This window comes from Panicum virgatum, chromosome 4N (genome assembly GCF_016808335.1).
Source record: "Panicum virgatum strain AP13 chromosome 4N, P.virgatum_v5, whole genome shotgun sequence".
In the NCBI taxonomy this organism is placed as follows: Eukaryota; Viridiplantae; Streptophyta; class Magnoliopsida; order Poales; family Poaceae; genus Panicum; species Panicum virgatum.
This window is the reverse complement of record NC_053148.1, coordinates 44,642,508-44,764,403: the sequence shown is the minus strand read 5'-3', so window position 1 is coordinate 44,764,403 and position 121,896 is coordinate 44,642,508. Positions and strand designations below refer to the sequence as shown.

The 121,896-nt window shown below is 46.6% G+C and overlaps 5 protein-coding genes, 1 long non-coding RNA gene and 1 other non-coding gene across 11 annotated transcripts; 2 read left to right on the top strand and 5 right to left on the bottom strand.

Moving 5' to 3' along the window:
- Nucleotides 1–471: 471 nt before the first annotated feature.
- LOC120671501 (ubiquitin-conjugating enzyme E2 22-like) lies at nucleotides 472–19,072 on the bottom strand. Of its 2 annotated transcripts, none has more exons than XM_039951856.1 (7): nucleotides 4,442–4,649; nucleotides 2,360–2,459; nucleotides 2,100–2,244; nucleotides 1,723–1,800; nucleotides 1,470–1,582; nucleotides 1,210–1,313; nucleotides 472–1,026 (listed from the first exon to the last, which is right to left on the bottom strand). In XM_039951856.1, the coding sequence occupies exons 2-7, from the start codon at nucleotides 2,360–2,362 to the stop codon at nucleotides 711–713; spliced, it is 759 nt and encodes a 252-aa protein (XP_039807790.1). In that variant the 5' UTR covers nucleotides 2,363–2,459; nucleotides 4,442–4,649; the 3' UTR covers nucleotides 472–710. The 2 variants fall into 2 exon arrangements, with proteins under 2 accessions (XP_039807790.1, XP_039807791.1); XM_039951857.1 differs by lacking the exon at nucleotides 4,442–4,649 and adding an exon at nucleotides 18,936–19,072 and having other exon boundaries at nucleotides 478–1,026.
- On the bottom strand, nucleotides 15,476–19,193 carry LOC120671500 (ubiquitin-conjugating enzyme E2 22-like). 2 transcript variants are annotated; one of them, XM_039951854.1, is made up of 7 exons: nucleotides 18,936–19,193; nucleotides 17,537–17,634; nucleotides 17,278–17,422; nucleotides 16,871–16,948; nucleotides 16,671–16,783; nucleotides 16,403–16,506; nucleotides 15,497–16,206 (listed from the first exon to the last, which is right to left on the bottom strand). In XM_039951854.1, the coding sequence occupies exons 2-7, from the start codon at nucleotides 17,537–17,539 to the stop codon at nucleotides 15,897–15,899; spliced, it is 753 nt and encodes a 250-aa protein (XP_039807788.1). In that variant the 5' UTR covers nucleotides 17,540–17,634; nucleotides 18,936–19,193; the 3' UTR covers nucleotides 15,497–15,896. The 2 variants fall into 2 exon arrangements, with proteins under 2 accessions (XP_039807787.1, XP_039807788.1); XM_039951853.1 differs by lacking the exons at nucleotides 17,537–17,634; nucleotides 18,936–19,193 and having other exon boundaries at nucleotides 15,476–16,206; nucleotides 17,278–17,455.
- Nucleotides 19,194–26,931: 7,738 nt separating this feature from the next.
- LOC120668668 lies at nucleotides 26,932–27,917 on the top strand. Its single transcript, XM_039948411.1, has one exon. The coding sequence runs from the start codon at nucleotides 27,374–27,376 to the stop codon at nucleotides 27,596–27,598; it is 225 nt and encodes a 74-aa protein (XP_039804345.1). The 5' UTR covers nucleotides 26,932–27,373; the 3' UTR covers nucleotides 27,599–27,917.
- A 751-nt stretch (nucleotides 27,918–28,668) lies between these two features.
- LOC120671498 lies at nucleotides 28,669–31,445 on the top strand. Its single transcript, XR_005673665.1, has 3 exons — nucleotides 28,669–28,766; nucleotides 28,875–30,961; nucleotides 31,097–31,445. It is a non-coding gene; the product is annotated as an uncharacterized LOC120671498 (long non-coding RNA).
- LOC120671496 (auxin efflux carrier component 2) lies at nucleotides 30,563–34,094 on the bottom strand. Its single transcript, XM_039951851.1, has 7 exons — nucleotides 33,006–34,094; nucleotides 32,611–32,795; nucleotides 32,194–32,506; nucleotides 31,332–31,417; nucleotides 31,076–31,233; nucleotides 30,883–30,959; nucleotides 30,563–30,775 (listed from the first exon to the last, which is right to left on the bottom strand). Exons 1-7 carry the CDS (start codon nucleotides 33,998–34,000, stop codon nucleotides 30,709–30,711), a joined length of 1,881 nt encoding a protein of 626 aa, XP_039807785.1. The 5' UTR covers nucleotides 34,001–34,094; the 3' UTR covers nucleotides 30,563–30,708.
- Nucleotides 34,095–58,896: 24,802 nt separating this feature from the next.
- Nucleotides 58,897–68,680, bottom strand: LOC120671491 (E3 ubiquitin-protein ligase BRE1-like 1). Of its 3 annotated transcripts, none has more exons than XM_039951833.1 (20): nucleotides 68,482–68,678; nucleotides 68,295–68,386; nucleotides 65,785–65,946; nucleotides 65,615–65,702; nucleotides 65,021–65,245; nucleotides 64,761–64,928; nucleotides 64,270–64,463; nucleotides 64,105–64,188; nucleotides 63,832–63,951; nucleotides 63,549–63,735; nucleotides 63,295–63,455; nucleotides 63,133–63,204; nucleotides 62,942–63,018; nucleotides 62,411–62,605; nucleotides 62,160–62,232; nucleotides 61,988–62,074; nucleotides 60,123–60,260; nucleotides 59,847–60,049; nucleotides 59,599–59,764; nucleotides 58,897–59,516 (listed from the first exon to the last, which is right to left on the bottom strand). In XM_039951833.1, the coding sequence occupies exons 2-20, from the start codon at nucleotides 68,346–68,348 to the stop codon at nucleotides 59,385–59,387; spliced, it is 2,586 nt and encodes an 861-aa protein (XP_039807767.1). In that variant the 5' UTR covers nucleotides 68,349–68,386; nucleotides 68,482–68,678; the 3' UTR covers nucleotides 58,897–59,384. The 3 variants fall into 3 exon arrangements, with proteins under 3 accessions (XP_039807767.1, XP_039807769.1, XP_039807770.1); XM_039951835.1 differs by having other exon boundaries at nucleotides 58,936–59,516; nucleotides 68,295–68,411; XM_039951836.1 differs by lacking the exons at nucleotides 58,897–59,516; nucleotides 59,599–59,764; nucleotides 59,847–60,049; nucleotides 60,123–60,260 and adding an exon at nucleotides 61,188–61,232 and having other exon boundaries at nucleotides 68,482–68,680.
- A 9,121-nt stretch (nucleotides 68,681–77,801) lies between these two features.
- On the bottom strand, nucleotides 77,802–77,910 carry LOC120671662. Its single transcript, XR_005673762.1, has one exon. It is a non-coding gene; the product is annotated as a small nucleolar RNA R71 (small nucleolar RNA).
- Nucleotides 77,911–121,896: the final 43,986 nt, after the last annotated feature.

Below are 121,896 nucleotides of genomic sequence, written 5' to 3'. Positions count from 1 at the left end.
ATCTCGAAAAGGACAATCGACATGACCTAGTGCTTGAACAAGAGAGTGCTGGAGTGATGTGCTGCTAGTGGGATATGGGCATATGGTGGTAGGGAGATTAGTGTTGGTAAAAGGCCTTTCCATACCTAAAGGATCGAGGTGGCACGGCATGAGATTGCGGGTTGAAAAGGGCGACAAAAGGAAGTGGGCTGAGAATCAGTCCGGAACACGGTTTCCCAATTTAGGTCCCAGCCCTACGGCTACCCAAAGGAACAGATTTTGATCTAGCCGAGTGATCGCTATGGTGGGGAAAAAAGATTTTGTAGCTTCCTTGTGTCTACTGTTGATTGGTTCAGGATGAGAATCTACTGCCTTTTTCTCTTTAGCACTCAGCTATTCGTCAAAGAAGGCTTCAGGCTCACTGAACTCGCTGCTCCATGAAGCATATATCTAAACACAGCCACACAGAAACAAGACTAAACAAAGTGATAGTGGGAATCAGCAGAAAAAAGGCAAGTATTCTTCCAAACAAATGAATAACTGTAATTGCACAGACAGTTTGTCCCGAGTCCCAGCTGAGACCACAGACCGCCAGCCATGGGATGCCTCTCGCGCTGTTTGTCCTCTTCACTTTTCTTCAGTTCTACCCGGCATCTGTTGAATCTAGCACTAGTGAAGGCATCATTATTTTATCTACCACTAAGCACCCCTCACCACCCAGGATTATTCGACTACAATCTCTTCAAGCTCTTCTTCCTTGCATCCAGCTTCTTCTTATCAACTGGAACTTTGGCGGCATGTGGCACATCCTTCTTGGGTGCAGTGGATGCTCCTACAACAGGATCAGACGTAGCAGCATTCTGATCCTGTGAGTTTTTACCTAATGCTTTCGCCGCAGCAGAGGTAGATATCGCTGCTGATGCCAAAGGTGTGTTCTCACCGAGAACGGTATTGGACTGGCCCACATTTAGAGCTGTGGTTGACTCAGAAATAGCTCCACTCTTCGACTTGTTCTTAGGCTTGAGCGCATGGATACCAGTGTATAGCCTGCATGTGGAGAAAAGATATGATAATCAGGGACTGATCATAGCTTTAGAAGACACTTCAGCAACAGATGTCATCTGACATAATTGCCAACATTCCTTGCATGCTATATCCTAATAATTTTTGCCATAAAGGAAAAAAATGTTGAGGCTAGCCAAGGCTGAGAACATAAAATTGAAGGCTGACCTTGCATGCCGTGCATACTCCTCATAATTTTCAAGTAGCATCTTTCCAGCTTGTTCATTGAGGGCAGATTCAGGAAATGGTTCAATCAGAAGGCATCTCACTACCTGCCATACAGGTGAACAAGCAGCTCATAATACGTCCTCGCATGTTGTAACAATAGTTTGACCTCCGTCAGAGGTAAATCAGACCTAGCAATTGCTTACAGAAACATCATGCAATTAGCAGAAAAACAGAACTAGGGCGTTGCACTTTCAGCTTACCAGCAGAATGTGTCTTAATCCAAGACTAGGATTCCAATCCTTCTTTAGTGTGTTCACACATATCTCACCACTAGTTGCTATGTTTGGATGGAAAATTTTTGTCAAGAAGTAGCCTGTAGTAAGTAGAAAACCAAAGGCTTTAAGATAACAACTTTACTAAAAGAAATAAATTTACTAACAAAGATTCTGAAAGTTTCAAAAGGTAATAACCTTTTGGAGGAGATTGAGGGAAGTCACGAGATAATAACTTTACCTTTTGGAGGAGAATGAGGGAAGTCACGAGATAATAACAGCTTCATCCTGAATACTCCATTCTCGTATGGAGTTCCAGCTGCACCGTTTTGCAATTCACATTATCAGGTCAAAATATATAAAGTAGTGCAAGATAGAAGGAACTTAGAAACTTCAAAGCACTCTAAGTTCCATCACATGCACTGTCAGAAGGACAAGCATCAAATACTTAGCTCAAAACAAACAGTGTGCTGAAATGCCATTGACTAAAAAAAAAAAGACTACCAATACGAGCAAGGCAAGTACAACAGCGCGATCAGCATAGGTGGATGAAAAATTAATCATGAAAGCACCAAAACAATGGCAGGTGAAAACCAATGTATCTCGCCAATAGCTTACCTGGGCCCTCAATATCAGCAAAAATAGTGGTGAAGTCATCATCATTAACACTAACTTTGATCCCTTCCGGAGGTGAGTCATCAAGATTCTTCAATTCATTACCCAACTGTCTGATCACATTTGGTGGGAGGTTCTCATTGGTTGCCTTCAGTAACGTACATACAGGTATGCTATTAGAATAATGAAAGATAGCACAATTGCTTTGCAGGGATGCTCGCACTGAAAAAGTAACCCTGAAATGTTAAGCTTCAGATACTAACCATGGGAGCGAAAGTGGCAGACACCTTAAAGTCACTTCTTCAGCAACTTCACTTAGAAATCCTGAAGTACCAGAAGAACACCTTTGCCAAGAATTCAGCACTGTGCAATTGCAAAAGGTATTTATGGTATTAGATATGATTAGGTGAATATAAAGAGCATCAGAAAATCAAGTAAGAATTTTCAAAAAGATAAAAACTAAGGAAAATCAAAGATGCATCAGGTGCACAGAATGACATTCTTCTAGAAGGAATAGAATGAAGGTCTTGTGGAAGTCATGTACTGGTGGATTCAGATTTTAGAGCAGCTCTAGTGTGCTCCAAATCAAACCATGGCGAGCAGAAAGCGAGCATTTCACATACGAGCAGTTGAATAGTTATTTCAGACCCCAAGATCGAATTGCAAACTCAGTTTTCAACTACAACGAATAAAATAATTTCTGTGCATGCCCATTGCTCTTTGCTGTTGAGTAACCCACCCATGTTTGTTGCATGTATCCAGAGACAGTGCATAACAACCATCAGATATACCATGCGGTATCAGAAGCTCCTCCCCTCCTCCACTGTGGGGGTAAATTTGGTGGCCCCTCGCCTGGTGCTGTCAGCAGCAAGCGGTGATCCACTGATCCAGCATGGAGGAACGGTCTCTGCTGGTAACGCGCGAGCTCTGTGGGCTCCAGTGACAGCAGGATCCAACAATTCATGGAGACTGGAGACTGGAGAGGAAGAAGAGGAAATCCAGCCTGGTTTGTGCTCCAACGACTGGATTGGCCAATTTTGTGGATCCATGGTTGGATTTGTTTTGGGGTGTGGGGGTTCCAAATGGAACATACAGAAGCTTCATCATAGTCATGCAAAGGACAAGAAGAGATGATTCTTTTATTAATTTTGCCTCTAGGACCCACACATATTGGAACAGCCGAACCATGGCCATTCAATTCAAGTATAAGCTAGGTGTGCCCTTAGGAAAGGGTTACGACCACGCTAAGCCTGTTTCTTCCAGTGGTGGATGGGTTGGGGGGGGGGGTGTAGAAGCCTTCAGTGCCCCCCCTGGCTGTGAGCTGGGTCTCCCCTTCCTACGACATATTTGTACATCAATAACTCTTGTAGATTTATAGATACACCTAAGAAGATGCAAATATCAAGAACCATTTTATGAGTTAAGCGGTAACTAATGTTAATACCCGACAAAAAATACCACCATATGAGCGACGTCTGTAAAGGTACACCGGATAACGACAAAGTGACATAGAAGTAGAGGGGGGTAAAGAACATCAGCTTTTCAGATAGACCGCTTAACTAAGGGGCATATGGAATGTTCGATGTCCAAAGTAATTGTAACTTCCTTGATCTATAAAGGAGCCATTTTCACAGCACAGGTTAACTAACCCTTTCCTGGCTACCGGAATATCAATAGCAATCTGTTCCTAATAAAAATACCAACTTCCATAATAGGCAGTCCCCTCATACACGGAAGTATACACGTGCGCAACCACGCAAACGGCAAATCACACTTAAGAACTGCAATAGTAATTTAATTCTGCTAAAAAATTATGCCAGCAATGTCTGCCAGCGCCAAGAACTGAAATCTAGCAACATACAAAACATGAAACAACTACTAAATAAGCAGATGGCACAATTAAATTAGTTTTAAAAAAAAACAATTAAACCAGAACCATTAATTGCCCTTCTGGTGGTAAGCCACGGTACATTACATTCCATTGCTGTTCCACAAGCTATTCACGGTGGTTAACAACATAGAATGAGGAAACAGCAAGCCTCCTAAGCATATCAAACTACGTTAACTTCCTCAGTTGTGTGTGGAGGTGGCTCCAGGTTACTAAATCCAGGTTCGGGTGCCGTAACGTACGCTACAGCAACACAATGGCAGTTCCAACCCACATAAAAGAACTAGAATGCAAACCGAGTCCCCGCCCCTGTTCATGAAATGATCTACTATGGCGAGTAAAGGAAATGCGAGATCAATCAAGCCACAATTGATTGCCCCGGTACATACAGGCACGAGATTGACTGCGCATCTGGGACACCTCCCTGGAACGCAAGAAATCGGGTGCTCGTGCTTACCCCGCGACGCGCGGCAGGACCGCAGGAGTCGTAGGACGGTAGGGCGCCCTCCGCTCTGCCCCCTCGCCGGCCTGGCCTACCTCCGCTTCCCGCGGTACGTCCAGAGATCGCCGCCGCCGCCGCTCGTATCTACCCAGGCAACAATGACCGATCGGGGAGCGCAGGGTTCCCCTCTGGGGCGGGCCGGCACGGGAGGCGAAGGGAAGATGCGATTTGTTAGAAATCTAGTCAATTTTCGGTATATTTTAATTCCAAAATTAAATGTATACCGAAAATTGTCTAGATTTCTAACAATCCAAAAATCTGATTATGTTAATAGGCTTTCGGTATCTAGCTTTGTTGCATCAATCAAACCACCACCTTTTGATGGTTCAAATTACAAACGTTGGCAAGAGCGGCTTATACTGTGGTTAACACTATCGAGAGTGATCCATGTGAAAGTGAGTAAGCCTGAACAATTCTCTCCAGAGGAAGGGAGTGCGTTCGATGAGGCTGATATCCTCTTTCGAGGCTTGATCATTAGTGTTCTCGGTGATAACCTGGTGGATTCTTATATCCGGCTGCCAACTGGCAAAGCTTTGTGGGATGCTCTTGAGGCTCAATATGGAGTATCTGACGCCGGGAGTGAGTTGTATATCATGGAGCAGTTCCTTGAGTACAGGATGGTCGAAGACCGTTCTGTAGTGGAACAGGCTCATGAAATACATACTCTGGCAAAAGATCTCAAAAATTGCAGCAAAGAGTCCCCATGTGTGTTACCCAATAAGTTTGTGGCTGGAGGTATAATCTCTAAGCTGCCACCTTCTTGGAGGGACTTTGCTACTTCTCTAAAACATAAGAGACAGGAGTTCACAATAGATGGACTCATAGGGACTCTTGATGTTGAGGAGAAGGCGAGAGCAAAGGACATACGTGGGAAAGGAGTTGTTGGTGCTTCAAGTGCCAATCTTGTTCAGAAGAACAACTCCCATAAGAACAAGAAAAAGCCACCGCAGAACCAACCAAAGACTAAGAAGACAACCACTTTTAAGAAGAAGAAGAAGACGAGAGCTTGCTATGTGTGTGCTAGTACGGATCACTTTGCTGCAAAGTGTCCGAACCGCAAAGGCAACGACTCCGCCAACATGGTTATTAGCGAGCCTGGAGGAACTTCGGGGTACGGTAATTTATTACCTACTGTTCTTTCAGTCTTTGGTTCACCCGAGTGGTGGGTTGACACTGGTGCTAATATTCATGTTTGTGCTGATGATTCTTTGTTCTCTTCTTACCAGACCGGCGGGACTTCCTCCTTGCTGATGGGGAACGGATCACATGCGCGTGTTCTTGGTGTTGGTACGGTAAATCTGAAGTTTACTTCGGGGAAGACCGTGCAGCTGAAGAACGTGCAGCATGTCCCCACCATCAAGAAGAATTTAGTCAGCGGCTCTCTACTGTGTAGAGATGGTTTCAAATTAGTCTTTGAGTCCAATAAATGTATCTTGTCTAAGTTTGGTACTTTTGTTGGAAAAGGTTATGAAAGCGGAGGTTTGTTCCGTCTTTTTTTGTCAGATGTTTGTAATAAAATTGCATACAATGTTATTAACGTTGATGAAACAAATGTTTGGCATTCGAGGCTTTGTCACGTTAATTTTGGTTGTATGATGCGCTTAGCTAATTTGAGCTTAATTCCAAAGTTCATTTTTGTCAAAAATTCTAAGTGTCATGTATGTGTTGAATCAAAACAAACTCGTAAGCCTCATAAGACCGCGGAGGCAAGGAGCTTGGCACCCTTAGAATTAATTCATTCCGATTTGTGCGAAATGAATGGAGTGTTGACAAAAGGTGGTAAAAAATATTTCATGACTTTGATTGATGATAGTACTAGATTTTGTTACATCTATTTGTTGAAGTCAAAAGATGAAGCTTTACACTACTTTAAAATCTATAAAGCTGAAGTAGAAAACCAACTTGAGAGAAAGATCAAAAGAGTTAGGTCAGATCGTGGTGGCGAGTATTTCTCAAATTTATTTACTTTATTCTGCGAGGAACATGGTATTATTCATGAGAGGACGCCTCCCTATTCACCTCAGTCAAATGGGGTTGCCGAAAGAAAGAACCGCACTCTAATGGATTTGGTTAACGCCATGTTAGATACAGCGGGACTTTCCAAGGAATGGTGGGGTGAGGCTATATTAACTGTATGTCATGTCCTAAACCGTGTTCCTACAAAGAATAAAGAGATAACTCCTTTCGAGGAATGGGAGAAGAAAAGGCCAACACTGTCATACTTACGTACATGGGGTTGTTTGGCAAAAGTGAGTGTGCCAATAACCAAGAAACGTAAGTTTGGACCTAAAACTGTGGATTGTATCTTTCTAGGTTATGCTATTCACAGCGTTGGATATAGATTTTTAATAGTGAAATCTGGAGTACCTGACATGCATGTTGGTACTATAATGGAGTCCAGAGATGCTACATTTTTTGAAAACATTTTTCCCATGAGAGATGAAACAAGTTCATCTAGGCAAGAGTTCATCAAGGATGATGGCTCTGCTGAGCCGATAGAACACAATGAACATACACTTGTAGAAAATCCTGAGGAGGATAACAATGATGCTCCGAGAAAGAGCAAGAGACAAAGGACTGTAAAGTCTTTTGGTGATGATTTCATTGTATACCTCATAGATGATACACCCAGAACCATTGAAGAGGCATATTCATCTCCTGATGCTGACTATTGGAAGGAAGCAGTAAGGAGTGAGATGGATTCTATTATGTCTAATGGAACCTGGGAGGTCGTTGAATGTCTTTATGGATGTAAACCGGTTGGATGCAAGTGGGTGTTCAAGAAAAAGCTTAGGCCAGATGGTACTATTGAAAAGTACAAGGCTATGCTTGTGGCCAAGGGTTATACACAAAAAGAAGGAGAAGATTTCTTTGACACTTATTCACCAGTTGCCCGATTGACCACAATTCGAGTGTTACTTTCCTTGGCAGCCTCTTATGGTCTTCTCGTTCATCAGATGGACGTTAAGACGGCTTTCCTCAATGGAGAGTTAGAAGAGGAGATCTATATGGATCAGCCGGATGAGTTTGTATCAAAGGGTCAAGAAGGAATGGTTTGTAAGTTGTTAAAATCTTTATATGGTCTCAAGCAAGCGCCTAAGCAGTGGCATGAAAAGTTTGATAGAACTTTGACCTCTGCCGGCTTTGTTGTGAACGAAGCTGACAGATGTGTGTACTATCGCTATGGTGGGGCTGAAGGAGTGATTTTGTGCTTGTATGTGGATGACATACTGATCTTTGGCACTAGCCTTAATATGATTAAGGAAGTCAAAGAGTTTTTATCTCAAAATTTTGAGATGAAAGATCTGGGAGAAGCTGATGTTATCCTTAATATAAAGCTGGTAAAAGAGATCAATGGTGGGGTGATTCTTACACAGTCTCACTATGTGGAGAAGGTGTTAAGTCGCTTTGGTTATAGTGACTATAAACCTGTCTCAACACCATATGATGCCAGTTTAATTCTTAGAAAGAACAAAAGGATAATGCGAGATCAGCTGAGATATTCTCAGATCATTGGTTCATTAATGTATTTAGCGAGCGCTACAAGACCTGACATCTCGTTTGCTGTAAGCAAACTGAGCCGGTTTGTTTCAAACCCGGGAGATGATCATTGGAAGGGTCTTGAAAGAGTAATGCGCTATCTGAAGGGGACAATGAACTATGGAATTCACTACACCGGGTACCCAAGGGTACTAGAAGGGTATAGTGATTCAAATTGGATTTCTAATGCTGATGAGATAAAGGCCACAAGTGGATATGTGTTTACACTTGGTGGTGGAGCTGTTTCCTGGAAGTCTTGCAAGCAGACCATCTTAACGAGGTCAACTATAGAAGCAGAACTCACAGCATTAGATACCGCCACTGTTGAGGCTGAGTGGCTTCGTAAGCTCCTTATGGACTTGCCGATAGTTGAAAAACCGTTACCGGCAATCCTAATGAACTGTGACAATCAAACAGTAATTGTCAAGGTGAATAGTTCAAAGGATAACATGAAGTCATCTAGACATGTGAAAAGGCGGTTGAAATCTGTCAGAAAATTGAGAAACTCCGAAGTTATAGCCCTGGACTATGTTCAGACGGCTAAAAATCTGGCAGATCAGTTTACAAAGGGTCTTTCACGAAATGTGATAGACAATGCATCTATGGAATTGGGCTTGAGACCCACGTGAGTCATTCTATAGTGGAAACCTGTCCTATGTGATCGGAGATCCCGTGAATTAGGATGGTGAAACAAACTAAAGTCTGACTGTGAGAAGAGAACCTTTGTGAAAAGGGCTCATTCCGTGTATAAGGTGCATTTCTCTTCTAATCTGTATGGCAGGTTGGTCTATACCTTAATGTGTGCCAGGTGGTTTCTTTTAAACAAATGAGTTGTTTTCTTGAAACAAAGATGTTGTCCTACAGAACATCTGAAAGGAACACACCTATATGAGTTTGACCACTGGTCATGGTCTATGAGAATTGGGTATTCTCTAGAAACTCATGAAGGGCCTGGAGTATGACTTATAAGCTCCAAACCGCGGGGATGCTTTTGCAGCCTAGTACCAGTGTAGGACTCTGGTCAAACTTGTTTGCACAAAACTGGCAATTCAAGGCATAGTCCATTGCACAGTTGTGAATAAGTGTAGCCTTTGTCATAGATGGAAGTTCAACTTAACAGTCTCTGTCGAATACTGGTATATCAATGAGAGAATGAGGGTATTTCTAGTGTGGCTTAAATTTCTTGGTGGGGATTGTTGGAGTAATGGGCTTGGCCCATTTATTCTAAAGCATTAAAAGAATTTAAAGCCCACTATTAATGCTAGGGAATCAATGTTTAATTCCGTACCGGGAATTGAGGAGGATCTCAACCGACTTAAAAGGTGGACTTCTTGTACACCACTTGTGAAGCCGGTAAGAGGAGGACGGTGAACCACACGCGCGCGCGCTCGCTCGCCTCGCCGGGCCGGGCCATGGCCGTGGCCGTGGCCGTGGCCGTGGCCGAGGCCGAGGCCGAGGCCGAGGCGAGGCGAGGCGCGGCGCGGCGCGGCCGGCCGGACGGACGGGCGGTGCGGTGCGGTGCGGCGTGGCGCGGTGCGGTGCGGTGCGATGTGATGTGATGGCTATTTTGCCGTTGACAGCAATTAATCGTGCGATTAAACATGCAATTAAATTTGTAATTAATGGCCATAACCGCATCACCTAAATGACTCTGATGGTGTCCAGGTTCAACGATCCTGAGCACCTGAGTCACTATATAAGGAGTGCCATTCCCCTCATCCATCCTGCACCAGAGCACTGAGGCAACTCGGCTCCTCTATTCTCCCTCTCCAGTTGCAACAACTGAGTTCCCCAACGCTAATTTCTGCGCGCACAGAATTAGCGTGAGCAGGCCTCCGAAACCTTGCTCGCCTTGAGATCCTGCACGGGATAGGCGGGCAATCAGGTTTTTGGGTAACGCTTTAGCGTGACTGCTCAAAAATACTAAGGCTTTGCCCGATTGTACGACTACTTCCTGGTGGACGAGCCGAACGACTACGTCGACTACATTCTGGTGGCCGAACGACTACGTCGACTACATCTTGGTGACCGTTCGTGGGACTGCACTGCGAACTTCTTCCTGCACCGATTTAGTTCGACTACTTCGACTGAGGCCAACCGAGTAGATGTCTACTCCAGTTGGTAACAGCGCAGCCAATGCCCCCGGCATCGGCCCCGCTTTAGGGTACTCCCTGAAACTTTGGTTATTTATATTGTTTATGCTTATATGTGTGATAAGTATAAACATGTTCACATGTTTTATTTTACTCCTTAAAGTCATAGAAATATTGCTAGTTTATACATTTAATTTTGGAATTAAAATATACCGAAAATTGCCTAGATTTCTAACACGATTCAGACGGACCGCGGTTCGGGAGTCTCTAGCGGCGGGAAGGGGACGCCGCCGTGGCGGTTGGGGTAGTGCAGGCCTGCTCTTGGGGAGGAGGATGATGATGTTAGAAACTATATGGAGGCCCAGATATAACGGAGTACAATGGATTAAGATAACGGGTCTAATTCAACCCGAACGACTAACTTGATAGGTGAGGATTGCTTGGTCTTATATATTGCACTCCCCTATATTAATTTCCAATATGGGACTAAACCCAACACAATCTCCTCCGGTCACACATTGGGCCTAAATCTTCTATTAGAAGGCATCATCACGGCCTAAAGTCTCCAAATGTGGATCCGAACGAGCTCTCCCGTCACAAGAGTAATTTCATCTCCAATGTCGTAAAGACGTGACTATTGTGTGAATGAGATTGTTGGCCCATGGGCTATGATACCACTAGTTAGAAACTATATGGAGGTTCAGACATAACGGAGTACAACAGATTAAGATAATGGACCTAACTCAATCCAAAAGACTAGCCTGATAGGTGAGAATTGTTTGGTCTTATATGTTGTACTCCCCTATATTAATTTTTAATGTGTGACTAAACCCAACAGAAGAAACCCTAGGCGCGGGGAGAAGCGAAGAGCACACCGCGCGGAAGGAGAGGAGGGAAGAGGAGAGCGGACGAGAGCGTCGAGTTGCCGAAACGGGAATTCGCTGCCTGCCTGCTGAAGCTGCTGCCTGCCAATCTGGAGCACGGTGTAACAACCACCACGCGGACAGTCCGCGAGGTGACGGCGGACAGTCCGCGAGGCGTCGCCCAGATATTTATCTGGATGGGCTTGGGACCCACTCGTCAATCCTCTCTTCTTCCTCTTCTCTTGCAGAGCCGAGCGGAGCTCGAGCTCCCGCGCCATCGTCGCCCCTTGCTTCGATCTCCCTCCTCCGTCCACCAAACCTTGATTCCTCGCATTGGGAACATTCCTCGGCACCTCCTCCACCTTCCTAAACCCCTAAACCGGCTTATCCCCGGCCGGAATCTTTCCACCACCGCCGGACACCATTGGGGGTGCTTGAAGCTTGCTCCACCGCCGATCCGCCTCTCCGGTCGTCCTCCACTCGAACCGACCGCGGGAATGGATTCGTGGTGAGTCCCTTATGCTTCACAGCCTTTTTCCCCTTCCATGACGTGTCGCCGGCGCCGGAGCACGGCCTCCGCCGTCGCCGCCGCCCTTGCTGCCGCCTAGGGCGAAGGTCAGAAATTAGTTATCGCGGACGGTCCGCCTGGGAGGCGCGGACGGTCCGCCGGTCAGGTTAGTTTTTGTCCAGAGACGATGTGGTGCCTCTGATTGTTTTTGCAAGGTTGACTGCGGACAGTCCGCTATAGGGGAGCGGACGGTCCGCCGTTGAGGCTTGAATTTGTTCCAGAGACGATGTCGTCTCTGGGGGTTCGCAGGGTTGAACTGCGGACGGTCCGCCACTTGGGCGCGGACAGTCCGCAGTAGAGTCTAGGAAATTGTCCAGAGACGTTTTCGTCTCTGGTGGGTTGAGTACTTGAACTGCGGACGGTCCGCCAGGGGTGGCCGGACAGTCCGCAGGTAAAATGGGAAAAAGTTCCAGAGACGTTGTTGCCTCTGCTGGGTTGGTAGGATAGTGCGGCGGACAGTCCGCCACTCGGGCGCGGACAGTCCGCAGGGTAATTCAGTTAAAGTAAACTAGTTACATTCTTGGGCTGCACTCATTTAATTCATATGCATACGTGTAGCATCCGCATCTGAGGGAGCCGTCTTTGAGGCGATCGCGGCACCACAAGAGCAAACGACGCAAGCCCAAGAGGAGAGGTGTGAGCACCCGGCCCAAGGCCCTTCTGGCCCCAGTGTTGAGCAGCAGGCGCAAGGCAAGCCCCGGTGCACATCCTAGTATTTTAAATTAAGACACCTATGTATGTTTTTATTACTTGTGCATTAAGTTCAGGAATTGTTTGGAACCCTAGTTGCATGATTCATAGAATTCCCGGAGTTATACTAGCATGTATAGGACGATAGTTGTGCTAAGCTTAATGTTACCGGTAGAAGACGAGTGGTCTCCTGCACTCGCGAGATGTAGGATGTTAGGAGTCGAGTAATTTCCGGTTACTCGCGAGATACGTTATTATCTTTATATAATTCAGTAGGTGAGATTGGTTTCGAAATGAACATGGAAATGTGAGACCGGGCGGGGACGATGGATAGGTATGGCAGCAGGACAGGGTTCCTGGGTGTCTTAGCCCCGTCTGTGTCGATTAAGGACCGGTGGATGTGGCAGTGCTGATCGGGGATTGAACTGTACTAACCGCATGCCGGGAGTAGGAGGTAGTCGAAACCGGTAAGCCGAGTACTGCCTTGCTTCGAAAGTACAGGAACCCGCACCCAACTCCTGGGGCGAGTCGAGTAGTCGCGGAGAATTGGGATGCATGTGTTTACTTTTGGTGGTCTCACGTTGAGCTCGGCTGACCATATGTCGTTGGGCTGGTTCCTGTAGTTCGAGGCGGGGAGGGGAATGGTTGGTATGTATAGTCCGACGGGGCAAATACGTGCCGTGTTGGTTAGGTCCACCTTGCAAGGTTAAATCGGATCGATTCGCCGTGTCTCGCGGTTATGAGGGCCTTGGTCTCTTTGTCACACCGTAGCAAAAATGTAGAATATGAGTTAGGTATGTTTATATAAAATATTGAGCTCACCAAATTATTATTGCTTGCATCACCATGATTGCTATAGTAGGTCTTTGCGAATATGAGATGAGAGTTAATTTTTTATAGAATCTGAAGCTAAAATAATGAAAGTAAGGAATTACTTTAGTTGCTTTTTCTGCAAAATAACCACCAGCCAAAAGCCTTGCATGTCTAGCTATGTGGGCTAAGTTATACCCACTGGTCGGGTAAGCCTTGCTGAGTATTAGAATACTCAGGGTTTGTTGCCAACATTATTTCAGGGCACGCGGACGTAGACTTCTGTCCCTGCTGCGCCAAGTTCATCCGCCGGGATGCAGAGGGATGGGTGGTCGTGGAGCCGGACGTCTAGTTAGGGATCTCTCTAGGGCTCACTTTTGGTAGCTGTAGGCCCCGTTCCTCTAGACGAACTCACTTTTGGTAGCTGTAGGCCCCGTTCCTCTAGACGAACCAGGATTTCAGTATTGTAAAGTTTGTGAATTATGTATTTATTCAAACTCGGTTTGTAAAACTTAAGGTCAAGTTCTATGTATATTTGTTGCATATTCAAATATGTGTCGTGCTTGTACCATCTGCGCCCACCTTCGCGTGGGACTATCGGTGATGTTTCGATCGGGACGTGGGTTGCGAAAGGATCGCCAAATTAAGCCGTTAAGCTAATGAGCCCGATGTGTTCAAGTGACGGCCATTACGCTTAATTAGAGTTTTAATTTGGCGGTTCCGTCACACACGGCCTGCTGGGTGGGGCCGGGAGGGCTGATGGGTCCCACCTGCCGACGCGTTCGGTACGTGCTGACCGCTGGCCCCCGTGCCGTGGCCCGTGGGTAGCCGTTGGTCCTCCTGCCCTGTGCCCACGGATTCGAAAACCAGGCGAGGAATATGATCGCCGCCGGCGACTCGCTCTACAGCCAGACGAACTGTTTTGAGTCTTTGGCTTCCAGTTATTTGGGGTCTACGAGCGCGTATGAAGATTGACTTGTTAACTTTTCTCTGAGGAAAAAACGATGATTTCGTTGGGTTGCCGTGCCAATGGCGAGGGTAACCGGCTGGAGAGTCCTTTTAGCTTACAACCAACAACTAGCCTACTAAGCTACTCCACGTATCAGATCTTAGGCCTCCAACGGGCTAGCTTAGAGCTGGCTTTCACTGCCGTGGCAGGGAGAGAAATCACATGATTCCCTTCGCTAGCGACGGATCCGTCGCCTGACTCTAGGTACGGTTACCCACAGTGGCGGAGCCATGGGGGTGCTGGGGTGCTCCAGCCCCCTACTCCCATGGAACTTATGGAGCCTCTCCAAAGCCCCCCAATATTTTTCAAGCATGAGTGAAGAAGAGGAAAAAGAAAAAAAAGAGGAGGGAGGAAGAAGAAAGAAAAATGAGCCCCCTTCAATTTGAATCCCAGCTCCGCCACTGGTTACCCAGATGCTGAGTGATACTGTTCCAAAAACCAGAACCAGAAGAGCTCCCTTACCTTTATTTTATTTTATTGATTCTCAGCTCCACAAAGGCCATCGTTATTGCCTTTGGACAAAGCCTTAACCATGCTACCAGCCTACCACGGCAGTCCGCGGCAAAGATTATCCAATAGAGTATTTGGTGAAGGCAGCACCTTAACCTTTTCCGGCCAGTTAGTATGTGTTTGATTGTTGGGTTGAAGTGGGTTGGGATGGGTGCGACCCGCGTTTGGTTGCAAAAAAAGGTGAGTTGGGTCCAACCTAAAGCGAGTATATTCCTTATATCCGAGTTGGGATGGTCTGTCCAAATCGAGCGGACCACCCCAACCCACTTGCATGTCGTCTCAGCTCCGTTCAAGCTGGGGGCAAGTGGAGCTCAGTCATGGCTCCGCGGCGGAGCGGCCGGAGGCGCGGACGCTGCGGGCGGAGGCAGGCTGCCGGCGCGGGTGCGGGAGGAGGCGTGGCCGCAATGGGGAGCGGGCGGAGGCGTGGACGCGGCGGCCGGGAGCGGGCCGTCGGCGCAGGTGTGTGAGGAGGCGCGGCCACAGCGAGGAGCGGGCGTAGGCGCGAATGCGGCGGCCGGGAGCGGGAGGAGCAGCACCGACGGAGCTCCGCGCGGAGAAGGGACGAGCGGCACAGGCCAAGATCCAAACCGAGGGCGGGCGAAGGAGGGAGGAGCGGCACCGGCTGAGCACAGACTTGCGAGAGGGGGCCACGGCGCTGTGCTGGCGAGCAGCAGGCCGATGTGGAGCCAGGAGGGGGGGAGGAAGAAGGTGAGCAGAGTGAATGACATGTGGATCCCGCAGTAGGACTTACTATCGGTGTTAAAAAAGCTACCTCAACCCACGTCCATATTCTTACAACCAAACATAAAACAAGAGACAACATCAACACAACCTCAACCCTCTAACCAAAAATCAAACGGGACAGGTTCAACCCATCCGGCCATCCCAAACCAAACACACCCTTACTACTGAAGCAAGAATCAGACATTCAGACGCACAAGTCGCTCTGACTACAATCACAGGTGGATCCGTAGGAGGGGCAACGGGTAGGTGGGTAGGACATTTACGTCCTGCCGCTCTGCCAGTTGCTCATGGTACGGCCAATTGTAGGGCATGCTGGTCGATTTGCATCAATTGCATCAGACAAATGAGAAACAACAAAAGAAAATAGGCAGGGGGTCTTCCAAATGATTGACATTGCACATAATACAGTTGTCCCGAAGGACCCAGTTCACATTATTCCCTTCTGGCCCCGCCCCGTTCCCCACTTTGTCCCGAAAGCCAGATCAGATGCCTCTCCACTTATTTTTGCCCCCCGTTTCACTAAGCATCTGCTGAACTCGGCGCATGCGAACAAATTTGAATCCTTTTCCCGGGATGTTTTCGCCTATAATCTCTTCAAGCTCTTCTTCCGCGCATCCATCTTCTTCTTATCAAGAGGAGCTTTGGAGGCCATCGGGCCATCCTTCTTTCGTGCTGCTGCAGCTACTACGGCAGGATCAGAAACAGTTGGGTTCTGATCCTGCAAGTTTGTGCCAAATGCTCTGGATGAAGTGGATACTGCTGGTGGCATCGATGGTGTTTTCTCACTGGAAGCAGTACTTGACTTGTCCACATTCAAAGCTGTGGTCGACTCAGAAATAGCTCCAGTCTTGGACTTATTCTTAGGTTTAAGTGCATGGATGCCAGTGTATAACCTGCATTATGGGCACATTGAAAATCATAGACATAAGTGGTGCGATCAGATCGATTTTCTCAGATGGTTGCTGTAGTAGTGTTGGGTGAGCATTGCTGGCATAAAGAATCCAATGATCCTAAAACTGCAGTTTTTCCTAACAAGAGAACATCTATGAGCTCTACTCCAAGTTGATAACATATAAGCATAGGGCTGACCTTGCATGCCTTGCATATTCCTCATAATTTTCAAGTAACATTTTCCCAGCTTGTTCATTCAGCGCAGATTCAGGAAATGGTTCAATCAGAAGGCACCTCACTACCTGTTGAGCACACCAAGCAACTCAATAAGTTTCCACTATGTTGTGACAGTAATTGGAAATTATTCCAGCTGTTCTCGAAGCTTAAATTGTTTCAAAAGAGATTTTGTAATACAACTAACAAAATATTGGGCTAATGGTTGATGTGCGCTGAACTCCAAGCTTACCAGAAGAACATGTCTTAATCCAAGGCCAGGATTCCAATCCTTCTTCAGTGTGTTTACACAAATCTCACCACTAGTAGCTATATTTGGATGAAAATTTTTTGTCAAGAAGAATCCTGCAAATCAAAGGAAAATGTCAGAAGGCTTCACTTCAAGAACTAGATTAATTACTAAGAACTTTGGAAATCTCAGAAAACAACTACCTTTTGGGGGAGATTGAGGGAAGTCGCGAGACAATATTAGCTTCATCCTGAACACTCCATTCTCATATGGAGTTCCAGCTGCAACATGTCCAGATTAAAAATTTCAGATGTAATATTGGAAAGTAGCGAAACAGAAAAAAGGAAACTATCGCCGCTTCAGATTCATAATATGCAGTTATACACTCCCAGAAGAGGAAATGCACCATTAATACTTAGCCCTAAACATTTTTTGAAAAGGTAGCCCTAAACATAGAAATAAATAAATATGGGATGGTGTAACCGCGTAAGACACAATTTTACTCAAAGCAGGTAGAAAGCATGATCAGTATAGCAGCATATGCATGTAAATTTATAGAGCAAAGACCAAAAATACTGGCCGGAGTAAAGCGATCTTGAAAGAATGTTACCAGGGCCTTCAATGTCAGCAAAAATAGTGGTGAAGTCATCATCATTGACAATCACGTTAATCCCTTCTGGAGGTGACTCATCAAGATTCTTCAATTCTTTAGCCAATTGCCTGATGACATTTGGTGGGAGGTTCTCGTTGGTTGCCTTCAGTGTCATACACATGCCATTAGAATCATGGGATACAGCACAGTTGAATTGCAGTGATGTCTCTCCCACACCACAGAAAATACTAAACAATTGAAAATTTTCAATGCTCACCATGGAAGCAACAACAGAAGATAGCTTCAAACCCACCTTTATTCTTCACTTAGAAATTTCGCTGTTCCACTCTTGGCACTCTTGGTGCCACAAATGACCTAGGGAAAGCAATACATTGTGATTTAGCAATTCGGGTAGGACACTTAAATGAGGTAAGTACAATACCTGTGTTGATATTTCATTAATCTACATGGTGATGTTAAGTTAACATCTAAACACCCGAACACAGAAAAGGAAAATCCCACAAGATAAACACCCGAACACTGAAAAGGAAAATCCCACAAGATAACAACCTTTATCCCCACCCTGTGCCCCCTCATACAGCAGGTGTGTGCACACATCAATGCCAAGTACACGCACACAAGTGCTACATTAGTAATTCAATGCTCTAAAATGAAAACAAGGTGTATCCAGTAACGCCCCCAAGCAAGGAGCTATTACTGCCACGTATCAATATCTTCCATAACTTAGCTACAAGGGATACAGCACATGCCACTTTACCCATATTAATATTTCCTTAACCTACACAGGCCACGTTAAATTAATATTTAAACGACCAAACACTGGAAAAGGAAATTCCGCAAGATAACAACCTTTATTCCCTCCCTGTGCCCCTTTGTACAGCAAGCGAGTGCGCACATCAATGCCAAGCACACACACAAGTTCTGCATTACTAATTCAATGCTATAGGAAATAAAAAAGGTGTAGCCAGTAACTCCCGCAGGCAGCAACTATTGCCGTGTATCAAAATCTTCCATAAATTACTACGACTGAGCATTTCAGCAAGAACATGTAACTGACAATTTGGCTCTAAATACAGTACATTCCTAGTCCCATGCAACAACGATCACGTTAATCTAGCATGGTACACCTTCCACGAGCTAAGTTTATTAATAATAACATGACCATAACAGGATGAACCATCACTGCTGGTACTGAAAGTACCAATTGCACCCTCCCTCCTTACACCCCACAAGCGCGAGTGGGCACGTGAACCAGCCTGCGCCACACAAACCCCTGCCGATCCACCTAGGCCTGGGCAGCGTGCTAGAACAAGGCACACCCCATGGTCACCACATCCTGGGGCTCACCCGCTGTGAATTCAGAAATGTCTGCCCAGAAATTAGGTTTGGGGAAACGCGAGGCGAAGACCAGTCGACCGACCGCTCGCTTACAGTTGAAACGATCGGCGCGGGTGGATCTGAGGCCGGCCGACATCCCCTCTGCCCCAGAACAAGAAATCGACTACCCGCTCGCTCGCTCCGCGGCTCTGCTCGCCCTACCCGCAACACCAGTCTACGCCAGCCGGTGGTCCGGGGACGAGACCCCGCGCGGCAGGCAGGTGCACACTACAACGAGGGCATTGATCGATCGGGAAACTGGAAGCGCAGGCGCTTACCTCGGGTCAGGGCGGGGCGGCCGGGGAGCGGCCGAGCAGGCAACCCAGACGGGCGGCGGTAGGGGAAGTCTCCGGGCGACGAGAGGAGGGGTGGCGGCCGCCGCAGCCGCCGGTGGGGCGGAGGATGCTCGAACGGACGGCGGGGTGGAGGAAGCGAAACCCTAGGCGGGGAGGAGGAGGATTTCAATTCGGGGGAGAGTAGAGGGCTGGGCGGAATCGGAAGGGGGAAGGGAAGTGGTTGAGAGCCTTGATGAGAACCCACTGCTGTCTGAAACGGGAGCGGTGGATGATAGGGACGAGAGATCCGACCGTTGAGTCCGGGCGGGGCCCCGGGCCCGGAGCGGCGGGGATGGCGCGGGCCCACGTGGGCGCGGCGCGGCCCGTTTGGTTTGGTGCTTCCGTCCGCGCCGGCTTTGGTAGCCGTTGGGGATCGAATCGGGGCCGCGAGGTGAGAACGCCTGACCCACCTGAATTATTGGCATCGGCGACGAGCGCCGCCGTCTCGCCGATCGCCGGCCTGCACGAGGCGGCGACACGCCATAGCCGAATCGGTTCGTGGATTCGGAACTGATGGCGATGAGTGGTAGTGGACGACTTTCATGTGACGGAACTTTTGCCTTCTCTAGATTGTTGGATCGACCTGCTGGAGGGCGATCAATGGAACGGTGCAGGTTTCAAAGGGCAATATACGAAAAAGCAGCACCACAACGGTTTGCGGCCTCAAGCCTTATCGCGGCCACCCATCCATGCTTTAGTATTCGCGCTGGTCAACACCATGCTCATTCCAACCTTCTATTCCTGATGTATTGTATCCATTCCACTCTCCTTTTGCCTTTCTCTTTCTTTCATCTCCATTCCCAGACTTGCCTTGCTTCATTCTCTCTCTCTCTCTCTCTCTCTCTCTCTCTCTCTCTCTCTCTCTCTCTCTCTCTTCTCCGCCATTGCATCTCCTCGCTCCCCTCCGTCTCCATCTCCATCTCCATCTCCCTCTCCCTGCGAAGTTGTTCTTCCTGACCCCTTGATCTGCGTCCTCTTGATCTATACTCTCGCAGCCAGGGGCGGGCCCAGTATTGATTCAAGGGTATTCAGTTGAATACCCATTATTTTGGACACAAAATTTTGTATGTGTAGTATATTGTATGTATATGTATTGAAAAAAAGAAAAAAAAAGGGAGAACATATAGGTAGATTTCAAGTTTTGGCCCATCCTTCTACTCCCTTCTGACCCTCCCACCTTCCCCCGTCCGGCCCAAGTGGCCCATCAGCGGCCTCCAGCCCAATGGCCCGCCCGGCTCCCCTGTCCTCTCCCCGAGACCCCTACTCGCCCGGTGTCTCAACCCTAAGTGCCGCCACGGTGGGCGCGACGACCGGCGACCAGGCGTCAGCGAGCCGCGGCAAGACAGGAGCGACGGCGGGCGCCTGCGCGACGACTGGCGCCCATGGCCAGGCGACGCGGCGGTGGCCGTCCGGCGTGACACCCGGCGCCCAGGCCCGGGCGGCACCACATCGCCTCCCCTCGCTTCACATAGCATCATGCCGCCTCCGGCGTGAAGATTGCCATCACCCCACCACTCCACCAGGGATCGAGCTCCGTTACGGCGGCTCCCCAAGCCCCAGGCAAGGTAACCCCCGGCCTCCCCTCCCGGCCTCCCCTCCCCTCCTCTCCTCGTGTTTCATCGGCTCCACCATGTACGAGTTGCGCTCCTCTAGCGATTCCACGCTGCTTTGTTTGCCTGATTGATTATTCCGCCGAGGAACCAAACAAGTCATAAGTCCTACTTTATTTGGCTTGCCTCCACCCGCCGCGCCGTTGATGCCCACCAATGGGGTCGACATGACTCTCGGATTTGGTGTTTTATTTCTCTCTTTTTTCCTTTTATTTTTGGGTTCATTCATATAGCCATACTAATAAATAAAACCCTGCTTGTTTGTTTCTTAATTAGTTTCTTCATTCCTGCATTCATGCAATATATGCCTAATTGGCTTTCTATCAATGCATAACAATTATTGATTGCAATGTGTGTGAATATTTGTGAAATTGTCACAAGAGGGTAGCGATGTAGTGGTCACAATATTTCTGAAACTTGAGTTAGTTCTTCTTGCAAGTTAAGAATGAGGATATTATCACTCATTTCTAAAGCATTAAGGATAGAAAAGTTAACTAATAAATTGTAGGTTTTCTTATAATTTTACTGTTTTATCCTCTATTTAGTGCCTATACATTGAACATTCAAAGCTATGATCAATTTTATGAATTATGTGATGTTGATACACAATTATGTGTTAATAATCCTTAATTAAGGTTGTAAAAAATTTACCTTTCAAATTTTGAATACTCATTCTAAAAATCCTGGGCCCGCCCCTGCTCGCAGTCCCCTTCCCCCAAGGAACCCCCCATCTTCATCTGCGGATCCCCCTTCTTGATTTTTCCTCATCCGGCCTCGTCGATTCATGTATTTCTTCTTACCCTTTTCCATTTTTCCCCTTTAGTTGTCACTCTTATCCCTTATTTTTTCTAGGATGGAGATGCAAGCATTCAGTCGTTCTTTTCAGCAGGGTCAACAGAGTAGGTCATCTCGCAATTCTGCGACACCTCATGTTCTACAACTGTGTTCTAGAGATGCGGCCTTGCTCTATGGCATTTTATTTTTTTGAGTTTTTCTGCTGTGAGTATGTTCTAGTGATTGCACAAGGCATACTTCACTATTATGTATAAATACAGTTTTATCTTTAGCATGCTTGTAGCTATAGTGTTGGTATGTATTATAGTACATATCCATGAAACATATGTTTTGACTTAAGCATTATCTTTTTGTCAGCATTGAGTTATGTGCAGTGTAAAAGAATGCACCTTAATACTATGAGAAAAGAGAAATCATGATGCACGAGGTCAGTAAATTGTCCTTTATTTAAATTTAAACACAGATAAGAAATCATTACAGATAGTGAAATGATAGATAGTAAGCCTTATTGTCGAGATACTTTTGTTTGTTGACAATCGTCACAGCTGGCATAAATTGTTAGTACTTGATTGATATGGATTGCTTGACACAATTAAGAGCCAAATTTGAGATTAATGCTATATCGACTATGTATTATCTGTTTTTTTTTCCTGCCATTGTGGAACCAAGTTGCTATAAATCTAGGTTTCATCCTCATAAGGTTTAAAATTGATAGTGATATTTTCAAATTATGTAGGGAAGAGTGTTTCTGGATTGGATGGAGAGGCTGCAGCTAAGAGGCTTCGAGGCAGTGTAGGAACAACAGTGAAAGTGAGACTATTAGATGTATTTCCTGATCTTGAACTTCAATTTTTAATTATCCTTACTTTCATTTAACTCTGTTTTGTTCCTGTGAGACCATCTAACTCTCTTTTCTGGGTACAAAGCACACTCAAATAGAATGCCCATGATTTTGATCTAGCATGGTAAAACAGTTTGTTCTCATCGTTCACCAAACTCTTTAAGATATTTGACTTCTCTTGTTATTATCATATCCAGTATTACTTTTGTGTACTTGGTCAAGTTAGATGTGAAACCTTCTTTCCTAGTCTTAGTGTATTTGTTTTCTGATTGATGCATAGTCATGTCTCCAGGGAAATGACAATGAGAGGGGTGGCAGGATTAGGCAAAAAGAGGTAATGCCAGTGGGACCAGGTCAACAGTTTTTTTTTTTTACTCAACCAGGTCAACAGTTGGTCCCACTGGCAGTTCAGGCGGGTAATAGAAAAACAAAAAGGAATGGCAAAGTTGGTCCCACTAGACTTGCCTTGTTCCGTGCCTACGTTTCTCAGACGAAGTTGCCTGGCCTCCAGTCGTCCGGGCTGAGCCGATTGGTAACATTTTGGGCTGCATCCGGACGCACGACTTTTGAAGCACATCTGACGGATGAAAACTTACATGCCCGCGCCGGTAGTGGTGGAAAAACCACACTCCTTCGCACTCCCTTATTAAGCCAAAGCAAAGCAAGAAGCTGCGAGGCGAGTGTGAGCCGGCCCGTGAGGGACACCAGAGAGGCAGATACGGGACACACGTCTCCGCCGTTCACGTCAACCGCTGAGGCCGTAGCGCGCGCGCGCACCGACACACCGCGATGGACACGCCGTTCACGGACAAGAGCCCCCGCCGCCGGGACAGCGCCGGCGGCCGCAAAAAGAGGTAATCTTTCGAACAGTTAGGCTTTGTTTAAATAAAAAAACGCAAAATTTTTATAAATCGCTTGTATGGTGTACTAAATATAGTTAAAAAATAAATCACATTACACAAATGGACTGTAAATCGCGAGACGAATTTAATAAATCTAATTATGACGTGATTAGACACTAAATTGCTACAGTAATGCTACAGTAAATATGCTCTAATGATGGATTAATTAAGCTCATTAGATTCGTCTCATAGTTTACAGACGAGATCTGTAATTAGTTTTGTGATTAGTCTACATTTAATACTCCAGATATTGAAAATTCCCTTCCAAAAACGCAAAAATGCAAAATATAAAGTGATCTAAACACACCCTTAGCACACAGTTCAATAGTACAAGCCAGGTCAAAAGCTCAATCAAGCAACAACTGATCAACTTATTAAAGATAGTCAGGAAGACCTGTGTGGCGGGACTCCTCGTCGCAGATGGCAGATCTGAGCAGAGCAGGGGTGGTGAGGACAAGGTTCCTCAGGCTCTTAGAGTCGGAGCAGGCCTCTGCAGCCTGCGGGGTGCACCGGCGGTCGTGGCCGAGGGGTGAGCAGAGAGATGGGGCAACGGCAGCACGGACGAGATGGGGCGGCAGAGCTGGTGTGGAGAGTAAGCGTTGGGTCAAAGGGAAAGGTTCGATCAACAGGATCCTTTGGTTTGGGTGGTTTTGATCCATTGCCCCGTCACCCTGTCGTGGGTTGGATTAGGGGGCCGTTAGGTTCACTTGCGTGGATCGGTTTGATGAACCGATGGATTGATCCGAACCACCCCCATTGTTAGTAAAGATGATGCGAGCGCGAGGGTCGCCGGACTGAGATTGTGCAGAGGATGGAGGCAATAGAGGGGAGGACACTAGGAAACCCTAGTCGCCATGGTGTGAGGGGGAGGCGAGAGTAGATCGCCATGGCGGAAGCGAAGGGCGGAACATGCGGAGGACAAAGAAGCAGCTGGGCCTCGGGGGGAAGAGAAAGGAGAGAGAAAGACCATTGCTGACGTAGTACACCTTGATTTCTAACGCTGGTCCATTCCGACTGGCGGGATAGAACTGGAGACCTCGGAAATGTAGAGGGCGGAGGATATGTTTGACCAGAACGAATCTTAAAACCTTTCTAGCCAACCGATAACGCAGGCGTCCGCAAACGGTTGGGAAGATACCGGGTTGGGGCAATATATGATGAGATGCTAATAAGCTAAGGCGTTTGTCAATTTTTTTTTAATTTGTAACAGCGACCGGCGATGTGCATCCTTTTTTGATCTAGCGGCTGCTCTAAAAAAGGCTGAGGTGTGAGGCGGAGCTATATTATTATATATCTGTTTGTATTTACTTGTCATGAATCAAGCTGGTAATGATTTGGGGTCAAACCGGATATTATAATTTGGTTTTTCTTTTGGATTAATTTGGTTTGGTGCTAAATGCGCTGAGAGAGCTGGTGGCAGGTTTGGTTGGGATTAATATTTAGAATGAATCGGTTCGGCTCGATCCTATCTAGCGTCACTCACCAAGCTGTCGAGGCGCCGCCACCGGAGGTCATGCCTGGCTATTGCGCGCCTGGCACCGGCAATCTTCCCGAGCTCCGGCAGCGTCGGTAGTGCCTCGTCCTTAACGCATTGATCAGGCCTAGAAGGCTAGAAGAGGTAGGAGAGTCACAACACACATATGATTTGGATCCGTTTTTGGTTTTTGCCGTCAGCAATTTAGTTTAATTTGGTTTTTGACGCAAGTGGATTGGTTTGGTGGGGTTTAATTGATGAGGACAACTGTAATTAGTTTGGTGCGGTTTTGGTTTGGACTTCGAACCATTAGCACCTTGGACTCATGATTGTTTGGTGTGAAATGCCGGTAGGGAAATAGGGATGGCAATGTAAACACTTTTGTAGAATAAAACTAAATGAGGCACGGGAATAATTTCTTTGTTCCTAGAAAACCAATCCGGAGCTTATGTAAATGGATTTGGTTAGGTAAAAAAATAGAAAAATCTACAAAAATTAAATCCAAAAGCACATACAAACATCCCTATTAGCTATCCCACTAGCCATTTCCGATCTCCTGGAAAGCAAAAAACACATAGCCCGCTCCGTTCGGTATCCGTCTCGCCCCTCGGCCCGAGCTCCTCTCCGACGTCTCCCCAAGCTCCGATGTTGGCGGCGGCGGCCGAATCGGCGGTGACAACGGCTAAATCGGCGGCGGCGGTGACCGATTCAGCGGCGGCGGCCGATTCGAGGCCGCGCAGCTCCTCCCCGGCAGGGTCGAGCTCCCATGGCCGGCGGGGTCGAGATCCCCATGGCCGGCGGGGTCGAGCTTTGCTCCCCCACGCCTGCGGGGTCAAGCTCCCCACGGCCGGCTGGGTCGAGCTCTGCTCCCATGGCCGGCCACGTACCACCGCGTCGACGACCACATCTGTTCCCGAAGATCGATGCGTTACTGCGGGAGGTGGACGCGGACCTTGCGGAGAGGCTGCTGGCGACGGACGACGCCGACGCCGCACTCGAGTCGGCCGCGAGGCTGCCGAGGGACCGGAAGGCCGTACTCGATCGAGGAGGACGGCGCCGGGTACATCAAGAAGAAGCTGCGCGCGGGGCCAAGGTACCCGCGCCCGGTGCCGTTGCCAACGCCTGGGCATGGCGCGAGTGCCACGATGCGGGTGGTGCTGGAAGAGGGGTCCGACTGGGCGTCTCGCGGTGGCAGTGGCACGGGTAGACGACAGCGGGGCGCGGTGGCCCGGACCGCAGCAGGTGAAGGAGTCCACGACGTTGGAGATATTACTGGTCTGTTGGATCCTCATCTATGGAAAAGCTAAATAACTAGCTAAATAATTAGCTAAATAGGAATTTAGCTAAGTCGCTGTGTTCGCTTGACTGTGGCTGGTGCTGATTTGTTATGAGAGAGCAGTACTGCTAACGAGTTGGTGCTGATTTGTTATGAGAGAGCAGTACTGCTAACGAGTTGGTGCTGATTTAGTATGAGAGAACAGTACTACTAGTTGGTTGGTTGACAAGCCAAACTGTAATTTGAAAAAATTCTTGGAGATGTTCGAAAGCAGGAATTTAAAGAAAAAGATGGACATATAGCTACTGTAATTTCCACTCAACTCAGCATGATGTTTTTCACTTAGTAATGAAGTGCAAATGACTAACGTTTTCACTTATAGATCACATTTCGTCTCCCCTACTCAAGTCAAGTCGGGCACACGCACACGTCCCCTGCTGAGAGCATATGATTCAAGTAACAATGTACTAATTCATAGTTGTCCACCACCAAATTTTCTTTAGATTTTTTTTTCAGCGGGGGGGGGGGGGGGGGGGGGGTTCTTCATGTTTCTTCCGATGCAAAGTTATGAGCGGAGCGGAAGCCAGCTGAGCATCACAGAACAAGCTTCTGTATTCTGTTAGCGCTGGATGGACGCAGCCACAAATTCCACGTCGGTCGCACGGCACGCTACTTCGTGCCGAATTCGGCACGCACCGCACAGGTCGGGGACAAAAAGGTTACCAACTAACTAAAGCTCGCGCACATCACACACGGGTCGGACGCACGCATGATCAGGTTGGACGACGCGCGCTGATGATGATGATGCCCCGCACAACCGGCACGATCAGGGGCCGTACGTGCGTGCGTGGGACACGACTCACCGTCCACCGACCCGACCCGACCCCGGCCCCTCCTCACACAGTCACGGCACACCGAAGCAGCAGTGCGGTACATGCGACCTAGCCAAATAAGCCCGGGCAGCCACGGCCACGGCCCCCGGCCCGGCGCGCGCGTTCCCCGCCGCCGTCCTCCTCCTGCCCCCGTCCACCGCAAAAGGAAAAGCCGGTGCCAGCCGGCCGCCGTGGAGCGGCAGCTCCGCCGCCGCCCTCACGACAGCCCAGCCGGCCCGCCACCCGTTTCGCCAGCGCCTCCTGGTCGATACGGTAAATTCCCCAGCGAGCTCGGGCGCGCGCCGCGCGTGACCACCGCGCAACCGCGCCAGCGACAAAGGCAGGAGCGGATTGATTGCGCGAGCCCCCACCGGCGTTAACCCGCCCGCCCCACCGGCACACAGCTCGCCGAGCCGGCCACCGCTTGCGCGAGGATATCCACGGCCCACAGCACGCGCCGGAGCGTCGGTTCACGCGCGCGGCAGCTAGCGGGCGCGCTCTGTCGCTAGCAGGTGCCCCGCCGGGCGGTGTCCTACTTGTCCTGCACTGACCGATCGAGCTAGCTAGGGGGTGAGGAGGGGCTGAGGGCCGAGTGGATAGCAGCAGGGCCAATGGCGATGGCGATGCTGCTGTGCGGGAAGGAGGAGAAGGTGCTGGGCGCGCAGAAGGCACCCGGGAGCTGCCCGTACTGCGGCGGCGGGGTGGCGGCGACGGACGTGGAGGCCAAGTGGGTGCTCTGCTGCCTCCCGCTCTGCCGCAGGACCAAGCGGAGGTTCGCTTGCACCGCCTGCGCCCGGCGCCTCGTCACCTACCCGGCCATCCTGCACGACGACTAGCCGGCCAGCAGCCGCCCGGAGGGAGGAGGTCGGCGTCGGCAGGGATGATCCTTCTCTTCATGTGTCCTCTTCCCCCTCGCGTCGTCGTTGTCGTCGTCGTCTCCTCACCCCCGGTCGGGTCTCCGGATGAAGCGAGGAGGATGGTGGCGATGTGGGGTTTTTGGTCGGTCGGTCGACCGTTTTGGTAAGAACTCGGATTCTCTATTCGGCAACATCGCCATCGCTAGCGACTCCATTCTCAGCGCGGACATGCATGTTCTTGAACGTGTACTCTTTGGTAATCAATGAGATCGGTCGCCCGTGGCTATGTTTTTGCGAAGATCTCTTGTATCGGGACCTTCGATCTGTCTTTGCACATTCCTCGCCGATGGATTGTTTGTTTGTTCAGAAATTCAGAAAAAGAAGAAAAAAGAAGAAGAATTGCGGCTTCATATCAGAAACAGAAAAAGAAGGGGGGGGGGGGGGGGGGGGGGGGGGAGAAGAATTGCGGCTTCATATCATAGCTAGCTTGCTTGCCTCAGGCGTCAAGCCTCAGCGAGCCGCTCGCGATCAGCCCGATCCCTCCCGCGGCAGCTCGATCGAGCGAAAGAGACGCGCGTACCCCTCCTCCTCCCTACGTGTGCGGCCGCGGATTCGCGTGGACTCTCGCGCACCGGTGCGCGACGGTGTCGCCGTCGCTCCACTGATAGGCTAGCGATCTCGCGGCGGCGCCCCCGCACCCCGCCCTTCGCCGGCCGGCCCGTCGCCATCTTTGTGCGGCGCCGGTGGTAGCTCAGGCGGAAACGGACGTGCCATCCGACGATCGCGGTGGATTCGCCTTTGCCTCTTATTGCGACGCACGGCAATGCCACTTGCCACCGGATCGGTTGGCAGCGGAGAGCTGACGAGCATATGCTTCGCTGATGCTCACGGAGAACGAAGTACGTGGCTTCTTTTAGAAGAAAAAAAAAACTATGTTACAGGCTGCCCTGTCGCGTCCATCCCCGCCCGATGGGGCCCAGTCGATTTCTAGCCCACCTAGAAGGCCCGCCATCCATCTCTGGCCCAGCCCGCCCAGAAAAGCAGCGGATCGCGGTGCGCCTGGCACCGCGCCGCCGCCGCGTGATCGGCGAGCCGTTGCCTCCTCCCCCGTCGGCGCCCTTCCGCCGGCGTCCACCACCGCCTGCAGGTAAGCCTCCGGTAGCCCGTCCTGCCCTCCCCTATCTCTATGAGAACTGAATCCAAATCGGAAGCTTCCATTCGATCCTCTCCTCATGCCCGTTCTGATTGGCTTCAGGCCTTGCGTGTGGTGGTGAATGGAGGAGTAGCCTCCTTAGGAGCCCGCAGTTCGATGTTTGAAAGTAGCATTCACGTTGGAGGGCACGAGTGTTCCCAGCAGGAGGTAGTAGTGTACTGGTAATAATAGTATAATACTATCTATGAATGCATATAATTTGAAATGGAAATGATTATTTGTTTATGAAGGTATTTTTGTGCTTTTTTTTTTATGATGAATCCAGTAACGTTAAACTTTTGCTGTCAACGCTATGTGATCTGCCACAGAGCGAAACTGAAGGAACCAGGAGAGAATGTATCCGTTGCACATACACACATGGGGTGGGGTAGTAGATCAGTTCAGACTTCTTTTTTTTTAAAGGAGATCAGTTCAGACTTCAGAGTAGGCGATGAGCTGAAGATTTCTGAGATGCATATCTTTCTTGAGATTCCAAGACCGATGTGGAGTGCTTGACTAACCAGCACAGCAGTATACTTCGATTATTGCCACCCTAGACAGCCTGAGCTGGTCTAAGTTGGTTGATTATTGCCACTGCTTCCTTCGATCGGGTTCCATTGACTGTCCTCTACCAACCGATTACTTTTGCTGACATTTGGAGTCCAGGCCCAATCAACGAAGCACCGAGCTTCCAAAGCTTTACCTCTCTGCTCCATTGACTGTGCTCGCATACTGGATCGACATGATCGGTCTCGATTTCTGAAGACGCAACTGAAGGTGTTCTCTTTTTCACATCAGATGTTCTGATGTTCAGATTAAGTGCCAACTTTTGACAACAGCCCTCACCAAATGGTCCAGGTTCTGAAGGCGGCCTTCATGAGGCGACCAAGGACCACGGTTAAAACTTAAAATAATCAGGCTAGCTGAAGACTGATGGTGCGGTTACTCATTTAAAATAAGCTCGGGACTTGGTTGATCTAGACCATATATCATGTTCATGCATGCTCCATGCAGCAAAGGACAGCCAGCCCACTAGCAGGCAGCGGCAAAAACAAAACAGAGGTTTCACATGCGTGTGCGCTGCGAGCAGACCATCTACTAGCTGACATTTGACCCCCTCACAGAGTCACAGTTAACCACCACTAATTGGGTTGGACAGGCAGACAAGGGGAAAAAAATGGCAAGAACATTGAAAATCACAAGAAGATGCTTCCTCATGTGGTCCACTGCTGAATCCCTAGAAGCAGCCGGTGCGTGCATGCCTGCATCGCTTTGGACTCTTCAATGCAAGGTGCACAACACCTTTACATATAAACTAACAATGCTGTAACTAGATACTAGCTTGCTAAGCATGATCCATGGCAGATGCAGCTTCAGAGCTTAGCAGTTCAGAGTTACTACTTGTATCTGATAAGATCGGCGCACGCAGGCAGGTACTGAATCGAAGCAAGCTCCAGCCTCCAGGCTCCAGCTCTTTCCCTGAAGCCGTCAGGCTGGATTGGTCTGATGATCTTGCAATGCAATTTGGGAACCGCTTCTATTACTTTATCCCGATTAGCGTGTGCGAGATCAGGCAGAAATTTGCATATCATGTGTCTCTGGACAGTGGAATCAACCGGTGGGAATCTTTAGTACCAAGTTGCCGAATGAACGGTTCAATCCTTCATACTCAAAGCCCTAACCTTTACTTTGGATCTAAAGCAGTAACAAAAAATTAAAAAATCGAATCAAGTTTTTTTTTCTTTTCTCTGAATTTCTCTCTTCTAGGGTCCTACTTAGTTTCCCCTATTTCTCTGCTCTCATGGTCTTCAGGTCTTCAAGATAGCCAATGTTTTCTCCTCTTTGCATACATTCATCAGCAGATTCCTAGAATCCTACTTCCTGCCTACCCAGAAATCTAAATTCCGAGAAGAACATAGTAGAGTATCGTGATTGGAAGTGCGATGAGCATCCCGAAAATAACCCTGAAAATTCACAACACAAGCACGCATGATGTCAGCCTCTGCTGTGAATACAACAACAGCTAAGCATGAGTCTATGTCTTGCAAACTTTGAGCATGGATTTGCTTACGCTGTGCTAAGTATTTGAGGATGGCAGTTGTACTCCTTGGCAAACACAAAGGGGACGATGCCTTGTGGAAGTGCAGCCTGTAAGTTGATTAATCACACATTCCAGTTTTCACAATCATCAGTATGATTACTATGCTTTTCTGAATGTTTTCAAGAAAAAAATAGAGTACAATATATATGATGGTGATGCCAACCTGAACAATGGCAACGTGCAGGAGCACTCCCCGGAGCCCAATGGCGATGGAGGTGGCGGCAATCACCGCTGGACCGGTCAAGAACCTCACCGCCATTGCGAACGTCGCCACCCTCTTACCGCAAGAGATGATCTTTGGTTGGAGAGCCATGAACAGACCTAGGTCACGTGTAGCACCGTCAGAATTTCTCGGTTCATGTAAAGAACAAAATACCAGTTTCAATGAAGAACGGATATCAAATAGCCAGTGCTTGTACCTAAGCTGAACATAGCCATTCCTAGCCCTGCATCGGACAATATCGATATCGATCCCTTTATAATTGAGGGCATTTGGATGTTCCACCTGAAAATTCAGAAACAAATTTTGTTAATCCACCCATGTTTAACCAGCATGTATATATGCATGATAACAGAATCAATGTAATTAACCAGCATATCAGCATGATACAGAATCATGGTACAAATGCTGCTACACAGCATGTGCTCCTCTCCCCTAGAAATGCCTGCTGTTTTCAGCTCTTCTCTGGATGTGCCATGCCATGCATCTCGTGTAGTAAAATAGCACAACGATGCCTGCATATGGTTGTACTCTTTCTAGACACGAAGCATCGTGCAATTTATCCATGGATGAGCCTGCCGATCATGTCTGCGCCGCCCGGATGGGTGGAGACTGGAGACAAACACGGCCGTCGCAGCTGATTTGGTAGATTTGGTCTGCTGCAAAGCTCCAGGGCTTCACACATAAGACCTGCATCGGCGTGCATGTGCCAGATCCGAGACCGACGTACCCCTCATGTGCTCTCACATGCAAACGCTAATCCTGTGCTAGTTGCAAGCAACCTAGTAGTAGTGAACGACATGGAAAACTAGATTTCATTTGGACCCAGTCAGTAGACAAGGCTCCATTTGATTAGATTCACTGAATCTTGCTGAAATTGATCGAACTGCTCCGTTTGGAATTCATTCATGTGTTTTTTTTTATATAAGGCGGTGCAGGTGTTGGAAGTTGGAACTGCCATAAGAACTACGTACTGATGCATGAATCCATGGATGTATAGGTATATGTGTATAATGAGCAAGTGTTTTTTTTTTCAAAAACAAAGTTGGAGTAATTTTCACCTGAATGAGACGAGGGCCCAGACGAGGCCGACGAGGCTGGAGTAGGTGTTGGGGTTCCTGATGAGCTTCCTCCACACCATGATGAGGATGAGGCGCGTCATCACGCTCGCCGGCGGCATCGGGTGCGCGGCCTCCTCCAGCCCCGGCGCGTCGGCGCCCTTCTTGCGCGGCGCCACGTACGGCGACCCCGACACCGGGAACTTAGCGCCCAGGCCCGTCGCGGGGCTCTTCAGGCCGTCCTCGATCTCCAGGTCGCCGGCCGCCGCCGCCGCCGCGTCCGCCTTCTTGATCGGCGTGACATTGCCACTTACGCCTGAAATGCAAACAAGCATGACGCGCAGTGACAGGAACGATTAGCGCTAACGTTATGGAATAATGCGGTCTTTGGATGGAGGAATCGTCTGCTGCATTAATTACCTTTTGGAGTGGCGCCGTCGACTGGCGGCGCGGCCGGCGGCGGTACGCCGGCGAAGTCGGTGGAGGCGGCGTGGTTGACGGCGTTGCGGAGGTTGGCCTCCGACACCGGCGACGCGCTGGAGCTCCACACAAACATGTGCAGCTCCTTGTTGGAGTTGGAGTTGGAGCCCCCGAGCTCCTTCTTCCTAGTATTGCCAAATGCAGATGACAAAGTGATTCAGCATAAGACAAATTTCAGGGATATTTTCCCATTAAAATCAGCCAAATTTTTGGAGCAAATCAAAGTGTCAACACTTCATTGGGCCGGCCGTATGCATTCATTTCACAACGATTGCTAGCGAACAAAAACTCGTTACACAGTTATTGGGGTGTTCTTGAGAGTAGTGGAGGCATACCGTGGCGGTGGCATCATGCCGGGATTCGGCGCGGGGTACGCCGTGGCGTCGCCGCCCTGCTTCCCGGAGGCGAACTTGTTGGCCACCTGCTCGTCGAGCCCCGGCGCGCGTGCGCCGGCGCCAGGCTGCGCCAGCGGGCTGGCCATCTTGCTCCCGTTGAACATGGCGTAGAAGTCGGACTGGTTGAAGCTGGAGCCCCGCGGCGTGGGCTCCCGCGACGTCTGCAGCGAGTAGATCTCGACACCGGTGAGGTTGGAGGCGCGCGGGGTCATCGCCGACGAGGGGCCGTAGGGGCGGTAGCCCACGCCGGAGCGCGCGGCGCCGTGGCCCGTGGTGGATGCGGACGCCGAGCGGCGGATGACGACGTGGACGCGGCCGTCGCTGCCGACCTCGGCGTCCGCCTGCAGCGCCTCGCGGCCGTTGAGCGAGACGACGTCGGAGTCGACCCTGAAGGAGGCGATGCTGGCGCCGACGTCGGGCGGGAACTGCTCGGAGATGAGCGCCTTGGCGCCGCGGTACTCGAAGAGGAAGAGCATGAGCGTGTACCAGATGACGCTCTGGAGCACGACGATCTGGACCATGAGGTTGCCGGAGAAGTCGCCGTACATGGCTCGGAGCAGCGGGATGCCCATGACGAGCGTGTTGGGCAGCGTGGAGAGGGAGAAGAGCGTGATGGTCCAGTCGAGCGAGGCGGTGGCGCCGCGGCGGTAGCGGGCGAGGACGTTGTGCCAGACGGCGAGCGCGGCGAGGATGACGAGCTTCTGGAGCGAGTCGGCGGCCAGGAAGCGGTACTGCATCGCGTAGGGGTCGTTGGTGGAGATGAAGTGGAAGGAGAGCAGCGGCACGGCGAAGACGGCGACGAAGCGGTTGATGCCGGAGCACTGGTCGGGCGTGAAGATGCCCCACCACCGCACGGAGCCGTAGGCCAGGAACATGGCCACGTACAGCGGCACGATCGCCGCGAGGACGTCGTAGATGTCGCGCCCGGTGATCATGGCGGCGACGGCGACGGCAGCTGCAGCTTAGCTTGCGGTGGCCACGCTAGCTAGCTGCTCTTCTTCGGTTTCTACAAATTAAAGATCTGGTGGAGCTGACGCGAAGTCGCTGAAAAAAGAAAGTGTGAGAGGAGAAGCCGAAGAGATCGTTATATAGGAGGTGATCGATGGCCACCACCACCAGTCACCCTACCAGATTGTTAATAAGATAATCCACTGTCAGTACTCGACTAACCGAGCTGTTAAATACGGAGTAGTACTACTTAATTAAGGTGATCTGCGTGGTGTGTGTGTAGAGAATCCAAAGGAGGCGTCGTACAAGTTGCAGGTAGCTGCACGCTGCTCCTGCTACGACGTAGCTGCAGGCTGCGGCGTGTTCCTTGCGCGGCTACGGCTACTGGTACAGCCCTAGCCCCTAGCCATACGTTCCAAGCAAGCTCCATGGACATGGACGCATCGATCGAATAATGGTGGTCTACGTCCTACAAGTACTGGTGGTCAGTTGGGCACGAAGAACAACGGCAACTGATCGATAGAGAATTGCATGCGGCTAGGCGCAGCGCGCGGCCGCAGCAGGTCGGCAGCGATACGAACAGAGATGGGCTCCGGTTGGGATGATGCTGCGGCCGGCCTCGTCGCGACGCCGACATGGCGGCATGGTCGTCCGTGCGAGCTGTTGGACTGTTTATCCTTAGAGCAACTCCATCCAGACTCCTATTTGGGTGACTAAACTCACATTTTAGTCATTTTACTCAAATTTTCATCTCCAACAGGGCACATACTTGGGTGACTAAAATGAGGGGGTGACTAAATTTTCTCTGCCACCCCCTCAATTTGGTCACCCTCTACTTAGGCTACCAAAAATAAGACACTATTTTTTCCCTTTTAGTCTATTTAGATGTTTATTTAGTCGATGTTGTTAGAGTAGAGGCTATATTTTTGGTAATTAAACTTGGAAAATGGGTGACTAAAATGAGTTTTAGTCACTCCACTGGAGTTGCTCTTAGACCTTTAGAGTATGTAGAAAGATTATTTTGACCCGCTCTTCTTCAGTTTCGGTGACAGCCGGGCACGCACCAACTCCTCCGATCCAACTCGATCAAATCAATCTCATCAACGTATTCACCACTTCCACTTTGCCTCAAACATAAACATATATAGTAACACTAGTATAGTGTCCATGTGTTGCTATGTAATATCATCAACTTTGTGTTCATTCACAACATGTACTGTCAGTTGTAATTGTGCGAGACATTGATTGTTCGTGTTTTGATTGGGATTCCGATTGTCTCGTTTGGGTTCTAATTAGAATTTGAATTCATTTATCCGGACTCTGATTATGATTATGATTAACTGACCAAGAAAACATTACTTGCTTTAGAAATAGTAAAGATAGAGATACACAACGAAACATGCTCATGCAAATGTGCAAGAATATATTTTAAGGAGCTTCTTGCAGCTCAGGAAAACCAAGGGTTCAGCAGTTTCACAAAGCGAAAAGTGTACCAAATGCTAGTGGAAGATTACATATTTGAACAAAAAGAGTGACACCAAGCTTCTGTTATTCCTTGATCCGGGCGCGGCAGTGGGCAACGCCAAAGTCATGCTTCTTCTTTGCATGCCAGCAGGAGTACGAGGAAAGACGGCTTGCTCCTCTGAAGATCACCTCATTGTGATGTTTCCAGAACCGTTGAATTGAATGGTGTACCCATTCTCCGCGCTGTAAATGATGATGGTTTGGTTAAGACGGGGTCGGTCTTGATCCCCCTAAAACTGTAAAAAAAAAAACTTTTGACACCATGCCACCCGCCCATCACATATGACAACCATGGCACTTCTCAACGTGTTTCCAAGCTCTGATTATCAAAAGAGAGGGAATGGAACTTTGCCCATAACTACAATTAAATATTTATTTTTTTGAACATAAAGGCAGGAGCGCTGGCGGATCATATAAGAAAGAGAAGAATACAGGTTCGTACAATAGTTGTGATTACATAAATAAACAACATACTCGAACTCTTAACTAAGAAATACATAAGGGACTCTTTCCTCGCACGCTTGTCTTCGAATGTCCATTTCCAATTAAATATTTATGAGAAATCAAGCAGTCAACCGCCTGTTTCTCTTTCCTTTTTTTTAAAAAAAAAGGGTCAAAACAGAGTGTAAGTAGCCGTTAGTTTCGAACGCACTTGGTACCATTTCTTCTTTTTCTTTAAAAAAAAGAAACACTTGGTACGTACCGTGTATACATAATAATATCCCGCTTATTGTACCCGCTCTCTCCTATATTCTCATGCTGTATCCGCGTGCGTATAATATACTACAAGTACTAAACGAGCTGGAATACTTGGTACGCAGGGAATACAATTCATTTTTCGTCCACACAAGACGACCCCCGACACGCCGCGCTGTTCGCGAGGTGGAGCATGCAGGTTGCTCCTCCTCCTAGCTTGAGCTATAGCAAGGTCAACGACACATGCCATGGCCAAGTAGCCAACGGCCGGATAATATCAGAGGAACCATTTGCGTAGGACGCTCAAAGGGGGGAGGATCATCTCACGCATTCACATTCATCTTCCTCGCGGCCGGAGCGGGAGGCTGCTAGTTTAATCCCATCGCTCGCCGCGGTTGACTTCGCAAGCCAAACAAACAAAGCCTTCTGGATTACTGCCCGCTGTCTCCTTGATGTTCCCTAGCTTGTACTCCTTGATCACTAGCAGAGCACGCGTCTTGCTGGTTTTCACTGCTGCTCCCATAGTCCCATGCATGCTTGGCGGCGGCGCTCGGGCTCCAGATGGATCGATGATGCGTTGTGCTCTCTCCATTCGGACTCCGGTCGACACCGGCGGGACGCCGACGACGGCGCGCCGTCCGCGTTCACCGCAAAGCTTACGCGACAAGCCGGGGCTCAGCCGCCTCGCCCACGGCCTCGGCCTCTCGGGGCAGGCAGGCAGGGTTGCAGCATAGGCGTATTCAGCGGATGGCACCGGTATGGTGCGGCTACCTCTTCATCCCATAACACTCATAATAAATGCATTTTAGAGTTTAAATTAATCCTAAAATAAGTGTATATTTACAAATGGAACAAACTAATTTTAATTTTTTTTATACTTTCTCTTCACTTGAGGTACACAGATTACATCTTTATAGGGGTATATATACTCACTCCTTCCATGTTTATAAGGCACACACGTATATCAAGATTTAAACCTTCCCAACTTTGATCAATAATTTGACTATTATTTTTTATTTTTATAATGTAATATTTACATGATTGGATTTACAATCAAATGTAGTTTACAATGATTATAAGTTCATAATCATAAGTGATATAATATATAATAAATAAATAGTCAAAGTGTTATTTAGAAGACCATGTCATGTTCCACCATGCCTTATAAACGAGGAAGGAGGGAGTATAATTTTACACTAACATTGATCTCTTCCCTAAAACTTTAGAAGCACACTTATTTTGGGACGGAGGAGTAGATGTCGCCTCCTTCGGACGGGCCTGTACCTCTAATCCCTTCGTTCTGGAAGTTAGAGTCCCACACGACACATTTGCTCCACAGCTCGTCCATTCCCCTAACCCCCCCCCCCCCCAACCCCCCAACCCCAGGCGCTCCTCGACGTCTGGGCGGCGGTGCCATTGCGACCTTGCCTGACGCATCCCGACCCCAGACGGGCAGATGACTATACTTGCGGGCGTCAAAACCTGGCCTCGCTCCTAACCGGCCGCTTCAAAGTTGCTGCCTGCTGGTGAAGTGGCGAGCAGCTCTGTCATCTGTTTGTTCCGTGCATATTTTCCCAAAATCTCTAACCTTAATTTTTTTAATGCAATCTAATTTGTTAGCTAGTTGTTGTTAGATTTTATCATTTAGTAGTTGTGTATCCTATTGCAAGGCAATTTTTATGAAACTTTACGGTTGCTAAATGGATTTTACCGATTCGCATATGAAAATTTTGCTTCGGCTTACTCTATGTAAAAATTCTAGCTATTGCAGCCACCGCCCCCGATGAACCCGCGGCGACGCGGGTGCGTGCAGCGGATGAATTGGGGGTAAAGATACGTAGTCAGGGTATGTACAATAGTTTAGACAACTGTTATCTATTTGACATACAAAAACAACTAAATAGACAGCTTTACAATAGTTCAGATACATGTCATCTATTTAGCTGTCTATGTGATATTTAATACGTACTCTAGTTGATGCTATTTTGCATGGGAGCATGGACCAAAATAGTAGACGAGATGGTAGACAACAACACACTCTTTTCTCATATAATGATGACCACATCAACTCATTTTGCTTACGTGGACTTAAATAGACGGCTGATGTCTAACTGTTGTATTGTAACACCCCATGTGTTAATCACCTATAATTCAGATTGGCCACGTAATTAACATGATCTTTGGCATTAAGTTTGCATGAATAAAACCATCAGCTAAATTTTTTGAGTATTTTTAACACACATGATGATAAATTCTATTTCAAAAACACACCTCTAGGATTTAGATGATCATCAATCTGAACCAATTTGGGAAATTCAAAGTCGAACCAAAAATTCAGTCAAATTGGCTTGACCCGGCCACCGGTTTTGCCCGCCTGTGAGCAGAGCACGAATCACGGCAGCCCGTGTCAACGCCGGCGAGCGCTGCCACGCACCGGCTTCCGCGGCAGCTGTTGTGTAACATCCCAAAATCCACCGAAATAATTCACGCGATAAAATGGTTTAAAAAGTTTTTCGTCGTTGAGCTCAAACCTTTTTCCGCCCGATCTCCCGATCCTCGAAAGACCCAACCCCGACACCCGTATCCACCACCCTGTTCACCCTTGACCCGCGCACGCACCCGGCCGCGCATGCACCCGACCGCGCACGCGTGATCGGCGCCGCGCGTAGCCGACCGCGCGCCACGATCCCGGCGCAAATCTCTCTCCCTCTCTCCTTCCCCTCCTTTTTCTTTTTCCTTTTTCTTTTCCCATTTTCTTTCTCCTCCCTTCCTCTCTCCTTCCCTCCTCCTCTACCGCGCGGCCCGACCGCGCCACCCCTCCCCGCTCCCGGCCCGCTCTGCTCTGCTCCGCTTGGCCTGGCCCCCCTCTCTCGCCTCCTGCCCGGCCCGCCCCCAGCGCCGCCCCTCTCTTCCCCCCCTGCGCACGCTGCTGGGCAGCTCGCCACCGCGCACGCCGGCCATGCCTCGGCCTACCCCTGCTCCACACGCCCTTGGCCCATGCTCTCCACTGCGCCACTGCTCCGCTCGCGCACCGCCGCGTGAACCGCCGCGACGTCGCGCGCGCACGCACGCACACACGCTCGGGCTCGCCACGACACCGGCCCGTGCACCACCACTGCCGCGCGCGCTCCCCGCTCCGCCCACATGCCCACGCCGAGCCGGGACGCACGCGCCACACCGCAACACCGGCACGCTGCACGCCTCGCCGTGCCACGCGCACGCGTGCTCCACACGGCCAAGCCAACCGCCCACTGCCGCCGTTGACACCGCACAGCGCCGCCTGCCCGAGGTGTCGCGTCGCCAGCGCTCGCCCCGCCCACTGCCGCCGTTGACGCCGCACAGCACCGCCTGCCCGAGGCGTCGCGTCGCCAGCGCTCGCCTCACCACCGCTCGCCGTTGACGCCCCGCCAGTGCCGCACAACGCCCGTGCCGTCGCATCACCTGGGCGAGCCTCGCCGCCCCACACCATTAACGCCGCCCTAGAGCTTGCCCCGCCGGCCACCGCCCCGCTCACATCTCCACCGCCTTGGCCGCCTATAAAAAGGGGCCGAAGGGCACCCCTCGAGCTCCACAACCACCACCACGAGCCACACCGCCCCTATGCCCCTTCTCTCCGAGTTCCCAGCACCGCCGCCACCACCATTGCCATCGAGCTCCAGCCGCCGCCATGGAGGGCCACTCACAAGCCGCCATCACCCAAGGTGCGCGGGGGAATCAACTCCCCGAGGCTCCCTAGTGCTTTTCCCCCTAAACCCGGCCGACGCCAGGCTCTGCAGTGCCGCCGCCGCACGCGCCAGCCGCCGCCCGCCGCCCGCCACCATGGCCACGCCTCCACAGGCCACCCCCGCTCGAATTGAGTGGGGGAATCGACCCACCGCGAATCTCCCTCCCTTTTCCCTCACCCCCGAGCCACTCCCGGGCCCAGACCGCGACCCAGGGCCGCCGCCGGCGATGCGCCGCCCCCTCCCCTGTTCTGCGGTCGGGGGAAAGGAGAAGGGGGGCACATTTGTTCAAAACCCCCTCCTATTTTTTCAATTTAATTAAGAGTCCTGCCACCTCTCTAATCCATTTGCAAAAGGACCCTATCCTACTTTCCTATTCGCAAATAAACCCTACCACCATAAACTTAATTCCACAGATGCCCCTACATATTTCCAGTGAACCCCAGATATTTCTGGAATTACAATCTAGTCCTTCCCTTTTCAAAACTAATTACAAACAGGTCCCTAACAACTTATTTAATCGCTAAACCCTTAACTAACCTATTATTTCATGCATCAAACAAACTCTGATCGACCTAAAACTTTACCACGCCTCTCATAACATAGTTTTAGCCATGCCATTAGGAAACCACCCAAAAATTTTACCCCGAACTCCATATCTTAATTATTTCCGATACGAACTCAACGATAAAACTCTTATTCCTTCTTCTTGATTGTGTGTTTGTTTGTATGCGTCGTAGATCACGGTGTGAACGAAGGAGAGCCCGTTGACGAGCAGTACTGCGAGCCGGTGAATGAGGACCAGTTCCGCGACCCCGAGCCCGAAGGATAGGACCTCCCCGAAGGCTATGAAGACGGCAAGTTCAATCCCGCCCTTTGATGCATGTTTCAGTCCTAGTTTTATAAACATAACCTATTGGCATGCTTTATAGAATTGCATATGTTTTGCCTGCATGAAAACACGGTTGGATAGCCACCCCTTGATTTGTTGTAACCATTCCTTGACCACCTAGATTAATGTCTGATTTTGCTTGGACGTTAATCGCTATTAGAACGCTTAGGACTCTACACATAATGCTATTTGTTTTATAAAAGAAAATGCATGAGTATGTGGGAAGGGATAAAAGTGGTGTTTTTGAAAAGTGAGTTTAGACAGGATGGATGACATTTCCGCGGGATTTGCCATTTGGTGTGCTCGTGCCTGTGTGGCAGGGCAAGGAAGGGAGATATCCATCCTGTCACAACTAAGGACCGAGTTGGTGTGTCATCTCACCTAACTCCACTATCGTGCAAACCACTCGACCGTTGAATGGGCAACGGCTTAGCATAAACCCCACTAGTTGATGTGATAGCCATCAGGAGGGCTGAGAGCAACGGGTGACCAAGGAGAAGGGATAGGCTCAGTGTGACTTATACCCCGGTTATACCTCAGAGTTAGGTCGATGACCCCTTGGTAAATCCCGTGATGGCGAATCAGGTCTAGCTAAGGTGGGTAATGGCTATGTCGGGATCTACACCGATACTACGGTGCTCGTGTTGTGGTACCCGCTTGTGGGTAAAGTTGCACACCTCTGCAGAGTCAAAAGCTATTCGAATAGCCGTGCCCACAGTATTGGGCGAGTTGGTGTGGTCACATAACTAGTGTTTCTTTGGATTTGGCTAGCGTGAGTTGTTTTGGATTTGTGTCCGGCAGTTGTGCCGTGTGCTACGACGGACGGGGAGTTCGGTAGCAGTTTAAAACCTAAACTCCGTGATTTTCAATACAAAACTGGCTTCAGAAATGTTTTCTGCTAAATGAACCCCTGCATAAAATTGAGCTTTCTGCAAATTAAACTGTAACCTTATCCTTGTTTTACCCGTGCATGTTATTCTGATATAAACCCCTCCGTGGGTGTGGTTGGACTTGCTGAGTACGTTTGTACTCACCCCATTCTTACTTTTTACAGAAGAAGACCCAGACTTCGTACCAGACGACGCCGAGTAGGGTTATCGTCCTGCACCCAACCTTGCCTGTGGAACCGGCCCTGCTCGAGATGATTTCGCTGACGCAGTACTCTGAGCCCGAGACAGATCCCATGTGGGTTGCGCTCTGGTGTTATGTCGTAGCTTGGTTACTTGTTATTATCATCTGTATCGAGTGTCCTCCTCGGAGGTTTGTACGGTAATGAACCATCTGATGTAATAAATGTGGCATCAGCCTCCTGGGACTGATGTTTGTATCACATTTAAGTTCTCTCTTATGAGGGGACGCTTCATGTTGGCACTTCTTAGCCTAAACGAATTACTCCGCAAGCGCACAGAGACCGATGTAGCTTTCACCTTGGAGTATTCCAGGGTATCGAATCCACGGAGAACGGTAAAGCGTGACCAGACCTAGAACTAGTTCAACCGGACCCACCAGGGGAAGAGAGGTAAGTGGGCAAGGGGTCTAATGTTGGTTAGCTAACTCATTACCCAGAAGACTTGCAACTAAACTATCTTGATTTGCTTCGACGGCCTAAGCGAAGGGCTCAGACAAGGGTGACAAGGGGCCCAACATACTTTTGGCAATCCTACTGCTATGAAAACACCCGAATGTGGTGGACTACAAAGGACGGACAGGGCTGTCACCACCTACCGCCTACTGCTGCAGTACCGTGGGGTGGAACACAACCCTATGTAACTAACCAAGTCTTGGCACCACGCCTAACACTATCGAGCTACGTACCCCTGCCTCCCGGCAAGACAGAAAGTACTCTCAAATAAGTAGAACTTGCTACTTTTGTAGACTAGGGATCCTGCAGTTCAAAGATAGAAAGTAAACAAGTAACTGAAGTAAAGAGAAAGACTAGCAAGATACCGACGAGAGATGAGGAACTTCACTCTGAAGATGCTTCATTCCTCTGAGGTGCCTTACAAAAGTGGAGTAAGGCCGAGGGAAATCGGCACCAGTCCTTTACTTTGGCTTTCGCCAGGACTCTCACCTCACACTCTCCCTATTCTACTAAGATGGACTACATCTTGCTTGAGCTCTTCTCTTCTCCAAAATGGTGTGTGTAGAATGAGGGTTGGAGGCACCCTTTTATAGTGCTTCCAAGGCGGTTATTCTGAGATCTCCTACACTTTACACAAGGAGGTTGGCGTCGTAACTTCCACGCGAAGGCTGGACACGTGGCATGACAAAGTCAGGCCGGCCGGCCTCTCCTAGGCCGGCCGGCCTAGGAGTCACGCTATCTGTCCACCGCCTTCGATTCGACGCTCCTGATGCTCCCTGGTAGTCGGTGCAAAAGGCCGTTCATCAAACCGACGTAGTTTGGGCCGGGCGGCCTGGCTCTGGAAGCCTTCGGCCCTCCGTTGCACCGACACGCTCCTCAACGACTGGAGATCACTCCTGGATGGGTAGTTATCTTGTGCTCTGATCATGGCACAAAATTCCTCCGTTTTGCCTAAGGGTTCAAGCCTTCCGATTCCAACTCATGCATTTTAGTAAACTACCCATTGGAATGGCTTGATTTCTCCCTCTGGATGATACTGGTAAAATCTCATGCCAAGATTCCACAGAAAGTATGCCGGTCGGCCGGATTCGGGCCTTCCGGTCCAAACAGTGTCCGTTTTGGGTCAATTTTGGATATGTTGTTCCTGAGATCAAATATGCACCAAAACTTGTGGAACTCATTAGTAATAATGGTTATGGCTTGGTTATGACCTATATTTCATGAAATCAGGCGGAGCGTTGGCGGCAAAAATTATCGATATCGACCTCCAACACACCCCCACAGCCAGACTTTGCTTGCCCCGAACGATAAGGTCGAAAAAGAGCGAAGCCTGGTTTCATGAACTCAAAGAATGCATAAGATTTATTTCTAAGCTTTCCTCATACCTTGGATTTCGGTGGCTAACACCTTCACCTTTGAATATTGATCCTCAGAACAACTCGATGGAGAACATGATTCACTTCCTTTTCTCTGTACTTGGAGGTTTTGCAAGATTGTCAAAAATAGGAGGCATGCTCTCATCTCTTTCAACCCATTCTTAGTCTCTCATTTTGTGTCTGAACCTCACTAAGGTCTTTAGAGAAAACCACTCCTACATTTAGAAAGGCTTTTGTGTGGCTCAAGGTAGGGATAAAATTGCATATCTTCCTCATTTATTTTGCAAGATCAAAGATCTTGTCTTTGAAAGATCATGTCATCTTTAGAACTTGGTCATGTGCATATGTGTGCGAGGGATGAATGTCCTTTTGAGTGGTGCTTGACTTTGGCTTCTCCATCCTTCCCCTTTGTCCTCTTTTTTTTTTGCTCAAGTAAGATTGTAGGCTCACTTGCTTTTGTCTCTCTTTTTTTCTTCTCTTTTTTTTTTCCAGGGGGATGGAGAGCTTCTGGAGAACCACTTTTGATGGACTTTATTGATGAACGTGCATAGTGGATGGCCAAAGTACTCGATGATCATGACATTTCTCGAAAGGCAACGATGTTTGATCAAGCTCAAAATGTCAAAAGATAGCTATGTGGGTTCAATTCTATTCATGTATGGCTCTGGATAGGACTTGTATGGTTGAAAGTAAATGAGAGTTGCTTCATTTTAGCTTTTTAAAGAAAAACTCCAAGACTTTGAATTAGAAAGAACATGTCTCTTATTTTGTCATATCATGAGGGTCAATAAACAAAAGTTCAAGTGATCCTATCATGCAAGTTCCAAAGGTAACAAGTACTTGCATAAGAAATAAAACTTAAGCATCTTTGGAAGCCATGTGTGAATTCATCTCTTCCAAAAGTTTCATTCAAATTTTAATTCATTTCATTTAGAACTGATTTTAATGAAAATCTGGAAGGAAAAGAAGGATGGGGTCGCAAACCTCCATGACGAGTTGTACATGTAGATGTTTAGGCACGGGTGTAGTCTGGCTACCTGTCTTGAGTTGCATCGGATTTTTGCTCAACTTCGCCAAGGAGTTCATCTCAATGATGTTCATGATATTCATCTGCGCACTTGTTGAAAATATTAGAACAGGGGGGTTGGTTGGTACACAAACATGTGTACCAACCAACTAAAGCACAAGCATGAAGCATTTTTATTTTAGTTTATTTTAATTTTTTTTTTCAAATATAACTGGGCGTTACTGAAACAAAACTTGAGAAATAAACTTACGCCCATTATCCTAAACTATGGTAAGGCACGTTTAAGGTATGGCGATGACCATAGATGGGGGCTCTAGCTCGGAAAACTCACAGACGTCTATTTCTTTGAGTTCCGCTAGTTCGGGCTCGAGGAACATTTTCAATGATTGAAGATATTCCCGTCATTGTCATGGAGGGTCTATTGAACTAGACTCTTTCCACTTACTTCTAAGCTTGCCATGACCAAACAAATGAAGGTGGGAATTAAAGAGTAGTACCTTATTCCCCAACTTGAAATGCTTGATCTTGACCTGCTTATCGTGTCATCTTTTCATCTGCTCCTTTTAGAGCTTGGAGCTGTGGTAAGCCTTCCTCCTTCATTCATTCAATTCAGCCAATTGGATCTTCCTTTTAACCCCTGCTGATTGGAGATCCATTTTCCACCTCTTAATTGCCCCATGGGATCTGAACTCAAGATCAACTGGTATACGGCAAGTTTTGCCATAGATCAGCTGGTGCGGTGTTTGTCCTATCAGTGTCTTGATGGTTGTTCAATGTGTCCAGAGTGCCTCGAGTATCATGCTATTCCATCCTTTCCCCATGGCATCTGCAGAATGTTTCTGTCCTTCTTGTTAGATGTTTCTACCTGGCCATTGGTCTAGGGATGGTATGGAGTAGCAGCCCGGTGCTTTTACTCTCAACTCGCTGAGACACTTCCTGTTGGTATTGTCTTGTGAAGTGTGAGCCTTCACTACCAAACACGACTCTTGGAAATTCAAAGCAAGGAAATGTGATTTCCTGAACCATCTTCTTTGAATTCTTCGAGTCGGTCACAACACAGGAAGTGCTCCATCCATTTGGACAAATAGTCCATGGCCTCCAAGGTGTACTTGCTCTGACAAAGGGAAAGACTCATGAAGTGAACTCCCCATATGTCTATTACTTCCAACTAAAGGTTGCTCTTTAGTGGCAAAGCATCAGGGAATTGAAATTCCCGTGTTTCTGATATCTTGGGCACCACACAGATTCTTTAGCGTCTCAAAACTTGGTTGGCTAGAATTGTATATTCTGCCAAATCTAAGCATGGATTCCGAATACTTGTAGTATCATCCTTATGGTAAGGAGTGGCATGCTCAAGAATCTTGTGGGTGTCACATAGCGGGATGCAGCGGTGGAGTAAACCAGTAGCACCGACTTTGAATGGATAGGGGTTCTCCCAAGGGTGGTATTTGCTGAGGTGAATTTAGCTTCTTCTTATCTTTATCTAGAGATATATATCCAGTCTCCATAAAATTCACTTAATCCTCATACCTTGGTCTGGATATAGTGACCTCTAGAAGAGTATCATCTCTTGAGAAGTAAATGGTTACTTGAATCCCTGAGAGATGAGCAACCACACAATTATCTGCTCCTCCCTTATCTCTGATTTTGAATTCTTGTAGGAGCAGGATCCAACGGATGAGTCGTGGCATGACTTCCTCCTTGATCAATAGGTGCTTTAGTGTAGCATGATCCGTGTATACTATCACCTTGGCACCATCCAAGAAGGAGCTGAACTTAAGGCAAATACCAATGCCAGAAGTTCCTTCTCCGTTGTTGCATAACTAAGATCAGGTCAATGTCTTACTTGCATAAGATTTGGCATAATGCTGATTATCCTTGCATTGGCCTGGCACTACTCTGACGGTGTAATCATTTGCAACGCTCGTGGCCTCGAAAGGAAATTTCCAATCGGGAGGATGTACGGTCGGTGAAGAAACGAGTGCCTCATGGCACTCAATGTCCGAGGGCAATCTTTTCTCTGACCATAAAGTGACACTTGTCCTAATTAAGGTCAAGGTGTGTTTCTTGGCAATTACCAGAGACTGAGAAATCATCCATGAAACCTTTCATGATGCTCTCAATTGGGTCAGAGAAAGTTGCCATCTTACACCTCTGAAATAAAGCTGGTGCATTGCAAAGACCAATGACATTCACCGGTAGGCGAATGTGCCGAGGGACAGGTGAAGGTAGTCTTACTTGGTCATACGAACTTAGTGATGACCAGAATATCCATCAAGGTATTGGAAGAATGAGTGTTTAGCCAGCCGTTCAAGCACCTCGTCAAAGAAGTGGAGAGGATAGTGGTCATTTCGGATAGTCTTGTTGACTATCGATACACGTCCTTGATGACTTCCCTCCGAGGTGTGATATCTCTACTCTCATAGGTGATTGCTCCCTTCTTTGGGACCACTTGAACTAGGCTGACCAAAACACTGTCTTACACGGGGTTGATGACGCTCGTGTGCAGCAGTCGCAATACCTCTTGGTTCACTACCTTCCTCATCGCATTGTTCAGCCATCACTGGTGCTCTCAGGATGACTTATGGTCCGGTTCCATAAAAATGCGATGGGTGCACAAATTGGGGTTGATCCCCTTTCTAGCCCTAGAGAGAATACCTGTTGACGGACCGGTACTTTCTCTAGGACTGCAACGAGCCGCCGAGTCTCACTCTCTGTCAGCTTGTTGTTGATGAAGACTGGCATGCTACTATTGTTGTTGTTGGAGGAAGGCGTTCTTCAGCCTAGGAGGCAGCGGTTTCAGCTCAAGAAGAAGATGTTGCGGTTTTTCTTCTTCGTTGAGCTTGAGGTGGCCGCCCGGATCTGGTTCCTAGGTGAATTTAATGGCATCTTCTTCAGAGATAGACTGCCTTCTCCCTTGGGTCTTTCTCCGGTCTAGCCTTTTGCAATTGTATTGCCTGAACGGACTAGCCTGACCGGGATATTCTCTTTGTCAACCTCGAGCTATGAAGAGTAGCTCGGAATCCATTGGAGTTGACAAGTGGCCCTATTGGCTGACCAGTCAAGAGAACTTATCACCTTTAGGGATATCGAAGATGTGGATATCCAGAAAGATCTTGTTATGCCCCATCTTCAGGGACATAACAGGGGAAATCTTGTGCTCTGATCATGGCACAGAATTCCTCCATTTTTCCTAAGGGTTCAAGCCTTCCAATTCCAACTCGTGCATTTTGGGAAACTACTCATTGGAATGGCTTGATTTCTCCCTCTGGATGATACTGGTAAAATCTCATGCCAAGATTCCACAAAAAGTATGCCGATCGGCTGGATTCGGGCCTTCCGGTCCAAACAGTATCCGTTTTGGGTCAATTTTGGATATGTTGTTCCTGAGATCAAATATGCACCAAAACTTGTGGAACTCATTAGTAATAATGGTTATGGCATGGTTATGACCTATATTTCATGAAATCAGGCGGAGTGTTGGCGGCGAAAATCATCGATATCGACCGCCAACAGCAGCCAGGTTCACGCGGCCATTAACTCCGGCCTCATCTCTCTTTCCCGGGAGTCGTGTTCCTCTTTTCTTTCTCCTTCACCCTCCTGCTCGTGCCCTAGCTCGAGCAAAGCTGCTCCCGCCGGTGCCCCGGCCACCTCTGGCCACCATGCTTCGATTCCTCTCGCGAGATCCTCCCCGACTGCGTCCTGCACCTCCAACACACCTCCCTATGCCTCGCTCGAGCAATAACCGACAGGAATCGGCCCCTCCATCTCCGGCCACCATGGAAGCTCCACCTAGATCTCTGTTCACCGTCGATCCGCACCCTCCGGCGATCTTCCGCCCAAGCTGAGCCTCTGAACAGGTTGCCCTCGACCCCATGAAGCTTCCCAAACCGACCACCGCTGCCCTTCCTCGCCGGAGTGCCACCGCGCCACCGGCAGAAGCTGCACGCCATGGCTCGGCCAAAACCGGTACCACCAGTTTTGAGAACCGCTACCACTGGTTTTTGCCTCACCAGTACCAAAACCGGTGCCATGGTAACCCGGTACTACCGGTTTTCGTTAGAACGGCTGGGTGTGAATCGGTATAAGTTGTTAGTATTTATATTTGGATGTTGGCTATTTTGTAATTATAAAATTATGTCGGCATTTCTCATATCATATGCATGCGTGTAGAAACCGCGACCGAGGAAGTCGTGTACGAAGTGATCGCGGAACCGCAGGAGCAGCAGGAATGAGCCCAGCAAGAGACTTGTGAGGACCCAGCCCAAGGTCGGAAGGGCCCAAGGCCTTGATAGCATTAACACTGACTTAGTGTTACACCAGGCAAGCCCCGGTGCATCACCTACTATTTTAAATTAGAAATCATTATATATTTATTACCTGTGCATTATGTTTTCAGGAATTGTTTGAAAACTTAGTTGCATGATCCATAGGTTCCTTTGTGTCTTATACTAGTATGTGTAGGTCGATAGCACTGCTATGCTTAGTAGGTCTCGGTAGAAGTCGAGTGATTTCCTATCACTCGCGAGCTATAGGGTAAAAGTCGAGTAATTTTTGATTACTCGCGAGATATAGGATGTATTCATATTTCAGTACAGTAGTATTACAAGTAAGATGGAAAAGAATGGAAATTTGAGACCGAACGGGAAATGATGATGAGCTTTAGGATATGAAAACAGGACAGGGTTATCTGGTTCGCCGTCAGTCGCTCTCGAATATGAGCACCTTGGTCGCAACACCGCATTGTAGTAATGATATGGAATAATGACTATATATATGATGATGGATACTTTGAGTTTTGATTTAATACTCTACCATGTTTGCTCTAGTTAGCTTATGTAAATAGTAGATTATGGTTAATCTATATAGAATCTTGAGCTCAAATATTGAAAATAAGAATCCATTGTTAGTCGCTTTTTGGCAAAACAAACCCACCAGCCAAAAGTCTTGCATATCTAGATAATGGGCTAAGTATACCTATAGTCGGGTAAGTCTTGCTGAGTATTAGTTGCTCGGGGTTAGTTGTTTACCCTGTTTCAGGTATAGAAGCTAACCTGGATTAATATCGGTGGGCTCGATGTAACGTCATCACTTTTTTGTAGTTATTGTTTTGTTTTATTGGTTCTCATTCAAAAATTTTTCCTCTTAGGTTATATTCTCTTCCGCTGTTGTCAACTATTTTATGTAAATTCTAAATTTAAAGCTTTTTTTGTAAATATTTATGTTGTTATCTATTTTTGTGAAATTGTATCACGCTGGTACCATCTGTGCTCGCCGTTATGCGAGACTACTGGTGATGTTTCGTTCGGGGGTTGAAACAGGCTATCAAGTTACACTTAATTAAGCTAACGCGCCTGATGTGTTCAAATGATGGTCATTACACTTAATTAAGCCCGATTAACTTGGCGGTTCTGTCACATGTATATGCCCTTAGGGGTGTATATGCTAAAAAACTCGACATGGGGGTATGACGGGCCCGATGTTTTTTATTAAGAGGAAGATATTTGGCTTAGAAAAACTTCCGAACCCTAGCTTCACTAGCCGTGAGAGGGATTTTTTAAATCTCAGCCTTAAATTCGCCCCCACCAGAAGTTGAACTCAGAATATGAGAAGTGCTACTGGAAATTAGAGGCCCTTTTGCTTTAGGGGGTGCAGATGCACCCTCTAAAAATGCAAAACAAGTGATTACATCAAAATTTCAACCATATTTGCACCTTATAATTCTACGCACCCATAACACAAATGTACATCCCCTCCAATTTACTCTAGCTTCACTATTGAATAATATATACACATATAACATTGCTTCCATATGTACGCGGTGGCACCGAGGCGAGCAGAAAAGCAAAAAGATGGTCAAGTTTAGCACCAATCCAGTGGTCTTCTCCGCTCTTGTCATCTTATAGAAAAGCAAGAAAATGGCCAAGTTTGGCAGCAAATCGGTGGTCTTCTCCGCTCTTGTGAGCGTGCCTCGCCGTGACCGCTGATGTGGGGCCGATGGTGTGTCGTTCGTATATGAAGCGCCACCCTGGAGCTCTGGGTGACAATTCCCCTAGCAGATGGCGCTGACTATTGTCTTGTGCAGCTTGATACAGGGTTGAACCTCGCCATCTTAGTTACTCTACCATCATCGGCGGATGAAGCGCTAAGACGGTGTGGTTCCTGCTCCCCGCGGTATCTGGAGGCCGCTCTACACATGTTCATCAATTGATGACCAAAACTGAGGCCTTACATAGGGTGCCATATGCACCCCCACCCCCCAAAAAAAACAATAATTAAGATCTTGTTTGGATCCCCTCCAACTAAATTTAGCCTTGCTAAAGTTTAGATTTTCTTAAAGCTTAGGTTGCTAAACTTTAGCAAGTGGTTGTTTGGATCCTTGAGCTAAACTCTTCTTAAATAACCATGCTACCCTTCATTTATTACTTCCAACTCCCACCGGTGGAGTAAATATGAGGGTATTTTAAATTTTGCTGATTTTTAGGAAGTTTTAGCAATTCTTGGGTAGCTAATGACTAAAGCTCTTTTTGGCATCACGTTTGGATCCAAAGTTGCTAAATTTAGCTAGCTAAACTAGCAAGGGGATCTTGCTAAAAAAAACTAGCAAGGGGATCCAAATAGAGCCTATATCTAATTCTTCATATTTGGACCTCCCATAACTCAACTCTTCATTTTTGTGAGAAAAAGAGCTTTGAATTAACTTATTGGCTCAGTGGTATCAGTGGCCACCAAGTCCACAACACAACTAGGACAACCATTCCATGCAAAGTCGACTTCCTAATAAGGACACATACTCCCTCCATTTCGAATTGTAAACCATTCCAACTTTTTTGAAGAGCCAAACTATATTTTATATTTGATCAAAATTATAGAAAGAATTATAAAAATCTATAGCACCAAATATATATACTAGAAAATATATTTAATGAAAATCTAATTATACTTATCTGGCATCATAAATATTAGTAATTTATTGTATAAACTTGATCAAATCTAAATATTCTGACTCTCCAAAAATTGTAATGACTAACAATTTGAATGAAGGAGTGCATCCCTAGCTAGGTGACAAAGGCATGGGTAAACGCACCTCCTTGGCCACTAGATCAGTGGCGACAACTTGACCAGCCGACCACATTGCTTGCGCGCTTGGGGGTACGGGCGCGAGGCGTGCGGGGGTGCGGCTAGGTGTCGCTTCAGGCGGTGGTTTGAGGAACGATCACCTGAAGCAACCGGTCTCCGAGCTTCTCCGGCACGGGTGGGCTAGGGTCTCGCCAGAGCTCTGCACTAGCCGCCTCCCACCGCCGCCGCCATCGTCCACCCGCCGTCACGCTCCGGCGCTAGCCCCACCACCTTCTCCTGCCAACCTCGCCGCCCCTGCGCCTGCCTCCTCCGCTGGGCCGGCTTGCTGCCGCCGGCCCATCCTCTATGGCCAGTGGAGAGCAGTTGCCCCTGGGGAACCTGAATGCAGAACCCTAATCTCATCAGTATCTCGTTAGAGTTGAAGAGGAGGAGATGATGGGCCGCGATGGGCTAGAACTGAGGTAGTGCATCTTGACACTTGTCGCATAAGAGACATAATCGCGGCAAGGTGCGGATAGTGGTGGGGGAAGTCTATACATCGCACATGCGAGTGGAATTGATCCACTCGCAGATGCGCCCCGCCGCCTCCCCCGCCGCCTCCTCCTCCTCCTCCTCCGTCGTCGCCTCTGCCGCCTCCGTCTCCCCCCACCTATCTCCTCTGCCACCTCTGCCGCCCTCCGTCTCCCCCGCCGTCTCCTGTGCCGCCTACGCCCGCCTCTGTCGCCTCCCCCGCCGCCACCGCATTCTTCCGTCTCCTCTGCCACCGGAACCGCCACCGCCGGAGCCGCCGCCGGAGCTCGCCAGAGAAGAAGCACAGTGTTGTGCGATGTGACTTCTGTTTTTCGCATATGCGATGAATAGACTTCCTCATAGTGGTGGGCACGGCAAATGGGCTGAGCCGGTGGACGAGTTGAATTCAAATTGGAAGTTGAAACAATCCGATCTGTTTGTTGCTCCGCCTGTCGAGGTAGTACTAGGTCCTCAACTTGAATAATCTGAAGTCAAACTCACAGATCATTCAAGTGTGTGTCTGCTATCGCTGTCCCCAGAGTTCAACACTTCTGTCAATTTGCTTTGGTCTGCCCAGTGGACCAAAAAAATGTGGGTTCAATCAAGAATTCAAGATCCTTCCTCACTGGGCCCACTATTTTTGGGTTAGTGAGGCCTACTAAGCCAATTCCGGGTGAGCCCACTAGTGCTCCAAAAGGAAGGAAGAGAGCGCAGCAAGTGTATACTTCAATGGGCTAGACCAGTTTACTGAAAAATGTATATACCGGCCCGGAAATGACTATTAAGGTCCAAATAAATATACCAGCCCGGAAAGGTCCAAACAATGCGGCCTCTCTAATTAGATGAATTAGCAGTGCTCCTACTTTCATTTTTTAAAGAAGTGTCCCCCTGTTACAGCATAATACCCATAGCACTAATTTAAACAAAAACTGCAAACACAGACAGTTTACAAGGCCAAACCGAACAAAATTGTCATGACTATGAACGGTTACTTAGGCTAGCATTCTGGCTGGGGCTTGTTAAGCGTGTGAAAGTGTGGCCCATGGGCCGTGGAGCTCTAGCGGTGGATAGGTTATAACCACCAGCCATCCTCCTGTAACGAACCATGGTTTGAACAGACATTCTAAAACTAACGGAGGAAGTTGTCCTCTTCCTTCCCCACGGAACCCTGCCGTGTTCTTCCTCTTAATCCTCAAATTCTTGCTAGCTTTTCCCCAATCTTCCTCCTACTCCTATCCAGGACATAACAATTGGTATCCAGAGCCTCTCCCCCCCAAAAATTTTTCCCCTCGCTCAAGTTTGCGTCCTGGCGCCGCCGCGCAAGCCCTCCAAGTTTGAGTCTCAGATGGCTTCGTCCTTGGAGGATCTCGTCACCAAGTTTGAGAGCTTTGATCTCATGATGAACAAGGTTCTCGACAAGGTCACCGGGTTGGAGGCATGGCAGTCCTCCGCTGACGCTTCCATGGGTTCGCTGTTGACCAAGGCGGATGACACCGCGTCGAGGCTGCAACGGTTGGAGTCGGCGCCGCTTCCCCGGCCGCAGCCACCCCCGCCACAGCCTCCTCTTCCACCGCCACTGCCTGTGGCGTGGACCGACCCGCTCGACCTCAACCTTGCTCCGGGTCAGGCGACGCGTTCCTCTGCATCGGCCTGGGAGCGGCCCCACGGGCACCGCGTCGAGCACGGCCACCGGGATGTTGGTGGTGGGATCCTCGGATCTCATCCGCCACGCCCGGTCATGGGTATGCCTCCCACCTCTCTACCTCCTATCCACGATTTGACTCTGGATTTGGGTGCTTCCTCTGTTCGTGTTGGTCGTACCCCCAAAATGGATTTCCCAAAATTTGATGGCTCCAACCCTAGATTGTGGAAGGATAAGTGCGAGCTATTTTTTGAGGTTTATGGTGTGAGTGAGTCTCTGAAACCCCGATTCACCGCCCTCAATTTCTCGGGTTCAGCTGCTTCCTGGCTGCAGACATTGGAGCGGCGTGGTAGAGTTGGTAGTTGGGAGGAGCTGCATAAAGCTGTGTGCAACCGGTTTGATAGAGATCAGTACTCCGTGCACATGCGACAGTTAGATTCCTTACGCCAAACTGGTTCGGTTGACGAGTACCATGCCCAGTTCGAGCAGTTGACTCACAGCTTTTTACTTTACAATCCAAATTATGACGATACCTTCTTTGTGGTTCGATTTCTGCATGGTTTAAAAGATGAGATTAGAGCCCCTATCGCTTTACATCGCCCATCTACTGTGGATACTGCTAGTGCCCTCGCATTGTTGTAGGAGGAGTTAGAATGTCAGCGCCGTCAGGCTGTTCTCAAGCCGGCGCACAAGGACTTGGGCAAGACTGGCAGCCGGGTTTTCTCTGCCAATGACAAGTCCAAGTTTTCTGGGAAGCAGGATGACAGTAAACGGGGCGACAAGTCAGGAGTGGAAACCAAATGGGCTTCTCTGCTTGCTTATCGCAAAGTGAATGGACTCTGTTATACCTGTGGAGAAAAGTGGACCGGCAAACAGCATAAATGCCCGGATCAGGTCCCAATTCATGTGTTGCAAGAAGTTATGGAGCTGTTTCAGTTGGAGGGTGTGTCGGATTCAGAATCCAGTGAGCCTGACGAAGATGTTTCAGAAGGTTTTGTAATGGCTGTCCAACATCAGCAGTCAGATCATCCGAAACTTGTCAGGAAGACAATGAGATTCAAGGGTTTGGTGGGTAAGAATGAGCTTCTGATCCTATTGGATTCGGGAAGTGCTGGCACCTTTGTCAGTTCATCAATGGCTCAGCAATTTCCATCTCTTGTACAAGCTTGTGATTCCCAACAGTTTTCCACAGCTGATGGCACACCCATGGTTTCTGATCAGTATCTTCCTGGTTTTCAGTGGAGTATTCAGGGTCACTCCTTTACCTATGATGCCAGGGTTCTTCCTCTTAAGTCATTTGACATGATTCTTGGAGCTGATTGGTTGGTTGATCACAGTCCAACTTGGATTCATTGGAAGAAGAAGTTAATGCACTTTCCCTTAGGAGGCAGACGTATCAAGATTTCAGGTATCGGGGACTCTGTATCTGAATGCAAGGGCATCAGTGCTCATAAGCTGAAAGGGCTGCTGAACAGAAAAGCTGTCATGCATATGCTTGAGATCCAACGTGTTCCAAGTTCAGCCCAGTCTTCTTCCAGCAGTTCTTCTGATCAAACTGTCCATTCCATTCAGACCTTGGCAGCACCTCCTCAAGTTTCTGCTCTGGTTCAGTAGTATGACAGTGTATTTCAGGAACCTGCAGATCTTCCTCCTCAGAGGCCAGAGGATCATCATATCCCATTATTACCAGGTGCTCAACCTGTGAACATTCGGCCCTACAGATACTCTCCTCAGCAGAAGGACGAAATTGAGAAACAAGTTCGTGACATGCTTCACAAGGGCCTTATCCAGCACAGTGTTAGCTCCTTTGCTTCTCCTGTCCTCTTAATCAAGAAAAAAGATGGTTCATGGTGCTTTTGTGTGGATTATCGCCATCTTAATGCCATTACAGTCAAAAACAAACACCCTCTCCCCATTGTGGACGAGTTGTTACATGAGTTAGCTGGAGCTCAGTGGTTCTCCAAGCTGGATTTCCGTTCTGGTTATCATCTTATCCGAGTAGCTGTTGGTGATGAGCCTAAAACTGCATTTCGCACTCATAGTGGCCTTTATGAATTCAAGGTGATGCCATTTGGGTTAACAAATGCGCCTGCTTCGTTTCAGAGTATCATGAACAACATCTTTGCTCCCCCTCCCCAGAAAGTGTGTCCTGATTTTTATGGATGACATTCTTGTCTATAGTCCTTCTCTGGAAGAGCATGTTCACCATCTGAAACAGGTCTTTGATATTATTCAGCACCATCAGTTTTATGTGAAGTACTCAAAGTGCATATTTGCTCAACAACAATTAGAGTATCTGGGTCATGTGATCACTGCAAGTGGTGTTGCTACTGAGCCTACTAAGATTTCTACAGTTACTAATTAGCCACCTCCTACTCCTAAGCAGTTGAGGGGTTTTCTTGGCCTCACAGGCTATTATAGACGTTTCATACGCGATTATGGTATGTTGAGCAAGCCCCTTACTAATTTGCTGAAAAAAGGAATCCCATTTCAATGGACTGTTCAGACACAAGATGCTTTTGAGTTACTTAAGTTTGCATTAGTCAATGCTCCTGTGTTGGCTGTTCCTGATTACTCCAAACAGTTTGTCATAGAGACTGACACCAGTGATGCTGGTTTTGGAGCAGTCCTCATGCAGGAGGGGCACCCCATTTCTTATTTGAGCAAACCATTAAGTGACAGGAACAAAGCTCTCTCCACATATGAGAAGGAATGCATGGCTCTCTTGTTAGCTGTAGAAAAGTGGAGATCTTATTTGGTCGGTCAAGAGTTTCTCATTAGAACTGATCATAGGAGCTTGTTATTTCTGGCTGAACAGAAAGCAACCACAAAGCTGCAACAGAAGGCTTTGCTCAAGTTAATGGATCTCAATTTCAAAATTGCTTATAAACAAGGGGCAACTAATTCTGCAGCTGATGCCCTTTCAAGAAACCCTGATCCCACTGCACTTCCAGTTTGCAGTATTTCCACCTCCACACCTTCCTGGATGGATAGACTGTAGGAGGCTTATCTCTCTGACCCTGAAACTCAGCAGATGCTGGTGGAACTTTCTCTGTCCTCTCCAAATGACAAGGGTTTTAGTCTGCAGGATGGCATCATCAGACTTCATGGTAAGGTCTGGGTTGGTTCTAACTCTCTTGCACAGAACCATATCATGCAAGCCTTGCATGCTAATGGCTTGGGAGGCCACTCTGGCATCCAGGCCACTTATCATTGAATTAAGGCACTTTTTACTTGGCCCAAGATGAAAGATTCTATCACTAAGTTTGTGCAGTCCTATGAGATATGCCAAAAGGCTAAAGTGGAGCATGTCAAGTACCCTGGTTTCCTGCAGCCATTGCCAGTACCAGATCGGGCTTGGAAAGTGGTTAGCTTAGATTTCATTGAGGGTTTGCCTCGGTCTCAGCATTACAATGCCATCCTTGTTGTGGTGGACAAGTTCAGTAAGTATGGTCATTTCTTGCCATTAGCCCACCCATTCACAGCTCTCTCCATTGCTCAGTTATACTTTTCTCACATCTACAAACTCCATGGCTTACCGGAGGCTATCATTTCGGATCGGGACCGAATTTTTACCAGCAATCTGTGGAAGGAATTGTTCAAACTCACAGATACACAGCTGCTCATGAGTTCGGCTTATCACCCCCAAACAGATGGGCAAACCGAAAGGCTAAATCAGTGCTTAGAGGCATTTCTCAGGTGTTCTGTGCACTCCTGCCCCAAACAGTGGAGTAAGTGGCTTTCTTTGGCAGAATATTGGTACAACACTGCCTTCCACTCTGCCCTGGGTTGTTCTCCATTTGAGGTGCTGTATGGTCACCCCCTCGCCATTTTGGCATCTCCAATTCTCAAGACTGTGTGGTCACTGACCTGGCTGACTGGCTCAAGGACCGTAATCTGCTCACAAAGTTGATCCAACAACAGCTTCTTCGTGCTCAACAGCGCATGAAACATCAAGCAGACTCCAAACGCTCTGAACAGGAATTTTCAGTGGGTGACATGGTCTATTTGAAGCTTCAACCACACATTCAGACTTCAGTGGCCGATCGTAGCAATTACAAGCTCTCTTTCCGATACTATGGGCCTTATAAAGTGTTGCAGCAAATTGGTGCTGTTGCTTACAAACTTGATCTGCATCCCGAGTCTCATATTCATCTGGTGGTTCATGTGTCCCTGCGTAAGCAACATGTTCCTCCTCAGCTGTCGGTGAGTACTGACCTTTCTTCAGTGGCTTCTGATGCTTCTGAACCAGCGGTTCCACTTCTTATCCTTGATCGCCAACTGAAATTGTGTGGCAGATCGGCGGTGCCTCGACTACTGGTGCGCTGGAATCCTGTCTCTCAGCTTCAGACCTGGGAAGATGAGACCGATCTCAGGTGCCATTTCCCGAATGCGCCAGCTTGGGGACAAGCTGCTTTGCAAGCAAGGGGGAGTGTCATGACTATGACGGTTACTTAGGCTAGCTGGCTGGGCTTGTTAAGCGTGTGAAAGTGTGGCCCATGGGCCGTGGAGCTCTGGCGGTGGACAGGTTATAACCACCAGCCATCCTCCTGTAACGAACCATGGTTTGAACAGACATTCTAAAACTAACGGAGGAAGCTGTCCTCTTCCTTCCCCACGGAACCCTGCCGTGTTCTTCCTCTTAATCCTCAAATTCTTGCTAGCTTTTCCCCAATCTTCCTCCTACTCCTATCCAGGACATAACAAAAATATACACATAAAAAATCAAGGTCACGATTCTAACACGACTGCGCCTGAGATCTATTATTATCCCTAAAACACCGAAGAAAAAGAATCCAATGCTGCAACTGCAAGCCTATCAACCCTGAAGATCAAGAAAATGTACACTGGTTCAAGTACTCAGCAAACACTGCATCTAACAGAAATCCCACTATTGGCATCTCCTGAAATGTACAAACTGGAGAACCAGTACCAATAGACAAAAGCTACATTCTTATTGTCAGCTACATCAATTAAGCTAACTAAAGCTATATTATACACTGCTCACTATGGCGGGGAAGCACCAGTCTCATTGTTGGATGTCTTCCCCTGAAAGAACTGAATGGATGACGGTCAGGCTATTCTACCTATTTGGGCAGGCCAAACAGACTTTACAAAAGGTGCATGAAGCAACGCTGGCATTTCTATATGCCAGCAGGCACCCAGGAATCACATGCAGCCTATCTTACATGTTCGGTTGTACAAGCAACAAAAGCTATGTTACATCACCGACTGAACCACCGTCACCGTCTGTCCGACTGGTAGGTACCAAAAGCAGTTTGGCCTAGATGCGTGCTGACACAAGCTTCAACGCACTGTTTCAAATATAGATAGGTTTCACATCGTTAACCCCAAAGATTAGACCACAAGATGGACACCGCTTCTGTCGGCTGCTAAGTGGCTTCTGTATGCACTGATTGCAGAACAGATGGTAGCACTTGGCAATCACAACCTACAATCAGAAAAGTCATGCCATTTGATTAAACATTCATTTTTATTTTTAGAGTATGTCAGGAACAACTAAAGATCACTACCTCCTTCTGCCTATCGTGACAGATGCCACACTTCAATATGCCCCTATACTCCTTGACCTCATGGTGAAGCTTTTGCAAGACAGCTGAATTATCTGTCTTCTCTCTAAGAGAATTAGCTTTACTTGACATTAGATCCAAGTCATCCTCTATTCTCTTCTTACTAAACCTGGAGTAAAAATGATCTTGTTAGAGTAAATATATTAAGAAACTAATTGCTTAACAGGAAAGGAAATGTTTGTATAAACAACCTCTCCTTCTCTAGTTCTATAAGCAGCTCGGCAACTTCCAGTCGATTGCTTCCAACCTTAGCTTGTAGTTCATCCATTGAATGCCTGAGCTTTGGAGCCTCTCCACGCATACCAGCCAGCTTCCTTTGAGAATTGGCCAATGAAATAGATTGCTGCATTGCGTCCTCTGACAATCTCCTAACCCGCTCTGACCAAACTCTTAGCTGGAAATTAATAGAAAATATTCAGCTCTGCAGCCAGATTTATACAGCTTCTCAGAATGAATGTGCCACCAACCTGGTCCTCTAGGCGGAAAATTTTCTGCTTGTACAGATCCATCAAAGTGCTTGCATGTTGCAAATTTCTTTGCAAGCAGAACACTTCCATATGCAAAGCATCATGTGACTGTTTTGCTTTAACACCCTCCAGGAAAAGCTGCAGTCGGAATTGAGCAAGTAATTCACCAACTACTAAAAAATAGTATGCTTCTTACAGCTCTATACATTCAAAAGCACCAAGGTCTAATCCTCATATTGGTCAAATGCTCGATGTAACTCAAGTGACAGTTCCATTACCAGTAAAATTCCAATAAAATCAAAGTCAATTTAAGATCAACTATGATGCCTTAACACATCATGATGGTTACATGATACGACATCTTAAACAGGTTATTTGTAAAAAAAACTTAAGTAACAATCAAGATTAGTCTTCTCAGGGCCTTGGTAACCCTAAGTCCAAAGAACTAGCGCAAGTCAACAAACAAGGAAAAATAAGAGAAAGCATAGGCAAGTATAAGGCCTTGCCTTCGTTCCTACTTCAATAGTTCAATACTACGGCATGCAGTTCTCCTATGCATTTGATAAAAAAGAACTAGCACAGAGCCTATCACACTTACATCGTACAATGCTAACTCTAGTGTTACAATCTGTTAAATAAAAATCATGTTAACCACAACATCCAGGTGTGTTCCAATAATGTAGTTCCTTTGAGCAACTCAACCTTTTCAGTCATTCAACTACATATCAACACAGGTTTCTAAATGCAGCAGATCACCATGGTTAACACAAGCTGGAAATTATTCGCCAGCATGAAGCTTCATGTATTCATTTTTGCTCCCTAGTTTGGTTTAAACTAAAAGCAGGTCAATGGAGTACCAAGTTCCTTCAGCCAGAGTCGGGAATAGCTGAAATTCTGCCAACTTGGATCCTACTACTCTTCTAATATATATTTATTTTAATATGTCAATGTTTTTTATCCATTGCCCAGATTGGAGCAGGGTCTCACCTCTCTTGCTAATGGTCTGGGCCTCTGGCAGTGCTCCCTGCCTATGGCTTCTTTGCCACACATTTCTTTTTTTTATTATTTATTTTAAGGCACCAACTATAACAAAGACACTCCAACTTGAGCCTGTCACAAAGCCACAGAAAATCTCAATTCCATCCCTGAATAATCAGCAAAATCCAACTCCAAAAAGCTCCACAACAAGCACCACTATAAAATTCAGAAGCCATTGATGGCATATGTAACACATAGGCTCACTGCCAAGATGCCAACCCCTTGTCAAGGTGCTATTTCCGCAAAAGACATCATATTAGACATGGTCCATACATACAAATCGTCCACTACCAGATATGGCCTAACCTGATACTAATTAATGAGCCAACAACCCTGCATAAGCCCTTACTTAAGAATAGGAACCAGGGGCAACTGGTAGCTCTTCGTTCACCCAGACACGCCACCCACTCCAGAGAAACTGATCCCTTTTTCGGCTGAGCTCCTCGGTGACCCTCCATCCCCAGCCACCTACCCCACCTGATGGTTCTCCCTAACCATGGTGATCCCTTGTCCTCCAGACCCTCTACTTATTCTTCCTCTAAATCATCTTTTAAATTGTTTCTCTCACTAGGAGGTGATAGAAATGAACTGGACACCAGAACAACCATAGGGTCATAGGGATGTGTCAATGCAGCAAAAACAAAATGAATGCACAAGTCAGAGTAACAAAAGAAAGCAATTTGCACAAACTGATGGTGGGGTGGAAAATAGAACATCTTCTTAAGGAGTTAAGAAAATGAAATAACATAACTGTCGTAAACAATAACACTGAGATGAAGAAACATGAAGAAAAAGTAACCGCATGAATCAGTCATTTGAATCATCACCTTTGTATTATGATCATCTCTTTCGATGATCTGCTGTAGCAGTTGCTGATTTTGTGACATTATGTCTTCATACGCATGGCCAATGCTCTGTAATCAAACATAAGAAATCAAGACCTGAAAATATAATGCTGATAACCATGCCCAAATGGTGTACATGGAAGATTGTCCACACCTCAATCTCCACCACGTAAGCTTCACATTCCTCATGTTTAGACTTCAGTATATCAGATAGTCTCACTAGATATCTGAACCATAGAAATCCAGCAATTGATACCACTTTACTTGAAGAAATTATAAAAGAAAACATGCCTTCCAGACTATTTCAAAAGTCTTGAACCCACCCATTATAAAAAAGTAGAAATAAATTGTCTCTTCTAATTGCATTTCTAAATACTAAAGGAAGAGTGAATATGCATGAAATACCTCCTAGAAGTTTCCAGCTTCTGCCTTAATTCAGTAATCTCAGCTTCAGTAGTTGCTAGTCTCTGCTGAGACATTGCTTCAGCTTCATTGGCTGCAATTACACGCTGCTCTAATTTACTTTCATCAAGAGAACATTTTAGGACATGGACTTGAGCCCATTCATAGAGTTCCCTATCTCTCGATTCCATCAGCTGTCTGCCACAGAAGAGTAAAAACATATGTAAATATAGCAGAAATGCCTATCCATGAACTAAATGCACTGGACAGTAGAATTGTTAAGTTAAAAAAAATACACAGATTACAGTAGCTAATGCGATAAACATTGGCCAACGAGATTCAGTAATCAGCTACAGGAGCTAATATGCCACAAACAAGTAACTTTGCAGCAATGGCATCTACCCAACATTTTCGTAGAAAATAAGTGGGGGGAAAGTACCCTTCTCCAGAATGTCACTCTTAGAATTTACATGATGTTCCTTTCAAAAAAATAATAATTTACATGACGTTGATTTCAAAATAATATGAACCTACCTGGAATCAGTGGACTCGTGCTTATACAATTCCATAAACAGCTTAAGCTCCTGTGTATTTTCTCTCAGATCACGAACCTACAATTTGTAACATATATGTTAATAAAAACCACTAGCATGCACAAATCCTGCAGCATGTAAAGCATTGAACCCTTTAACCAGATTAGGAAAAAAAACAAATAAAAGGATTACCAGATATTGAAGTTGGCTTATATCGGAACCAGCATGGGCAGATCTGCATGATATTTCTTCAATTTCTTGCTCCTACAAACAAAATATAAAAATTGGCACATCGGCAAATCAATGCCTCAACACTTGCCCACTTATTGTGCAAACCAACAAAACAAAATATACCTTTCTGTTCAGGATTCCAGAAAGCGAATGAACTTCTGCTCGCAAAGAATGCAACTGTAAGGAAGCATCCTTGTGTTTGGACAGTTCCGTTTGAATAGCACCCATTTCTGTTGGTAGGGATGACACCAGAGCTCTAAATTTTGAGATAACTTGGTTCCGACCTGAAAGTTGCAGAAAAAAAATCATTATTTCCTGCTTCAAACAGAGATCAGTAGGAAAAATATTTCAATCATGTTGTGTAGTAAAAACAGCACCAGGTTCTCTTGAAGCGTCTTCGAATTTCAGCACCAGCATATTCTTTTCATTACAAAGTTTCTGGACATCCTTTTCAAGATCAGCAATCCTAGAAACATAGTATGCAGAAACTTTCTGGGGTATTTCAGCAAGATCAACTTTTTGATTAAATTGCCTTTCTTGCCAAACAAAGCTATCCATATCAACCTGAAACATGGAAAAGTAGAAATTTAATCAAAGATCAGCTCTATTAGGGTAACACATCTGCTATACAGGCGTGCAAATTCACTGACCAGTAACCACCTGTAATTTCTCTAACAATGTTTTGTGATCATCTAACTCTGCTTGAGACTTCTGAAGTTGGTCATTAACAAGCTGAAAAGCTTTGGAAGAACGGATGCTTTTGAAATCTGTCAGTATATTCTGGAAGAAACCAAAAAAAGGGTAAAACATCATGTAGAATTCAACATTACAAGGCCTAACTTTCAACCACACAATAAAAATTATGTGTTGAGTACAATACTGTAAAGCAATTTTGCATTCTGTGATTGATCAGATATATTTGGCTCAACAAACCTGAAATGTAGCTAACTTGTTCAAAGTTTCAATCCTCTCTTTGTGCAGTCTCCTAATTTCCTCCAAACGCTTTGAACTCAATTCCTGATTATATTAGCATGTGTCAAGTTTAAAGTCCATATGCACATCTAGAAAATAGTTTGGACTTTGGAGCTCTAAACATACCATTAACTCCTTGTGGGTAGCTTCAAGATCTTGCAGTTCTCTTTGTTTATCTCTCACCTTCTCTGCAGTCGCATTTTTGTTTCCCAGTGTTGGAACAAGGATTGGAGTCCCTTGCTTATTGTCTCCCTGTACTTTCAGTGCTGCCAGTTTGTGCTTGGTTTCTTCCAACTTAGCAACAGCTCTGGTCAACTCCTCTTGAAAAGTACATAAAATGCCTGGATTAGTTTTACTATTACACAACAGCTATGTATAGATAGTATAGTATCAGGTGTTGGCAGTGGCAGTGATAGCAAAAAAATCATTTATAATTTCACAACTTACTATTGCCACAAAGCTTTCAACAATTTTGACTGAGATTAGTTTAACTTGTTTGATAATTCAAGGTCCAGAATGGAATTTTAAATACTGCTGATGTACTTTTTAAGGACAAAATACTCTTCGAGAATGGAACCCCTCAAAAGATAATCATACATAAAACAAATACAAAATACCTTTCAGACATTTCTGTTCAGCTTTGTTCCAGGCATTTGAATCTCTTTGTTTTTGGTAGTCCCCTGCTAACTGTCTGTGTTTCAAGTGAAGATTATCTACTGCCTGTATCACCTTATTAAGCTTGGACAGCACATCGCTGGTAGCACTATGCAGATGCCTGCTGTGTTCTAGATAACATGGGCAAATTAAGGAAAATTTCAGCATAACATAAACCAACGTGAATGTTAACACTACAAAAGAAAATATGAGCAGAACGAACCATTTTCTGGCAATTTAGTGAGAGCAGCAGAGACAAACTCGTTATTCACATGCCACAGATCACTCAATGGAAGGAAGATCTTCTCCAGAACATTAACTGTTGATGATTGTTCTGGAGGGACATCGTTTCCCAGATGGCAACTGCGAGAGTAACCTGAACTTTCTGTGGCACCAGCCTCCAAAAGTCTATTTAAAAATCCCCTTCCAAGGGTCCTGCATATACCATCTGAGAAACAAGATTTGCACATATATGAAGGACAAAATGGGACAGATATGAAACATCTAAAGCAGACAACATAAAACATCAAAGGCACATGCTACTCACATAAATATTTATTTATTAACAATCATGAAGAAAAACTGATAGAGGCTAGTTCTGCAGACAAACATATAAAACTTGTCACAAAATTATTTTCGAAAGTGAAATGGACCACAGACACCTCAATAAAAAGGTTTCACAATACTGCTAGTTCACTGTTTTATTAGTAGAAAGTATATAAGCCAAAAAAATCATTGAATTCTTAGCTGGTCCATGTATGATTCTAGAACAATGCAAGGTCCAAAACATTCTAATGCATAAAGTACAGCTTCATACCCTTCCGTACATTGTTGTGGCCTGTACCGTAGCTCGAATGTGAAGATTCACTTTTGCAAACAGAAACTAACTCAAGATCTGCTACAAGCTGTTTGGATAAAGGAATTTCAGCAGCAAGCCTATGTATGTACATATGTTATGGGAACCTGTGCAAGGCTAGAAAAACTTACTCGCTCCCAACAACTTTTGACCAGGACAAGTGTCTCATTATGTGTCCTCTGCTTCTCTTTTAAATCATTGAATCTACTCTCGAGAGCACGGAACTCAAATTTGTGGACTTCCAATTGTTCCGAAAGCTTTTGATTTTTGTATTTGAGTACAGCAAAATCAAGCTGCCAAATAAGAAAGCATAAGATGGCAGTTCAGCACAACTATATACTAAAAATTAGCATCAGAATGAAAATATATCATAGTAATTCCAGTACAAAAAGAACAGCATAGACCAACACATTAGCACCTTCATGTTCAAACCTCAAGAAATACAAAGATGGAATGAGATGAAATAACAATAGTGGTATTATATGATGTTGGGTGGGATGGGGTGGAGTTTGGAAGAGATGCCTATATGCTCACCCAGCAAGCAACTAGGACTAGGTCCTTAACGTCATAGCAGCGCATTCTTACATTAACCCAGCAAGTCAGCAATAAGCCAATAATGTGCTGACATCGATAATGAATAGAAAAACTGCACCAGGATTACGGGTGTACTTCTTTGAGAACAGAACTGGTTTCACTGATAAGCGAGCGCCAACAAATTCATTCCAATTTGTGGCATACGAGATCGATTTTAGCTGCAGATCCCAACATGAAATGGTAAGAAATAAATTAATCTTGGGTGGCAGGAGCTCTCGCATTCACTAGTCACTAGAGAATAAATGGACATGGATTGCGCAATTAAGTAGTCATTTATATCAGACTACTGGCATGTTCCTGAGCCATACCATATGTGAACCATTTGAAGCAAGAAAACCATATATATGTAAAGTTATTATCAGAGGTCTTGGTACCAATTGGTATTGCACAAAATGACACGGAGATAGGTTAAGCCCTCGCTTTCCGCAGCATGCCTTTCTATTTTCTGCCTTGTGCAGTACATTGGCCTTTTCTGTGTAGACTCAAGTTTATATCCATCTTCGGTGCTAGCAACCTCCTTCTGGAATATGTCATACTGACAGAAGTTTTCTGTGGCATCCTTCCACAGATCATACTCCTTGAAGATTGTATTTGTATTCCGACAATCATAGTACTTCGGTCGCAAATGCAAAATGTTCTCCATCCCTCCTTCCCTTGTCCAAACATAATACATAGTTGCATGGTAGCTAGATTGATAGATCTTCGCGATTCTTTTCATGTGCTAGGCTTTGTGAATTGCAATTTTCTGCTTGTAAGGTATTATAAGAGATCACTCATAAACTGTTTGGTTGTGGATAGCTCCCTGATAACTACTTTAATATTTGCATATGTGAAATAATATTTCTTGATATTATAGTCGAATGCTGAATTGCCCATTGGCAGTATCATTGATTTATTAACGGCCCTTACATCACAGGAGTAAGTGTTTCACTAAGGGATGATGGTCTGAAGTGATTCTAATGAAATTTATTTCTGTTGATCACCATTTATGACAAAGATTGCCTAACTGACTATTTTATATTACAAGACAGGAAAGTTGGGTAACGTAAGTTGGGTAACGGTTACAATAGTATGCCTTTAGTGCCACTACTATCCTGAAGGTTATAAACTTATAATAGTATGCCTATACTGCTACGGCAATGCTCCATGACTTTGTTATAAATTCTATTTCTCATAACTTCACTAACCTGGTGCAACCTGCAACCACGGAAACTCATTGCACCCAAGTCTGAACAGCCAGCAACCTTCCCCCACCTTATCCATTCGCCTGTCACCCTCCCATCGGTCACCCTCATCCCCGCAACACGCCAGGCCACACGTGCCCCCACCCCCGCCCCTGCTGCCCAACACCCCTCCTTTGCCCCTGCTGCCTCGCCTCCTCCTGCTCGGCCCCCACCCGACATCGCCTCCTCTCACCTCCTCCGCCGCCACTTCTGCTCGATGCCCCCTCCTTCCTCACCAGCGCCCGACATCCCCACCTCCCCCCTCGCATCCCTGCCTGGGCGGATCTGCAAGGCGGACACAAGGGACGGCATGCTGACCCTCCTTTCGCCAACTGACGAGCTGGCGCCGCCTAGGGTACTGCCTACCCCCCCCCCCCCAGGCCAGGGGCTACCCCACAGCCCAGCGCATAAGTGCGCCTAGGCGAGCGCGGAACAGCGCCTTATTCAACACTGAACTAGGATTTGTATAAGCTAAGACATTACATCTAAAGTAAAGTTTTGGGTACCAGCATCAGGTAATCTCTCTCAAGCACCTAAGCACAATTATAACAAGTTTTTTTATAAACTTATCAGAGGGCAAATAATTCTTTGGAAGTCAAAGTAATCCATCAAGATGGATAACATGGAGTGCACATCAAAATATTTCAATTCATAGTTTCGTTTTTCCTGGTAACCGAGAGTCCGATAAGATGAAGCAAGCAACGAGGCAATAGATAAAAAGTGCAGACGGCTGTCTCAATACAAGATTTTCAGTTTTTTTTCAGTAGAAATACGAGTACTAAAATCTCGTCGAGCACAGAAATTAATCGCTCGTTTTTACTTACCGGGCTAGACATAGCACTTTTGCTGGGATCTTGGACGTGGAGGCAAGTTGACATGCTACTGATACTGGTATTCACTAAATCAGCATGAGGTCCTGAATCCGGCACAAGTCATTGCAGATGACAAGATTCCAAATCTTAAGGTACTGACAAGAAAATCAACTTTACAGATTCAGATCGGAGCTCTTACATTGCAGCTGACGGATTCCATCCGTGTAGCCGTCGTTTTTGCCCTTAAACAGCCGCCGACCGCCTGGAGGAGGCGCCGCCGCTTGCGGGGGAGGTCGGGTTGAAGCGCCGCCGCTAGGGTTCGGTCATAGGCTTAGGCTCGTTGCCTCCAGATGCAGCGTGGTGGTGGTCGGGATTGCCGGATCGGGACTCGGGGGGGGGGGGGGGGGGGGGGGGGGGGGGGCGTGTGGGCTCGGGAGGTCGGCAGGATGCAGGCGTCGTTTGGATGCTGGATAGAGTATGGGAAAGGGAAAAGGGAAATGAGATGGGATGGGATAAGAAGAGGAGAGGGTATGAGACAGGGGAATGAGCGATCCAACTTCTCTGACTTCATTAATCCAAGTCACACAGAGCAACAGCATGGGTACTGTAGCGATCGATCCTATCCACCCATCTTATAGTGGACGGCCCACAAAAGCTCAAAAGTCACGGGAACAGGTCAGGGAATCCCGATTGGGGAACAAGGTAGGAGGGATGGGGAATCGAAGGCTTACGGCCGTTTAGTTTCAAAAAATTTGGGCAAATTTTTTTTTTGAAACTTTTACAATATTAATTAAGAGTTTTAAATATATATTAATTATATAACTAATTACACAAATGGACAGAAAATCGCGAGACGAATCTATTAAGTCTAATTAATTCATCATTAGAGATTGTTTACTGTAGTACGACATTATTTAATCATTGTATAATTAGATTCATTAGACTTATCTCGTGATTTTGTCCGAAGGTTATGGAATGGGTTTCGTCAGTTGTCTACATTTAATACTCCTAATTAGTGGTTAAACGTTCGAAGTTATTGTAGCGCGAGAAAATTTTATATCAAAAAATATCACATCGAATATTTGGACACATGTATGGAGTGTTAAATAAAATCTATTTACAAAACTCTTTGCACAGATGGGTTGTAAATCGCGAATGAATCTAATGAGCATACTTAATTCATGATTTGCAACATTGATGCTACAATACCATCCGCTAATCATGAATTAATTAAGCTCAATAGATTCATCTCGCGATTTACAATCTATCCGTGAAAAAAAAATTATAAATAAATTTTATTTAGTACTCTGAAATAGCAAGATTCCTTTCAAAAAATTTACACCAACAGATCTAAACACACCAGAATTTTAATTGACTAAAAATAAAAATGCCCTTACTATTTGCTAATGAACCACGAGTCCCCGATCAAGAGAAAACTGAAGCCCACACTGTATAGCAAGAAATAATGCAGACAAGAAAAGCACTTGGACAGACCAATATTTTTGAAGTACTGGATTCACGACATACCAGTGTAAAAAATAGCGCCCTATAGCGCCGCTATGGTGACCAGAAGTAGCTGCCGCGATACTCATTAGTGCGCTATAACGCCGAATAGCGCCGCTATAGCGATAAAATAGCGTTTTGGTCAAGCTCCCGCTAAATTCTATAGCCTACGATTTTAAACATTGCGACATAGGTACATATACAGACTCCACAAAATCTATAAAATGTTTATGTCAATATCTCCATTTGTGTTTACAAATGACTGGAGGTTGGTTCCTCTTTACATGTAGAACACGTCAAAAGAAAAATCAAACAGTTGCCGCAATTAAAAATAGAGTTCGTAGTTGAACGTTGAATTTCAGCATACCATACTACGTCGAGTTACCAAAAAAACAAAAAAAAAAGAGAGAGGGCGCCATGAGAATTTTTGGCCCGTAATCGGTCGCCACGTGGCATATGTGGCGGCACCAAAATTGGAGGGCGAAATTGGACGTCGCAACGTGACGACGGAACGTAAGCTAAACTAAGGGTCACAGGTTACTACCATGATGAGCAACTCCAACCCACATTCTATTTAACCTTCTACTCTATATTTAGGAGAGAGAAAGGAGAAAAACATATCCAACCAAACTCCTATTTCATTTCTAACTTTGAGAGTCTCTCAAATATGTTGGCCTCCCCTCCTACTTCTAGGAACAGAATGAGTCTCTCATTTTTTGAGAAAGCTGTTGGAGACCATTGTCAAATAGGATAGAGAAATATGATGAGACTCTCGTATAGATGGAATAGGGGCCAAAAATAGAAGATATGTTGGAGTTGCTCTTAAACCTTGTTGGCAACCAAATAACCGCCTTAGGCCTCGTTTAGTTGCCGTCTGAAAAGTTTTTGAAAAGTAATCTTTCTACATTTGAAGTACTAAATATAGACTAATCATAAAATTAATTACAGATCTCGTCTGTAAATCGCGAGACGAATCTAACGAGTCTGATTAATCCATCATTAGAGGTTGTTTACTGTAGCATTACTGTAGCAATTTATCGTCTAGTTACGGCCTAATTAGGTTCTTTAGATTCGTCTCGCGATTTACAGGCAAACTGTGCAATGTGTTTTTTATTTCATCTAGATTTAAGTCTCCATGCAGGTGCCAGAATTTTTTTTTTGGAATTTTGAACTTTGCAACTAAACAAGGAATTAGTTTTCGTAGCAATGCTAAAATTGTAGCGTGATGAAAGCTAACAGAGCAACTAAGCATGCCTTAGAGCTCTATAAACACCATATATTTAGCGCTTTCAAGAAGTACTTGACAAACAGACTCGACCCTGTACTTAATGTGGTGGTAAAAGAAAAGAGACAACTTTTCTTCATTAATACTAGTTTTTTTTGCGAAGGAAAGGGAAACTTATATTAAATCTTGACAAAGTACATCCCCAAATTACACATGAAAAAAATCTAAAATATAAGATACATAATATTCTATCCAGATTCTTCCATCGTCTTCTTCCCCAATGACTTCCATCGAATGTCGAAGCCAAAGTGCAGTCCTGAAAGCATCTAGACCCCTAATTCGAGTTTTGGTAATTAATGACAACGTTTTGTGGATTAACAATTTCATTCGAGATAATGAGCATAGGTTGATCCACGGATGAAAGGGATTTGGTTGTGAACGTGTGAAGTTTGGAGATGATATGCAAAGCTCGGGCTCAAGGCAAAGGTATAAAATAGGGCTTTTGTATTTTACCGGTCACAAGGCGTTTAGTGAATGAAAAGTGACCGGATTTGTTGGATAGATAGCCGTACTATCAAGAGGGGTAGTGTACTCGTGCTTGACGGGTCTTTAGTGCCATTTTGCTCAAAATGTCTAGGTGCATGCATGAGGGCTAACGACGCTTTGATAAGATTTGAAAAAGAACAAGTTTCAGAGCTGACTGCACAAGCGCAGACAGTCCGCTCCCTGGAGCGCGGACGGTCCGCACACGAACCAGAGAGCATGTTTGGCTCTGGTGGAAATTAGATGTGACTGGCGGACAGTCCGGCCCAGGTGGGCGGACGGTCCGCCGCTCTAACTCAAAATGTACTAGAGAGGGTGTTTTCTCTGGTTGGGCTTATGATCTGTGCTGCGGACGGTCCGCCCCTGGGGAGCGGACGGTCCACCGACTATTTGACAATTCGTACCAGAGACATTGTTGTCTCTGGGGGGTTTCAAGGATGAACTGCGGACGGTCCGCCTGCTAATTTCAAAGTTGTACCAGAGACGATGTTCGTCTCTGGTGGTGTGGAACACTTAACTGCGGACGGTCCGCCCCTGGGGCGCGGACGGTCCGCCAGGGCTGTAACGGTTAGTTCTGACACGCATTAAATGCACTCTGACTCACTGGATTATAACGGCGGACAGTCCGCGACTTCGCAGAAAAGAGTGTAAGGGCTAGTTTTTGAGGGGATGTCAATATATACCCAATGCCCGGCCATTGGGTCTCTCTCTTGGCCATTTCGACTGCATACTCGACACTATAGAGCTAAGGCGTCCCTCTCTCTCACACTTGCTTAGAGATTGCATTCTTGAGAGTGTAAGGGCTTCCTAGTGCATTGCATCAAGAGTTTGAACTTTGTGGCACTAGGGAAACTTTAAGCAACGTCATCGACTTGTTACTATTGGGAGTTGCTGCTCCCTAGATGGCTTGGAGAAGAGGATTTCGTGGAGCTCCTCCAAGGAGATTGTTGAGGAGCCCCGATTTCGGTTATGAGAGGTCTTGTGCTCACCTCACCGGAGTGGTGAAGAGCAACTCTAGTGGAATCGAGGTGTGGAGCGGTTCCTTGATTCAAGGCGGCTCAAGATCAAGAGGTTCTTGATAGAGGAGCGGTTGATTCTTGGAATCCACCTTAACGTGGATTAGGGGTGACCGGCAAGTCATCGACACCACGTGATAAATTCGTGTGTCAAGCTTGGTTACCTCTCTTGCTCACTTTAATTCTTGTTTTTATTTTGAGCAATTTATTTTACTAGAGCTTGATTTGTATCTTATCACCCTAGGTTGCAAACCCATCTAGAGATAGTAATAGCATGACATAGGGCTTTCCTTTGTTACTAATTAAATTTCTCTAGTATTGTTGGTTTAAGATTTTAAACCGCCTATTCACCCCCCCTCTAGTCGGTGTTCTTGATCCTACAAGTCCTTATGCCAAATCCGATGACCAAAGAATACCGGCGGTTGCATCATCTGGTATAACATAGGATGTAGATTTATCACTTTCATAACTTGGTTTCCTCTCCGCGGCCACCGATGATGAGATCATTGACCCGAAGTCGTTGTCTTCGTAGGGGGCTCCCAGAAGGACCCCTCCCCTTGCAGATAATGGCCACAAATTGGCCGCCTGCCGATGAAATCGATGCTTGTAACGACGATCTCGTCGTGGTAATCACCGAAGTCATTGCAGATCACACAAACCCGGCCGAAAATCATATGATTTCACCGGAAATTTGTTTAGCAAACCCTAAGACACTATAAAACTAGGAGAAAAGGAAAAGGGTGGATCCCCTCCCCTTCTCGTCTCCGGTAGACACACCGGAGAAGAAGAAGGAGAGGGGACCGAGCCCTGGCGGCGTAGGCGGCAGCGGTGGAGGGCAGGAGCGGTAGGGCTTTTCCGTGAGAGCAGGAGTGGTGAGTTAATGGATATTTCATTAATACTAGTTATAAGAACAACATTTACAATTTGATTATGACTAAACCATTATTAAACTATAATGAAGCAATGATCCTCCATTTAACGGTCAAACAATGATCCCTCCTTTTAACGGTCCGCTTTTGAGCCTCTAAGTTCTATTGTAATTTTGGATGTCATTTACAAGATGGGGCTTGCTAGCGCCTGAATGTCCGATGAGAACTTTTCCGATCAGACGCTCCGTCGGTCCAAGGCAATAATAATGTTCGCAACAGAGAAGAAAACATATGTAACACAGAAAACTACCGTTTGCAACATAAAAAAATACATAAAAAAGTTGTTAGCCATCTGTTGATGATAATAAAAAAACCCATCACAATGTTGCATGGGGTATTAAAATCTCTCATTGAAAACCCAACATCCAGATTAACACTTGCAACATTTACATAGAACACTTGCAACATCTAGACAAAACACTTGCAATAAATGCAACACGCGATGTCTAGATCTGCTTTTGCAATATCTATATGAAGCACATGCAACATTCCAAAAATCTCTATTGCAACATCATAAGATATCTATTGCAATATGACCACCGATGCTCGCCATGGCCTTCGCTCATCTTCAACCTCCAGGAGTGGCCTGCCATGGCTGCCGCCCGGAGCCCCTCCAGCAGTCGGAGCGGCTTGCCCCTAGTAGGGGAGCGGCAACATGAGGGGGAAGGCGTAGGGGCGTTGCAGCGCCCCCGCCCCCAAACACATACTTCACGCCTGCAGCCCGCCGCCTGTAGTTGCCATCATGGCTGCCACCCAGAGCTCCTCCGACGACCGGCGCAGGGGAAACCGCGTGGGAGTGGCGGCCAGCGCAGGGCCACGCCCCGGTGCTCAAACCCGCATGGCGGCGTGCGTGAGGTCGCGCCTCTGGCACTTGAGCTCGCACGTTGGCGGCACTCGCCCTTGCGCGGGGGCGGCGGCCGGATTAGCTCCTCCTGGTACCCGAGCTTGCATGCTGGCGGCACAGCTCACCCTAGCACGGGGATGGCAACTGGAGTAGCTCCTTCTTGGGGCCCAAGCCTAAGGATGGCAACAAATCAGGTTTGGGTCGGATGGAGTGTCTGGGCATCTGTTGATGGTCCTTAACCCCTAAAATCAACCGTCAACTTCTACAGCATTTCATAACATTCCAATTACCAAACTTAGTTGCAGGGCTATTAGCCAATCAATTCTATGAGTTTTGGTGAATTGTGATCTGCAGGCACCCACAGGTGAAATACAAAAGAAAACACAAGTGAACACACAAGAAAAGCACAGAAGATTGTTACTTGCATTTCACTTACAAAAAGGATCCACAAGCCAGATGAAACGGGAATGCCAAGCAAGGTGCATCCAAGGGATAAGAGGTGGTGTCTAGGCTATAAGTTACCTTTGTTTGCATACCTTCTCCACGGTCTGTCGGGGTAGGCTGCAGGTGGTGACAGCTCTGTCCGTCCCTTGTAGTCCCCCACATGAGGGTTGGATATAGAGCTAATAGCCAAATACTTTTTGTCAGACCAGAAGTAAGCCGGCGCCCGAAGCAAGCAGGTGAGAGCTGGTTTATCTCTTTTAAGTATCTCTTCTCTTAGATAACCACACTACCCAAAGGCCACCCCTCTCTCTCTTCCTCCGGGTAAACTAGTAGAAGAACGTTGCACTCCCGTTCCCCATGGAAAATACGATACCCTGAATACTCTCGGGTGAAGTGATACAACAGTATTTTCGTGTGCTTGCACATTTCTCTGTGAGAGTTAAGAAATACCAACAGCACCCAAAACTGAAACCCGAACTTAAAACCCGAACCCGACCCAAAGACTGATTCGGGTCAAAATCAATCCCCGAAACCGAAACCCGCAGAAACCTGAAACACAATTGGATACCCGAAACCCGCTTTGTATGGCAACATAGTACAAAATAAGTACTTCTTATAAACATATACAAGATATATATAATATTTACATGTATAAACAAAAGGTAACAAATAGTAAATAATTTCCTAAATCAACTTAGAATAAATTTAGTAGTCTAAGTAAATGTTGACTATGCTTAAGTGCCATTTTCACCCGTCAACTATACTCAATAATAAAGGAAAACTGCATGCCTTACTCGCATATTTGTATCACTAACCTTGCTCCACAGTTGTTTTTGAGTTTTGTACATTTCAGATGAGCAGGAGCGAAATAAGACGAAAACACACAGCAGACGCCATACAACTACGCAAAATATCGCGTCCGGCGTCACCCACTTACAAGGAGGGCCCATCTGGCAGAGCAAACGGGCGCGCCACGCATAATGCATACAAGGAAAGATATTAGGGCCCACATGTCAGCCTGCCAGAGAAGGATAAGGACGAGAGGTGGCCAAGTGGGGCCGGCTGACCCCGAACCTAGCCGGCCTCCCGTCCGGGTTCATTTCGAGGAGGAGTCGGCCCCAAGTCTCCTGATTACCTTCCATACGTGCATTTGGCGGGAACCGACCTCCACTAGTATAAATAGGGCCCCCTCTCACCCCTCACACACACACACACACACACACACACTTCATTCCATACTCTCCAAGAAGGCTCTCCTCTCTCTTGCTCTCTTAGCTAGGTAGTGGAGCTAGGCTAGGTCTCTTTAGCGAGCAAGTCGTCCTCGGGGTTGTTGAGCAATCCTCGGTTCCTGGTATGGCTTTGTATCCGACTTGTCAGACTTCTATTCATAATATAGAGTTTTGCCATGGTTGTTTTACTATCTTGATAGTTTATCAATCCATGCTTTGTTCGTTCATAAGTTATGCTACGGTCTTGGTTAGCCAGATGATCCGGGTACGGATAGAGGTTCGTTGTGCTTTCGGGCTTGCTCTAGTGTTTTACTCATCCATCCGAAGGGTGGGAGACCTGGGGGCACTAGAGTAGTGACTTCATACACGAGCGTGGTGCTCGGGTATGCGGGATCCTTCGGATATGACTGTGCAACACGGTGTGACTGGGGTAGACGGCAAGTGGTGAGAGCCCTGTCCGTCCGGCGTAACGGCGGTGTTGTGTTTAGCGTACTCCCCGACGTTTGGGTTCGGTGTAGGAGTTCATGCAAAGAGGTAACGGGACTGGATGTACTCTGGTGCGGGACCTTCTCCCCGCTATCCCATTTTCCTGGCACCTGCAGTCCTAACCATGATCTAACATAACCCCAGCTTTGGATAGAAGCACTAGGACACCTAACCTAGCCTAAGCTCCAGCTGACTTGACGTAGGATAGAGTAGTTCTTTGTTTTATAGTTTCTCTCCTTTATTCCTTCCTCTTGGAGTGTGGATGTGTATTGTGTCGCATTACCCTTGCTTATTCTTTATCTGTACTTACCCCTGTTAGAGTATTGCCTATTGCTTGAGGCACAATGTCATGGTTACTGTTTAGTACAATACCTTTGCCACTGCCGTCCTTTGGGACACAAATAAATGACGATACCCTTACTCTCCGGGTGAAATGCTACAACAGTATATCCGTGCACTTGCGGATCCATCTGTAATCGTATTGATTATACCACGAGAGTGGCACCCCTTGGGTGCAGTTGCTAGGATGGGTTCGGCACCGTCATTTCTAGTGATTGCACTAAGGACTGTCAATAGGCATTTCTGGCGCTGTTGCTAAGGACTAACCATTCCTAGTGATTGCGCTATGAAATGTCAACAAGCATTTCTGGCGCCATTGCCAGGGACGGCACGTGAACAAAGATATTGTGCTGATATTAACTTATACCTTGTACTCAGGATATAGTCTTTACTCTTTCAGGCTAATGTCACTTTATGTCTTCTTTTATTTTTGATTTGAAAAGAAGACAGGTGTAGTGTATGACCGGTTTCTCCCTGCCAGAAAACTACACAGACAATCTAGAGAGGCTCGTGAGAAGGGCACGACCTCGCGTCGTTCCTCCTCTCGCTATCCTCCCGGCACAGGAACCCATTTCGGAAGCACCACTCGTTCTTGAGGCTATGGCTTAAAAGACTCTCCGCGAGTTCTCCGTCCCCTCCACCGACAATGTGGCCACTGGCCCCAACATCAATGTCGGGGACGTAAACTTCGAGCTCAAATCAAGCCTCATCAACATGGTGCAGGCTAGCCCATTCTGTGGCAAGCCAAATGAGGACGCAAATGCACATTTGCAGAATTTTCTGGAGCTCTGCGACACCGTTGTCATACGAGGTGTCGGCGCCAATGTTGTCAAGCTTCGTCTGTTTCCCTTTTCCCTCCTGGGGAAGGCGAAATAGTGGTTTTATAAAGAAAAGGACATCGACACCTGGGCCAAATGCTCTAAGGCGTTCCTCGCAAAATTCTTCCCACTGGAAAAAACAAATGCCCTGCGCGGGAGAATTTCAAGTTTCCAGCAGACAGGGATGGAATCCATCCCAGAAGCTTGGGAGAGGATGCAGGAATACATCTTGGCCTATCCTCATCATGGCATGGACGAGTGGCTCATTGTAACACCCCTGTGTTAATTGTCCCGCTAATCACGATTTATCTCGCTAATCGTGGACTCAAATTCGTCGTTAACGCTAATCGCGTTCGCTTAGTAAACATCTACTTAGCTGTGTTCGATCTCGTTTTTGTCCTTGATCTGAGCTCCAAATCAACTTCCGCCCAAAACGAAAGTTGTAGATCTTCTTTTTCTTTACAACTTTTATTTTGGCCAAATTTCAAGTTCCTATATGAAAAATTGAGTTTCAACTTGTCAAACTCGAGCTAAAATCATTAAACGAGCAAACAGTGCCCCTCCTGTGCTCGGCACTGTGCTCCGACGCCCATACCGGCGCATGGACGCCGGCGAGCGCGTCCACGCGTCGGCGATCGCGCCTTGACCTCGGCGTCTGAGCGCCGCCCTTATCCTCGCGCGAGAACTGGAGGCTTCTCATCCCTTCCCTTCCCTTCTTCTCCTTCCCCGAGCTCACGACGAGCGGAGCTGAGCCGTGCAGTGTGTCGCCGGCGTCGATCCCGGTCGCTCCTCACCATCACACCTCGTTCCTTCGCGCCCAGAGCCGCGCGACCTCACCCCGAAACCACTCCACCCTTTCCCGACCTCGGTCGCGCCCAATCCGAGCCGAATCGAGCCCGCAGACCACGGCCGCCATTGCCGTTCTTTGCTGAGCTCCGCCCTCTTCGTCGACGATCCTCTCCGAGGTCTCCTCCGCCCAAAATCGACCCACGGTGAGCTCAATCGCGGCCTCCTCCTACTCCCTGACCTATTCCCCACCCGAATCGGCGCCGCCGCCGTCGAATCGGAGCCGCGCCGCCGCGGAACGTGCTGAGCGCCGCCGCGCATGCCGCCGGGCCTCCCTGCCCCCGCCCGCGGGCCAATACCGCGCGCCCCGCCGCCGTTGGACCCCCCTGGTGCTCGCCCCGCCTCGCCTTGCCGCCGCTTGGCCCTGCCGCCGCCGGAACGCAGCCGCCGCCGCCGCCCGTGGCCATGCGCCGCCGTGAGCCGCCGGCACACGCCGCGGGGGCCCCCTGCGCACGCTCGCGCGGCGCCGCCGCGAGCCGCACGGCCGCCTGGGGCCACTGGCCCCCATCCGCCCCTCCCCGCGCGCCGCCTGGCCTCGCCCTGGCCGGCCCGGCCGCGCCACCACCGCGCCACCCCTACCGCCGCTGCGAGCCGCCGCCGCCCTTGGCTCTGCGCCTCCCCGCGAGCCGCCTGCCACCCCGCGCCCCCCCGGCCGCCCTGTGCCCCGCCTGCCGCCCTGCCGCACCGCCGCCGGTCGGCCCCGCCGACGGGGAGCGCCGCCGCGCCTGCCTGGCCGCCGCGCCGGCCGCCCAGCGCGAAACAGAGGAGGAGGGGGCGGGCTGGGCCACTGACTAGCGGGGCCCGGCTGTCAGCGCCCCCCCCTTTTATCTTTTATGTTTTCTTTCAATTATTTCGGCTGATAATTCATAATTGTGTAGAAATTCACAGAAAAATGCAAAAAATGCCAAACAAATTTTGTTAGGTTTCTAAAATCAGGATCTTCAGAGGAAAAATACTTAATCATACATTTTATCACTTTTTCTCTGATGAAAAATTCAATTTGTGTTTAACTTAGTTTATTTTGTACCACTTATTTTGTTACTCTAAAAATTATGAAAAATTCGTAGTGGCTTACTCTTTTCATGTGTAATCCACTGTAAAAGTTTCGTGGCCTGTTGCTATGCGCTTTTGGTAGATCTGTTTATACTTCGCTGGCTTGCTAGGGTTAGTTATTTTGTTTCGTGCATGCAAAGCAAATTCCTGTTAATCCATGCTAACCTAAGTCGTTTTAGTAGTTGTTTTCGAAGGAAACACTTCAGGCTAAATGTTTAAACCTTGTTTTCGCATCGTAAGCTCTTATGCATTGCTCTGTGTCCTATTTGTTGCATGACATATTTTATTCGTGTAGACGCCACGAACGAAGCTGTCCACGAGCTGATCGTTGAGCCGGTCCAGGAGCCACGAGCAGAGGAGCAGCAGCAGGTCGCCGTTGAGCACGCTCCAGCAGACCTAGTTAACCCCGCTGACTTGCAAGGCAAGCCCCGGAGCATAACCATAATTTAAAGTATTCATTGTTTATTTAAGTATTGTGCATTTATGTTCTAGGAGTTGAATGGAACCATAGTATGCATGTTCCCTAGGTACCGTGGGCCTATACTAGTATGCAGGTGTCGATAGAAATGCTTTGCTAAATAGGATTTCGGTAGAAGTCGAGTGATTGCTGTCACTCGCGAGTTTAGGATCTTGGTTCCTTAGCTTGGGCTTGAAATGAATTGTTGAGTAAAGAGAAATGGAGACCGGGCGGAAATGAGTTGGTTTTGGTATGGAGTGGATGGAAAGTTAGCTCCGCCTGTGTCGATTGAGGTCCGTTCCGTTGTTGGCAGTGCTGATCGAGGATTGAACAGTACTAACCACATACCGGAAGTAGGAGGTAGTCGAAACCGGTAAGCTGTGTACCACCTTACAGCGGTGATTTGAATTCCGCCATGCTACGCTGGGCATGGGAGTTGGCGGGTGTTGGATAGGATGCCGCCTCCGGGTTCTCCGGGAGTTCACTGCGAGGGGCCCATCACCTGGGTTTTAGCAGGCGTAGTTCAGATGCCGTGGTAATGTGGAAACAGTTGACGCGAGTGGCCCGACGGGGCTTGCATGTGTCGTGTGAGTTAGGTCCACCTTGCAAGGTTAAATCGGATCGATTCGCCGTGACTCGCGGTTATGAGAGCCTTGATCTCTTTGTCACATCGTAGTAAGAAAGTGGAATGAAAATGGAATGGAAAAGACTGGTTTGGAAGTTGCTAAAAGATAATCTGTTCCACCATGTGTGTTTTAGATGAATAGGCGAACTTAGTAATACTTGGTATACTAAATGGAGCTAAATACTGAAGGTAAGGATTCACTTTTAGCAGCCTTTCAGCAAAAGAACTCCAGAGCCAAAAAGCCTTGCATGTCTAGGTAATGGGCTAAGTATACCCAAGGTCGGGTAAGCCTTGCTGAGTATTAGTATACTCAGGGTTGTTGTTGTAACCCTTCTGAGCAGGTTGTGTCCCTGCGGACTTCGAGGAGATCTGTGCGTCCTGGATTGGACAGCCGCTTCCTCCAGGTTGGACCGTCGAGTGGGCCCCGTCTTCCCCGTGAAGATTGGGCAGGTTGGCATCACATCGGTGGGCAGGATGTGGAGCTCACCTTTTATCGTCGTCGTAGCTATCGTATTGTATTTCGAACTCAGTTTTAAACTTCCGCTGTGTGTGTTTGAACTCTGTTGTTTGTATTTAAACCTTTTATGTAAAACTGGTGTTGTAAATTAATTTGAAGATTTCTGTATGCGGGTAACACCTGTGCTCGTCTTCGTACGGGTCTAAGTGCAATTGTGATCCTGGAGTACAGTAGTTTAATCGGGATTTTACCCGACAGCCTGTCAGGTTACACCGTTTTAAGTGCACAGTAACTGGATTAAGTATTAAGATGATGGTTAGTGCATTTAAGCCGGTCTAATTTGGACGGTGCTGCTACAGCTGGCATCAGAGCTCTAAATTGCACTGGGGTGATTACCTTGCAACGATTTAAAGTTTTCGAAAAGTTGACGCTAGATGCGCTAAGGAATAGAATAGATAGTTCGTATGCCCTAATTATGTTATATAGGTTAGGTGGCAACTAAGTATCTATTTTATTCCAGCACTTCCAGCTTTTACTTTTTGTTAAACCTTATTTCGGTAACGACGCACCTACGTTGAGGTAAGCAAGGTAAGCATTCTGGTAGTCCTTAGAATAGCCCACGTGTTTCATACGTGCGCGGGTCCCGTATGTTGAGCATACGAGGAGGTGATAAGGCTCAATTCAAACGAGTCTGTCGCTATCTGCCGCCTGATATGGAGTGCGGATTTCATGCCGTGTGATTGTGATCACGGCCATTTCGTAAGGCAATGTTACGAGATGTAAACCTGTCATGCGGTTGGCCATGACCGTGACCCTTGGGACACGTCTACCCTTGGATGTCCCGTAAGGCGAGTGTACGGGAAGTGAATACGTTGTTATGACGTATGCAGCGCTGCCCATTCAGCGTCGAACGTCTGGGTGCCATCTCTATAGTGGATGGTAATGTATGTGTGAATATGTGGGAAACTGCATATGCGTTACCCGTGTGGCGTAGGACACATGGGGGCCGTTCGTGTGTGCTGGCACGAAGGGTCCAGAAATGGATATTTATATCTGTCTCTGTGTTCTCCTGCAGGAAACTAACCACGTTAAGCGCGTTATAAAATCCTTGATCGTAGGAACGACTAGTCTATATATATAGGGAGAGTACGTAAACGTGCCACCAATTGCTCTCGTATACCATATTTTGGTACTTGTTTGGGTGAGAAACGCTAGAAACGTGGCATGCATCTTGTATTCCTGAGTTGGGTGTTTGTTTTGTTACCTTCGGTTGCGCTTCAAAAAAATTATTGGATCACCATGTTTTTACTATGTGTTCTTAAAAATTTATTTGTGTTGCGTTACCAAGTTTAAACCTGTTTTCTTTTGAAAACTGTCACTTACGTCAGCGCTATATGTTCTTACAGATGGCTAGCTTCACGCACGTGATCGTGGACGCTGAGGGTTGGGCGCACTCCAGTGCCCTCCACACCGGCCACTTTCCTCGTCTGCTGTGGCAGATGCTCAGGGCGTTTGACTACACTGAGCCCCCACAGTACTCCGGACACGAGTCTAGCTTGCTGGGCACCGAGCGCTGTCAGATGGTTGTGAAGATTCCTGCTTGCCCCGCTCGCCTGGACTGGGACTCGTGGCAGCTCACTGTCTATGGTAGGAAGCTGGCAGACTCCTGGGAGATTGCAGCTAGGAGGGCCATTGAGGAGTTCTCAGAAAAGCATAATGCAGAGGTGATAGATACTCCTTACAGTGTGTTTCCTCTGAGGGATGAGACCACTCAGGCCTATGCAGATCGGGTTAACCGCAACCTGAACATCATGATGCCCGACTACAGTGTCAGGACAGCACTCTCGTTCAGCTACTCCTCAGCTTTGAGTAACATGTATGAGCAGCTTCGTGAGGAGAATGCGATATGCAGGAGCAAGGCTCGAGAGGCTCACCTCCATGAGCAGCACATGATTGGTACCCAGGACAAGATCAAGACCCTGAAGGCCAAGTCCAGAGCGAGGAAGATCAGGATTCAGGAGTTGCAGGAGGAGTTAGAGAACAGGACTCAGATGGTGCAGCACCTTGAGGGGCAGCTTCAGCAGGCCCAGGAGTGGATTGAGGACGCCCAGGCTCAGGTGCAGGCAGCAGCAGAGATGGAGGCTGATGCAGTAGAGGAGGAGCCAGAAGAAGAAGAAGAGGAAGAGGACCCTGAGGAGATCGAGGGAGTGTCTGGAGTCGAGTCGGGACCTGGGACTCCGTGAGGACGTGGATGGATAGTGTTGATTCTCCCCTTGCAGTGTAGCCTTACTGTAGGATAGTTGGGTAGGATGACCAACATAGAGCTTTAGGCTAACCTTGGGTTGAGAATTCTTTTGTGGCTCAGTAGTTCGAGCCATGTAGGATAACCCCTCGCTAGTGTGGTGTGTAGCCGGGTCGTGTAAGACCCCGTAGTGGTGTGTTGTAGGGTCGTTTGTGAACCCTTCTCCCATGTTAGTTTGTTGCCGTAGCACGGCTTGGTTTGTACTGAATCTAGTTCCAGCTGAAGCAGCGTGGCTGCTTATTGTAAATTTTACTCCCGTAATGATCTTTTCTGTCAGTGTGTGAATTTTCAGATTTGAGTTGTGTTTGATCGTCTTCGAATCTGAAACATGGTTGAGTGAGGTTCAGTTTTGCATACGTTAGAGCTACGTTGGACGAAACTTGTTGTGTTGATGCATTTTCAACCAAAGCAAGTAAATTTTAATTCCCTTGGTGAACCATCTCGCGAGAGAAATGATTCATGCCGTGTGTTCATATTATATATGCACATTCTTTACTTGCATGGATTAGTCTTGCTAGCGAAATGGCTAACCAGGGGAATGATTCTTTTTGCAGATGGGTGATAATCATGACAATGACAATCACGAGGCACTGCCCCAGCAACCTCCCTCTTTGGCTCAAGCTGTTGCAGCTCTTATCGCCGACCGCAACGAGCAGACGGAGTTGATAAGGCAACTGGTGCAAGCCCAGGTCAATGCCGGCAGAGGTCGACATGCTCCCCCGCTAGCACCAGCAGAAACTGACTATGTCGGTTTTCTGGCCACCCAGCCACCTCTGTTCCACAAGGCCGATGATCCCCTTGAGGCTGATGCCTGGATTCGCACCATTGAGGATAAGTTCAGCATCCTCAATTGCACAGAGATGGACAAAGCCGCCTTTGCAGCGCAACAGCTGCGAGGACCTGCGAAAATATGGTGGGTCAATCATAAGGCTCTACTTCCCGCTGGTACACGTCTCACTTGGGATGAGTTTGTGGTAGCTTTTAAAGCACACCACATCCCTACCAGTTTGATGAGGAGAAAGATGGCAGAGTTCCTAGCTCTGAAGCAAGGGAACAACACCGTGCTCCAATATGCTCAGACCTTCAACCAGCTATCCCAGTATGGTGGTTTTCATGTGGACACTGATGAGAAGAAGCAAGATTGCTTCAGAAGGGGACTTAGCACAAAGCTTCAGGACAAGCTAGTCCTCACCACATGCAACAACTTTACCGATCTGGTTAATAAGGCCATCACGCAGGAAGATGCCACACTGGCACACAAAGCTGATAAGAAGAGAAAAGCACCTGCTGGATCCTCCAGCAATGCACCCCAGAGGTACAAGCTGGTTCAGACAGGGAATCAGCAGGCTTCAAACCGTCCTCCACAGCAGGGCCGTTGGGTCGCTAGGCCACCCCAGCAACAGCAGCCGTGGGTACCTCGTTTCCCGACACAGCAGCAGAGGCCGCTAATGCTACAAGCTCCACGCCCCAACAACTACCCTTGTTACAATTGTGGTAACCTGGGGCACTTTGCACGTGACTGCCGTCTGCCACCTCGGCAGAATATCTACAAGACTCCTGCGCTGAGTCAAGGTTCCAGCCAGAAAGATCAGAAAAAGAAGATTGTACCTGTCAAGACTGGTCGTGTGAACTACACTACTCTGGAGGAAGTCCCGGAGGGCACTCAAGTGATGGCGGGTACGTTCTCCGTTAATCACTGCCCTGTTACTGTGCTATTTGATTCGGGAGCATCTCATAATTTTATCAGTGAAGCATGTGTGGCACGACTTCACTTACAAGTATCATGCCTAGAGAAACCCTACGTTATTCAGACACCTGGCACCCGATTAAATGCTGGCCAAGTAGTTCGAAATGTTCCCCTTAACTTGGGTGGGAAAATTTTTCCACTTACTCCCATTGTTCTTCCAAGTCATGGGATAGATATCATACTTGGAATGAATTGGATGAAGAAGCATGGCGTTATCATCAATACCTCTTCTCGTATCCTTCATTTCAACTCTTCCATGTATGGTTCTATGGAAATTCATCTTTCCCAGCATGCAATTCCAGCCACTGTCATATACCATCTTGAGGGGAAAATCCTAGAGGTAATTCCAGTGGTTTGTGAGTACCCCGATGTGTTTCCGGAGGACTTGCCAGGTATGCCTCCCGATCGGGATATTGAGTTTGTCATTGAGTTACAGCCTGGCACAGCCCCCATATCTCGAAGACCATATAGAATGACTCCCAGTGAGTTAGCTGAATTAAAAATCCAGTTACAAGAGTTGCTGGATAAAGGCTATATCCGACCGAGCACCTCACCTTGGGGTTGTCCGGCTCTGTTCGTAAAGAAGAAAGATCACGGACTGAGGCTATGTGTGGATTATCGACCGCTGAATGCAGTCACCATCAAAAACAAATATCCACTTCCTCGTATTGATATCCTTTTTGATCAACTAGCCGGAGCTAAGGTATTCTCAAAAATAGATCTTCGATCTGGCTATCATCAGATAAAAATCAGACCGGTGGATATACCAAAAACAGCATTCTCTACTCGTTATGGGTTATACGAGTATTTGGTGATGTCCTTTGGATTAACAAATGCTCCAGCCTATTTCATGTACCTCATGAATTCGGTATTCATGCCGGAGTTAGACAAGTTTGTCGTGGTATTCATTGATGACATCTTGATCTATTCGAAGAATGAGGAAGAACATGCTCATCATCTTCGTATAGTACTTCAGCGTCTGAGAGAGCACCAGCTTTATGCCAAATTCAGCAAGTGTGACTTCTGGCTGAAGGAAGTACCATTCCTCGGTCACGTCATATCTGCTGAGGGCATCTCTGTGGATCCCAGTAAAGTACAGGATGTACTCGATTGGGAAGCTCCCACTTCAGTTCCTGAAATCCGCAGTTTCTTGGGTTTAGCTGGGTATTATCGACGATTTATTCCAGAATTCTCCCGAATTGCGAAGCCGATGACTGAACTTCTGAAAAAGGGTGTCAAGTTCTATTGGAGTAATCAATGTGAGGAAGCTTTCCAGAAATTGAAGACACTTCTCACTTCTGCTCCAATCTTGGCCCAACCAGATACTACAAAACCTTTCGATGTCTACTGTGATGCCTCGGGCACAGGACTCGGCTGTGTCTTGATGCAGGAGAACCGAGTGATTGCTTATGCTTCTCGATCACTCAAGAGGCATGAAGAAAACTATCCCACTCATGATCTTGAATTAGCAGCTGTGGTCCATTCACTGAAGATTTGGCGACACTATCTTTTAGGTTCATTGTGCAACATCTATACGGATCACAAGAGTCTCAAATATCTGTTCACTCAAGCTGATTTGAACATGCGTCAAAGAAGATGGCTTGAGTTGATTAAAGATTATGAGCTCGAAGTGCATTATCATCCTGGCAAGGCGAATGTAGTTGCCGATGCGCTAAGTCGCAAAGCTCACTGTCATTGCATTTCAGCTATATCATTAAGCGAGTCTCTTTGCTTTGAAATGGAAAAGCTGAACTTAAGTATTGTACCACATGGCACATTGGCTCATTTAGAGCTTACTCCTACTCTTCGCGATCTCATCATAGCGGCACAAAAGCTAGATAAAGGGGTGAAGGAAATTCAGAGAAGACTATTAGAAGGAGACCCTAAAGTGAATTGCTTCCACCAGGATGCTGAGAATGTGTTATGGTTCAAGCACCGACTAGTGGTGCCTAAGAATTTTGAGCTTAGAAAACAGATCCTTGATGAAGCCCATACTTCACGACTATCAATTCATCCGGGTAGCAACAAGATGTACCAAGACCTGAAGCAACGATTTTGGTGGACTCGGATGAAAAGGGAAATAGCCAAGTATGTGTCAGAGTGTGATATCTGTCGGAGGGTTAAAGCCAGTCATCTCAGACCAGCTGGGACTCTCCAGCCCTTGAATATTCCAGAATGGAAATGGGAAGATATAAGTATGGATTTCATCGTCGGCTTACCTCGAACTCAAAAGGGTTATGACTCTATTTGGGTTGTGGTCGACAGGCTAACTAAATCGGCACATTTCCTCCCAGTTAAGACGACGTACTTGACCAAGCAATATGCGGAATTGTACATGGATCGTATACTATGTTTACATGGTGTGCCAAAGACTATCATTTCCGATCGAGGAACTCAGTTCGTTGCTCGTTTTTGGGAGCAATTACATGCTTGCTTGGGAACGCATCTTATTCGCAGCTCTGCATATCACCCTCAAACAGACGGCCAAACCGAGAGGATAAATCAAATTTTGGAAGATATGCTCCGTGCTTGCGTCTTGACCTATCCACAGAAATGGGATCAATGTTTGCCGTTAGCTGAATTTTCTTATAACAATAGTTATCAAGAAAGCATCAAAATGGCTCCATTTGAAGCATTGTATGGTCGTCGCTGCCGTACACCTCTCAATTGGTCTGAAACAGGGGAAAGAACAATCTTTGGGCCCGACATGGTTCAAGAGGCCGAAGAACAAGTTCGCCTTATCCAAGCCAACTTAAAAATTGCGCAATCTCGACAGAAGAGCTATGCAGATAAAAGAAGAGATCCACTCGTCTTTAAAGTCGGTGACTATGTCTATTTAAAAGTATCACCTTGGAAAGGCGTGCAAAGATTTGGAATAAAGGGAAAGCTAGCTCCTCGCTACATCGGTCCATATCCAATTGTGGAACGATGCGGTCCTGTGGCTTATCGGTTGGATCTTCCAGTGAATCTTTCTGCAGTTCATAACATATTCCATGTATCGCAACTCAGAATGTGCCTTAGAGTTCCGACTGAAGCTGTGGCAAGTGACTCGATTCAATTAGGGTCTGATCTCACCTATCCTGAGCATCCTATCAAGATCATTGATCGCAAGGATCGAGTTACTCGTCGCACAACCAACCGATTCTACAAAGTTCAATGGAGTAATCACTCCGAAGATGAAGCGACTTGGGAGAAGGAGGAATTTCTGAAATCCAAGTATCCGGAGTTTTTAAACGCTCATCCAGGTACTACATCTCCGAACCCTTTCCGCCTGTTTGAATTCTCTCATGCTTGAATCTCGGGACGAGATTCTTTTAAGGGGGGAAGGCTGTAACACCCCTGTGTTAATTGTCCCGCTAATCACGATTTATCTCGCTAATCGTGGACTCAAATTCGTCGTTAACGCTAATCGCGTTCGCTTAGTAAACATCTACTTAGCTGTGTTCGATCTCGTTTTTGTCCTTGATCTGAGCTCCAAATCAACTTCCGCCCAAAACGAAAGTTGTAGATCTTCTTTTTCTTTACAACTTTTATTTTGGCCAAATTTCAAGTTCCTATATGAAAAATTGAGTTTCAACTTGTCAAACTCGAGCTAAAATCATTAAACGAGCAAACAGTGCCCCTCCTGTGCTCGGCACTGTGCTCCGACGCCCATACCGGCGCATGGACGCCGGCGAGCGCGTCCACGCGTCGGCGATCGCGCCTTGACCTCGGCGTCTGAGCGCCGCCCTTATCCTCGCGCGAGAACTGGAGGCTTCTCATCCCTTCCCTTCCCTTCTTCTCCTTCCCCGAGCTCACGACGAGCGGAGCTGAGCCGTGCAGTGTGTCGCCGGCGTCGATCCCGGTCGCTCCTCACCATCACACCTCGTTCCTTCGCGCCCAGAGCCGCGCGACCTCACCCCGAAACCACTCCACCCTTTCCCGACCTCGGTCGCGCCCAATCCGAGCCGAATCGAGCCCGCAGACCACGGCCGCCATTGCCGTTCTTTGCTGAGCTCCGCCCTCTTCGTCGACGATCCTCTCCGAGGTCTCCTCCGCCCAAAATCGACCCACGGTGAGCTCAATCGCGGCCTCCTCCTACTCCCTGACCTATTCCCCACCCGAATCGGCGCCGCCGCCGTCGAATCGGAGCCGCGCCGCTGCGGAACGTGCTGAGCGCCGCCGCGCATGCCGCCGGGCCTCCCTGCCCCCGCCCGCGGGCCAATACCGCGCGCCCCGCCGCCGTTGGACCCCCCTGGTGCTCGCCCCGCCTCGCCTTGCCGCCGCTTGGCCCTGCCGCCGCCGGAACGCAGCCGCCGCCGCCGCCCGTGGCCATGCGCCGCCGTGAGCCGCCGGCACACGCCGCGGGGGCCCCCTGCGCACGCTCGCGCGGCGCCGCCGCGAGCCGCACGGCCGCCTGGGGCCACTGGCCCCCATCCGCCCCTCCCCGCGCGCCGCCTGGCCTCGCCCTGGCCGGCCCGGCCGCGCCACCACCGCGCCACCCCTACCGCCGCTGCGAGCCGCCGCCGCCCTTGGCTCTGCGCCTCCCCGCGAGCCGCCTGCCACCCCGCGCCCCCCCGGCCGCCCTGTGCCCCGCCTGCCGCCCTGCCGCACCGCCGCCGGTCGGCCCCGCCGACGGGGAGCGCCGCCGCGCCTGCCTGGCCGCCGCGCCGGCCGCCCAGCGCGAAACAGAGGAGGAGGGGGCGGGCTGGGCCACTGACTAGCGGGGCCCGGCTGTCAGCGCCCCCCCCTTTTATCTTTTATGTTTTCTTTCAATTATTTCGGCTGATAATTCATAATTGTGTAGAAATTCACAGAAAAATGCGAAAAATGCCAAACAAATTTTGTTAGGTTTCTAAAATCAGGATCTTCAGAGGAAAAATACTTAATCATACATTTTATCACTTTTTCTCTGATGAAAAATTCAATTTGTGTTTAACTTAGTTTATTTTGTACCACTTGTTTTGTTACTCTAAAAATTATGAAAAATTCGTAGTGGCTTACTCTTTTCATGTGTAATCCACTGTAAAAGTTTCGTGGCCTGTTGCTATGCGCTTTTGGTAGATCTGTTTATACTTCGCTGGCTTGCTAGGGTTAGTTATTTTGTTTCGTGCATGCAAAGCAAATTCCTGTTAATCCATGCTAACCTAAGTCGTTTTAGTAGTTGTTTTCGAAGGAAACACTTCAGGCTAAATGTTTAAACCTTGTTTTCGCATCGTAAGCTCTTATGCATTGCTCTGTGTCCTATTTGTTGCATGACATATTTTATTCGTGTAGACGCCACGAACGAAGCTGTCCACGAGCTGATCGTTGAGCCGGTCCAGGAGCCACGAGCAGAGGAGCAGCAGCAGGTCGCCGTTGAGCACGCTCCAGCAGACCTAGTTAACCCCGCTGACTTGCAAGGCAAGCCCCGGAGCATAACCATAATTTAAAGTATTCATTGTTTATTTAAGTATTGTGCATTTATGTTCTAGGAGTTGAATGGAACCATAGTATGCATGTTCCCTAGGTACCGTGGGCCTATACTAGTATGCAGGTGTCGATAGAAATGCTTTGCTAAATAGGATTTCGGTAGAAGTCGAGTGATTGCTGTCACTCGCGAGTTTAGGATCTTGGTTCCTTAGCTTGGGCTTGAAATGAATTGTTGAGTAAAGAGAAATGGAGACCGGGCGGAAATGAGTTGGTTTTGGTATGGAGTGGATGGAAAGTTAGCTCCGCCTGTGTCGATTGAGGTCCGTTCCGTTGTTGGCAGTGCTGATCGAGGATTGAACAGTACTAACCACATACCGGAAGTAGGAGGTAGTCGAAACCGGTAAGCTGTGTACCACCTTACAGTGGTGATTTGAATTCCGCCATGCTACGCTGGGCGTGGGAGTTGGCGGGTGTTGGATAGGATGCCGCCTCCGGGTTCTCCGGGAGTTCACTGCGAGGGGCCCATCACCTGGGTTTTAGCAGGCGTAGTTCAGATGCCGTGGTAATGTGGAAACAGTTGACGCGAGTGGCCCGACGGGGCTTGCATGTGTCGTGTGAGTTAGGTCCACCTTGCAAGGTTAAATCGGATCGATTCGCCGTGACTCGCGGTTATGAGAGCCTTGATCTCTTTGTCACATCGTAGTAAGAAAGTGGAATGAAAATGGAATGGAAAAGACTGGTTTGGAAGTTGCTAAAAGATAATCTGTTCCACCATGTGTGTTTTAGATGAATAGGCGAACTTAGTAATACTTGGTATACTAAATGGAGCTAAATACTGAAGGTAAGGATTCACTTTTAGCAGCCTTTCAGCAAAAGAACTCCAGAGCCAAAAAGCCTTGCATGTCTAGGTAATGGGCTAAGTATACCCAAGGTCGGGTAAGCCTTGCTGAGTATTAGTATACTCAGGGTTGTTGTTGTAACCCTTCTGAGCAGGTTGTGTCCCTGCGGACTTCGAGGAGATCTGTGCGTCCTGGATTGGACAGCCGCTTCCTCCAGGTTGGACCGTCGAGTGGGCCCCGTCTTCCCCGTGAAGATTGGGCAGGTTGGCATCACATCGGTGGGCAGGATGTGGAGCTCACCTTTTATCGTCGTCGTAGCTATCGTATTGTATTTCGAACTCAGTTTTAAACTTCCGCTGTGTGTGTTTGAACTCTGTTGTTTGTATTTAAACCTTTTATGTAAAACTGGTGTTGTAAATTAATTTGAAGATTTCTGTATGCGGGTAACACCTGTGCTCGTCTTCGTACGGGTCTAAGTGCAATTGTGATCCTGGAGTACAGTAGTTTAATCGGGATTTTACCCGACAGCCTGTCAGGTTACACCGTTTTAAGTGCACAGTAACTGGATTAAGTATTAAGATGATGGTTAGTGCATTTAAGCCGGTCTAATTTGGACGGTGCTGCTACACTCATCCTGCAAAGCTTCTACAACGTGCTCACAACGACATCTCGAGCCAATATTGATGCCGCTGCTGGAGGAGCCTTCCTCGACCTAACCATAGCCAAATCCAAAGCATTGGTCGAGAAGATGGTCTCCAATCAGGGGTGGAGTGATGAACGACTCCAACCCCGCACCAAGGGCACGCATACCGTCAAGGAGACGGATATGATCGTTGCCAAACTAGACCTCCTACTGAAGCATCTCGGCGAAAGCGCCGAATTCAAGAAGCATAGAGAAAACTATGCTCGTCCCATGGAATCGCACTTCACGTGCGAAGTCTGTGGTAATGATGGACACTTGGGGAACGACTGCCCCGAAACCCGTGAAGACTGCGTCTACCTCAACAACAACAACAACGGGTACCATCCACAACAAGGAGGTCAAGGGTGAAACCAGCCACGTCCACCTTTTCAGGGAGGTAATAATTACAACTCTTCTTTCAATTCAAATTTCAATTCAAACCAACCTCCCTTGAGAGAACTTGTTCTTGGCCAAGTTAAAATCAACGAAAATATAAATAAAAAGCTTTTGGCCAATGACAAATCCCTGGAAAGTTTAAATGTCAAGTTTGAAACTTTGTCTTCAACTCTTAAAAACCAGTTAAGTTTCATCAAAATAATCGAAACCCAGCTTGCATAAATTGCTGCTTCGTTACCTGCTGTTGAGAGTGGGAAGATCCCGGGGCAACCCCGAGTCTCCCATTGAAAATATCAGCATGGTGTCTACCGGACGGGGTAACTCGTCCCGGAGACCACCACGCAATAACCATGCAGGTAGGTACTATCCCCTAAGGAACGACATTTGGGATGGCATGGTGGCAGCAGTGCAAGAGGATCCAGGGGTCCCCATGATCAGCTACTCGATCTACATCAAACACTTTGAGCGATGCCTATGCGATCTGGGGGCAAGCATGAATATAATGTCCAAGGTAATATATGAAGCACTTGAATATCCTGCTTTTTCCCCCAACAACTATGCTCGTACAGCTTGCAGATTCAACCATTCGGTATCCCGAAGGGATAGCCGAACATGTTTTCGTACGCGTACGGGACTCCTTCGTCCTTGCTGACTTTGTGGTAATGGATATGGAGGGCGACCTCGGAGTCGACCTCGTATTTGGGCGACCTTTTCTAAGGTCTGCCAAGGCAAGGATCGATGTCGGAAAGGGAGAAATCTGTTTCCGTGTCGGAAGGGAGGATATGTTTTTCATGTTCAAGAAAAAGGAAGAGCAGCGCTTCGTGATCCAACAAGACAGTGAAGGGCAAGCACTCTGGGGTGCACCAGAACCCCAGCCAGAACAGCGACCCTCCGCACCTAAAAGAAAGAAGAAGGAAAAGAAGGTGTAGCGGAAGGTCGAGAGTTCAGCCTCGTCCAGTTCTCCAGGACGAGCCGACGAATGGTAAGAACGATGGAGAAAACTCGTGCACGTCGGACTTTAAACGATGCGCCCTTGCCAAAGGTAAATTGGTATTTATCTCATGTTTGTTTCATCCACTTTTCAATATTTTCTTTGCACCTTATTTGTTTTTCTCCACTGCATGTTTGAAATTTTCAAAATTGTTTTCTGCATGCTGGAATTTTTTCTAGCATTTTTCCCTTTTTACAAAAAGACCAAAAATATTTTTTGAGTTTTAAAATCGTTTGGGAAAAATAATTTGGACATCTTTTCGAGCAAACTTTTGGCCGTGCACCATATTTCCAAAGTTCATAACCGTTGAGGAAGCTTCTGGCCAAAGAGGCGCACCAGGGGGCCCACCCTGGGGCCGGCCGACCCCACAAGTCGGCCGACCCAGGACCAATGGCTCCCGAGCCCCATCTTCTCCAACGGCTACCTGACCATTGTGTCTGGCTCTTCCTCAGGTGCACTCGCCCAAATTCCTTTAAATAGAGGCCGGGAGAGGGGTGATGAGCTCTCATGCTCACTATCTCCACTCTCACTCCCTCTTACACATTCTTGCTCGGGTTTCCTTTGGATTTTGACTCAAGTTTGATTGCAAGAACACACTCTCTCTCATTTCTTTGCTGTAAGATTGATCACATATTTGGAGGAACAACTTTTGGGTAAGAGTTTCATTTTCATTTCACTAACATAACCCGAATCGAGTTGTTCTCGTTCGTTTTTGTTCGTTCTTGTTGCAAGCATGAGAGGTGCAGGGCGGAAAATTTCTGGAGCTCTCAAGAGGATGACGAGGTTGGGCTCGTCCTGTTCGCAGGGCGTGTCGAGCTCTCATCATTCCCCCGAATCTGCACCAACACCGACTACAATGGATTATGAGCAAGACGAACAAGAAGAACAGTTCGAGGAGCAAGTTGAAGAACCGCAAGCCGAGGACATGAAAATAGATGAAGATGATGCACCGTACCTCGACTTGCAAGATGACCACGAGCATCAAACATGAAAATAGATGAAGATGATGCACCGTACCTCGACTTGCAAGATGACCACGAGCATCAAGCCTACACCATGATCAAGAATCGAAGCTTTGGTCATACCAGAGCCTTCAATCCGGACCTTCTCGAAAAAATAGGTATGGACGTTGACTTTGCTCGTGTTTGGCATGCGGTTGGATGGGATGGTTTTATGCCCGTTGAGAAGAATGGTTCTCGTCTCCTCACCATCCAGTTTCTTTGCACTCTTCGGGAGGTGGACGATGGTGTTTCTTTCCAACTTTTTGGAGTTGAACGCTATTTTAATTGGAGAAATTTCAGTTACCTCCATGGTTTTAGCGCGCACTTGCCGATTTCCCTTGCAAAAGCTTGCCGCGGTTTTGATCGACATGAGTTTTGGGGTTTGATTTCGGGTCAAGTTGTTCATGGCAAGTTTGCACCTCGGTGCAATGACATTCAAAATCCGACTCTTCGTTTTATGCACAAGTGGGTGGCTGTCACTCTCTTTCCAAGAGATGATCCACGACCAGTGCGCAATGATGAGTTGATGATATTATACGCCATGTTCAACAAGATCCGAATCTCCCCCGCACAAGCAATGGTTAAGCAATGGCTCACAAATTTTCGGATGACGGGTCCTATTGAATGCACTTCTTTGGTTACCCGCATCGCATCAAATATGGGAATCTTAGACGGGAACCCCGTTCCTTTCATTGAGGAGCCCCGTATTATGATCGATGAGGCGTACTTGGTTCAAGGCCACACGCTCAAGAAAGGCCCGGATGACTCCTTGATTTTCTTTTCGCTTGGTTATGCAAATGAAATCCCATTGCCAAACGCGGGGTATCATTTGTATAACTGCCGTTCGCTAATCATCCCTCTTGTTCCACATGAGGAGAGCCGCCGGCATAGTGTTTCTGGTCTTCTTGGCAGGGTTACAAGAAGCAGGGCCAGAAAGGAGTTCATGCAGCAGCAACTTCAGCCTCAACCACAGCAATATGAGGCTGGAGGTTCGTCATGGCAGAGTGCCAGCTCCGCTGAGTGGACATGGCAGGCCTCAGGGCACCGGTCCACCGGTTCCAACTCCACCGAACCCCCGCGACGTATAGCTTCGTCCAGAGGTTTTGCCACTCTGACTCGGCAGATGGGCGAGCTGAACATGTGCACCACCAACATCGACGAGTCGCTGGGCCAGCACATCGAGTCAACTCAAAACTGACAGTGATACACAAGCGAGAGGATCCGCAACCTGGAGCAACAACAGCAACAATCCCAAGAGGAGTGGAGGGTCTACTACCATTGGGCTGGGTTTAATCCCAACCAGCAGCAGTGAGCCTGAAGCTAGCTTGGGGGAGGACCCCCATGAGAGGAACCTTGTATCAAACTCTACCTTTACCGCTTTTCAAAACCTTACATGAAACAAAATAAAAATTTGCAAAATTCTGAAAATCCATAAAAATTCGCATAACTAAAATCAAATAAAAATTGACAAAACCTTTAAAAACCCAAAAATATTTACTTGCTTTCCAGTATGTGTAGTTTTTCCTTGTTGAGATGATGAATAGTTGCTCTGTTAGTTCCTTTCATATGCCTAGTTACAACCTTGTGCTCTCCCTAAGTTCTGAGTTTGGTGGCTAGATGTTCAAACCTTAAGCTTGAAATTTGTGGATAGCGAAAAGCAGAATTCGAATCTAGGTTGTTGTGGGTTATGATATGGCTGAAAAGAGTTGCTATGATCTTCTCCTACGTGATACTTGATATCCGGAGTATTTCTTTTCAAAAATACAAAAATAGAATAAAGTTCCTCGGTGATATGCAATTACTATCCAGAGCCATATGAGTTACAAGTTTGAAAAGCCTTTTCTACATATGCAACTTGTCTTCTCATTGAGCTTTGTCAAATTGTTGTGACCCTTTGTGAGAATCACTTCATACGCCCATGATCAAGATCACGTACACGTCCACTCACATGCAATACTTCTACACCTGGAAGATAGCAAGTACATCCGCGATTCATCCATAAATAAAACTCCAAGATGTGCCATGTTTATCTCTATCCAAAGTTATCATCATAATGTATGGGCTATACAAAAAGAAATAAAAGATGCATACCCAAAGAAGGTATGCCACATGCCCACAAGGCATGTCAAAAAAAAAAGATGCATACCCAAAGAAGGTATGCCACACACCCACAAGGTGTGTCAAAAAGAGAGAGAGAGAGAAAATATAGCCCATACCAAAAACATTACAAGGGAAAGATAATTCATATAAAGGAGTTCTCATCCATCATCCACCAAAAATATCCACACACTTGCACATCTTGATCAAGGCTTATGACTTGTTTCTCTTTTGGATCCGGTCTTTGACTTAGCGAAGTATGAGAAGCAAGGTTGCCATCATATCCTCCATACCTACAGATCCTCCAAAAAAAGCCATTAGAAGTAGGGTGGAAAAAGAAAGGCGCATAAAAAAAAGGGGGCCTTGGTAAGGAATGAATCATATTTGAGCGATCCGAGAGATCACCCGAGGAACTTACAAATTTCTTTTCAAAAAACTTTATAAAACCTCCGGATTGACGGTTGAACAAAGGAGTGGTAAGTGGCACCCTACAAGCTGTTCTGACCCTCAACCGCCAAAGATGAGGATGATGCTATAAGCCCCACCGGAGTAAGGTAAAAGGTGCGAACAAGGCCAACTTATTCAGAATAAAGGTAAGAACAGTCGGTTGTGTCTTGGGCATAAGTCAGAATTGCGACATTGTAGCAACTCCTGATCAACAACCTAAGTCTAAAACTTTACTCGGGACGAGCAAAGTGCTAGCTTGGGGGAGTTGTTGACGGTGCTTAAGTGCCATTTTCACCCGTCAACTATACTCAATAATAAAGGAAAACTGCATGCCTTACTCGCATATTTGTATCACTAACCTTGCTCCACAATTGTTTTCGAGTTTTGTACATTTCAGATGAGCAGGAGCGGAATAAGAGGAAAACACACAGCAGACGCCATACAACTACGCAAAATATCGCGTCCGGCGTCACCCACTTACAAGGAGGGCCCATCTGGCAGAGCAAACGGGCGCGCCACGCATAATGCATACAAGGAAAGATATTAGGGCCCACATGTCAGCCTGCCAGAGAAGGATAAGGACGAGAGGTGGCCAAGTGGGGCCGGCTGACCCCGAACCTAGCCGGCCTCCCGTCCGGGTTCATTTCGAGGAGGAGTCGGCCCCAAGTCTCCTGATTACCTTCCATACGTGCATTTGGCGGGAACCGACCTCCACTAGTATAAATAGGGGCCCCTCTCACCCCTCACACACACACACACACACACACACACACACACACACACACACACACACACACATTTCATTCCATACTCTCCAAGAAGGCTCTCCTCTCTCTTGCTCTCTTAGCTAGGTAGTGGAGCTAGTCTAGTTCTCTTTAGCGAGCAAGTCGTCCTCGGGATTGTTGAGCAATCCTCGGTTCCTGGTATGGCTTTGTATCCGACTTGTCAGACTTCTATTCATAATATAGAGTTTTGCCATGGTTGTTTTACTATCTTGATAGTTTATCAATCCATGCTTTGTTCGTTCATAAGTTATGCTACGGTCTTGGTTAGGCCAGATGATCCGGGTACGGATAGAGGTTCGTTGTGCTTTCGGGCTTGCTCTAGTGTTTTACTCGTCCATCCGAAGGGTGGGAGACCTAGGGGCACTTGAGTAGTGACTTCATACACGAGCGTGGTGCTCGGGTATGCGGGATCCTTCGGATATGACCGTGCAACACGGTGTGACTGGGGTAGATGGCAGGTGGTGAGAGCCCTGTCCGTCTGGCGTAACAGCGGTGTTGCGTTTAGCGTACTCCTCGACATTCGGGTTCGGTGTAGGAGTTCATGCAAAGAGGTAACGGGACTGGATGTACTCCGGTGCGGGACCTTCTCCCCGCTATCCCATTTTCCTGGCACCTGCAGTCCTAACCATGATCTAACATGACCCCAGCTTTGGATAGAAGCACTAGGACACCTAACCTAGCCTAAGCTCTAGCTGACTTAATGTAGGATAGAGTAGTTCTTTGTTTTATAGTTTCTCTCCTTTATTCCTTCCTCTTGGAGTGTGGATGTGTGCTGTGTCGTATTACCCTTGCTTATTCTTTATCTGTACTTACCCATGTTAGAGTATTGCCTATTGCTTGAGGCACAATGTCATGGTTAATGTTGAGTACAATATATTTGCCACTGCCGTCCTTTGGGACACAAATAAATGACGATACCCTTACTCTCCGGGTGAAATTCTACAATAGTATATCTGTGCGCTTGCGGATCCATCTGTAATCGTATTGATTATACCACGAGAGTGGCACCCCTTGGGTGCAGTTGCTAGGATGGGTTCGGCGCCCTCATTTCTAGTGATTGCACTAAGGACTGCCAACATGCATTTCTGGCACTGTTGCTAAGGATTAACCATTCCTAGTGATCGCGCTAAGAAATGTCAACAGTAAACAAAGTTATTGCTAAGTATACTATAAAGTATGAGTTTTTACTCCAAACGGCTATCCATTGGGTATCCATGGGTGAAAAACCATACCCAAAACCGAACCCGATAAGTTTCGGGGCTCCGAACCGAAAACTGTGGGTGAAAAATCATCCCCGAACCTGAACCCGCTAGATCTGAAACCCGCAAATATCCAGCCCACCATTTCCATCCCTACCCAAGCCTGCACGGGAGAAAGACAAAGAGATTGAGCGTCGGGGGAGGGGGAATGGAACAGTGGGAAGGCCGAGGGCGTCTTGAAAGATCTATATTTGACATTTTCACATGTTTGAGTGTCTTGAATGTTTTTTTCTGCACTATTGCTCCAAAAGTGGAGAAAGAAAGAGAACTACAAGTATAAACCTTAGTGATGGGAAGTATTACTTAAAAGTGTGCTCTCCTTCTTCTCGACAATTAACTACTTTTCTCTAATCATTCCAGACCTACAACAACAACAACAACAACAACAAAACACACATGAAGACATGGTAAAAAGAAAGAGATGGTGGACCAGCCATATCATGCAAACACAAAAAGTAAAGCCATACTTTCCAAACCAAGCATGCATCCAAAATAAGATATGATTGCACCATTATATTTCTTTTTCAATGAAAGATTCAAACTAAAACCAAACACAATGGAATGAAATTAGGGATGAGCCTCGTTTCGGGAAAAAACTTAGGACCACGCGCCCTGACTTAATTATGTTTGAATGATTTTTTACTAATAACATTGTCTATAAATCTAGAATAATTTCATTGTAAAGCTAGATCATTCTAACTTCACAACAAAATAGTCCAGATTCATGGAAAATTGTTCCAACATTTAGAAAAATAAGAAAATATCCACACGGGGTCTTTTTTTGCATTAATCCTAGGCAGCACAAGGATCCCAACAGATTAAAAAATAGGGTTAGAAAAAAATTGAAAATTCAATCGAAGAAAGTAAAAAAAAATAGGAAAGTCAGCTCACGCGTCCAGGACACACATAATGGTCTAGAAGTGGCTGGTAAGGCCCAAATAACGTGGCATGAAGCGCTCATTTTTTTTCTTTCCTCCGTGGCCTATCTATATTAAGAATCCAACACCTCTCTGACCCATAACCGGCCCATTAGTTGTTCATACGAGCGATAGAGCCTTTTGGAATTCCTAGAACTAAATTTACTCTACATTATATACCTCCTACTATGCAAATTGCGAAGGTGTGGTATCTGGTACTCGTATGGAAATAGGTAGAGGTCTGCTGGGGGAGCCACCTTCGGATGACATGCGAAGGTGCAGCGCCCCAGAGGACCGAAGCCCCGGGGAAAAGTTGATCGTATGGCGCCCCGGCTGGCGAAGGTCGTGAAGTGAAGAGCCGTGAAGACCCAAGTGTCCGATGGGGGACACCTGGCGAGGTCCTCTTGACGAAGCCTAGATGGCGAAGGTTCACCGGCAAAGACATTAGGCGAAGGTGTGCAACTGGGGAAGGGGCAGGCGACTCGGTGGATGGAGACCGGGCCCAAAGGCCAGGCTCGAAGCCGGATAGCGAAGAACGAGGAGGTTACGGGAGGCCCACTTGTCATGGCCAGCTGTAACCCACTACACTTATCCTTGTTGTAAGATTACGCTTGTACCCGCGGAATATTTTTTAAATGTAGCAGTTAGGGGGCATTACGGAGAATTTACACCGGTGGGTGGTTGAGCCGCCGGCTATAAATACCCGCATAACTGCCTGCGATGGGACATTGAATATAGAGTGATTGCACCTGAGCATCAATATTGGTGCTGTTACTATGGTTGTCATCTCTCTTTCGAGGCTTCGCCCTCAACGAACCGGGCTGTTGTGATACCTCTTCGCCCCGACGGTCCTAATATTTTTTTAAGATCAGAAGGAACGCAGCAGATGCATCGATGTGCGTTTAACGAGGAGAAGAGAGAAGAGAGGCGTCCCTTGTCAAGCATCCGCGCAGCAGCCCGCGGTCCGGCGAGCTATGAGCTAAGCATCCGTGGTGGTGGATCTGTTTTGGTTGACCTCGATCACCAACAGAACCGTGAGAAAAAGGGGCGATCTCACCCCGTGAGACTCGGAAACGGGAGAAACAAACCCAATCCGCGATTGCCGTGATCGGGAGGCAAACCTAAGCCCATTGGGCTTGGCCCTGGGCCTACAGTGCGTATAAACAAGAGAGGGTTAAGCCCAGGGTTATCAATCTAATCCTTTTCCACCACCACAAATCATTCAGAGCGCTGGAAGGCTCAGAAGCACGAGTTCCACGCCCGGGGCAGTGCCGGTGGCGACCTGAAGGCCGCCGCTACCCCGAGAAGACGCTCAAGGAGCGTCTACGCTACGTCCCTGACACCGTTCACGCCATCGACGACGTGACGCCTACACCTACTTCCACTGGCGCCATGGACACCACTACTGCCAGTATAGACCGAACTGTTTTATTCCGCATTAGTAAATGTACTAGGTGTAATCTACTTTGGGTTAGTGATCCTGGTTAAGCAAGTTTGTTCTAAGTTTTGTTAGATCAGTACTAACAATTGGTATCAATCGCCTATCCGAATCCCTAAACCCTAACCCTAGATCAGTTTTGAGATAAGATAAGAAAGGGTACTTAGCTCAATATCGGCGGTCGCGCGTGGCATGAGTTCGCTGCGCGTGGGCGCCGGCGTGCCTCCGGGAACCGTAGGCCCCGCACCGACCGCCTCGGCGCGGCGGTGCCGGCTCCCTAGCCACGCGCGCAGCCTAAGCCGCATCAGTTCTCGCCTTCGCGCATCAGCAGCCTCGCCGCCGGCCATGGAGCCCCGGCGGAGCCCCTCGGTGGCCCGCGTGCGAGATGCACGCGGTGCCACAGAGAGGGCCTGCGGAGCTCCGTCCATTCAGTGAAGGGAGCGCGCGGGGAGGGAGCCGGATCTGAGCCGGACGCCGGACGGCGGCGCCATGACCTGAGAGCTTGCGGAGGGGAGGGGAACGAATGAGTTAGGGTTTACCCTGCCGATTTTTTTGGCTATTTAAGCCCCATCCAAAACAATGTCAGCCGTCGGATCTGAACTAGCAGCTCAGATCGATCCCGAGGAGGGAGCGGGGCGCGCGCCAAGCGGGCCGAAATGCCGGCCTGCTCGTCGACTATCGGGCCTGGATGGCTGATGGGCTGCCTAAGCCGCGCGCGCCTGCATCGAGCCGAGCCAAAGCTGCGCTAAGCCGAGCCCGCAGCTGAGCCGCGCCATTAGCCAAGTCGCCCCCTAAGCCGAGCCGCACGTAGCGCTGAGCCGCGCGCCATCTGGGCCGCGCATTGAGGGTGTGCTGCGCGCAAGCGGGCCGTTGCTGGGCCATTTTTCCTTTTCGGACCAGTTTTAGTTTTTCCTTTATTTCAGTTTTCAATTCTTTTCATTCCTGCATTAATTTCAGTTAAGTTATCGTATGAGTAAATTTAAGTAGTTGGTGTTTATTTAATGTTTATAAGTTTATTTCACCACTATACTTTGGGATGCCTCTAAATAAATGGAATCACCGAGAAATTTATTTGGAGTAAACTTGTGATTATTTCTGACCACCGTTGTTTAATCATAAGTATTAAATCAAAATTTTGTTTGTTTTTCCCGCCGGTGAAGCAAATTGAAATTTTAATTGCGTGATATTAATCAGACCACCATAGGATTATTATCATGCTTTTATTCGTATTTCATTGTATATGATTACTAAGATAAGTTTATCTTTTGATTTTCAGTGACAAATGTCAATGCTGTGGCCTCCTACCTGAAGAACATTGAGCCGCTCAATGAAGTGAATTTTCCTGACTGGAAGGGCAAGGTCATGACGTCCTTGGCTTGGAATGATCTTGATTTGGCATTAAGGGAGGATAAGCCTGCTGTTGTTGCAGGACAGACTTTAGCTACTCTGGAAAAGTGGGCAAGGTCAGACCGCATGGCGTTTATGGTCATGTCTTAGACCATCAGTGCTGGCATTAAGGGCGCCATCCCCACTAAGGGTGCGCAGGGAGCAGATCTAAGTGCTAAGGCCTTACTAGCAAAGATTGAGGAGAACTTCAAGAGCTCATCTAAGACTTATGCAAGCACTCTCATCATGAAGTTAGTGGCCTCTCAGTATGATGGGAAGACTGGCATCAGGCAGCACATTCTCAACATGTGTGATATGGCCAACATTCTTAAGGAGATGCAGATGGAGATCTCAGATGGCTTTCTTGTTCACTTCATCATGACCTCGCTGCCTTCACAGTACAATACTTTCAAGATTAATTACAACACCAACAAGGCTATTTGGTCTATCAGTGAGCTGATCAGTTACTGTGTTGAGGAAGAAGATAGGCTTAAGACTGAGAAGATGAAGAATGTGGTGAACATGGTCCATCACATGAGCATCAATGAAAATCCTCCTAAGAATCAGCATGAGTCAGGTAGCAGCAAGTAAGACCAGAAGAAGTTTAAGAAGAAAGGGAACCAGAACTTTGGTCCCAGGAACAACAACAAGTTCAAGCAAGGCAAGCAGTCCCAAGGTAGAAAGATGTTCTGTTCATTCTGTGCTTCACCCAAGCATCTTCAGAAGGACTGCCCAAGCTTTAAGGAATGGCTAAAACAGTAAGGTAATATTAAATTTGATGTTGTTTCTTTTATTGATGAGTTGTTCTTAGCACATTTATCCTCTAATACTTGGTTAATTGACTCAGGTGCCACTGTGCATATTTCTAATTCATTATAGGTATTCCGTTCGATCCGAACTATAAGAAGGGGGGAGTGAAGCTTAAGAGTGGCTGATGGGAACATGGTTGAAGTCGAAGGCGTTGGAAACTTCTCCTTAGAGTTGCCAGGCGGCTTCCAGCTTAATTTAGATGATGTCCTTTATGTTCCTAGTTTAAAAAGAAACATTATTTCCGTTTCGCGTTTAGATAAATCTGGACATGTGTGTGAATTTGGCAACTCGGTTTGCAACATTAAATTTCATAATATTAGTGTCGGCCTTGGTCATTTGCAAGGCGATCTTTATTTGCTCTCTCTTGATGATAATTATTCTATAATGAATGTTTGTGATGCGATGCATAAGCGTAAGCATGATAATGAGACTTCTTCGAAATTGTGGCACTATCGCCTTGGCCACATTTTGAGGGGGAGAATGGAGTGTCTCATTAAAGATGAGATACTTCAGGAATTAGACTTTTCAGATTCAGAGCAGTGCATCGACTACATTAAGGGAAAATATGCTAAGACTATTAAGAAAGGAGCGACTAGGAGTACGGGCATATTAGAAATAATTCACACAGATATCTGTGGCCCTCTTTCAGTAACATCGGTAGACGGTTATGATTCTTTTATAACATTTACTGATGATTATTCCCATTATGGACACATTTACCCCATTCAAAAGCGTTCAGACGCTTTAGAAATATTTAAGATTTATAAGGCGGAAGTTGAGAAACAACACAACACTTCCATTAAAATTGTGAGATCAGACCGGGGAGGTGAATATTATGGGAAACACGCTCAATATGGTCAGATTAAGGGACCATTTGCTAAGTACTTAGAAGAAAATGGCATAAGAGCTCAGTACTCTATACCAGGCGAACCACAGCAAAATGGAGTCACTGAGTGACGTAACCGTACACTGCTTGACATGGTACGGAGCATGCTCAGTTATTCTAGTTTGCCTATGGAGCTGTGGATGGAAGCATTAAAAACAGCTGCTCACATACTTAATCGGGTTCCGTCTAAGTCAGTTCCCAAGACACCTTTTGAGCTGTGGAGAGGAAGGAAACCGTCACTTAATTATTTAAAAGTGTGGGGCTGCCCTGCTGAGGCTAAGTTATTTGATCCACAACAAAAGAAATTAGATTCTAAGATGGTAAGCTGTCACTTCATTGGATACCCAGAAAAGTCTATGGGGTACCGATTCTACTGTCCTGGTCGTCACACTAAGTTCGTAGAAACCAGACAGGCTGTGTTCCTAATGGACTCAGGAGTTAGTGGGAGCTTTCCAAGGAGGGAAGTGAGTCTCAAAGAATTGCTGGTTGAGCTTCCTGATCCAATAGTTCAAGAGCCCACAAAGGTATATCAGTTTGTACCACCAGTCATTCCTCCTATTCAGGTAAGTGGCGCCATGCCATCTACTGCTGCTCAACAGGAGAACATGGAGCAAATGGTTGGGAACCAGGCGCAACCTGCACCACAAGATCAAATTCCTCAACCAATTCCTCAACAAGTTGCGATTGAACCAGTAAGAAGGTCGCAACGGGCAAAGAGATCAGATATTCCTGATTATTATGAGACATACTTAAGTGAGGATGTATATGATATCGGGAATATAAGTGACCCTACCACATTCAGACGAGCAGTGTCAAATAAGAATTCCACTAAATGGATTGAGACCATGGAAGATGAATTAAGATCTATGAGTACTAATAAAGTATGGGATTTAGTAGAAATTCCCGATAGAGTCAAACTAGTAGGCTGTAAATGGGTCTACAAAACCAAATGTGATTCAAAGCTAGGCTCGCAGCAAAAGGATTTACACAGAAGGAAGGAATTGATTATAATGAGACCTTTTCTCCTATGTCTACCAAATATTCTTTTAGAATTGTCATGGCATTAGTAGCCCATATTGATATCGAGCTACATCAGATGGATGTTAAGATTGCATTCCTAAATAGAGACTTAAATGAAACAATCTTTATGGCACAGCCAGAAGGTTTTGCCATAAAGGGTAAAGAACATATGGGATGCAAATTAAAGAAATCCATTTATGGACTTAAGCAAGCGTCCAGGCAGTGGAACCTTAAATTTGATGAGGTCATTAAGAAATTCGGATTTAAGGAGAATGATGTGGATAGTTGTATCTATGTCAAAGTTAAGGGTGAAAAATTAATAATTCTAGTACTGTATGTGGATGGCATACTATTAGCATGCAACGATAAGAACATGTTGCATGAGACTAAGAATTTTCTTTCATCCAACTTCGACATGAAGAATCTCGGTGAAGCCTCATATGTCCTTGGCATTGAGATACACCAAGATAGATCCCAAATAGTACTAGGATTATCTCAGGCAACTTATATTGAGAAAATGCTTAAGAGATATAACATGGATAATTGCAACACTTCACATGTTCCTATTCAAAAGGGTGATAAGTTTAATCAAGCGCAATGCCCTAAGAATGACTTAGAAAGAGAAAGAATGAACAATGTTCCAATTGCATCAGCTGTCGGAAGTCTGATGTATGCACAAGTCTGTATGCATCCAGATTTGGCATTTGCAACCGGAGTTTTTAGTAGATATCAGTCAAATCTGGATGGCCTCACTGGATAGGTGTCAAGAAGGCGTTAAGATATTGCCAAGGCACTAAAGATTACATGCTCACATATAATAGGACAGACAATCTTGAGGTTGTATGTTACACTGATGCTGATCTTGCTGGTGATGAAGATGATAGAAAATCCACTTCTGGATACATCTTCACTCTGGCAGGGGGAGCAATTTCATGGAGAAGTGGTAAGCAAGGTGTAACTGCTGCATCCACGATGCAAGCTAAATTAGTGAGCATGTTATGATGCAACAGGACAGGCAGTGTGGCTTAAGAATTTTATTCCGGCATTAAGAGTTGTGGATAGTATCTCGAGACCTATCACAATGCACTGCGATAATCAATATGCAGTATTCTTTTGCGCAAACGATAAGTTGTCTAGTGCTTCTAAGCACATTCACTGTATTCGCTTGGCTTGTCAGCCAACTAGCCAGCAGTACTATTTTCTCATACTAAATCAGCACCAGCCACCAGCTACCAGCCAGTCCGCAGTACTGTTCTCTCATAACAAATCAGCACCAGCCATCAGCCACAGCCAAGAGAACGCAGCGATTGACCTCAAGTATCATGTCGTGAAAGATAGAAACCGGGACCGCACAATTAAGATTGAGCATATACTACAACAAATATTGCGGATCCGCTCACGAAAGGTTTATCACTATCCCTTTTTCAGAAACATGTCCTAGGAATGGGTTTGGTTGGTACCTTCGATCAGGTCCTGGTTCAGGGCCATTAAAATTTCCTCAGATAAGAATAAGAATCCTGACAAAGTTTTTCAGTAAGACTATGGGTAATGTTATCCCAGTATGCCGTTGTGCTGCTGACGATGCATTGGTCTGGTACTTGCTGATTTACGGAGAATAGATTTTAGTTTAAGTTAAGTATAAATTAATGACCGAATAAGTATTAAGTTAAGAATAGGTTGTTGACCTTCGGTCAAGGGGGAGAATGTTGGATATGTTTTGGTTGACCTCGATCACCAACAGAACCGTGAGAAAAAGGACCAACAGAACCGTGAGAAAAAGGGGCAATCTCACCCCGTGAGACTCGAAAACGAGAGAAACAAACCCAATCCACGATTGCCGTGATCGGGAGGCAAACCTAAGCCAATTAGGCTCGGCCCTGGGCCTACAGTGCTTATAAACAAGAGAGGGTTAAGCCCAGGGTTATCAATCTAATCCTTTTCCACCACCACCGATCATTCAGAGCGCTAGAAGGCTTAGAAGCACAAGTTCCACGCCCGGGGCAGTGCCGGTGGCGACCTGAAGGCCACCGCTACCCCGAGAAGACGCTCAAGGAGCGTCTGCGCTACGTCCCGACACCGTTCACGCCATCGACGACGTGATGCCTACACCTACTTCCACCGGCGCCATGGACACCACTACTGCCGATATAGACCGAACTATTTTATTCCGCATTAGTAAATGTACTAGGTGTAATCTACTTTGGATTAGTGATCCTGGTTAAGCAAGTTTGTTCTAAGTTTTGTTAGATCAGTACTAACAATTCCTAGCCTGCCATGCCACGCATGCACACACGCATATGCCTAGCCTCCCCATGTCCATGTGCCCGTGCCGCCATGCCCTAGCCTGTTCCATCCCCTGCAGGCAAAGCTAGTCTACTGTTAGCCTGCCGGCCGTGTGAGTGTGACAGAGGCTGGGGACGTGGCCATCCCCACAGGGCCACCGGCTGTCATCAGCTTCACTCGCTCAGCTACCTGCTGATCTCTACTGGCTCCACTGTTGCGTGCGCCGCAGCGCCGTGCCCGTGCCCAGTCCTCGCCGTCGCTTTTCGCGGGTACGCTCCTGGCTCTCCCTGCACACGACACAGTGTCCATGGGAACGAGCCATCCAGAATGTACAGAGATCGGGCTTGGATTCATGCCCGCATTTTCGGCGCCGGCGTGTTGTAGCCGTCCGGCCGTTGCCCTCGCGCCCCGATCTGTCGACGGCGCGGAAAACCATGGCGACCAGGACCAGATCGATCGCCGCCTGAGAAGACCTGATCTGACGGCCCGGCCGGCGTCCCTTTCGTCCGGCACGCTCGAGTGGCGGCGGCGGTCGTCGGAAGCCGCGGCAGCTCCACCTCCATGCATGTCGCCGACCGAGTGCTGACGCGGTGACGCTAGCTCGAGCTGGACTACTGGACATGTGCAATGGCCATTGCCCAGTGACCGTGTCCGTCAGCGTGAGCCGCCAGCCGGCCCGTTCCGTTCCGTTGTATTGCTTAGTGGTTGATCGCGTGATGGTTGCTGAGCTGATTAAGCTCGACCGCCGGTTTAGGTCGCCGCTGTCGTTTTCCAATCATGAGACTAAAATTTCATGGAAACGGCCTTTCTGGGGAATCAAAATCCGCTTTAGTGGTTGCTAATTTGAAAGGGACAAGAATTATAAATGATTGCTTTGGTTGACCAATGCACTAAAGCAAAGATCTTGCAGTGCTGTGGTTTGGCATCTTGTTCCTGTTCTTATTAGTTTGTTAAATGTCTCAGTGGCCGGCCCGCTGCAGTGGCCAGTGGGCATGCATATCCCTGCTCAATATAGAATGGGTGGATTTTCCATCCGTCAGAAAATCTGCCTGCAGTGGGCACATCTATCATCTAGATCTCTCTCCTTTTTTCTTGAAACTAAACACTGCTTTTCCATGCATATGTCAAATCAGTGATTAATTATTGAAACAGCTTTTGCATGAATTATGCGTGCGTATGGTTTTGTAATCTAACAGAGATCCTCTGCCAACTTTGTGAAACATGACAATATGAAAAGAAATTCATTTTCTCATCTCTCATCTGACTGATGGTGTAGCCCTTTCTTTCCCAGTAGGACATCATTATCCTTTCACACTGACCGCATAAACATTAAATTAAGGGATGCGCTACTTATCAAGCACCTAGTTTTTTTTTTAAGTTTTTTCGGGTGAGTTTGTAAGCCTTCTGATCTAAAATATACCTCCTAGATCGGCCTATACATACTACTACAAAAAATATTTGCAGGGGCATGTAAAAAATTATTTTTAGGATTGAGTAAAATATTATTTTTAGGGACGGATGTTGCATCCACTCCTGCTTTTCGCAACTAAAAATAGTTGTTTGTAGGGGCGGATACATTACCGCCCCTAAAAATTCATTTCTAGGGGGACTCACCCCTCACTACCCTAGAAATAGATTTTTAGGGGCGTGTGAGGGCCGGGGGCGATCCATTCTAGAAATGGATTTTAAGGGGTGGGTAATGATGCGGCCTGCCTCTACTAATCAAATACAAAATAAATAGAAACACTAAAGCAGCTGCTCGGAGCAGAGGAGACAGAAGCACAGACAGGATAAGGTCATGGGAGGGATGGAGAAGCACGAAAGATGATAAGATTGTGGGAGAGGGCATCGGGGACGCGGCGGGGTGAGCCGGATGATTTTGTTCCAGCCAATGATCTTGTAGACTTACAAAGCACATGGATCGCCACCACACTACTCCTATCGCCCACATTTTCAGGGGCGGGTGGGGTATCACCCACCCCTAAAAATTATTTGTAGAGGTAGGTGACGCCCCCACCCGTCCCTACAAATAATTTTTTTTCTAAAATTTTGTTTAAATGAAACATAAGGCAAAACATATTAAAAAATTAAAATTTTTAGCATAAGCCTATTGTGACATATAGATTTTTTTTAAAAAAAATCTCAAAACCATATTTCAGCATATATAACCATTAACAGTGTGAAACCATAATGTATAATAACTCACTCTTCTCTCTCATACAGCTCAAGTTCCACTTTGTGGTTTCTACACTTATAATCACTTTATACTATGAAATATGTTTTTAATATTTCTTTATATATCTACAAATCAAAATAGGATTATGGTAAAAATTTCACTTTTTATGTGTTTTGCTATTTTTTGAATTAAATGATTTCTGAAATAAATTTGAAAATCATTTGTAGGGCGGGTGAGCGGGTGGACCGCCCCCACAAATGGCATTTTTAGGGGCGGGTCACCCCTCACCTGCCCCTAAAAATATTTATCTATTTATTCTAAAATTCATTTAATTGTTTACATATAGCAAAATAAATAAATAAAAGTAAAACTTCTACACTATGGTTATTGTGAACTATAGAAAAAATATATCAAATATGTTTCAGTGTATATAAAAATCAGAATTGTGGAAACCTCAAAGTATGACTTGAGTTATATGAGTTACTATATAGTTATAGCTATCAGATAACTTATAATAACTTTTTGAACCACTAAATGACCTTAAATGAAAAGGTTAAATCAACTACAAAGGTTTAGATCTCGTAATTCTCTACAATTTTGATACAAACTTTGACTTCATCTAAGATCATATGGAAAAATTATGATTTTTTTGTATGGAACCATTTGCAGGGCGGGCCAAAACCATCACCCGCCCATGAAAATAACGCTTATTTTTAGGGGCGGCTGAGGAGGTGGGTCTGATATTATAGTAACCCCGCTCTATTTGTAGCAACCGGTGAAATTTTGGTCAATCTCTAAAAAAATCGAGATGTTCCTACAAAATGTTTTTGTAGTAGTGTTATGCATGACCTCTTTCTTTCTCCCACCAATCCCTAATGCCAATTATTCTTGTCCTCGTTTGCCACAATGATCGATCGTCCTACGCTCCCTTGCCCTCTGGCAGCCATCTCGAGCTATATATCCTTGCCGTTGGATCTAACACTGTCGTCCAAACGTGCGAACATTGTTTTGCAATTCTCCTACGCCGGCATGTTGGATATCTAAGAGGTGTTCTAAGTAAGTTGTAATAAAACTCCCGATTAACCCAACACAAGTAATCTATGGAGTCATCTAGAACATATTTCGTCATCTTTGCAAAAGGTTAAAAGGTAGACATAGAGATCAGCCAATATCGCGTAAATTAATTCAAAATTTTGCCTTTAACTAGTCTGCTGAAGATATAGGACGCACATCCACGTTGCCATTGCCACTCACATGATCACATCAGTGTCGCCCACATGCCGGCCGGCCCCACCCACACACAGTACCATGGAGTTCACCAACTTACACGTTATTACCGCTGCACAAAAAAAAACAAAGCTTCTTATACCGATAGATCGATCGGAGGAGATCTTTGGATAAGACTGGTGGGTTTCAGGGTTTGATCCAGTATAACAGCGGGATTAACCTAGGGTACCCTGCGCCCCGGCCGCCTCGGATCTCGCACCCTCCAATCTCGCATGTGCGTGCCTCCTAGCTCGCGGACACGGCGCTGATACGGCAACGATTTTTAATCGCCCGATCAGAGAACAATTTGTTGCGCACAGATCTTATTACTGGGAGGTTCTTTTGGTTAAACTAAAAGAGCCACTAAGCTTCACTGCTTCATATGAGCCCAATGATAGCCTCACACTGTTCTAGATCTGCTCCGGCTAACCACAGCTCCTGCCACAGATGCAGCTGATCTGCAAACAGTAAGTAATTCTCTGCAAGTTTTCTGTTAACTAATTAAAAAACGCCAATAATTGTCCTTAGCTTGGACATGCTCCTAAGTCGTACTAGTGACGCATCTAAGTAGGTAGCCTAGTCGTCATTAGGTTAATTCGGTCTGCTGCTGCTGCTACTGCTAATCGGATAAACGCAAAGGAAAACATGCATACTGTCAAGCCACTAGCTATATGGACGGCTCCTAGCTGAATTAGGTTAACTACTGTGTTGGTTTGGATGGATCTCGCCGTCCATCTAGGAGGATGCAGCCACTGAGAAGAAGCGTACGTGTGGTAGCTGGAAGCTGGTGTGGTGGTTGTTACCAGCAGCATGCAGAAAGAAAACACATGAAAGCAGCGGCGGGACAGGAGTGGCAGTTGTCAGGTTGCGCCGGGGGTGGTGGCGGGGGCCGCCGCCCATCGCCATCGGCATGCAGCGGACATGAGGTGAGAGCCTGCTGAGAGGGTATCCGATGTTTTTGGACGGGAGCTGCTACTGCTTGGACCATACCGAGAGCAGGGAGATACCGTCGCTAACCCTAACGACAGGGTTATTATCATAAGTACTTAGCAGCCTCAGGCCCCACATAGCAGTAGTAGCTAGGTTAGTCGTTACTATAAGCAGACCGGCCGGCCGTATCTTTTTTTTTTTTGAGAAGACGGCCGGCCGTATCTCACTCAGTGTTAACTAGTACGTACTAACAAGCAAGAGCAGTGTTTTGGGAGTCAAGTGGAGTGTGTATGCTTGCTCGCTTGTTTGTTTGTTCTGAGTTCTGACTTGCAGCATGTACTTATACGCATGTAGCTACAAAGACTCCGGAGCCGGACAGGTAAAGTGTACTATACGACCTGGTCCAGTCAAAACAGATAGATGTACATCAAGATGGAGCCTCAGCTCGTCTCCTTTGCTTCTGACCGACTGATCCAGGGTCCACCTTCGTTTGAAAACAAAGGTCCAGGGTCCACATTTCAGTTACACGCTCGACTCTGACAAGTTTCAAATCAAAACCACGTGTACTCCGTGCGTGGCAACCGTGGAGTATCAAAATTTTGAACCAGGCATGAATAGGAAAACCAAAAGTTTAAATTACATGCGTCCGATGAAATTCAAAAGCAGCAGGTACATACTCCATCAGTTTTAAATTATAAACTATTTTGATTTTTTAGATCCCAACCAATATTTATAGACTATTTTGATTTAGACCCCAACCAATATTTATAGACTATTTTGATTTTTTTTTTCTAGATATATAACTTTTAAATATGTAAGTAGAAAATGATATATCTAGAAAAGTAAAACTAACCAATATTTTGCTAGCTTGTGCACACAGGGTGTTGATGCAACAACCCTGCCCGGTGATTTATCTACCGGCTCCACATGAAGATACGTCGGAAGAGGAAGAGGAAGATGAAGCTTGAGTGGCTCCCCTTGTGGCTGTTGTCCTCTTTCAGGTTTAGCTTCCTCTAGTTGACTTCTCGCTTTGGCTGGTGGCCTCGTTTTGTAATAAGTAGTAGCTTAAACTGGAGTCTTGTCTTGGTTGCACTAAGTCTGCGGGTGATTCGGTATCGGGCGCGATTGGGTTTCGAAAGTCAAAACTTAGGCGTGGCTCCCGTTCTCCGAATCGCTCTGCGACCGGCTGTTCTGGTGTTCTTACTTGTCTCCTCGCTCTCCTCTAAACTCTTCTTTGTAAGAACGTTTGGAATTTCCATTCTAGTAATGGAAATGGGGTGTACCTCCATTCGGAAAAAAAAACCCTATAATTTAAAGCGGAGGTGCTAAAAGATGTTTTCCAAATGTATAAGACGTTCTTTGTCGTATCAGTTAAAAAAAGAATGTACAGTAGTTTCAAAAAAAGAATGTATGATACGTGTGGGCGCTGAAACGGATGTAAGATCTTCTGAACTCTTCCTTTTAAAGCCAAGGGCCGCGGAAAAATAAAAGTAAATTCTCTGAATGCTATTGAAAAATATAACTCATCTCTTGTGTGTGCCACAATGGTGAATGGTATGTAGGAGATTTTTTTGTGTCTATGATACGTAGAGTCAATGGCACATAAAGGATGAGTATAATTTCCAGTGAGAGATGCGTGTAGCGACACGCAGCCATGCGGAGCACGCAGCAGTGATTGTGACGGCCGGCAGCCGGCACTGCAGGTGGGGTGTGGGTACAATAAGCTGCAACAGCGCCGTACGTACGTACCATGTGCCCCGTATTTTTCAATTCCCCCATCCGATCGCGAGGACGTGGCGGTGGAGCCCGCCACCGGCCCCCTCTCTCTCAGACTCTCACCCCCCCCCCCCAGCCATGAATCGTAAAGAAACAAATTAAGGCCCTTTAGTTCCCACCCGTAAACGCAAAAACGCAAAAATGCAAAATTTTGTAAAAGAATCTTACTAATTTGAAGTACTAAATGAAGTCTATTTACAAAACTTTTTGCATGGATGGGCTGTAAATCACGAGACGAATCTAATGAACCTACTTAATCCATGATTTGCAGCATTGATGCTACAGTAACCATCCGCTACTTATTGATTAATCATGGATTAATTAGCATCATTAGATTCGTCTCGCGATTTACAACCCATCTGTGCAAAAAAATTTGTAAATAGACTTCATTTAGTACTTCAAATTGGTAAGATTTCGTCGCAAAAAAAATTTTGCGTTTACACACCGACGAACTAAACACGGCCTAAAAGTAGTTGTTGGGTGGCACAGCACAGCAGCACACAGACTGCACAGAGAGGCAGTACACACACGCAGTCACGCACACACCTAGCTAAACCGTACACTAGCTAAGCTGCATGACAAATAACTAGGACGACTAATGTACCAGCAAAGCTTGCGCTTTGCAGGGGTCTCCCTCCGTGCTTATTTTTTATGGCACGGGAATAATGCAGAGGTGTGCTCCTCTACCAACTTACTACCACGAAGTGGTCCTAACTAGTAAGCGACTGTACGTGCACGATGGTGCGTTATTGCACAACATGTGGTATGGTATGTATCTATGCCATCCCACGCACACGTTGCATGCGGCCGTCGTGCTGTGCGTCTCGCGTAAATTCTTCTAGATCGCAAAAGGTACCTATGTAGATCGATGTACATGCGCACGTATATTTACATGTATATAATATATAGTGTGCGTATGTCGTGAGTGTCTGGGTTGTACTAATCGCAAAAAAAACTATATATATACATCTTCGCATGACTCCTCGGATTAGTTACAGTTTACCAGGCAACTCGTGCTTAAGATGCACTGTGAGGGTATATATGGACAGGATCCCACACCATGTATGCATGGTTCGTGGTCTGATCGATCAAGGAATGAAAACTCGATTAGTCGTATTGTTTAGGCGAGCTTTAGTTTGATTGCATTGTTTACTGCTTGCTGCTTTATTTGATATGATGCTATTGGACATGCATGCTTTAAAGGTGCCGTTTAGTTTATGATCGCTGGTGTGTGATTCAGTGATTCATCGTACGTACCTTTTGTTTTATTTAGAACATGCTCGATCGATCTGCGATCTGCTGGTGGCAATAGATGGCTGCAGCCTGCAGTGGTATATGTATTGTAGCCCGGCGGCGCCAATTGATGAAATGAATCGTTCATCCGACGATCGAGGTCACTAAAAGATCGGCTTACAACATTTTTTGTAAGTGACCAATGGTTGTTAGTATACTTAGATAACTATGGCAACTAACTGTAACCGCAACCTTACCCATTTTCTAAAAAACATGAAGCTGTGATATATATATACACTCTAAGAAACTTTTTTCAGATTCGCTGCTACAGTATTCATAATTCAGGGATACACTCGTACTTTGTGCTGACTAGCTAGTAGTGACTAGCAGTACTTTGAGCTGCTGCTTGGTTGGATACTAAAATATTAGCATGTGATGTGGACATGTCAAAATATGGGCATGCCAAAAAAAATTTTACCAAAATCGTAGCAAGTTTAGAATAGTAATAGGTTATGTGGGTTTTTTTTTTGCTTTCAACCAAACCAGTGCTAAAATTCATAAGCTTTGCCCACATTTTAGCGTACCAATATTTTAGAAGCGAACCAATTAGACCCTTAATGCAGAGTTGCAGACTCATAGGTTCGAACTCTAAGCCTCGAATTGTCGAAAAACGAAAGGTCCCGTCGCTACCATATTACCAGCTACAATTAGGCTACACTGCTAGATGCATGCTGCTGCTACTGTCTACTCCCACGTGAATTTTTCAGGTATATCAACAACTGTGTACATCGAGACGCGCCCATTTTGCGCCTTGCTAGGTTGGACAGACAAATGCTGTACAGTCCTCTACTACTAGCCAATAAGCTTAGCTGGTCTCTCGTAGGGTGGCACTTTGCATTTTATATTTTTACATTTTTGGAAGGTAATCTTCAATATTTGAAGTATTAAATGTAGACTAATCACAAAACTAATTACAGATCTCGTCTATAAACTACGAGACGAATCTAATGGGTCTAATTAATCCATCATTAGAGCTTGTTTACTGTAGCATTATTGTAGCAGTTTAGTGCCTAATGGCGTCCTAATTAGGCTCATTAGATTCGTCTCGCGATTTACAGTCCATTTGTGTAATGCGATTTATTTTTTTTACTACATTTAGTACATCATGCAAGCGATTTACAAAATTTTTGCATTTTGCGTTTTGAAATCTAAACAAGGTCATATACACGTGATCTCAACATGTCGATCTACTCTATGCGATGGAGCTAGGGCATTTGGGGGGGGGGGGGGGGGTGTTGTTCTCTACCGGTGAGTATTGACACTAGTTATTAGAGACCGTACCGGCCGCATGCATGCATGTTTCAACCACCAGATGCTATATATGTAAACAGTAAACTGTACAAGAAATTATATATATATAGTTATATGTAATAAATAATCTCGATCAAGCATGCAACAGGTCTGGCGACGAAGTACTGGTCCTAAAGAAATGCAAGCATGGGCCGCCTGCTTCCTTCATCTTCACGCATGCATATGCACTGCATGCATGGATCGATGCATGGATTAGTTGGCAAGACCTGCAGGCTGCAGCAGCTGCAGCTGCCCGTCCAGCAGTGATCCAATTCATTTGGTCCCTCCCTCCCAACAAAGATGGTCGAGAAATTTATGGGGACTAGACGTCTAGACCCGGAGATGCATCACAATCAGTACCGCCATTCACACTTCACAGCATAGTTGGCCAAGCAGCTAGGGCTGGTTGTTAATTGTACACGGGGTACTGTACAATTCAAAAGAGGCCATATCTACACCTTTCTCTTCCGTTCTTCTTTATTTTTATACAGTTTAGGATTTTGGTGTGCTCGGATGTGTGATACAGTAGGTAGCAGTATTTTGATATGTGTAGATTCGTATAGCCCTATGTGGTTTTGCATGGTTTCAAATGAAAAGGAACGGTGCTTAATCGTTTGTTTTCCATGTGTTGAACAATTTACTAACACTTTTTTTATTCCAACTTTTCCAGGAAGTAATTACGGAGAATGTGGTGGACTTTGCCACTTACTTTCTTCACGAAGAATTGGCTGGATTATTATATTTTTTGCTCCCTTTTCAGGTTGGTCAGATGATAAAAAGGAAAAGACCGATTTACACCCTCGAACTATCACTAAAGTCCGATTTTCAACATTCAGCTACAAAATCGAATAACAAAGGTCGTCCAACTGTTGAAACCGGGTAAATTTGGCCCTTTAGGTGGTTTTGATGGTAGTTTTTTATTTTGAGAGAATTAAAAATATTCAGTGTTAAACTAAAAATTCATAAGTAATTCATATTAAATTAAAAAATTATGAAATGGTATTACATTTTTTCTAAAAAATATAAAATATCTATTGGCATGATACTTTTCAGTTACTCAGATATATTTTTTTTAATTTTTATAATATTTGGTTGCTTGTAGTTATGTCTATTATTCTTGAATAACCAAGATTCAAATAGAGCAATAATAGATAGGTTCATTTTTTACAAAAAAAAAATTGTACTAGTTTCAAAATTTTCTAATTTAAAATGAATTAGTTTTGATTTTTTAGATCTAATTAAAAAATTTTACTTTTTTTTAAAAAAAATACAAACCACCTTGAAAACCACCCCAAGGGCCATATTTGTCTAGTTTGGATAGTTGGATTGCCTATGTTATCCAGTTCTGTAGTTTAAGGTTGAAAATTGGATTTTTGCGATACTTCAAGTGTGTAATTCGGACTTTTCTCAATGATAAACTCATGATCCAACTCTAAATAATTATATCTCTTTACATGTTAATTGTAGCAACTTTGTAACTTGTTTTCCTGAAATATATCTCCTGTATGGTTCCAATTGCTAGGCAGCAGTTCAGGTCGTGTGAGGGCACCTTATTAGCAACCAGGTGAACAACAATAGATACAGAGCTATGGAATGGTGAAATAATTTTGGTGCCTCATAAAGTTTGTTGTATGTAGAATAGCCATGGAATGGTGAAAAATTGCTGCTTGGTAATGGTTGTAGACACTGTACAATCTCCTTGTGTGCACATGTAAACCCAATAAATTTCACCAAAGATTTTTCTTTTATTTTGTACTTTATTTGGCAAAACAAAGTTGTAAACAAAATATTACACTAGGCTCAATGACTCACTGTCATGTGCTGGGCTGGTAACAACAGTCTATTAACAGACCTCCAACAGAGCAACAAGATCTTATATTAAATGGTAATGGTTAACGGGTCTGGGAACAGCAGGTGTGCCCGTTATGCAATATTATCCTAAACGCCAAACGGTAAACAGTCGGTCACCCGTTGTTTAGCGTTTAGACCGTTTAAACAGTGTTTAATCGGAGTTAAACGGCCTAAATGGTTTGGCGTAATAACACTAAAATATACATATTTAAGTACGTAAATATCAAATATGCTAGAAAGTCTATATATTTGCACAGTTAAAAAGTAAGCATTCTACCAAATAATCATTTTGGAAGAAATCTAAATCCCACAACATTTCATGTACTTACGATGCTAATTAGTTTGGTATTGATTGTGGTGGTTGTAATCCTCCTATTGACTAAATTATGAATTAAATGGTCATTTAGCTCATCTAATCACATTTAACTTGACTCTATTTGGACGGTTTAGACGGTTTTTAATGGTTTAAATGGGTTTAAACAGTCCAACTGTTTAATTTACCGTTTAGGGCCTAAACGACCCGGGTAACCTCTGTTTACCATTTAAACATTGTTTAAACGGACTAAACGGCCGTTTAGACAAATAGATCGACGTTATGGCTTCTTAACTGTGCGCAACAGTGTAAAGCGGGTCTCGAAATTGAAAATGACATAGCAGCATGAGAAGCCGTGGGATGCTACCACTGGTGATTGACAAATAAACAATCTCTCAATCGATTGATGAGAAGACACTCCCATTAAATTTCTGCAAAATTCCTGCTTTCAGAAATGAAAGAGAGGCCTGATCTGAATTTGTTTGCTCGAACGTCCCAAGAGATGGATCCAAAGGAAGAGGTCAAGAAATTGGAGGGACAGCGTACTTCTTTTGAACCGAGCTAGAGCACGCACGTACCCAAGCCCTACACTACATGCATTCAATTTGTTGCTGTGGATCCTCTCTGACGCTGTCGTTCTGCAGTTTTTTCCCCTGCCCTAAAATTTTATTGGCTTCCCAGCTAGAGGGGACAGACCAGCGCTGCCGCAGGTCCCTGTCAGTGACCACTGAAGACTAGTTAAAGCCCTAGCTAACCTCTCGTCCTGTTAACTTATGCGCGTTTAGTTCCCAAAAATTTTCACCTCCAAATTTGTGATTTTCCCTTTGGACACATGCATGAAGCACTAAATATAATTAAATAACAAAACTAATTACACAGTTTAGATGTACACGACGAGACGAATCTTTTGATCCTAATTAGTGCATGATTAGCCATAAGTGCTATATTAACCCACATGTGCTAATGATGCGGTCAAATGCCTCAAAAGATTCGTCTCGCAGTTTCCAAGTGAGTTCTGAAATTAGTTTTTTAATTAGTGTCCGAAAAGCCCTCCGTCAAACCATTGACGTGACACCCAAAAAAAATTTGTTTGGGAACTAAACGGCCCCTTGTTGCATGGCTTGTCTATTGGTGACATGCCTTGTCTATAAGACAAAAGTATTGGAGTTAGCTCTAACTAACCTAGTAACCTAGGAGTACTGCTACGCGCGCAGTTCTTTCTTCTAAAAGAATGGTTCTTCTTACACGTTTACAGAGTGATGATGCGGAGGAGATCGATGGAAGGAGAACGATGCCATGGTGGTAGGGGAGACGAACGGCGCTGAACCCTAGAAGGTTAGTGTCAGCGCAGCCGATCGGGGGAGTAAATTCTTCTGCGCCCGCCCGGCCTCCTGCTCGATCGCACTTCTGACGACGCCAGCGACGCCATGGATGCCTGCAGGAGAAGCTTGAATACCTAATCGCTCGCGCGCGCGGGGAGATCAGGAGATGCATGTGTGGTCCGTACGGCGTCCGGCAGCCTACGTGCCTGCGCGCATGCGAGAGTGGACAAAAATACACGCTGCCATCTACCGCCCGGCCGGGAGACACATCCAGACCGGCGGCGTAATTGCTGCCACATACTCCAGCATGCCACCCACGTTATGAGCCATGCCATAATTCAGAGTTATTCTCGCTTTAATTTCAATTCGTTCGCATTTTTAACCCGTCCTCTGAGAAATGTAAATTGTGCTGTTGTTGCCTGTTGGTGTTTAGTGTTATTTCGAACAGCTAACAAAGTCTGAAGTTGAATTACAGGATTCTTCGGAAGACGAAGAGAGAAGTTGTTATACATTTAGTTCATCTTTAAGCTCAATAAAATGCCAACAATATATTTTCACATTATTTTTGATCCACAAAGAGAATGTGCGACAACGTCGTCCAAATCAATAAAATAGGGCGCGTGAAAGACTTAGGGCGCCTTGGTAGCAAATAATTATATTGATGAATGATGAAGGCGACACGGCCGACACTTGATTAAGAGCAAGTATTATAAGAGCATGTAAGCAGACTGAATGTTGAGTTGAAGGAGAGAGGAGAGGAAAGAGAGGAGAAGCGGGCAGCCGGCTTCAACACAAGAACCAAAAAAATTTATGAGAAAAACAAGTGAACCATATATTAATGATGAAGAACTAACTCCTATATACGAGTGGGCTGATAGGCTGCAAGGATCTTTGCAGCCAGCAGCCGGTTGTATTATTAACCTTGCTCTAAGTGAAATGGTAATAGGTGAAGAAATTACACCCGGAATGTTCAGTTCTTCTGAACAAGGATTGGGCAAGGATACTGAAACACCTTAAGCAGTTGAGCACTCTTGAAACACCATAATTGCCCTCTGATGCCGATCGACGGGTTGCTGCCACTAGACGGCCAGGATGGACTCATAATTGGCGCAGGCCGGAAATTACAGGGCCCTGCCCCACCGTGCCGGTGCGCAGTGCTGCCCACTACGGCCACAGTGTGCGGGCCCCGCCTAGGGGGCTAAAGGGAGAGAGAGAGAGAGAGAGAGAGAGAGAGAGAGAGAGAGAGAGAGAGAGAGAGAGAGAGAGAGAGAGAGAGAGAGAGAGAGAGAGATTAAAGCACCGCCTGTTACTAGCCATGACACGGCCACATGAACCAGCTGAAGGGCCCAGTTAAAGCTTCTCCCCTAAAACCTCCTAATTGCCTGCAAATCTGCCACAGTTCCCAGTTTTTCTCGCGACGGGAACTGAAACGGGAAGGTTGTAGTCAAATAAACCGCTCGCAACTGCATAGTAGTAATACTGTAAATACGAACTGAAGCGTGGAAGATTAGCAATGAATTAACAGAGCAGTAAACTGGCCACTGTAGTTCTTGGAGGAATGAATGTATGCTATTACCTGGTACTAGTGAATAATATGCGCGCAGTGACAAAAGGAGAGGAGGCAGTTAATTAGACGGGCGCGCATAATATAATGCACACCCGGACCCAGCCAGGGAGGCGAAATTGATGAGATCCATCCAACCTCTTGGAAGCTAGCCACGCACACTGATCACTCACTACCAGTCCTGGCTGAAAGTACCCAGCTACACAGTAGAGCCTGGATTAGCATTGGCTGTGTGTGCACACTGCACAGATGCATGAGCCACATGCTACAGCAGCATGCATTGCATTGAAAATCCTCACTGTGATGTAACATGCATGCATCATGCATGCCATCTTGCATAGT

Excerpts from the sequence above, each read along its gene's own strand:
- LOC120671501 (XM_039951857.1), bottom strand. Across the intron at positions 1,801-2,099 it reads TGCTGATATTGAGGGCCCAG|CTGGAACTCCATACGAGAAT; the intron begins GTAAGCTATTGG and ends AAAACGGTGCAG. Across the intron at positions 1,314-1,469 it reads GATTAAGACACATTCTGCTG|GTAGTGAGATGCCTTCTGAT; the intron begins GTAAGCTGAAAG and ends CCTGTATGGCAG.
- LOC120671500 (XM_039951853.1), bottom strand. The coding sequence starts at position 17,440 with ATGTGTATGACACTGAAGGCAACCAACGAGAACCTCCCACCAAATGTC. Across the intron at positions 16,784-16,870 it reads CCCTCAATCTCCCCCAAAAG|GATTCTTCTTGACAAAAAAT; the intron begins GTAGTTGTTTTC and ends TTTGATTTGCAG. Across the intron at positions 16,507-16,670 it reads GATTAAGACATGTTCTTCTG|GTAGTGAGGTGCCTTCTGAT; the intron begins GTAAGCTTGGAG and ends TGTGCTCAACAG.
- LOC120668668 (XM_039948411.1), top strand. The coding sequence starts at position 27,374 with ATGGCGATGGCGATGCTGCTGTGCGGGAAGGAGGAGAAGGTGCTGGGC.
- LOC120671496 (XM_039951851.1), bottom strand. The coding sequence starts at position 34,000 with ATGATCACCGGGCGCGACATCTACGACGTCCTCGCGGCGATCGTGCCG. Across the intron at positions 31,418-32,193 it reads TGGGCCCTCGTCTCATTCAG|GTGGAACATCCAAATGCCCT; the intron begins GTGAAAATTACT and ends CTGAATTTTCAG. Across the intron at positions 31,234-31,331 it reads AATGGCTATGTTCAGCTTAG|GTCTGTTCATGGCTCTCCAA; the intron begins GTACAAGCACTG and ends CACGTGACCTAG.
- LOC120671491 (XM_039951833.1), bottom strand. The coding sequence starts at position 68,348 with ATGTCAACTTGCCTCCACGTCCAAGATCCCAGCAAAAGTGCTATGTCT. Across the intron at positions 63,736-63,831 it reads CATTGTTAGAGAAATTACAG|GTTGATATGGATAGCTTTGT; the intron begins GTGGTTACTGGT and ends TCCATGTTTCAG. Across the intron at positions 62,606-62,941 it reads CACGAGTCCACTGATTCCAG|ACAGCTGATGGAATCGAGAG; the intron begins GTAGGTTCATAT and ends CTTCTGTGGCAG.